This window comes from Phyllobates terribilis, unplaced genomic scaffold, assembly GCF_046119375.1.
Source record: "Phyllobates terribilis strain yellow unplaced genomic scaffold, ASM4611937v1 Scaffold_1__5_contigs__length_1240528914, whole genome shotgun sequence".
In the NCBI taxonomy this organism is placed as follows: Eukaryota; Metazoa; Chordata; class Amphibia; order Anura; family Dendrobatidae; genus Phyllobates; species Phyllobates terribilis.
The window spans coordinates 979,525,729-979,669,907 of record NW_027362761.1 but is presented as its reverse complement, the minus strand read 5'-3'; the positions used below and the strand labels follow the sequence as shown (position 1 = coordinate 979,669,907).

Sequence of the window (144,179 nt, the reverse complement as noted above, 5' to 3'; positions counted from 1 at the left end):
AAAATCCAAAGCTTGCTAAAAAAACAAAAAAAATGACGCCATTTTCCGAGACCCTTAGCTTCTCCATTTTTCGGGATCTGGGGCCAGGTGAGGGCTTATTTTTTGCGTGCCGGGCTGACGTTTTTATTGATACCATTTTGGGGTAGATCCGATGTTTTGATCGCCCGTTATTGCATTTTATTGCAAAGATGTAGCGACCAAAAAAACTTAATTCTGGCGTTTAAAATTTTTTTCTCGTTACGCCGTTTACTGATTGTATTAATTCTTCTTTTATATTGATAGATCGGGCGATTCTGAACGCGGCGATACCAAATATGTGTATGTGTTTTTTTTTTTTTTATATATATATATATATATATATATATATATATATATATATACATACATATATTTTTTTTTTTTATTTTGAATGGGGCGAAAGGGGGGTGACTTAAACTTTTATATATTTTTTATTTTTTTAAAAACTTTTTTTTTACACTTTCTGCTTGCTTCTATAGTCTGCAGAGGAGACTAGAAGCAGCAGTTGTCTGATTGCTTCTACTGCATACAAGCGATGAGCAGATCGCGTGTATGCAGGAGAAATGCTCACTTGCTATGAGCGCTGACCACTAGGTGGCGCTCATAGCAATTGAGACATGACAACCACAGGCGTCTGCTGCAGACCCTGAGTTGTCATGCCCACCCATTGGTGACCCGCGATCACGTGACGGGGTCACTGATGGGCGGGGCTTAGGATTCCCGGAAGCGCGAGTTAAAATCCACTGTCAGAGATTTAACATGTTAACAGCCGCGGGTGGATTGCGATTCCAATAATCAGCTGACGTGCTCGCTTCAGTGCGGGCTCACCGCCGGAGCCCCCGCTGAACCGGCCTTCCCGACCTGGTGCGTACTATTACTGACCAGGTCGGAAAGGGGTTAAGGAACATCCTTTCCAGGGTAAAGACTTGTGTATAAGGTAAAATAAATAACCAAAAACAAAAATACTCCTCCACACCTTGGGCTATGTTCACAAGTAGCATTTTTTATGCGTTTTTGCACGTTTGTATTGCTTTCAACCGTGATAAATGCATTCACCGGGAAATGTCATTTTAACATTTTACAACCTTATCTGGCCATGTGCTGTGTGACACATGCATACAGTGCTAAAAAGACATGGGAACAGCATGGGGAAGACCCCTGGAAGCATCTCTGACACCCAGGTCACTGCCTAAAAGTGTGCCCATCAGAAGTGATCCTTGCCGCATCAGAAGATGCAGACTTGCAACTATCCCCGTGCAAGTCCTTGTCCCAGGGCAGTGTTCAATTGTACCTCCCCCATAACTTGCAATACAAGCGCAAGTATGCAGCCTGCCACCCACCCACCCCCAGGCTGCAATACCATACTGCTAGCTTGCTTGCACTTGAAATTGGGCCTTTTAGGCATGTGGATGTGGAATCTGGCCACCACGTCATGGCTGCGTCGGTAGCCTGGTATTCATACTCAGTCCCCAGCCGCCCGGCGGCCGGGTGTCCATACTCAGTCCCCAGCCGCCCCGCGGCCGGGTGCCCACACAGTCCCCAGCCGCGTGGGGGTGGCCGGGTGTCCATAAACGGTCCCCAGCCGCCCCTATTTGTCCCAGTGCGCCTTATACACAAGCGCGCATACCAAAACATTACCTGTGCCCTCCCCGGTGCATTTAGTGGGAAGGACAGCCTAACCACAAACACGTGGACAAGTGAATGTGGCCAGGAATGGTCCATCTCACTGACGCCTTCACACTGGGTTAATATTGTGGAAGCCGGGACACAGTTGGACACTGGGATGCAACACGTCCTCCAGACATAGAGGATTGCGGGTCTTGGGTCAATCAGGCTTCAACACAAAGTTCAGAAGGTAGACAGCAGCAGTGGTCGGCCTCCTACACAACGAGTAAATTATTCATGATCATGAGGCCATCCACCTCCTTAGCTTTCTGTTCCTTGGAATGCAAGCGCATGTATGTAGTAGCAGCTAGGCCTGAGGTCAGCGTTTTGGCGCATATTCTACCTCCTTCGAGGATTGCTGGATGTTTTCCTGCTACTATCCCAGTTCTATGACTCCTGTTAAAACAAAGCTTCAGGTGATGAATGATAGATGAGGTGGTGGCAAAGGAGAAAGAGCAGGAGGAACAGGGACCATTCACATCAATATCAGGCCAGCCAACCACACATGTCTTGTAGGATATGTTTCTGTACCAAAAGGAGTGGTTCAGCTACACAGTTATAAGGCATACAGTGAATGCAATGCCTACCAAAAATTTCGAGGCACTCCAATGCCCCTTGGAAGTGACATGGAGGTCAGAGGGCCTTAACTAAACCGTTTTTTCCATTTATAGCAACTGGGTCTCCTGTACACTGTTGGCCTAAGCAGGGAATGGAAGGCTTTCCAAAAATTATTAGGCACTGCAATGCCCCTTGAAACAGACGTGGATTACAGCGTATTAAAAACCTTCTACCCATTATTGGGGAGTGGGTCTCCCTTAGTGTTCGCCTATGCATTGAAAAGCAAAAGCTGACAAAAATTAGGAGGAAATGCAATGCCCGTTGCAAGAGTCGTGGAGGTTAGAGGTAATTAAAAACAACATGTCAATTCCCCTTGGAAGAGCTGTGGAGTTCAGAGTGGTTTAACAAGACGGTTTTAATGCCCCTTAGAAGAGACGTGGAGTTCAGAGTGGTTTAACAAGACAGTTTTAATGCCCCTTGGAAGAGATGTGGAGGTCACAGTAGCTTAACAAGATGGTTTTAATGCCCCTTGGAAGAGACGTGGAGTTCAGAGTGGTTTAACAAGACAATTTTAATGCCCCTTGGAAGAGTGGTGGAGGTTACAGTGGAATAAAAGATAATATCAATGCCCCGTGGAAGAGACGTGGAGGTCACAGTAGCTTAACAAGACGGTTTTAATGCCCCTTGGAAGAGTGGTGGAGGTCGCAGTGGAATAAAAAGACAATATCAATGCCCCTTGGAAGAGTGGTGGAGGTTACAGTGGAATAAAAAGACTATATCAACGCCCTGTGGAAGAGACATGGAGGTCACAGTAGTTTAACAAAACGCTTTTAATGCCCCTTGGAAGAGTGGTGGAGGTCGCAGTGGAATAAAAAGACAATATTAATGACCCTTGGAAGAGACGTGGAGGTCACAGTAGCTTAACAAGACGATTTGAATGCCCCTTACAAGAGCCATGCAGTACAGCATATTAAAAACATTATTCCCATTATTGGGGAGTGGGTCTCCCATAGTCTTTGCCTATGCCTTCCAAGCAAAAGCTGCCAAAAATGAGGAAGGGGGAACTTGCAATGGCCCTTACAAGAGCCATGCAGTACAGCATATTAAAAACATTATTCCCATTATTGGGGAGTGGGTCTCCCATAGTCTTTGCCTATGCCTTCCAAGCAAAAGCTGCCAAAAATTAGGACAGAGGAACTTGCAATGCTGGCAACATGGACCACGGTCACCCTGGTGGTATAGTGGTCGTGGAGGCTGAGGATAAGGAGAAGAGCAAAAAACAGCCGAAATGAAGAAGCATATACCCATGTGTGGGTGTGAAGCGATGCATGGAAATACACCTCCCGAAATAACACAGTGGATTTGACTATATGTTACTCTGCTGTCATTTGGTGGTGATGAGAATTCTGGCCCAATCCAGCCCTTGTTCATTTTGATAAGGGTCAGCTTGTCAGCATTGTCAGTTGACAGGCGAGTGCGCTTATCAGTTATAATTCCCCCAGCGGCACTAAAAACACGCTCCGATAACACGCTAGCGGCAGGGCAGGCCAGGACCTCCAAGGCATACAGAGCGAGTTCATTCCAAGTGTCCAGCTTGGATACCCAATAATTAAAAGGCACAGAGGAATCTCGGAGGACGCTGGTACTCCCTCACCATCTTTTGAAACTTTCCACTCCTTGTGAGAGTATCCTGCGCCTCAGGGCCTGTAAGCTGGGCAGGTCTCAGAAAACTGTCCTAGAAGATTGACAGTGTTCCCCTGCCTCTGCTGGATTGGAGTTGCGTCTCTCTCGCCTGTATGCCTTAGTTGGGCAGCGAACTGTGACCTCTGCCGCTACCGTGTTCAGATGGAAATTTTTTTAATAGTTCTGCAGCAAGGGCCTTCTGGTACTGCCCCATTTTTGTAGACCTCTCCAACTCAGGAATAAGAGAGTGAAAGTTCTCCTTGTAGAGGGGGTCTAAAAGTGTCATCAACCAGTAATGACTGTCACCCAACATTTTGACAATGCGAGGGTCACGGTTAAGGCAGCGTAACATAAAGTCAGCCATGGGTGCCAGACTGGTAACGGGCAAGACTTCCGTGTCCTCACCAAGATGACGACTGATAGTGTTGAGCGATCACTAAAATGCTCGGGTGCTCGAAGCTCGGGCCGAGCTTACCGTGATACTCGGGTGCTCGACCCGAGCAACGAGCCCAATGTTAGTCTATGAGAGACCCGAGCATTTTTGCGGCAGCACCCCCGGCAGTCTGTAGAAAGCCTAAAAAGTGCCCAAAACGATAGTGACAGTGCTCAAAAGACATGGGGGCAGCATGGGGATCGCCCCTGGAAGCATTTCTGACCCCCAGGTCACTGCTGTCAACAATGTGGTCAGAGGTATTAAGCCACTTTTGCGGGCTCACAATAAAACGTTCAAAAACTAAACTGAAACGGTTTTCCTGTGAAATATGTTAAGGAATTTCCTTTCCAGGGTAAAAACTTGTGTATAAGGTAAAATAAATAACCAAAAACAAAAATACTCCTCCACACCTTGGGCTATGTTCAAAAGTAGCATTTTTCATGCGTTTTTGCACTTTTGTATTGCTTTCAACCGTGACAAATGCGTTCACCGGGAAATGTCATTTTAACATTTTACAACCTTATCTGGCCATGTGCTGTGTGACACATGCATACAGTGCTGAAAAGATAAGGGATCAGCATGGGGAAGACCCCTGGAAGCATCTCTGACCCCCAGGTCACTGTCTAAAAGTGTGCCCATCAGAAGTGATCTTTGCCGCATCAGAAGATGCAGACTTGCAACTATCACCGTGCAATTCCTTGTCCCAGGGCAGTGTTCAATTGTACCTCCCCCATTCCTTGCAATGCAAGCGAAAATATACAGCCAACCACCCACCCACCCGCAGGCTGCAATACCATACTGCTAGCTTTCACTTGAAATGGGGCCTTTTAGTTTGGAGGAAGCCGAAGCTGGCCACTACCTCATGGCCGCTTCGGCAGCTAGGTATACATACTCTGTCCCCAGCCGCCCGGCGGCCGGGTGTCCACGCTCAGTCCCCAGCCGCCAGGTGGCGGCCAGGTGTCCATACTCGGTCCCCAGCCGCCCTGATTTCTCCTGTCACCTTCCCCCACACTTTTCTTAGCCTGGCCTGCTTTAGGGCAGCATTGGACAAGCCCACCAGAGAACCAGACTCCTCCGGTGGGCCCTGGCTTCTCCATCAGGGGAGTTGAGAGTGCCTAGGGAGGAGCATGATGATGATGATAGAAGTTAGCATCTGCTTTGTTTTCTTGGAATGCAAGCGCATGTATGTAGTAGCGGCTAGGCCTGAGGTGGTCCGCGTTTTGGCGCATATCCTACCTCCTCCGAGGATTGCTGGATGTTTTCCTGCCACTATCCCAGTTCTATGACTCCCGATAAAACAAAGCTTCAGGTGATGAATGATGGATGAGGTGGTGGCAAAGGAGAAAGAGCAGGAGGAACAGGGACCATTCACATCAATATCAGGCCAGTCAACCAGATATGTCTTGTAGGATATGTTTCTGTAACAAAAGGAGCGGTTCGGCTACACAGTTATAGGGCATACAGTGAGTGCAATGCCTACCAAAAATTTCGAGCCACTCCAATGCCCCTTGGAAATGACATGGAGGTCAGAGGGCGTTAACTAAACCTTTTTTTCGATTTATAGCAACTGGGTCTCCCGTGCACTGTTGGCCTAAGCAGTGAATGGAAGGCTTTCCAAAAATTATGAGGAACTGAAATGCCCCTTACAAGAGCCATGTGTGGCACCCCAGGGGTCTGCTCACCACATTAATAGAGATATTACGTCGGAGAGCAAGTGGGAGGTTTCCTGGTCAGGATCCCTTAAACATGCAACATCCTCCTGCCCCAGTCCTGGGAGGGGAGAATTCGGCCCTTATAAACTGGATCTGGGGCGGGGTTGAGTGAGTCAGAGAACAGTCAGAGTCAGAGTGAGAGCAAGGGAAAGTAACAGCAAGGAGCTCTGTAGGAGCTAGGAGCTAAAGACCAGGGGCTGGAAGCTGAGCAGAGCTCGCCCTGGCAGAAGACAATAGGAACCGGACACAGGAGTCCGAAGCTGTGAGGACTTATATATCCAGCAGCAGAAACCAGCCGGCAGGGGATTTCAGGTCCTCTGGCCATAGAAGCCCGGAGGCTCAGTCACAAGCAAGGGACCAGCACCGCCGTCATGGAGCGGAGGCTAACAGAAGGCCCCAAGTCACCAGCCATACGGGTGAGCACTACACGGTACACTCAGGGGCGTGGGCTACTTCTACCCGCTTACAGCAAGGTAGCCAGGAAGAGTGCAGACAGATGGGGAGGCCTACAACTCCACCTGGCCAGGGGAACTCCTGCTTGCTCACAGACTGACCAGGCCTCTTATGCTAGCCAGTACTCCCGGGAGGGTCTACCTTATAATCATCAGTAAAGACCCTGAACTGCACTGCAAAGACTCTGAGTCGTTCCTGCTGCGCTCGTGCACCATCACCCCCATCATCCACACTCACTGCCCTGAGGCTATACTCCTCCCGTGGGGAGTTATCCCATTCTATGCTGCGCACACAACACCAGCCTCAGCAGTCTGCCTCGCAGCGGTGGTACTCCCTGACCGCAATCCACGGGTGGCGCAGTCGGACAATTAACCTCAAAACCTAAGAAAGACTGCCACTGGTTTGACCAGCCTGAGCCACGGGACCGGGTCACCGCCACGGAGACTACAGACCCCAGAGACCCGGCACCGGGTATCCCACACACGTGTACACAAGGCCCAGGGGGCGCGTCACAAGCAGTACAGCATATTACAAACATAAGTCCCATTATTGGGGAGTGGGTGTCCCATAGTATTTGCTTATGCCTTGCAAGCAAAAGCTGCCAAAAATTAGGATGGAGCAACTTGCAATGCCCCTTACAAGAGCCATGCAGTACAACATATTACAAACATAAGTCCCATTATTGGGGAGTGGGTGTCCCATAGTATTTGCTTATGCCTTGCAAGCAAAAGCTGCCAAAAATTAGGACGGAGCAACTTGCAATGCCCCTTACAAGAGCCATGCAGTACAGCATATTACAAACATAAGCCCCATTATTGGGGAGTGGGTCTCCCATAGTATTTGCTTATGCTTTCCCAGCAAAAGCTGCCAAAAATTAGGATGGAGCAACTTGCAATGCCCCTTACAAGAGCCATGCAGTACAGCATATTACAAACATAAGTCCCATTATTGGGGAGTGGGTGTCCCATAGTATTTGCTTATGCTTTCCCAGCAAAAGCTGCCAAAAATTAGGACGGAGCAACTTGCAATGCCCCTTACAAGAGCCATGCAGTACAGCATATTACAAACATAAGTCCCATTATTGGGGAGTGGGTGTCCCATAGTATTTGCTTATGCCTTGCAAGCAAAAGCTGCCAAAAATTAGGACGGAGCAACTTGCAATGCCCCTTACAAGAGCCATGCAGTACAGCATATTACAAACATAAGTCCCATTATTGGGGAGTGGGTCTCCCATAGTATTTGCTTATGCTTTCCCAGCAAAAGCTGCCAAAAATTAGGACGGAGCAACTTGCAATGCCCCTTACAAGAGCCATGCAGTACAGCATATTACAAACATAAGTCCCATTATTGGGGAGTGGGTGTCCCATGGTATTTGCTTATGCTTTCCCAGCAAAATCTGCCAAAAATTAGGACAGAGGAACTTGCAATGCTGGCACCCTGGTGGTATAGTGGTGGTGGAGGCTGAGGATAAGGAGAAGAAGATTAAACAGCCGAAACGAGGAAGCGTATACCCATGTGTGGGTGTGAAGCGGTACACGTGAATACACCTCCCGAAATAACACAGTGGATTTGACTTTATGTTACTCTGCTGTCATTTGGTGGTGATGAGAAGTCTGGCCCAATCCAGTCCTTGTTCATTTTGATAAGGGTCAGCTTGTCAGCATTGTCAGTTGACAGGCGAGTGCGCTTATCAGTTATAATTCCCCCAGCGGCACTAAAAACACACTCCGATAACACGCTAGCGGCAGGGCAGGCCAGGACCTCCAAGGCATACAGAGCGAGTTCATTCCAAGTGTCCAGCTTGGATACCCAATAATTAAAAGGCACAGAGGAATCACGGAGGACGCTGGTACGATCGGCAAGGTACTCCCTCACCGTCTTTTGAAACTTTCCACTCCTTGTGAGAGTACCCCGCGCCTCAGGGCCTGTAAGCTGGGCGGGTGTCAGAAAACTGTCCCAGAACGTTGACAGTGTTCCCCTGCCTCTGCTGGATTGGAGTTGCATCTCTCTCGCCTGTACGCCTTGGTTGGGCAACGAACTGTGACCTCTGCCGCTAGCGTGTTCAGATGGGAATTTTTTTAAGAGTTCTGCAGCAAGGGCCTTCTGGTATTGCCCCATTTTTGTAGACCTCTCCACCTCAGGAATAAGAGAGTGAAAGTTCTCCTTGTAGCGGGGGTCTACAAGTGTCACCAACCAGTAATGACTGTCACCCAACATTTTGACAACGCGAGGGTCACGGTTAAGGCAGCGTAACATAAAGTCAGCCATGCGTGCCAGACTGGTAACGGGCAAGATTTCCGCGTCCTCACCAAGATGACGACTGACCATGCTCTCCTCCTCCTCCTCTTCCTCCTCCCCCCTGTCCTCAGGCCAACCACGCTGAACCGACGGTATGACACTTGTACAGGTACTACCGTCTACAACGCATGATAGCAGCTCCTGTTCTTCCTCCTCCTCCTCTCCCTCATTGTCCCCCAATGCACGTTGGGATGAGATGAGGCTGGGCTGTGTGTAATCGCCCGCTACGGCTTCTTGATCCATCTCATCATACTCTGGCTGCAATGCCTCCTCTTTAATTCTCTGCAGAGAGCGTTGCAAAAGACAGACAAGTGGGATGCTGACACTAATGATGGCGTCATCGCCACTCACCATCTTGGTGGCCTCCTCAATGTTTGTCAGGATGGTACATATGTCAGACATCCAGGTCCACTCCTGAGGTCTTATGTGTGGAGTCTGACCTGAATATCGACGGCCTTGTTGCAGCTGGTACTCCACAACTGCTCTCTTCTGCTCACAAATCCTTTGCAACATGTGGAGGGTAGAGTTCCAACGTGTGGGGACATCACACACCAGTCGGTGTGCCGGAAGCTGCAAACGCTGCTGCAACACAGCAAGGGCGGCGGAAGCTGTAGCCGACTTGCGAAAATGAGCTGACAGGCGGCGTACTTTCACGAGCAGATCTGGCAACTCGGGGTACGATTTAAGAAACCGCTGAACCACGAGGTTAAGCACATGAGCCAGGCATGGTACGTGTGTGATCTCACCTCGCCTCAGAGCCGCCACCAGGTTACGGCCATTGTCACACACGACCATGCCGGGATGTAGGTTCAGCGGTCTCAGCCACAGATCTGCCTGCTCTTTCACAGCTGTCCACAACTCACAAGCAGTGTGAGGTTTATCACCTAAGCTTATGAGTTTCAGCACAGCCTGTTGCCGCTTGGCGGAGGCAGTACTGCAATGCTTCCAGCTTGTAACTGATGTGGTGATATCTGAGATGGAGGCTGAACATGAGGAGGAGGAGGAGGATGCGCAGGAGCTGTACACTGTGGGGGCAACTCAGACTGACATAGGGCCCGCAATCCTCGGTGTGGGGAGGATGTGTTCCGTCCCAAGGTCCGACTGGGTCCCGGCTTCCACTATGTTTACCCAGTGTGCCATCAGGAAGATGTACCTTCCCTGGCCACAAGCACTTGTCCACGTGTCCGTTGCCAGTTGGACTCTCCCAGTAACTGCGTTGTTGAGGGCACGGCAGATGCTTTGGGACACGTGCTTGTGTAGTGCGGGGATGGCACACCGGGCAAAATAGTGTCGGCTGGGGACCGAGTACCGAGGGACGGCCACCGCCATAAGATTGTGGAAGGATTCCGTCTCCACCAGCCTAAAAGGCAGCATTTCCAATGCAAGCAGTCGTGAAATGTGCGAATTTAGGACTGTGGCCTGTGGGGCGTTAGCTGCGAATTTCCGCTTTCGTTCAAAGGTCTGGGATAAGGACAATTGAACGCTGCGGTGGGACGTGGATGTGGACGTTGATGCTGTTTCTTGAGAAACTGCCATAACAAGTGAAGACTGAGAGGAGGGGGAATCTTTACTTGCAGTATGGACAGGGGATTGCCTTGCACACACAACAGGGGGTTCTATTGCACGCACAACAGTGGAAGAAGCAGTGGTGACACCCGCTGACACTGGTCGTGGACCCTGGGTTTCGCCCCACAAAGTCGGGTGCTTTGCTGCCATGTGCCTGATCATGCTGGTGGTGGTCAGGCTGGTAGTTTTGTCACCCCTGCTGATGCTGGCATGGCAGGTGGAACATATGGCCTTTTTGGGGTTATCAGCAGAGTCTTTAAAAAAATTCCAGACTCTGGAAGACCTACCGCTTGTACTGGCAACGTCCCTCGTGTTGGTGTTACGGGGAACGGTTGCCTGCCTTCTGTCTGCGGCCACCACACTGCTTCTTCCTGTCTGTTGGGGTACTCTGCCTCCCTCCCCCTGTGTGCTGCTGGCCTCACTCTGCATGTCCTCCTTCCACGTTGGGTCAGTTACTAGATCATCCACCACCTCCTCCTCTTCCACTTGCGCACCACGATCCTCCTCACTTCCTGGCAATTGTGTCTCGTCATTGTCCACCTCTTGTGACAGATTGCCAACGTCGACTTCCTGTGGCCGTGGCTGTTCAAATATTTGGGCATCGCAACATGGGATCTCCTCTTCCACCACTTCAAGCGTATCAGGCGAGGGGCCCAAATATGGAAATGGACCAGTGAACAGCTCTTCAGAGTGTCCAAGTGTAGGATCACTTGCTGTCTGACGACACTCGGCATGGTGGGAGGAAGGAGCATCAGGGTGAGGAGGAGTATGCGGTCGAGACTCACGGCTACTAAGAGTTGACCGTGTGGAAGACAGACCGGAGGTGGTGGTGCCCAGGTAACTGGAAGTATTGTCTGCTATCCAATTAATAACCTGTTCACACTGATCAGTTCTCAATACTGGTGTTGTTCTGTGCTTCCCTAGTAATTCGGTCAAGAAGTGGGAGCGAGAAGATGTGGCTGTTGGTTGTGGCACATTTTCACCTTGGCCACGGCCCCGTCCTCTGCACGAACCATCACCAGAACGTCCACTTCCACGTCCCTTGCCACGCGCCTTGCCCATGGTAAATGAAGTAAAATAGCTTACACTTGCACTATCAATGGAAAAAGGGTAATAAAGAGTAGATTAGAACCATGGAAGAGGAAAACCACAGTTATTGTTTACTGGGGTATACCACACTTTTTTAAATAGAGATATTTGCGGCTGAACAGTGAGCGACACACTCAAACGGCTTTTTTTTTAGATACCAAAGGCCCAAAACTGGATAGTACAGCGATTTGACCCGTGGAACTGCGAAACCACACTGGGATGTTGGGCCTACACAAGACTATTTTCAACACATATATTTTTGTGTCACAACAGTCAGGAGACACTACTATTTTTCTTTACGGAAAAAACTACCAAAACCTGAATAATAGAGATTTTTTACCGTGGAACAGCAAAACCACAGTTATAATTTACTGGTGTATACCAGGCTTTTTAAAATATATATATATATTTGCGGCTGAACAGTGAGCGACACACTCAAACTGTTTTTTTTAGATACAAATGGCCCAAAAGTGGATAATACAGAGGTTTGTACCGTGGAACTGCAAAACCACACTTGTATTTCTCGGGCCTACACCAGACTATTTTCAACAGATATACTTGTGTCTGAAAAATCAGGGAGACACTATTTTATTTTTTTTTTACAGCAAAAAATGCAAAAAGCAGGATAATAGAGATTTTTTACCGTGGAACAGCAAAAGCACACTTCTGTCTCTCTGGCCTATACCAGACTATTTTCAACAGATATATTTGTGTCTGAAAAATCAGGGAGACACTATTATTATTTTTATACAGCAAAAAATGCCAAAAACAGGATAATAGAGTTGTTTTACCGTGGAACATCAAAACCACAGTAATAATTTACTTGTGTATACCAGGCTTTTTAAAATATATATATATTTGCGGCTGAACAGTGAGCGACACACTCAAACTGTTTTTTTTAGATACAAATGGCCCAAAAGTGGATAATACAGAGGTTTGTACCGTGGAACTGCAAAACCACACTTGTATTTCTCGGGCCTACACCAGACTATTTTCAACAGATATATTTGTGTCTGAAAAATCAGGGAGACACTATTTTTTTTTTTTTACAGCAAAAAATGCAAAAAGCAGGATAATAGAGATTTTTTACCGTGGAACAGCAAAAGCACACTTCTGTCTCTCTGGCCTACACCAGACTATTTTCAACAGATATATTTGTGTCTGAAAAATCAGAGAGACACTTATTATTTTTATACAGCAAAAAATGGCAAAAGCAGGATAATAGAGATGTTTTACCGTGGAACATCAAAACCACAGTAATAATTTACTGGTGTATACCAGGCTTTTTAAAATATATATATATTTGCGGCTGAACAGTGAGCGACACACTCAAACTGTTTTTTTTAGATACAAATGGCCCATAGAACTGTAAAACCACACTTCTATTTCTCTGGCCTACACCAGACTATTTTCAACAGATATATTTGTGTCTGAAAAATCAGAGGCACACTTTTTTTTTTTGGGGGGGGGGGGCACCAAAAGGTTAATAAGATGGGTATTTGTACATTGTGAAGGAGGAAAAAAAAAAGAGGATTTAGATAAAAAAAAAAGGATTTTTCCTGGCCCCCGGGACCTGGAGCTAAGTCCAGCAATTTCAGCAACAGGAGCAGCACACAGGACTGTAATGCAGCGTTTGCTGGTATAACCACTGCGTCTCCTATACAGCCTGCCTGCCTGCCTGATATACCTGGGATGGATATTAGTCCTGAGAAGGACTGTTTGTTTGATCTGGCAGCCTTTACAGACCCTACACTAACTATGTTGCAGGATATATCTCTCCCTAAATCAGCAGCGCTGTCCCTACACTGTCTGATCCGGAGCGACTGTGTCCAAGATGGCGGCGCCCGGTTTTAAATACTCGAGGTGACGCTGTGCGGCCAGCCAATCACTGTAATGCCCACAAACAACATGGCTGCGGCATTACAGTGACTGGCTGGCAATGCCTGCATGTTCATTGGCTCTGTAAAGAGTGCCAAACATGCAGGGCGGAGACCCGAGCTCCCGCCCGAGTAACCCGGAAATGCTCGGTGCTCGCCGAACATCCCGAGTAGCGTGATGCTCGGGCGAGTACCGAGCAGTGTCGAGCATGTTCGCTCAACACTAATGATTTCTATATGTCCCCAGTCGTCCTGTGATTTCTATATGTCCCCAGTCGTCCTGTGATTTCTATATGTCCCCAGTCCATCCTGTGATGTCTATATGCCCCCAGCCCATCTTGTGATGTCTATATGCCTCTCCTGTGATGTTTATATGCCCCCAGCCTGTCCTGTGATGTCTATATGCTCCCAGCCTGTCCAGTGATTTCTATATGTCCCCAGTCCATCCTGTGATGTCTATATGCCCCTCCTGTGATGCCTATATGTCCCCAGCCTGTCCTGTGATGTCTATATGCCCCCAGCCTGTCCTGTGATGTCTATATTCTCCCAGCTCATCCTGTAATTTCTATATGCCCTAATCCCCTCCTGTGATGCCTATATGCCCCATCTCTTCCTGTGATGTGTACATGCCCCCATCCCCTCCTATGATGTGTATATATCCCCTTGGTCTCCTGTGATATATATGCCCCCAGCGTCTCCTGTGATGCCTATATTTCCACAGCCCGTCTTGTGATTTCTATATGTCCCCAGTCGTCCTGTGATTTCTATATGTCCCCAGTCCGTCCTGTGATGTCTATATGCCCCCAGCCCGTCCTGTGATGTCTATATGCCCCCATCCCGTCCTGTGATGACTATATGCCCCCAGCTCGTCCCGTAATTTTATATGCCCTAATCCTCTCCCATGATGCCTATATGCCCCATCTCTTCCTGTGATATGTACATGCCCCCATCCCCTCCTGTGGTGTGTATATATCTCCATGGTCTCCTGTGATGTATATGTCTCCAGCGTCTCCTGTGTTGTATATATACTCCCAGCGTCTCCTAATAATAATAATCTTTATTTATATAGCGCCAACATATTCCGCAGCGCTTTACAATTCAGAGGTTCATATTCAACAATCATAAGTAACATAGCTAAAGATAATACAATAATTACAGCAAAAATAATGACGACCCTGCTCGTAAGAGCTTACAATCTACAATGAGGTGGGGGTGACACAAAGTACAGTGGCTTATTTACAGTGATGGTCCAGCCATCTTGAGGGGATGAGGGATAGATAAAGGCTGTATGAGCTCATCACCAGCCAGTATCTGTAGTGCTTTTGGGTTCGGTGGAGACTTATGTTTGGAGAAATAAGGGATGGGCTATAAGAATATAAAAGGACTTTGATTAGGGAACGTGATAGGCCGCCCTAAACAGGTGTGTTTTTAGGGAGCGCCTAAAACTGTGTAAGTTGTGGTTCGTCCTAATTTCTTGGGGGTAGAGCATTCCAAAGAATAGGTGCAGCTCGGGAGAAGTCTTGAAGCTGGGAGTGGGAGGTACGGATTAGTGCGGATGTTAGTTGAAAGTCGCTTGTGGAGCGTAGAGAACAGGTAGGCCGATAAACAGAAATGAGAGAAGAGATGTAGGGGGGTGCCACACTGTGGAGAGCTTTATGGGTGAAAACAAACAATTTAAATTGGATCCTATAATTCATGGGCAGCCAGAGTAATGACTGGCACAGAGCGGAGGAGTCTGAGTTATGGTTAGCCAAATAGATGACCTGGCTGCAGCATTAAGGATGGACTGGAGAGGGGAAAGTCGAGTGAGGGGGAGGCCAATTAATAGAGAGTTACAGTAGTCAAGGCGAGAGTGGATCAGGGCAGCAGTGAGGGTTTTTGTTGTTTCCAAGGTGAGAAAGGGGCGGATTCTAGAGATGTTCTTCAGGTGCCAGCGACAAGAGCGGGCAAGAGATTGTATATGGAAGGTGAAGGAAAGATTGGTGTCAAACACAACACCCAGACAATGCGCCTACTGACTCAGCGTTATTGTGGTGCCACACACAGAGAGAGATGTCAGATTTAGGGAGGTGAGTAGACGGCGGGAGCAGAAGAAGTTCAGTTTTGGAAAGGTTGAGTTTCAGATAGAGAGCAGACATGATGTTAGAAATTGCAGCCAGACAGTCACTGGTGTTCTGCAGTACAGTGGGGGTAAGGTCAGGGGATGAGGTGTATAGTTGTGTGTCATCAGCATAAAGATGGTACTGAAAACCAAATTTGCTGATGGTCTGTCCAATTGGGGCTGTGTAGAGAGAGAAGAGGGCCAAGGACTGAACCCTGAGGAACCCCAATAGTGAGAGGAAGGGGGAGAAGAAGTGGAGCCAGCGAACGATACACTGAAAGAGCAGTCAGATAGGTAGGAGAACCAGGAGAGAGCAGTGTCCTTTATGTCGATTGAGTGGAGCATTGATAATATGCAGTGGTGGTCAACGGTGTCAAAAGCTGCAGAGAGGTCAAGAAGAATGAGCAGAGAGTAGTCACCATTACGTTTTGCTGTCAGAAGGTCATTGGTTACTTTGATGAGTGCAGTTTCTGTAGAATGTAGGGGGCGGAAGCCGGACTGTGATGGGCCTAGAAGAGAGTGAGTGGAGAGGTAACTGGTAAGGCGGGAGTAGACCAGGCGCTCCAAGAGTTTAGAGATGAAAGGAAGATTGGAGACTGGTCTGTAGTTGTTTGTGCAGGAAGGGTCAAGGAAGGTTTTTTTTAATAATGGAGTAATGATGGAGTGTTTGAAAGAGGAGGGGAAGATACCAGAAGAGAGGTTGAAGATTTTAGTTAGGTGAGTAGTGACGACTGAAGAAAGAGACTGGAGTAGATGTGAGGAGATGGGGTCAGTGGTGCATGTAGTGGGATGAGAAGAAGAGAGGAGCCTGCAGACTTCTTCTTCTGTGACTGGGTCACATCTGGAGAGTTATCCAGAGGGAATGTGGGGAGGGATGGGAGTCATGGCACTTGGTGGCTGGGAGCTGATTTCCTGACGGAAGTAGGAGGCCAAGTCCTCAGCACAAATGTCTGTGATGGGGGCCTGGGCTTTAGGACTGAGGAGGGAGTGAAAGGTGTCGAAGAGTTTTTTGGGGTTGTTGGATAGTGAGGAGATCAGGATGGTGAAGTAGGTCTGTTTGACGACGTGAAGGGCAGTTACCGTATTTTTCGGACTATAAGACGCACCGGACCATAAGACGCACCTAGGTTTTAGAGGAGGAAAATAAAAAAATAAAAATGTAAGCAAAAAATGTGGTCATGATGCACTTTTAAGGGGGAGGGGGTCTTCTGCTTACACTGGTATAGAGGTAATGTTCCCCAATTTTGACAATATCCCCCATCCTGGTATATATGCCGCCCCCCTTCCTTTTATATGTGGTCCCCATCCCCATCCTGGTATGCCCGGCATCCCTCCATCCTGGTATGCATGGCACCCCTCATCCTTATCCTGGTATGCATGGCACCCCTCATACCTATCCTGATATGCATGGCTCCCTCATCCTTATCCTGGTATGCATGGCACCCCTCATCCCCAATCCTGGTATGCATGGCACCCCTCATCCCTGTCCTGGTATGCATGGCACCCCTCATCCACAATCCTGGTATGCATGGCACCCCTCATCCCTGTCCTGATATGCATGGCACCCCTCATCCCTGTCCTCGTATGCATGGCACCCCTAATCCCTGTCCTGGTATGCATGGCACCCCTCATCCCTGTCCTGGTATGCAGGCACCCCTAATCCCTGTCCTGGTATGCATGGCACCCCTCATCCCTGTCCTGGTATGCAGGCACCCCTCATCCCTGTCCTGGTATGCAGGCACCCCTCATCCCTGTCCTGGTATGCATGGCACCCCTCATCCCTGTCCTGATATGCATGGTACCCCTAATCCCTGTCCTGGTATGCATGGCACCCCTAATCCCTGTCCTAATATGCATGGTCCCCCTAATCCCCATCAGGCTGCACAATAAAAAAAAAATAAACACTCATACTCACCTCGCTTCTCTCTCCTCCAGTTCTGCGTCCGGTCTGCCTGCACTGATCTCTCCATGTGAGCCGCGCATGACGTCACTGCCATGCGCGGCTCACAAGGACAGATCAGCTGCCGGAAGTCACTGCTCCCCACGCCAGGACTGTGTGCGCGGGGAGCAGTGACTTCACTCTCCTTCATAGCCGGCATACAGCGGAGCCGCGCTGCTGCCGGCTATCTCCTGTGCCTGCTCATTAAAGGGCATGAATATTCACCCTCTCCCCACGCCCATGGGCGTGGAGAGAGGTTGAATATTCATGCCCTAACAGCGGGAACAGGAGATAGCCGGCAGCAGCCGCAGCTACACTGTATACCGCTATTAAGGAGCATGAATATTCAGTGCTCCCCACGCCTCATGGGCGTGGGGAGCAGTGAATATTCATTTTCTTTAGCAGCGGGGACAGTGTAGGCTGCAGCGGGCGGCTGCTGCCTCCTGTACCCCGCTCCTTCACCGATACCGCTCCCCCCACACCCCACATAAATATACACCCCCCCCCAACATTCAGACTATAAGACGCACCCCCCATTTTCCTCCAAAATTTTGGAGGAAAAAAGTGCGTCTTACGGTCCGAAAAATATGGTATATGTTTTTAACATAAATTTATAGTGGATAAAGTTTTCTAGTGTGCGAGTTTTCCTCCATAGGCGTTCGGCACTTCTAGAGCATCGCTGGAGAAATCGGGTCTCCTGTGTTGTATATATACCCCCAGCGTCTCCTGTGATGTATATACCCCCAGCGTCTCCTGTGTTGTATTTATACCCCCAGCGTCTCCTATGGTGTATATATACCACCTGCGTCTCCTGCTGTATATAAGCCCCCAACGTCTCCTCTGATGTATATATATATCCTTTGCGTCTCCTCTGATGTATATAAGCCCCCAGCGTGTCCTGTGATATATATGCCCCCAGCCCATCCTGTGTTCAGAACTTACTGCTGTGAGTTCTTTTCAAAATTCATCACAAAGAGTTGACTCCAGTTCAACGCAAAACTGGAAAAGCGGTTGCGAGTAGTAACATCATCCGTACCACCAAACATCACACGTCTCACCAAAGAGAAGCTGCTCCTGCCATCACATTTGGGGTGAGTTAATTAATTGTTTGATCAAATAAAGCAGAATAAATTTTCTAATTGATAATTTTTTCTACAGCCCACAAATGATGGTATAAATATCCAAATGGCCCCTGGCAGAAAAAAGGTTCCCCACTCCTGCTCTAGAATATGGGGACATAGAAATATACTGTTATATACAATGTATCTCTATGCACAAGTATAATCTGCTTTTGAGTTTGGTGGCTAGGTAAGGTGTGTGGACTGGACTGTTACATTCCTACTCCTGAAGACACCAATTGCGTTGTGTGTAGTGTCATGCGTCTTTCTGTACATATTTTGTCATGTGATATGTTCCTGTGTGATGTAGTAATGCTGGTAGTGTACAGTATAGGATAGCATAGGAAAATACATCATATAAAATACACAATAGTTTAGATTCTGTTTGATATGAGAAACCTTCATCATTTCTCTTTTTTCATGCGAGAAAAACTGATGAAACTGTGACCAAACACAGATGGTAAAAACTGACACATGGACCAAACTCTGATGACGTGCTGCTAAAAAACACTGGTCAAACTCAGACCGTTGTTTGCGTACAAGAAATCTGACAAAAATATTGGATTGGACTCGGATCAATGTTAGTCTATGGGGTTGTGAACATATCCAATTTTTGCCTCAGACCAAGCCAGTCCAAGGAAAAAACTGAAGGATGTCCGAGTTTCATCTGATATTCATATAGCCCTGGGCCATACAAGTCAATGAGTCTGTGGAAACCATCGGTCTATACTCAGATGACATTTGAATGTGGTCCGATTTCCACCCACTGACACAATGGAGAAGAAGGAGAAAGTGTGATTTGCATAATTGGCCCATTCTCTTACCTCATGTGAGCCCCCGGAGCGCGAGTGCCGACACCGCTGGAATTGCGCTGACACGGAAGGTGAATATAAATGTTTTTATTTTAATGGGGGAAAACATTCAGAGTGAGAAGGGGCTGTCCTAGTAGTGGACAATCCCTTTCATTTGTATTTCATAAATAGTACACATGAAAATAAGCAACTTTGTAAGGCCATGTTCTCATGTTCAGTATTTGGTCAGTATTTTACATCAGTATTTGTAAGCCAAAACTAGGAGTGGAGCAATCAGAGGAAAAATATAATAGAAACATGTGCACAACTTCTGTATTTATCACCCACTGCTGGTTTTGACTTACAAATACTCAGTGTGCACATGGCCTAATGTATCTTAGAGAAATCTGCCTCATTCTAAACTAGGACTGATCTTTCATTTTCAAAATTCTAAAATCTGCATTCAGTGAGGACAGAATGTTCCATTACTGAGTCAGGAGATGACAGTTACTATTGATGAGAGTCTATGTACGGGGAGGAATTAAAGGCAGAGCCCAAGCCCTCACGCTTGAGACTGAACGATCAGAAAAGGCTGGATCAACGGCCTAAGGGCATGTGGGCGGAAGCCGGCATGACGGGGGTGCGGCATAGGTGGGGACAGGGATAGAGAAGGCTGGGGCTAAAGGGGAATTTATAGGACCACCGGGGGAGTGGCTCAGTCTTTCCTTCCCACCTTTCGGACACAACACAAGTCTCGCCCGCCCTCCCAAGAAACCGGAATACCCCGCAGACCCCAGCAGCAATCGACAACGACAGAAAAACTCAACCAGAAGCAGAGGATTGTGTACCTTGAATTGTTTTGAATGTACATTATTTTACATAATAAAAAAAAAAAGAAGGAAGAAAATTGCGGTTAACCATTCTCCAAAGACCAGGGAAAGGGCAGTCCATCGGCCATGGTTACCTGGAGGTTTCCCCCACACAAGGGTTTTTCCTCTCCTGAGTGCCATAGGACGACTCTAAGTTAGTCGGAGCTGTGCACGGGCGGCCCGTAGCGGTCAGGCGTTGGTAGGGTTCTTGAAGTGGGGACGAATTGGTTCGAGAGTGTCCAGCATCAAGGACTGTATCGCGTCTTTAGATATATATATAGTTATATATACACACATTATTTATGCATTAATAAAGGCCACTTCGGCCAGTTTCACCCAAGCCATAGTGTCTGTCGTCTTTGGGGGGAGGGAAGAGTGGAAGTTGGATGGGTTGGGGGGCCAACCCACCGGGAATTGACGATACCAACGTCAAGTACTGACAGACAAAAAAGCAGATTTCCCTGATAAGATATATTACAAAGTTGCTTATTTTCATATGCACTAATGATTTATGAAATAAAATGTTAGACGATGGTTACTTTTTAACCCCTTTCTGATGTAGGGTGTAATAATACGTACCTGCACCCTGGGCCTTAATGGCCAGGTACGTATTATTACGCCCCGGAGGCTGTACGGGCGCGATCGCCGCCGGGTGTCAGCTAATTCTAACATCTGACACCAGGTACTATGTGCAAGGAATGGTCCCGCACTGCTCCCGGCACATTAACCCCCGAAATGCTGCGATCAAAGTCAATCGCAGCATTGAGGGAGCAGGCAGAGGTAAGAGAGCCCCTCTTACCTTGAATCGGAGACCCTGTGCTGTGTGAGCGGGGTCCTGATCGTTGCTATGGTGACTCGATGTCATCATGACTAGTGTTGAGCGAGTTTGTTCTGCATTTCTGTGTGACAGCGTGTCAAATCAGGGATGTTCATGGGCGGAGCCAAATTTTTGGCGCAAACAAACCCCTTTAATGAACACGGTAAAAAAATAAATAAAAAACAAAGCAAAAAACTATGCTTTATCATCATACATGCACAATCTGCATGCGTTTTTTCTGCCAGGGAGATGCAGAAATGCTGCAGAAATTTTCTGCTTCATTTCTGCATCGTGGGCACATAGCCTTACCCTTGTGAAAATAAAAAATTTGGGGCTAAAAGATCATTTTTGTGGAAAAAGTTTGATTTTTTTATTTTCACGGCTCAACGTTATAAACTTCTGTGAAGCACCTGGGGGTTCAAGGTGCTCACCACACATCTAGATAAGTTCCCTGAGGGGTGTAGTTTCCAAAATGGTGTCACTTGTGAGGGGTTTCCACTGTTTGGGCACATCAGGGGCTCCCCAAACGCAACATGGCGTCGGTTAATTATTCAAGCAAATTTTACATTCAAAAAGTCAAATGGTGCTCCTTCCCTTCCGAACCTTGCTGTACGCCCAAACAGTGGTTTTCCCCCACATATGGGGTATCGGTGTGCTCAGGAGAAATTGCACAACAAATTTTGGGGTTCATTTTTTCCTGTTACAGTAAAGAGGTCACAGACTACGGCAGCGTGAAGTGAGTTTATGGTACTTTTTTGTATATAGTGTTTATCATGCTACTTTTGTAAGAAATATGAAGGCCGGGGTCACAAGGTGACTTTTGCCACGACTTAAGTACAATAGGTGTCGCTGCTACATCACGGCGCTGTTGGACTTCTCGAGTCTCGCTTACCGCGGTTGCAGTACCTTCGGGGTCACAACACAACCCCATTCACTTGTATATGCCCTGATGTAGCAGCGACACTGTGTGGCCCCAGCCTAAACCCAGGATTGTAATCAGAGGTGAGAGAAACAAACTGAATTAATTTGGATTCTGACAAATTCAGATATTGTGGAATTAAAGTGTGTGATTTTCCCAAGATCTCGGAGGGAGGATGGATTGTTTATCCCGTTATCAGCTCCACACTGTATGGGGATTGAGCACTGGACCGGCGCCGCTGTCTCATGACCGCTGACAGTGGCTGGAGTCTGCCCGTGGTAACAGTCCAAGCCGGCGCCGCACCCCACTGCTACAGGCGGCTATTCCCAGTCTGACCGGTAGGGGCAGTGAATGCGCATATAACGTCCTTCACATAGGGATAACCACGCCCACCTAGAGCTAGGCCTCGTAACTCCGCCCCATCTACGGCACAGGTAATTTTTATAGGTCATCTGCCATGGGGCGGTGCTCGTATGCTAATATCCTGTGTCAGTCTCGCACATACATACTCGTTAACAATATTACTTATCACTATCTCCCGGTAACAACTCTTCCGTCACGGCTCGTACTACCGGGAGACGTATAGTTACCGCATAACTCCACGCTCTGCAGTGTTTTGAGAAGTCGCCATAAATTCAGGTTACCGGCGGTTCCCGGGGTATATAAGGAAGCATGCGCGCCTACAGTGATAGGCATTCTGAAGACCTGACGTCTAGGCCACGCACTGAGGACGTCTGTTCCTCCCGCAGCCTAGGGGAAAGTCCCCGGACCCCGGGCAGAAAGTGCCGTGTGCTCCTGGAGCGCGCAATAATCCTGCCCTACTGCTCACAGCACGTCCGCCAAGAAGCTCCCAGAGCCGAGCGGCTTGGGTGAGGGCGGGACCCTTCGTCAGTTGCCATAGAAACGCAGGTAGCGAGGCGGTGACCACGCGAACAGAACGGGGCTCATTCTCAGAATGCCGATTTTATTGTTAGCTCAGCTGTTAATTAAGTTTTACTAGTTTGCCCCAGCCACTACTAGTTTACTCCAGTCCATTACTAGCTTGCCCCGAACCATTACTAGTTTGCTCCATCCAGTCCACTACTAGTTTGCCCCAGCCACTACTAGTTTGCCCGGCCCATTACTAGTTTGCCCCAGCCACTACTAGTTTGCCCCGGCCCATTACTTGCGCTCCTCAGTGACTCCATGTGACGGTATCAAGTTGAGCTAATTTCATGTCCTATGAACTTAGTTCACCTCATGTCATTATTATTTTGCCCCGGCCACTACTAGTTTGCCCCGGCCCATTACTAGGTTGCCCCAGCCCATTATTAGTTTTCCCTGTCCAATTACTAGTTTGCTTTGCCCCGGCCACTACTACTTTGCCCGGCCACTACTACTTTGCCTGGTCCATTACTAGTTTGCCCAGGCCCATTACTAGTTTGCCCCGGCCCATTACTAGTTTGCTCCAGCCATTACTAGTTTGCTCCGGTCCATTAATCATTTCCCCGGCCCATTACTAGTTTTCCCCTGCACATTACTAGTTTGCCCCGGCCCATTACTAATTTGTCCTGGCCCATTACTAGTTTTCCCCTGCCCATTACTAGTTTGCCCCAGCCACTACTAGTTTGCCCGACCCTTTACTAGTTTGCCCCAGGCACTACTAGTTTGCCCCGGCCCATTACTTGCTTGTGCTCCTCAGTGACTCGCTGTGACGGTATAAAGCTGAGCTAAGTTCATGTCATATGAACTTAGTTCACCTCATGTCATTATTATTTTGCCCCAGCCATTACTAGTTTACTCCGGTCCATTACTCGTTTTCCCCGGCCCATTACTAGTTTTCCCTGGCCCATTACTAGTTTGCGCTGGCCCATTACTAGTTTGCCCTGGCCCATTACTAGTTTGTCCTGGCCCATTACTAGTTTGTCCTGGCCCATTACTAGTTTCCCCCTGCCCATTACTAGTTTGCCCCAGCCACTACTAGTTTGCCCGGCCCATTACTTGCTTGCGCTCCTCACTGACTCCATGTGACGGTATCAAGTTGAGCTAAGTTCATGTCATATGAACTTAGTTCACCTCATGTCATTATTATTTTGCCCTGGCCACTACTAGTTTTCCCTGGCCCATTACCAGGTTGCCCCGGCCCATTATTAGTTAGCCCCGGTCCATTACTAGTTTTCCCCGTCCAATTAGTAGTTTGCTTTGCCCCGGCCACTACTACTTTGCCCGGCCACTACTACTTTGCCTGGCACATTACTAGTTTGCCCAGGCCCATTACTAGTTTGCCCCAGCCACAACTAGTTTGCCCCGGGCTATTACTAGTTTGCTCCGGCCCATTACTAGTTTGCCCCAGCCACAACTAGTTTGCCCTGGGCTATTACTAGTTTGCCCCAGCCCATTACTGGTTTGCCCCAGCCATTACTAGTTTGCTCCGGCCCATTACTAGTTTTCCCCTGCCCATTACTAGTTTTCCCCGGCCCATTACTAGTTTGCCCCGGCACATTACTAGTTTGTCCTGGCCCATTACTAGTTTTCCCCTGCCCATTACTAGTTTGCCCCAGCCACTACTAGTTTGCCCGGCCCATTACTAGTTTGCCCCTGCCCATTACTTGCTTGCGCTCCTCAGTGACTCGCTGTGATGGTATCAAGCTGAGTTAAGTTCATGTCATATGAACTTAGTTCACCTCATGTCATTATTATTTTGCCCCGGCCACTACTGGTTTGCCCTGGCCCATTACCAGGTTGCCCCGGCCCATTATTAGTTAACCCCGGTCCATTACTTGTTTTCCCCGTCCAATTACTAGTTTGCTTTGCCCGGCCACTACTACTTTGCCTGGCACATTACTAGTTTGCCCAGGCCCATTACTAGTTTGCCCCGGCCATTACTAGTTTGCCCCAGCCATTACTAGTTTGCTCCGGTCCATTACTAGTTTTTCCCAGCCCATTACTAGTTTTCCCCGGCCCATTACTAGTTTGCCCTGGCACATTACTAGTTTGTCCTGGTCCATTACTAGTTTTCCCCTGCTCATTACTAGGTTGCCCCAGCCACTACTAGTTTGCCCGGCCCATTACTAGTTTGCCCCGGCCCATTACTTGCTTGCGCTCCTCAGTGACTCGCTGTGACGGCATCAAGCTGAGCTAAGTTCATGTCATATGAACTTAGTTCACCTCATTGACGTCAGTGCGAGCGTGGGAAAATTCTCGTGGTGCCAGCAAATGACGTCAGCGCATGCGCTCCTCAGTGTCTGCAGGATGACAGGCTGGATGGTCTTGTCGAGCTACTATGCAGCCTGCCATCTAGATGTAGCAGAGCTGGACCTGTAGCAGGACACATGGATTATGTTCTTCACGTCGGACAGGTAAGGATGAGCTTGTTTTTATTATTTTCTTTTTATTACAGGTGAAAATGGATTCAGAGGAATGGGCGTAATGGTAAGTAGGGTTTAATTTAGAATATTAAATGAGGAGGATTATTGCAAATAAAATATTTCATTCTGGGTGTGGGTGTTTTTATTTCACTTTAACTATGGGGTTAGTAATGGGGGCGTCTTATAGACATTTCTCCATTACTAACCTGGGCTTAATGTCAGCTGGCATTATAAGCTGACATCGACCCCAGCCCTATAACCCCACTTGCCACCACCACAGGGCAATGGGCATAGCGAGGCAAAGTGCCAGAATTGGCGCATCTTTTGGATGCTCCATTTTTGGGGCGGCTGAGAGCTTGTGTTTCTAGCCTGGGAGGGGGCCCATTTTCATGGCCCCTTCCTAGGCTATTAATATCAGCCCCCAACTGTCTGCCTAGCCTTTGCTAGCAGTTAAAATAGGGGGACCCCACATAAATTTTTTTGGGGGTCACCCATTTTAATAGCCAGTAAAGACTAAGAATACAGCTGGGGGCTGATATTAGTAGCCTGGGAAGCTTCATGGGAATTACCCCCTTCCCACATCTGCCCCACCTGTCTGCTTAACCTCTGCTAGACAATAAAATTACCGGGGACCCCACGCCATTTTTTTACAATTCTTTATTTTACCAATAATGACATGTACAGTAACCAACTCACTCACTGTACTAACTATATATGTCACTGATATCTTTCTAACTATTCTATGTGTGTATATCCTCTCTATTCTATATTGTCAGGTACCGCTGTGTTTCTACTGAATGTGGCTGATGAATTGTCGGGTTTCAAGGAGATGGGTGCGTGAAAATCGGATGGCACACGCATGGTCCGAGTGCCGTACGATTTTTTTTCACGCACCCATTGACTTGCATTGGTGAGTCTCGTCCGATATACGCGGCAATACGCAGCATGCTGCAATTTTTTTCTCAGTCCGATTTCAGCTGAGAAAAAAATCACAGATGAGATGACAGATTAACATTGGTCCGAGTGCAATTCGATATTTTATCGGATTGCACTCGTCCGTTTTCCTCACATATGAGTGTGAGCCCCTGGATGAAGAATGTATAGAACTTAATCCACAGTCTAGTGAGAAGAAGGCTAAATGTTCTAAAAAACCTATATGGAAAGTTAGAGAGAACTTTGAATCCATTAAACATGAACTTTCTTGTGTTAGGCTGTGTGCCCACGAAGCATTTTCCAAGCGTTTATGCTGCGGAATTTACGCAGCGTAAATGCTTGGGAAACGCTTGGTAATCCGCCCCCCATGGTCCCCAATGACAAGCCGCAATGTCAATGCCCATGCTGCGGATTTTTCCGCAGCATTTATGCTGCGCTCAAAAATCCGCAGCATGTCCATTAATTTTGCGCACACACAGCGTAATCGCCGCCATTGACTTGCATTGGACCGCGTGACATCTGCATCACTACATGTGGATAAGCGGATATCACACGGTTCAATGTGCGGATGGTATCCAGGCCTGGAGGAGAGGAGACTCTCATCCAGACCTGGGTACCATAGAAACTGTAAAAAAAAAGAATTTAAAATAAAAAATAAAGATTATACTCACCTTCCGATGTCCTCCCGGTGTTTTGTCCGCTCCGTCCGGTCCCTTGCATTGCTCGCGCTGTTGTGAAGGACCTGCCATGACGTCATTGAGTCATGTGGCCTGACACATGACTCAATGACGTCACTGCAGGTCCTTCACACCACCGCGAGCAGTGCTAGACACCGGACGGAGCGGAGAAAACACCTGGAGGAAATCGGAAGGTGAGTATAATTTTTTATTTTTTACCATTCTTATTCTTTTTTTTTAACTAACTTGGTCACACTACTATAAATCCATGCCGGTTGCATGGATTTATATAGTGTGAACAAGTTGTCAAGCACTTTTCCAAGTGATGCTAAAATCGCTTGGAAAAGCGCTTGATAACCCGCATGCAGAAATGCATGAAAAAACACTTGACACGCTTCTACCTGGCGGAAAAAACGCATGTAAAAACCGCATGCGTTTTTCCTGCAAGGGAGAAGCGTAAAAAATATGCAGCATTTCTGCATCGTGGGCACATAGCCTTATAGCAGACTTATGGCAAAAACTGCTGAGTCACATTAACAGCCTCTCTCAGCCTGCTTTTCTTGAACTACCTCTAGAGGGAGCCCTTCGACAACTGTGTTCAGATTATCAAATCTATGTCAGAAGGACAAACAAATACATTACAATTCTGCAAAAGCTTAATACATCTGTTTCTCTTGAAGAGCTGCAGGTTTTCCAACAACCCAACTCTGAGAAAGAACGCATGGTGCTTAATATTAAAACCAAAACAGAGGCAAGAATTGCACAAATAGCTGAGACGACATCTCGCATTTCTAGGTCAGCCAGGCAGTCAAAACGATCGTCTATGTCACGCTCTTCAAAATCTTCAATGCTCAGCGAACAGCTTATAAGAGCACGTGCAGAAGCCAAGGCTACTAAGGTACAAGCCACTTTTGCACTAAATAAAACTGAGATGGAAGTTGAGGCAGCCGAAGCTGCATGCAGAAAGGCAAAAATAAAGGCAGAAATGAAAACCAGCGCGGCATGCAAAAAGGCAGAAATAGAGGCCCTTGAGAGGGAATCTGAACATGCCATCGCCATGGCAAGGTTAATGGTCCTGCAACAAGCTATCAGTGGAAGCCAAAGAGATAGCATCAGTTTAAGTGATTTTGGTATTGAAGACCCTTTAAAGCGTACAAGAGACTATGTACTAAGCCAAAACAGTGCACCCCCTACTCCAGCAATCTTTCCTGTCAGCACAGACATTCCTCTAAGACAACAGGATTCAGATCATTCACCTGCATTTAAGGTCAGTACAATACGCTGCCAACCCTTCATTCTGACCCTCCTTCGTGCACCAGAATGGACCAGGCCCCTGCACCACAACAAACCCTACACACAGAAGCACATGTGCAAGCCAATATGCAGGCAAGTCATCACATTCTGGTCAGCCACACAGTTCCAGCTCCATGTGTGGCAGAAACTATGCACATTAAGCCAGTTACTGGACTGAATGCCTATGCTGCACCATACTTTCCTGCGTTCATAGGTCAAAATGCCACAAACGATATGAACAGTGCTACTCAGCCAGCAACTGTTTTTCCAGAATCAGAGAATACAGAGAATACTGACATGTCTGCCTTTGCAAGATACATCGTTCGCCATGAACTAACTAAGACCAGTCTTACAAGGTTCGATGATCAACCTGAAAACTGCAGAGGTTGGAAACGTGCCTTTATAATTGCAATTAGTGACCTCGACATCACTGCTGCTGAAGAGCTAAATCTGCTGATCAGGTGGCTTGGGCCACAATCCACAGAATGGGTCAAGAGACTTAAATCTGTCCACCTCAGTAATCCAATGGCTGGTCTCACTGCTGCATGGGAAAGACTAGAACGAAGCTATCGTAGTCCTGAAGCCATAGAAAATGCACTGTTCAAGCGACTACAGAATTTTCCAAAAATATCCAGTAAGGACAGTTCTAAATTCCAAGAGCTCAGCGTCCTCCTGTTAGAGCTTCAGCTGGCCAAAGCAGATACGCACCTACCTGGCCTCAGGTACCTAGACACTGCTCGTGGGGTAAACCCAATAGTTTGTAAACTACCATTCAATATTCAAGATAAGTGGTCCACAATTGGATCAAGATACAAGAGAGTTAACCAAGTCTCCTTTCCTCCATTTTCCTACTTCTGTGAGTTTATCAAGGACATTGCAGAGTGTAAGACTGACCCAAGCTTTTCCTATGGAGAACCCAGCGACCCTGCTTCATTCTCTCCCAAGTATGAAAGTCCACGTTCAAGCAACAGAAACTGCAGTCCAGTCCAGCGTCAGTGTAGACGACTGATGTTCTTCCCACATCTTCACCAGCTCCAGACAAGAGCGAGATATGTGAAAAGGTTGAAAATCCTAATCGTATGTGTCCCATTCATAAGAAGCCTCATCCCCTAAAGAAGTGGATCGGCTTCAGAAAGAAACCGCTCCAGAAATGCAAGGAGCTTCTAAAGAACTTTGCGTGCATATTAAAGATGTTGTGCTTCTACTGAACACTTTACTAAAGACTGTAAAATCCCTATTAAGTGCTTGGAGTGCGATAGTGAGGGCCATGTACAAGCGCGCCATTCATCCCAACCTAACCCTGCACTGATTACGCCTTCTTCCACCACAAGGCATGGAGGACGCAGATCAAGCGGCAAGTCTTACTATAATATCTTCTTCATGCACAGAAGTCTTCGCGGAAGACCTGTGTGACAAGTCCTGTGCGAAGATATGTCTGGTGAATGTGCATCCTAAGGGTCAACCAGAGAAAACCGTAAAGATGAATGCCATTCTGGACGATCACAGCAATCGATCCCTTGCAAGGTCAGAACTCTTTGATTTGTTTAACTTAAAGGGAAACGCTCACCCCTACATCCTGGTCACATGTAGTGTTGTTACGGAGGTTTCTGGGAGAAGAGCCAATGGACTCATAGTATCTTCTCTTGAGAACAATGTGGAGATACCCCTGCCCACTCTCGTTGAGTGCAACCAGATATCTTCCAACAGAGAGGAGATCCCAACTCCAGAGGTTGCTCTTCATCACCCTCATCTAAAGACTATAGCCAACAAGATACCAGCTCTTGCCAACAGCGCGAATGTCCTGATTATGCCAGGGAGAGACATTCTCCCACTACACAAGGTACGTCAGCAAATCAAAGGACCACATGATGCTCCATTTTCCCAATGCCTTGATCTAGGCTGGGTTATTATAGGTGATGTCTGCATGGAAAGGATGAAAAAACCTACAAGGATTTCCTCATTTAAGACTCATGTCTTGCCAAATGGTCACAACACTTACTTTAAGCCATGCCCACATCATTACTGGGTGAAAGAGAAGCTGAGTAACAGTAAGTGGCAGCAATAAACCCCTGACAACATGAACATGTTTCCGTCCTGTGATAACCTCGGGTCAACAGCGTTCAATTCTACAAGAGAAGACAGTGGAAACTACCTCAGGTTCTTATGGCACAAGGACAATGACATCCACAACGAAGTCATAGACTACCAGATGAAGGTACGTGTCTTCGGGAACAGCCCCTAACCTGCTTTAGCAATCTATGGACAGAGACAGACAGCACAGGAAGGTGAGAGAAAGTAAGGATCTGACACTCGTCTATCTCTGGAGAAGAACTTCTATGTAGATGATGTGCTTAAATCTCTGCCCACAAGTGAAAATGCAGTTGATCAACTCTCTAGAATGCAGGAAATGTCGGCAGCAAACCTCAGACCTCACAAGATCATCTCCATCAGCCAGGATGTAATGAAGGCATTTCCATCTGAGGACCGTACAACGAGCTTAACTCCTTCCCGACGTGCACCGTACATGTACTGCTCTGCGGGAGTAGCATTCCCGCAAAGATCAGTACATGTACGGTGCGGTGATCGGGCGGGCTCACACTGAGCGCCGCTGCGATCACATGCAGGTGTCAGCTCTATGTGAGAGCTGACACCCCGCAGCACTGCCTATGATCGGTGCTAGCACTGATTGCGGGCGTTTAACCCCTGTGATGCCACTGTCAGTAGTGACAGCGACATCGCAGGGCGTCGCAGAGGGAATGGGCTCCCTCTGTGATCCCATCAACACAACGCAATGTGATCTCATTGTGTTGATGGTCTCCATGGTAACCCCCGGTCACAAGATGGTCGTGGGGTCCTTCAGGGTCCTGCAGGAAGGTGGCCACTCAATGCCTGCTCAGAGACCAGGAGCTGAGATGTCTCCTTCCTGCCTGTCAGATGCTGATCTGATGCTCTGCAGTGCAGATGCATTGCAGAGCATCAGATCAGCGATCTGAAAGTTTGCTAATGATGTCCCACCCTGGGACAATGTAAAAAAGGAATAAAACATTTAATAAAAATTATAAAAATATTTTAAAAAAATCACGAAATAAAGAAAAAAAAAAGAAAAAATATTAATCCAATGAATATATTTATCTGTGTGAAAAAAAACAAAACAATAAAAGTACACATATTTGGTATTGCCGCGTCCGTAACGACCCGACCTATAAAACTGTCCCACTAGTTAACCCCTTCAGTGAACACCATAAAAAAAAGTAAAAAACAAGGCAAAAAACGATGCTTTATCATCATACCGCCAAACAAAAAGTGGTATAAAACGCGATCAAAAAGACGCCTGTAAATAAATATGGTACCACTGAAAACGTCATCTTGTCCCGCAAAAACAAGCTGCCATACAGCTTAGTCAGCAGAAAAATAAAAATGTTACAGCTCTCAGAATAAAGCGATGCCAAAATAATATTTTTTTCTATAAAATAGTTTTTATTGTGTAAAAGCGCTAAAAAATATATAAATGTGGTATCGCTGTAATCGCACCGACCCGAAGAATAAATCTACCTTATCAATTTTACCACGCGCGGAACGGCATAAAAGAAATCCCCAAAAAACAATGAATTGCTGGATTTTGTTCATTCTGCCTCCCAAAAAATGGAATAGAAAGCGATCAAAAAATGTCATGTGCCCGAAAATGGTACCAATAAATACGTCAACTCGTCCCGCAAAAAACAAGCCCCTATATGACTCTGTCGGCCAAAATATAGAAAAATTATAACTCTCAAAATATGGCGATACAAAAACTTGTTTTTACAATAAAAAGCGTCTTTTAGTGTGTGACAGCAGCCAGTCATAAGAACCCAATATAAATTTGGTATCGCTGTAATCGCACCGACCTGAAAAATAAAGTCGTCTAATCACTTATACTGCACGAGGAAAGGCGTAAAAAAAATATAAAACCAATTCTTCAAATGCTGTTGATTGGTTCTTTGTGCCTCCCAAAGAGCGCAGTAAGGCCCGGCTCACATTTATCCTGCGCTCTGCGCTGTGCGCTTACATCGGGGTTTCCGTGTAAATCTCTGAAATATGTGATTGAGCCGGGACCCCTGGTGGAAGATTCCCTGTAATGAGGCAGATGGAGGCACTGTGGAAGCTGTCTGGCCTATGATCCCACGGTGTCAGTCTTTTTATTAGGCGTGCATAAAAGTGCCGTCAGCCACAGCTCTGTGCACCTCTGAAAAGAAGGACGACGCTGAACAGAAGCCAGACGGAGTCCAGACTAACTCTGCTTCCTCATTATAGTGAATGGATCCCTTGGGGATTTCATCTAAATCACATCATTCGTAGATTGTGAGCCCTCGCGGGCAGGGTCCTCGCTCCGCCTGTACCAGTCGCTGTCACATTGTGTTCAAGATTATTGAAATTGTTCTTGTATTATACCCCCTTTTTCACATGTAAAGCGCCATGGAATAAATGGCGCTATAATAATAAATAATAATAATCACTCTGAGATTTAGATGGAAACCCCAATATAAGTGCTCAGCATAGAGCGCAGGAAAAACGTGATCCAAAATGTTATGTAAAATGTTCCCAATAAAAGCTTCAACTCCATTCACAAAAAAGCCCCCACTCAGGTCCGTCATCTGTTAACAATAATATAGGGGCTTCCACATTACTGGTAGAACAAAGGCTCTGGAAAAACTAAATGGCTCCTCGCCCTCCAAAAGAAATCCAGCGAATTCTGCGCTCCCAAATCCAAATGTCCTCCTCCATTCTGCGCTCCAGTGTGTGTCTAAACTGCAGTTAATGTCCACATGTTTGGCATTCCTGTAGCAATGAGAGCCTGCCTAATTTATGGGTGCATGTTTCCAATCTTCACTTAGCAACATCCACTGCTACTAGTTTCTGGAAAATAGCCATGGAGTCAAAATCGTCACTACATCTGTAGATAAATTCACAAAGGGGTATAATTTCCAAAATGGGGTCACTTGAGTGGGATTCTGCTCTTCTAGCACGTAGGTTCTCTGTATATGGAGTCCGCAAACTATTCTAGGAAAATCTGCGCTCCAGGAGGCAAAAAGTGCTCAGTCCCTCCCGAGTCTCACCGTGTGGCTAAGCAGTACTGTACAGCCACATATGAGGTATTTCTACATTCAGCAGAAATTGTGGGACACATTTTGGTGCCATTTCTACCCATTTCCCAGTGTGAAAATGTAAAATCTGGGGCTAAAACAAAATTTTCGTTGTAAAAATGTCATTATTTTTTCTTCACTGCTCAATGGTATAAAATTATGTGACACACCTGTGTCAATATGATCACTGCACCACTGGATGAATTCATTGAGAGGTGTAGTTAGTAAAATGAGGACACTTATGGGGGAGTTCAGCTGATCTGGCACCTCAGGGGCTCTACCAATGTGACATGGTACCCTCAAACCAGTCCAACAAAATCTGAACTCCAATATGATGCTTCTTCCCTTCTGAGCTTTGCACTCAAAAGTAGTTTTTGACCTCATACGGGGTATCTGCATACTCAAGAGAAATTGCACAACAAATTTTGGGGTCCATTTTCTCCTGTTACCCTTGTGAAAATGCAAAATTTTGTGCTAAAAAACATTCTTGCAGGAAAAATTAGTTTTTTTTATTTTCACGGCTCAATGTTATAAACTTCTGTGTAGCACTTGGGGGTTCAAAGTGCTCACCACACATCTAGATAAGTTCTCTGAGGTGGCTAGCTTCCAAAATGGTGTCACTTGTGGGGGGTTTCCACTGTTTCTGTTTAGACACATTAGGGGCTCTTCCAGGGGTGGATTAAGAGTAGCAAGGGCCCCGGGCAGTTTAGAAGGCGCGGGCCCCCCACCCCACACACACACACCTGATGTATCACGTGACATGTCACATGATCCCCTGTGATAGATCATGTGATAGTTCATGTGAAATTAATTTGGCACAATATTAATTATAATAATTTTTTTTAGGCTGTGTGCCCACTACGCGTTTTTTAAGCGTTTCCGCAGCAGCAATTCCGCTGCGGAAACGCTTAAAAAACGCTTGGTAGAAGGTCTGCCATGTTCCCCAATGATAATCCGCATGTGCTGTGCACATGCTGCGGAAATTTCCGCTGCGGATTATCATTGCGGAAAAATCCGCAGCACTAACAATTATTTTGCGGAAGCGCGGCGCTTTCGCCGCCATTGACTTGCATTGGAACGCATGTAATCCGCATCACTGCATCTGTACATGCAGAATCCATGCGTTTCAATGTGCGGATGGTACCCGGGTTTGGAGAAGAGGAGACTCTCCTCCGGACCCGGGTACCATAGAACCTGTAAAAAAAAGAATAAAATAAAAAATAAATATTATACTTACCTTCTGATGGCCCCCGGTGTCTTTATCCGATGCGTCCTGGCTTGCTGGCAGCTCGCGATGGTCTGAAAAGGACCTGCCGTGACGTCATTTAGTCATGTGACAGGTCACGCGACCGCTGACGTCGGCAGGCCATCAGAAGGTAAGTATATATTTATTTTTTACCATTCTTTTACGGTCACACTATATAAATCCATGCCGGTTGCATGGATTTATATAGTGTGACCAAGTTGTCAAGCACTTTCCAAGTGATGCTAAAATCGCTTGGAAAGCGCTTGTCAACCCGCATGCGGAAATGCATGTGAAGAAAGCTTCACATCCGCATGTCCCTGGCAGGAAAAACGCATGTACAATCCGCATGTACAATCCGCATGCATTTTTTCTGCCAGGGAGATGCAGAAACGCTCAAAAAAAATCCGGAGCATTTCTGCATCGTGGGCACATAGCCTTACATTAATTGTATGACTCAATATTGAGCACAAGTAGCCATCTATACACAGCAGGAGGCCGCACGGAGCCATCTATACACGGCAAGAGGCCGTACGGAGCCATCTATACAAAGCGGGAGGCCGCACGGAGCCATCTATACACAGCGGGAGGCCGCACGGAGCCATCTATACACAGCAGGAGGCCGCACGGAGCCATCTATACACGGCAGGAGGCCGCACAGAGCCATCTATACACAGCGGGAAGCCGCACGGAGCCATCTATACACAGCGGGAGGCCGCACGGAGCCATCTATACACAGCGGGAGTAAGCACGTAGCCATCTATACACAGCGGGAGGCCGCACGGAGCCATCTATACACAGCGGGAGGCCGCACGCATCCATCTATACACAGCGGGAGGCCACACGGAGCCATCTATACACAACGGGAGGCAGCACGGCGCCATCTATACACAATACACAGCGGGAGGCCGCACGTAGCCATCTATACACAGCGGGAGGCCGCACGTAGCCATCTATACACAGCGGGAGGCCGCACGGAGCCATCTATACACAGTGGGAGGCCGCACGGAGCCATCTGTACACAGCGGGAGGCCGCACGGAGCCATCTATACACAGCGGGAGGCCGCACGGCGCCATCTATACACCGCTCTCTTTGGGTATATGGATGCTATAGGGGAAGCTCACAGGGTGTATGGCGGCCTTGCCTGGCTACAGTATGACCAGCAATTTAGGCAGCGAAAGGTAATGAGACCGGGGATGAGGTAGGACCACAAGGACATATCCTTGTGGATGTGAATAATGACGGCACCAGTTTCCCAGACCTTTCGGAGCGGGGCCGAGGGCTTCAGATCAGGAGGTGGGTCTTCGGCGACTAACAAAAAAGGGTTTTGCTGGCGACAATTCAATGAGGACCACTTGCTAGTTCAGACACGAATGCTCAGGATGTGGTGGGAATCACGGACTTTCAAAGTGTTTTAAGAGAATTCAAGGAAAGGCAGGAGAGACTTTTGGAAATAGGGAGAACACCGGTGAAGATCGCGGTGATGGAGCCTTTTTTAAATAGGTACCCTGATAGGGAGAGATCCAAGCTAATTAGTTTAGGCTTTCTGGAAAGCTTCAAGATCCCGTTCGATCCTGAAGCACAGCTATTTTGAGCAGGTAATTTAAAATCGTCAAAACAGTATAGTTTTAAATAAGTTGAAAAAAGAAGTGGAATTGGGAAGGATGGCGGAGCCATTTAAAGACCCCCCATTTCTCAACTTGAGGGTTTCTCCGTTGGAAGTGGTTTCAAAACGGGAACCAAACAAGTTCAGGCTAATCCATCACTTGTCATACCCAGGAGGGGGTTCGGTTAATGATGGGATTCCCCCAGAGCTATCGTCAGTGTCCTACGTGTCGTTTGACAGAGGTGTCCAGTTGGTGAAAAAGGCCAGAAGGGGGGCCTTGATGGCAAAATTGGACATTGAGGCAGCAGTTCGTTTACTTTCGGTGCACCCGGACAGCTTCCATTTGTTGGGTTGCAGGTGGGATGGCGAGTTCTATGTTGATCGGTGCTTGCCCATGGGGTGCTCAATATCGTGCATGTATTTTGAGGCCTTTAGCTCATTTGTGGAGTGGGTAGTAAGAGACTTCTCAGGTATCCCATCATAGATACATTACTTGGATTACTTCTTTTGCGTGGGCCCAGCGGGGTTAGCAGTTTGTTCAAAGTTATTGCTTGCATTGAAGGAGGTCGCATCAGCTTTTGGGGTACCATTGGTGGCGGAAAAGACGGAGGTCCCAGCGACAGTCATGCATTTTATTGGCATAGAATTTGATTCAGTGGCAATGGAATGCAGCCTTCTGGGTGACACGTTGGCTGACCTGGTCAGTGGGGACATTGAAACAGGCTAAAAAAGTGCTCTTGACAGTGGTGCAGTCACTGTTGGGCAAGTTGAATTTTGCATGCCGGATTATACCAATGGGCCGAGTCTTCTCTAGGCGCTTGACGGCTGCGATGGCGGGAAGGATGTCCCCGCACCATTTCATTCGTGTAACACGGGAAATCAAAGCCGATCTGGGAGCATGGGATTCCTTTTTAGAGAAGTACAACGGGCGCACGGTCTGGTTGGAAAAAGGGGCATCAAATAGTGGTCTGAAACTCTACACGGATGCGGCGGGCGCAGTTGGTTTTGGAGCAATCTTTCAGGGACATAGTTGTGCTGGGTGGTGGCCGGCAGAATGGCATGAAGCGGGTTTGGTAAGGAATTTAGCGCTGCTGGAGCTATTCCCAATCGTGGTGGCGATGGAACTGTGGGGGTCAGAGCTGGCAGGAAAAAAGGTGTGTTTTTGTTGCAACAATCTGGCAGTGGTTTATGCGATAAATATGCGCTCGGCAAAATTACCCCCAGTAGCGTCATACTTGCAACATTTGGTGTTGCGGTATTTGGAGTGGAACGTGTTCGTAGTTGCAATACATGTGCCAGGGGTCTCAAATGAGATGGCTGACGCCTTGTCTCGTTTCCAGTTTGACAGGTTTCGGACGCTGGTTTCGGGGGCGGACGAGAAGGTTACAGAATGTCCCGAATGGTTGTGGAGCCTGGTAACAGTGGTGTGATCCACAAGTTAATTAAACAGTCATTAACAGTAACCACGTGGAACAGATTCAATAAATTTTGGACGGAATGGGAGGAAGGGGAGATTGAGACAGAAGTTGGGTCAAGTGACGAGGACAGGTTGTTTCACATGCTGACTTTGGTAAGTAAGGACTTTGTGGCCAGAAGGTCAGTATCGGCAGTGGGACAGAGATTGGTGGCGTTAGCCTTCTGATTTAAGTTGCAAGGGGTAAAGGATGTGACAAAAGACTTACTAGTGAGACAGGGGCTTCGTGGCTATTGTAGAGGTGTGTGCAGCCGGCAATTTGTACTTCGGAATATGAAGTACGGTTATTCACCGTTGCCTTTGTCCTAGCTTTTTTTGGAGCATTTACAATCAGCGAGCTGGTTAGCTCGTCCAAGTTAGCAGAAGGAGGGCTGTTGATTAGTGTTGAGCCACCCCCGTAGTGTTCGAGTTCGGTTCGGTTCGTCGAACACCCGTGTGTTCGTCGAACTGTTCGTCGAACACCTTCGAACACCGTTAAAACCAATGGCAGGCAAACAAAAACACATAGAAACACATAGAAAACACCTTCAAAGGTGTCCAAAAGCTGACAAACTGCTCAGAAGACACAACTAACACATGGAAAAGTGACAAGTACATATAGTCATGCGAAAAGAAAAGAGGTGGAGGAGTAAAAGGAGGGGGAGACACAGATATAGGCATGTCATGCTCTTCTAAAATCCAAAAAGTGAGAAGCCGACACGGCCAGTCCGTTCCTGCCCGTGCCACCTCTGTGCCGCCGGGTTTGTGCCAGAGCCGCGGTGGACCCTGACGGCCAGTCCCCCTATCCCAATACTGGTGCCTGTCCGCCGGTGGGTCGAGGCCCCCCACGGTGGGGAGGGGGAGTAACATCTGCAGAAGAAAGACCATCTTCCAGCCAAACTAAGATGTCGACTTCTTTTCGTGGACAATGTGATACGATCCCATTCTTACGGACACGCCCATCGCTACAAATTCTAAATGAGGCACAAAAACAGCAGGTGCTTCAACGGATATCAAGTGCTCCTTCAAGTGGGCTCTCCATCACCTCAATTTCAACATCACAAATACTCCAGTCCTCAGAGGTGTCACCCCAATCGCACTTGCTTCCTCACAGCTCCCAAGTCTCCAGCTGCCCGTCTGAGTATGGGGTAGCACAAATGGTTGAGTCTGCACAGCTGTTTACTCATACTATAGCCTGGGAAACGGAGGTCTGCTCCAGAGCTTCTGTTAATCCAGATGAGGAAATGATCTGATCTGATGCCCAGAATCTTTATAAGTCGGATCCAGGACCAGATGAAGAAGGTTCTGAGCATAATGTAGACCCTTGTTCCCAAACTGTAACTCCTGTTGGTGGAGACAATGATGAAGACGATGATGAGACTCAAATACCTGATTGGAGCGACAACTTGACTTTTCGGTCAGGGCAGGAAGAGGTTGGCTCTGAGGACGACGGGTGTGATAACACACAGGGTGATGATGACGAGGTTGGAGATCCCACTTACTGTCAACCCACAGTCAGCCAGTCGATGAGGTCAGCAGAGGAGGTGGAGGAGGATGTGACTAGCCCTGGGGATGGGGATGACTCGGTACCCGGGCATTTGCCTGGCCTTGGGGATGTCGCGGTGGTCGGCTCCCTGGCCCGTACCCTGGGGTCTCTCTTTAAAAGGGTGGATAATTGTTAATTTTATAAGAGTTCATGACGCCACCTGTGGTATCTGGTGACAAGCACCAGCGCTGCAGCAGTCCACTGAGGCCGGTGATAAGGCAGCTCGATGGTATAGCTCCCCACAGGTGGACCTAGGTCTCAGGGCAGCGTATGCAGGGGGAATGCAGGACAGGCGAGACCCAGCTGGGTCAGAGCAAGAACGGGAACGGACACGGTAGTCACTTCAGTACCTTTTACTGGTGGAAATTCAGGCACATCCCGGAGCACTGTAGGGTGAAGGGTGCATATCAGGATCCTCCCCAATGAGCGGGTGTAGGGCCTCCTGTTTCTTGCCTCTGCGTAGTAAGTTTCTGACCTGCCTGGAGCTAGGCCTAACTTTGTCTCTGTCCTGCGCTGGCTGACCTTGTGGTAGGGCCTTCTCTTGGAGTTCACGCTCCCAGTATGCGGGGCCTAAGTGTCTCCTGGCTCTGTTACATATCAGCACCTTAGCGATCCTGGAACTTGTAGTTCTCCAGGGATTCCGGTTATGCCTTACTGGGTCATAGAGATACCGGTAAGCTCGGATCCTGTGTCCGGTAAATGCTTCGGGGTGAGCTGGTTAAGCTCCTCTGCCCCTTATGTACTAACTCGCCACTCGCCTTCGGCCTACTCGGGCCCTCACTAGGCTATACACACTAACGGCAGCTTGCCGCGCTTCACTGATCTTACGGCACCCGCACACCTTAAGCTCTATCTGGGCTCCCTGAATCTAGCAAGCAGGAGCCTCGTGCTCCACTGCTGAACTATTAACTGCGTTCTCTAGACTAGACTGAGCTCCACTGCAGACTGACCTCTCTTAGGCTTCTCTACTGCAGGAACTCTTCAGAGGAACTGAACTGCCTAGCTCCACCTTCCCTATTTATATCCCTAACGGGCTCCCTCTGCTGCTCTGAGGTGGAAGGTGGAGATGTGTGAATGTTTATGGGGGCCTCTTGTGGAGGATTCCATCAATGCACTCTTCTAGGATCTGTGATACCAAGCCCAGCGGGGCATCACAGATGCTATTGACGACGAGGTTAGGTTGCGCCTTCCTGAACAGAGACGGAGTACTGGAAGCATGTCAACAACTGCATCCTCAACCACAACTCTGCCTCTGACCACAAGTCGTAGTGGCTCTTCAGGTCACATGGGCTCTAAGCCTTGCATAGCCTGGGCATTTATTCAGATCGATAAGGATGACCCAACTCGTGTTATCTGTAATATTTGTCAGCAAAAGCTAAGTAGAGGCCAAAAAATCCATAGTTTGAGTACTTCATGCATGTACCGTCACATGGATATGAAGCATAAGTTGCAGTGGGAAGCTCACTGTGCTACAATGCGGCCTAGCCGGCTGGGCCAACCACCGTCTGCCCCATCTTGTGCATCCGCAGCCTCTTCATCCTCTGTGACTGGGGGGACAGCAGTCACACATGTTTTTGGACGCAGACCTGCCACCTCTTTACCCGCAACAGCCAGTGTGATTGGCAGGTCGTCAGTTCATTGGGAAGTGGAAACACCTGCTAGTGTTGAGCGCTCTCCGACATCGAGAGCACCACCTTTGGATCAAGGCAACCTAACATGTCCGCCTGCATCTTCCTCACAGACCGGCTGTTTGCCGGGGACACCCTACTCAACACCGTCTAAGCACAACAGCCAGCCCTCGGTCCCTCAGATGTGGAAAAGTAAAAGACCATTTCCTCCTAGCCATGAGAAAGCTAAGAGGTTGAATTTCACCATCTGCAAGCTGTTGGCTACAGAAATGCTGCCTTTCCACCTGGAGGACACAGAGGATTTTCAAGACCTTATGTCCGTCACAGTGCCCCAGTACCAGATGCCCAGTCGGCACTACTTCTCAAAGAAAGGTGTGCCTGCGCTCCACTAGCATGTCGCACACAACATCACCGCTTCTTTGAGAAACTCTGTGTGTGACAGGGTGCACTTCACCACAGACACTTGGACGAGAAGGCATGGACAGGGGCGTTACATGTCGCTGACTGGGCACTGGGTAACTATGGTGACAGCAGGACAAGGGGCTGCTGTCCAAGTCTTACCGTCCCCACGAGTTGTGCGTAAATCCTCTTTATCTCGAAGTTCCTCCACTGCTTCTGCCTCCTCAACCTCCTCTCGGTCCTCCACCTGCACCCAAAGCCTGTCTGGTAATGCCACCTGCTTTCTAACTGCGCAGAAGGAATCCTGCACACCTCCTTACTATGCTGGCAGCAGGGCTCAACGGCATCAGTGTTTACTTTGAAATGTCTGGGAAATGTGAGTCACACAGCTGAGGAGTTGTGGTCAGCTCTGGAGACCCAGTTTCATGAAAGGTTGTCTCCACTGGACCTGCAACCAGGGAAGGCCATGTGCGACAATGCTGCAAACCTGGGTGCGGCACTTCGCCGGGGCAATGTCACACACGTGCCTTGTATGGCTCACGCGTTGAACCTGGTTGTCCAGCAATTTTTAGCCCACTATCCCGGACTAGATGGCCTTCTGCAGAGGGCACGGTCGCTGTGTGCTCACTTCCGCCGTTCGCATCCCGCAGTTCAACGACTTACATCTCTACAGAAGTCGTTGGGCCTGCCAGTTCACCGGCTGAAATGCGATGTGCCGACACGGTGGAATTCAACTCTGCACATGTTGCAGCGGCTGTGGCAGCACCGACAAGCCCTGGTGCAATACGTTCTGACGTATAGCCTGGGCCAACGAGATCCAGAGGTGGGGCAAATCACGCTGCAGGAGTGGTCTCAGATCAGGGACCTATGAAGTTGACGCGCCCCCTGGGCCATGGGGTACCCTGAGCCGGGCCGGTAGACGCTGGTGGTTGTAGTCACTGTGGCGGTGACCCAGTCCGTGACCCAGGGCGGTCAATCCAAGGGTAATTTGTATATATGGATTTTATAATGTCTGACTACGCCACCTGTGGAGTGCGGCCAAAGGGGCCGTCGCTGCGGAACAGTCCTCTGAAGCTGGTGGTTTTGCAGCAACGGTATTATTACTCACCACAGGAAGAGTGTAGCTTCAGGGCAGTGTGGGTGGATGATGGTGGTTGTAGTGCAGGGAGTCAGTAATGAACACAGAGTCCGTGTGATGCCGTCTCAAGATATTACTCACAGTTGTTGTAGTCCAGATTACAGGTACCAGAGCAATCTCCCCCGTCGTGCTGTGCATACTCAGTGAGGGGCTCAGTCCACCCCCAGATAGCTCCGGAGTACTTAGCAGGACCCCCTTCTGTGTGTCCTTTCTCTGGCCTTCTCCCTGCACCTCACACCCAGTGACACTTCTATCCGGTATCCTCGGGCCTTGGCGGGTGACGTGTGTTCCGTCCCCTGGGTCCTATGTGGCTACCTTCTTAGTGAGACTGGTGTGGACTTTGGCCTGCAGTACATGAAATGCAGCAGCCTCCGGTTTCTAGTTGAGCCTTGCTGTTTCTCCGCTAGTTGAGGGACCGGTTCCCCTTATCTGGCCTGACCCCTCTACCTCCTGGTAGCAGCGGGAGTACGGGTGGCCTTCTGCACGGCCCGTAGCCGTAGGGTCCCTTCGGTTCCTGGAGCCTTCCAGCTCCCACTCCTCTCTTCTCTCCTTCAGTCCTGGGCCTCCCAGGCTAGGCCCGCCTCCGGAGCAGAGCTCATGCCTAGTCTCTGCTCCTGTCACTTTTCCTCCTCTGTCTGGCTTGCTCTTTCTAAGATGGCTTCCTATTTATACTCTCCTTGTCATGTGCTCCCCTAAGCTGCTCCCCTAAGCACCCACTACATAGGACCCTCAAACCAGCTAGGGACCTGGGACTGTGCTCTCCCTTAGGAGCAATCTCGCCCTACCCCCACTGCGGGTATGTGTTGGATGCAGGAGTCAGGGTCCCGAGCCATACGCCTTCCTTACCTGAGGGTGAGATACCACACCTCTGGGTGAGATGCAGTAACTCTGTGGCGACTGAACCCTCAGGGGCGCCACACACCCTTCTGCACAGTTTTGAAATGGCGATGAAGATGTTTAGTGCTGACGACGATGCCATTATCAGCATGACTATTCCGGTGATTTACATACTGGAGCACACATTAAACAGAATTCAGAGTCAGGTGGTGGGACAAGAGGAGGTGGAGGAAGTAGAGGAGGAGTCGTATGCAGAAGGGATAACATCTCCAAGGTCCAGACGGTTGGCAGCACCAAGGCGGCAGGCATGGGAGGGTGGGGGAGAGGGATTAACCAGGGCGCATGGTAGCAGCCAAACTGTTGAGGAAGGTGCAGGAGCCGAGGAAGAAGTGGAGGACGAACTGGCGATGGGCATGGAAGACTCATCAGATGAGGGAGACCTTGATCACATTTCTGTTGTGTGAGGTTGGAGGGAGAGGGCAGAGGAAGGAAGCATGATTCTTACCTCGCTACCAACACAACAAGGACTTGGTACTTCTGGATGCGCAAGACACATGAGTGCCTTCTTGCTGCACTACCTGCAACATGACCCCCGGATTGTCAGAATTCGAAGTAATCCCGACTACTGGGTTGCCACACTCTTAGATCCCCGGTACAAAAGTATATTTGCCGAAATAATTCCTGCCATAAAAAGGTATTGACGAATGCAGGAGTATCTGCAGACGCTGTTGCAGAATCTTACATGTGCTTTTCCACAAAACACCAGTGGTGCACGTAGTGAATCTCACAGTTCTAACTTGCCAACGGTGGGACTGTCGAGTCTTCATCACTCAAACAGTAACAGTAACACAGTATCTGCTGGTAACAGCAATTTTGTGGAATCGTTTCACCACTTTTTTAGACCATCCTTTGCAAGGCCACAGGAGACAAGAAGTCTGACACATAGTCAATGCCTAGAGAGGATGGTACAGGAGAATCTCCAAGTGAACATCGAAGCCATGACTGTGTCACTGGACCCTTGCTCATTTTGGTATTCCAATCTGGAATAATCGCCGGAGCTCGCCACTCACGCCTTGGAGATCTTGTCATGCCATGCAGCCAGCGTTCTCTCTGAACGTGTGTTCAGCGCTGCTGGTGGTGTGCTGACAGATAAGCGCATGCGGCTGTCCACTGAGAATGTAGACAGACTCACGTTCATAAAGATGAACAAATCATGGATTCGCAAGGACATTTCTACCCCTGTGTCATCCTTGGGAGACTAAAAGCTTGGGGATTTGGTAAAATCACCTCACCAACCGTTTTAAGCAACAGTGGGGCAATTGATGCCACTTAACCCTAGAACGCATGACCATAAAAATCTACACTTTCACATACCTGGGGCCCTTTAGGCCTGTGTGCAAATAACATGGAATAACTCAAACTCAAATGACAAACAACTATGTACATGAAGAATACCTAGAGTTTCAAAATTCTAACTAAAGTAATCTTGCAGAAAATAGAAAACAATTAACTGGGCGGGCGTGCAAGGCCACAGGTATGCGTTCTAGGGTTAAGTGGTGTCTGTGCCACAATTTTGGGAGTCCCCTTGCTGTGTCTTACGTGACGTTGGCATCGTCAATTCCAGGTGGGTTGGGTCGCACCCCCCCCTTTTAACTGTAAGAAACTACATACACTATGGCTTGGGGTAACACAGATGGTTGAGTCTGAAGAGCTGTTTACTCAGAGGTCTGCTCCAAATCTTCAGTGTCTGCTAGTCAGCGTAGAATTTTTAACTGCATCTAGCCTAGGCAATACTTTGGGCGTAGTAGCCCAGCTGCGAAGCAAGCTGCACCGCCTGTGTATCTAATAAGAATTTTTAAATGAATCTAGCCTAGGCAGACTGTGGGGACCCCCAACCAAACCCAGACGCTCAGCTCCCCTACCGCCCCCCTTTCATGGACAATACAATAATGTAACTCTTACAACTGGATGGGTGAGGATCGGTCACAGCTTTATTAACTCTTTATACTCATTCCATTAGAAAGGCATTTTATTTCTAAAATAATTCAGCTTGTTGCAGCATGCCCTGGGTCCCCACTCCGGCAAGTTGGCCAACAAGTGTAACTCTCCAACATGTCCTTTCTATTTCCAGGCCACGGAGGATCCAGCGTACTCGTATGCAGGACTCTGACCCCCACCCATCACTCTTAACGCTTGTTCCACTCCGTCCTGGAGTCCTGACAGGAAAATGTCCAGTCCAATATCTATTAAGTGAACACCGTCGGGCCGTATGAGGCCTGCTTTATCTCCTTCCAGTTGTCGGTGTCGTATCACTACACAGCCTCTGTCTCTTCTAAATTTTGCCATCCGAATATTTATTACCCGCCTTGTCCATTCGATGGCCGTGATGTCTCGCGCACCTTGCCATACCGCTATCGGCACAATCTCTGACCATACTATAGCTAATTTTGTGAAAAATTCTCTGAAGCGCTCAGTGTCTAGTTTCATTATTGCCATTAGTTATGCCCTCTTGTGATGACCTAGGTTGTTTCCCCCGGCCTGTATAACTAAGATGACCGGACCTCTTGCCTCTCTCCCTACCTTGATTACCTCCATTAGTACCTGTGGCCATAGCAGGCCTCTAATACCTCTCCAGTTGAAATATGTGTTATGAAACTCTAATTTTCTCCCGCCTGGGCGGACTTTCGCCCTTTTTTGTGCCCAATATATATACGAGTGGCCTATCACTCACACTGTTGGCTTAGCGTCACCTGTAAAAGAAACAAACCACGTTAGGATAACAAGTCCGGTCTTATGTATCTCGCCAAACACGTGGATCGCCATCTCCCTATCCTCTGAACTTCCGTTTCTGACAGTCCTGCTCTTGCTGCTTCCGTGGCCGCACCTATGCGGAATGAGTGTGTCCCGTAATCTTTGGGGTGGTTCCCTGCCGATGTTATGCATTTATTAAATATAGCTTGGAACAGGTATCTTGATAATGGCGTTCCATCAATGTGTGATAGGAAGAAATTACTTTGTGATCTGATGGTTAGATATGTTTTTACTATTGTTACCCGACTCAGTGTACCGTTTGTGGGTTGTAGAAGTACCCAAGTACCCCTGCCCGCTGGAACTGTTTTCGATTGGTGTATGCGTAGACGTATTGCATTATTGGCTATGACTATGTCCTGGTGTAATAAGCCTCCACTGGTGGTAATTTTGGATTGAGGGACTAATTCGCTTATACATAGCGCCCCGAAGAAGGCGATCACAAATGCAGTAGACATTAGTGTTGCTTCAAATTGTGAGTGTCATGTTAATGGTGTTAGGGATATGATGTGAGAAATCAGTTTTAGTGACACGGGACGGGACGTCTACACTGACTTGGCTGACCCCTTTTCCACCCTTTTATGGATTGTCTGATGATGAATCTTTGTCACATCTCCCCAATTCAGTAGTTGGAAGTGAAATGCTACTCCGGTCAGACACCGCTGCGCTGACGCTCCTGATATGCCCCTCATCATTAGCTGGTGGAGAAATTCTATGGTGACTTGTGATCTGGCTTGTTCACATTGGTCAACCCGTCTGCCTGCTACTAGTCGTGTCCACTCTTCCCATGCCTTACCGTATGCTTGCCACGTTGACGGGGCAACTGATGCTCTGATTAATGGCATCAACTATTCACCACTAGATCCCATAGGGAGGGTGGGCAACTGTTGCCCGATGGGTGGGCGTTGTGGAAGAGCTCTGTGAAAATCTGCCAATTGAATTGTTATAAAGCGTTAGCAGCAGCTTTATACCCCTCAGCATAGTGGCTAGCGCGGACCCATACATTGTGTTTTAGGCACAGGAATGCTAGCCTGCGTAGTAGGCCTAGCACTGGGAGAGACGATGATGCCATCTTATTAATGCAGTGCGCTAGGCTGGTGTTTTGTGTTATGAAGCGTATATTTTTGATAGCCAGGCGCGCGCCCCATATTTCTATTGCTACCACTATTGGGAAAAATTATTTTCAGGGCTAGATGCAGCTAAAAATTATTATTAATTTCAAAGCTGGTGGAGCTTGGTATAGATGGCCTAATACAATGAGTCCCACACACTGCTAGAAGCCCAAATATTTTTTCAGAGCTAGATGCAGATAAAAATTATTTTTAATTTGCAACCTGATGGAGGTCAGTATAGATGAACTAATAGACCCAGTCCCACACACTGCTAGAAGCCCAAATATTTTTTCAGAGCTAGATGCAGAAAAAAATTATATTCAATTTGCAGCCTGATGGAGGTCAGTATAGATGGACTAATAGAACAAGTCCCACTCACTGCTAGAAGCCCAAATATTTTTTCAGAGCTAGATGCAGAAAAAAATGATATTCAATTTGCAACCTGATGGAGGTCAGTATAGATGGACTAATAGACCAAGTCCCACACACTGCTAGAAGCCCAAATACTTTTTCAGAGCTAGATGCAGATAAAAATTATTTTTAATTTGCAACCTGATGGAGATCAGTATAGATGGACTAATAGACCAAGTCCCACACACTGCTAGAAGCCTAAATATTTTTTCAGAGCTAGATGCAGATAAAAATTATTTTTAATTTGCAACCTGATGGAGGTCAGTGTAGATGGACTAATAGACCAAGTCCCACACACTGCTAGAAGCCCAAATATTTTTTCAGAAGTAGATGCAGAAAAAAATTATATTCAATTTGCAACCTGATGGAGGTCAGTATAGATGGACTAATAGAACAAGTCCCACACACTGCTAGAAGCCCAAATTTTTTTTCTGAGGTAGATGCAGAAAAAAATTATATTCAGTTTGCAACCTGATGGAGGTCAGTATAGATGGACTAATAGAACAAGTCCCACACACAGCTAGAAGCCCAAATATTTTTTCAGAGCTAGATGCAGATAAAAATTATTTTTAATTTGCAACCTGATGGAGATCAGTATAGATGGACTAATAGACCAAGTCCCACACACTGCTAGAAGCCCAAACATTTTTTCAGAAGTAGATGCAGAAAAAAATGATATTCAATTTGCAACCTGATGGAGGTCAGTATAGATGGACTAATAGAACAAGTCCCACACACTGCTAGAAGGCCAAATATTTTTTCAGAGCTAGATGCAGATAAAAATTATTTTTAATTTGCAACCTGATGGAGATCAGTATAGATGGACTAATAGACCAAGTCCCACACACTGCTAGAAGCCCAAACATTTTTTCAGAAGTAGATGCAGAAAAAAATGATATTCAATTTGCAACCTGATGGAGGTCAGTATAGATGGACTAATAGAACAAGTCCCACACACTGCTAGAAGGCCAAATATTTTTTCAGAGGTAGATGCAGATAAAAATTATTTTTAATTTGCAGCCTGATGGAGGTCAATATAGATGGACTAATAGAGAAAGTCCCACACACTGCTAGAAGGCCAAATATTTTTTCAGAGCTAGATGCAGACAAAAAAATATTTTTAATTTGCAACCTGATGGAGGTCAGTATAGATGGACTAATAGAGAAAGTCCCACACACTGCTAGAAGGCCAAATATTTTTTCAGAGCTAGATGCAGATATAAATTATTTTTAATTTGCAACCTGATGGAGGTCAGTATAGATGGACTAATAGAGAAAGTCCCACACACTGCTAGAAGGCCAAATATTTTTTCAGAGCTAGATGCAGAAAAAAATTATATTCAGTTTGCAACCTGATGGAGGTCTGTATAGATGGACTAATAGAACAAGTCCCACACACAGCTAGAAGCCCAAATATTTTTTCAGAGCTAGATGCAGATAAAAATTATTTTTAATTTGCAACCTGATGGAGATCAGTATAGATGGACTAATAGACCAAGTCCCACACACTGCTAGAAGCCCAAATATTTTTTCAGAGCTAGATGCAGATAAAAATTATTTTTAATTTGCAACCTGATGGAGATCAGTATAGATGGACTAATAAACCAAGTCCCACACACTGCTAGAAGCCCAAATATTTTTTCAGAGCTAGATGCAGATAAAAATTATTTTTAATTTGCAACCTGATGGAGGTCAGTGTAGATGGACTAATAGACCAAGTCCCACACACTGCTAGATGCCCAAACATTTTTTCAGAAGTAGATGCAGAAAAAAATGATATTCAATTTGCAACCTGATGGAGGTCAGTATAGATGGACTAATAGAACAAGTCCCACACACTGCTAGAAGGCCAAATATTTTTTCAGAGGTAGATGCAGATGAAAATTTTTTTTTTTAATTTGCAGCCTGATGGAGGTCAGTATAGATGGACTAATAGAGAAAGTCCCACACACTGCTAGAAGGCCAAATATTTTTTCAGAGCTAGATGCAGACAAAAAATTATTTTTAATTTGCAACCTGATGGAGGTCAGTATAGATGGACTAATAGAGAAAGTCCCACACACTGCTAGAAGGCCAAATATTTTTTCAGAGCTAGATGCAGATATAAATTATTTTTAATTTGCAACCTGATGGAGGTCAGTATAGATGGACTAATAGAGAAAGTCCCACACACTGCTAGAAGGCCAAATATTTTTTCAGAGCTAGATGCAGAAAAAAATTATATTCAGTTTGCAACCTGATGGAGGTCAGTATAGATGGACTAATAGAACAAGTCCCACACACAGCTAGAAGGCCAAATATTTTTTCAGAGGTAGATGCAGATAAAAATTATTTTTAATTTGCAGCCTGATGGAGGTCAGTATAGATGGACTAATAGAGAAAGTCCCACACACTGCTAGAAGGCCAAATATTTTTTCAGAGCTAGATGCAGACAAAAAATTATTTTGAATTTGCAACGTGATGGAGGTCAGTATATATGGACTAATAGAACAAGTCCCACACACTGCTAGAAGGCCAAATATTTTTTCAGAGCTAGATGCAGAAAAAAATTATATTCAGTTTGCAACCTGATGGAGGTCAGTATAGATGGACTAATAGAACAAGTCCCACACACTGCTAGAAGCCCAAATATTTTTTCAGAGCTAGATGCAGAAAAAAATTATATTCAATTTGCAACCTGATGAAGGTCAGTATAGATGGACTAATAGAATGATGCTATGCCCAAAAGATTTTACTTCACTAGGTGCAGTAAAAAAATTGGTATTCTATACACAGGTGGTATGTCTTGCAACACAGATAGGCTACTCCACTGACTAACACACTCTGCAATAGGCCAAAAAGGATTAGCTTTGCTAGATTAAGCCAAATGCTGTGAAAAAAACTTGCACAGCACTGGCACAGACCTGCCTGGCAAAAACTGATAGGAACTGATGTAACCTAGTCCTGAAAAGGACTGCAATTACAATTAGTCTTTACTCCCACAATCTATCTATTTAAGAGCACAGACCTGCCTGATAAAAGTCGTAGGAAATGCTGTAACCTAGTCCTTAAAAGGACTGCAATCACAACTATTCCCTACTCCCAAGCTATCTGTAGATTTGTGCGAAAATTGGCTTGAAATTATCAAGGTATAGCGCACACAGCAACAGCGGTGCCGTCTAACACGCAGCTGCAGCAGTGAGAAAATGGTGGCGACAGGGAAAATGGCTGGGTCTTATAGGGCAAGGACATGTGACATACACTGCCAATGACACATGCCCTTGCTTGTGTGAAAAAAAGCACTTCGCTCCGTGTGTGCGCTGCTGATAGGCTGACAGATTGCACCTCCCCACTGTAAATGCGGGAAAGAGAAAAAAAAATGGAGTTCTTCATTATTCCTGCAGAGATCCATCCCCTGCCACTCCCCCCACCCCGCTGTACACTCAAACTGCGTATTAACATTAATTTTCATCATTACTGAGAAAAAATCCAGTTATGATTTTGGTGCACGAACAGTTATCGAACATAACCTCGAACAGCCGAATTTTTCTCAAATCGTTCGTGTTCGCCGAACGGCTCGAACACCGCCCAAAACAGCTCGAATTTGAGATTGGCGAACAGTTCGAGTAGAACAACGCTCATCTCTACTGTTGATAAGTGAGGTTGGTCTGCTAGAGGACAGGGTCAAATGTTTTTTACAACGGTTAAAAACAGATCAAGTGGGGCATGGTTATTTAGTTGTGGTATATGCAATCTCGGGACACGAGGTCTGCCCAGTTGTGGGAGTAAGGCTATGTGCCCACGATGCAGAAATGCTCCAGATTTTTCCTGAGCGCTTCTGCATCTCCCTGGCAGAAAAATCGCATGCGGATTTTACATGCGTTTTTCCTGGCAGGGACAAGCATAAGTGAAGCGTTTTTCACATGCGATTTCGCATGTGGGTTGTCAAGCGCTTTCCAAGCGATTTTAGCATCATTTGGAAAGTGCTTGACAACTTGGTCACACTATATAAATCCATGCAACCGGCATGGATTTATATAGTGTGACCAAGTTATAGTAAAAGAATGGTAAAAAATAAACATTATACTCACCTTCTGATGGCCCCCAGTCTCCTCTGGTGCGTCCGGGGTGTTGGGCGGCTTGCGGTGGTCTAAAAGGACCTTCCATGACGTCATTTAGTCATGTGATAGGTCACGCAACTGCCGACGTCAGCGGTCGCGTGTCCTGTCACATGACTAAATGACGTCATGGAAGGTCCTTTTAGATCATCGCGAGCTGCCGGGGAGCCAGGACGCATCGCTATGGAGATCAGGGGCCATCAGAAGGTGAGTATAATGTATTGTTTTATTTTAAATTCTTTTTTTTTTTTTACAGGTACTGTGGTACGCGGGTCTGGAGGAGAGTCTCTTCTTCTCCAGACCCGGGTACCGTCCGCACATTGAATCGCTTTATATCCGCATGTGTACATGTACTCATGCGGATATTAAGCGATTCAATGTAAGTCAATGGTGGCGAAAACGCCACGATTACGCAAAATAATTGGTAGTGCTGCGGATTTTTCTGCAATGATAATCCGCAGCGGAAATTTCCGCAGCATGTGCACAGCAAATGCGGATTATCATTGGGGAACATAGCAGACCTTCTAACAAGCGTTTTTTAAGTTTTTCTGCGGCGGAATTGCCGCTGCGGAAACGCTTAAAAAACTCATAGTGGGCACACAGCCTAAGACAGTTTCTAGATTAGAGGGGCGGTGATCCAGGGGCATTCCTGAAACACAAAGATGGTACCTCCTTATCAAAATATCAATTTACAGCAGTATTTAGAGAATGCTTGCGGCAGTTGGGAGAGAAGCCAGGTGAATATGGGTCACACTCATTTAGGATTGGGGCGGCAACGGAGGCTTCTCATTGGGGTTTGTGTGACGAATTGATTCGCCGAATTAGGCGATTGGAGTCATCGCGGTTTAGGCTGTACGTGCGTCCTCATTTGATGATGTAAGGAAGGGTCATGGTCGTAATTGGTGTTTCATATGGTAATGATCGGTGTGTGCATGTTTAGTGTGGATCCTGGGGCACTCCTACGTGTTCTAGGGCGCATTACGGGCGGACGCTCGTCGAGATGGTCGACAGCTCGAGCAGAATAGATCCAAGGCGTTGGTCAAGTGGATCGGTATTCATGGCATGACATGGGGGAGGGTCCTCCCGGAGGTGTCATGCTATAGCAGAATCGACCGTCCACCGGATATCCTCATGTTGCATGTCGGAGGAAACGACGTTGGCGTACGTTCATCTCTGTAGTTAATCCGGGAGATTAAATTTGACATTTTAAGGTTGTGGTCAGAATATCCCGGAATCATCATAGTATGGTCGGACATAGTGGCTCGGTCCACATGGATGTACACAAGGTCCGTAGATCGAGTCAACAAGACGCGGATGAAAGTGAATAAGGTTGTGGCCCGTTTTGTGTCCAGGAACGGTGGCATCATTGTAAGGCATAGGGAGTTGGAAACGCCGTCGGAGGAACATATGAGGCCGGATAGGGTCCACCTCAACACCATTGGTGCAGATTTGTGGATGTTAGGTTTAAGGGATGGCATCAAGCAAGCGATGCGGTGGTGGCGGGATCGGGCCGCGTAAGGTGTCATGGTCCCGGTCTATGTCGGGGTGATAGGTCTGGGATAGAGGCGGGGTCAAGTGGTAATGGCCTTTGGTGGAACTATCAAGGCATGGTAGCTTTGGTGATAGGCCAGGGTAATTGCGGGCGTAGGTCCTGCAAAGTTAGGGGCTATTAATTAAGTGTGATTAATGCCTCATTCCCTTTGCTGGTGCTGTGCGGCCAGGGAATTAATCAGGAAGGTGGTGATATGCCTCTGGACCAGACTTATCAGTGGGTTAATGTGATTCTTCTGTTATTCATGCTATTTAATGTTTATAATGTTTACATTGTTTTGATGTTTTGGGGCAGGAGGTTGTTGGGCGCCCCAAGGGGTACAATTTAATAAGAGGCTGCTGTGGCCATTTTTTACATCAAGTCACAAGCAGTCATGTCGTTATTTAAGGTACTAAAGGAAGTGCAAGAATTTAAGGTCAAATTAGGAATGATCTTATGCCTCCTTAACTTGTCAAGGTAAGATACTGCTGAGACAGTTGACCACTGAGAACACGGATTGGAACACTCCACTACTGTCCCAGAAACCACAAAGGGGGGTGACATAGAAGACGTCTCTGAAGATCTTAGAACATCCCATCTCATTCCTATCTTGTTCTGCGTTAAAGTCCCTTTCAGCCGCCACTAGAAGAGAAGTCCACATTTTCCCTGACGCACCTACAAAGGCTATTGCTGCAGTAGGCTACTTGAAGACCTCAGAAGCCAACAACAGAGTACATTGCGGATTTGTCCTGGACAAGGCCAAACTAGCCTCAAGGCCTGCTCACACTGCACCAAGACTTGGTCTTTTTTTTTCTGCTGTACTAGTGGTGGAGGTTTCCCCTGAACAGTGGCACCACATCTCCACTGACCTGTATCCAATTTAGCAAGGAACAGGACTCATGGCTGCACCTAGCCTTTGTGACAACACCTTGCTATTGTCTCCAAGCTTTGCACATGAGAATCCTTGTTCTGTTGATACTGGCAGCACATTTGAACTTGCGGAACCAGTCGCTGATGGAGAAATCAGACAAACCATCTCTACACACTGCATATCTATGACACCAAAGTTAAAGCTGAGGCCTTATCACTCTAGACGTTTCTCGAGCTGGTCATCGGTTGTGCAGGTTGGTATTCGCCTGCCAAGTGCTTCATGAGAGACAGCATCACATGAAGGACATTACTACTAGACACAGCTTACGGCGGGGAGTATTCCGCCATATGCCTCCAGCTGTATTAGGAACTTTTACCAGTGTATTCTTGGGTTGATGGAAGTGTTTGTATGTTGCAGCTTCCCCAAACAGAAGATGGGTTTCTAATTGACTTGGATTATTCAACTGTTGTGGACTTCAGGCCACCAACCAGAAAACTGAGCTTACAACTGTCATAGTTATTGTTGCATGCCTTGTGTTTCTTGTTATCTTTCAGGTCGACGGTGACATCATCAGAAGACATCACATCAATATAATCATCGTGAAATCTATAGATTTCAGAAGGGGAGTGTCATGTCCCATGATCTGGGAATTTTACAGACTGTATTGCACTTCTTTCAGTTGTTATGTATTGCTGTTTGTTACTATGCAATAAGGTTTGCCTTCCTTATAAGTTTGTCCTCTCTCTCTCCCGGCCCCCCTCTGATGGAGCTGTGATGTAAGTAACCCCTCCCTTCTTCCTCATGTTCCTTCCTCATTCCACATCTTCAGCCATGTTAGAAGCTCATGTGCTTCCAGTCTGTATGTAAAAATTTTTTTTTATCTGCTGTATGTTTGCACTTCAAGAAGATTTCTGCTTGAAAATAAATCTTCTTCTGAATCTTCAACTACGTGCTTCCTGCAGTCAAGTTAAACTATCTGAGGACATCACTGCGTGTGAGTAAGGTTAAGAGACAGCCTAGAAACGGTGTCTCACAGCGCTCTATGCTTGCAGCTTAGTCATGGAGTCAGAATAGTGAATATCTTTGGAACATACATAATAATGGTGTATAACAACAAAGTAACACAGAACATTAACCAGTAAACAATAAAACCAACAGCTGACTGCCAAACATATCCCAAGTAATGCATATGTCACCTCATGGTGTTTCCTCTACTACCACATCCATCTATACAATATAGCAGAACCAAATCAGGCCCAGAGATCCAGTCTTTATCTGCTGAATCATCTAGAGATAAAACGACCTATTTAAAGGGAACCTGTCACCAGAAAAAATGTTATTAACCTGCAGATATGGGGTTAATCTGCAGGTTAATAGCATTCTGCACCTGCCCAGCACTCATATTTAGCCGAACACTGTGGGGAGAAAATTAACATTATTCTTCCCGGCAGCATTCGGTTGTAGTCACGGTGGCAGCACCATTTCAGTCTCCGCGGTGGCTGTAACCATGCCCCTGGCACTGACTGACACACGCTCTGCATTGGGGCTGGCTGTCAGTCAGGTCTGGGACTCCAGCATTTCCTCCCAGTCCTCATCTTGAATGGAAGGTATTAGTATTTTCCATCTGTCCCTTACCGTTATAGGATTAGACTCAATACCTGTTGAAAGCGTATATAAATATAAGGTGGAAATGAGGCCTTACGATTTAAGGATTCCTATCAAAGGGAACGCTGATATTGATATTTCTGTGCCCTGGTGTATTGAGACCACTTTAGCATTTAAGAAGGAGTTATCCACTAGGGTTCACCCCCCTTAACATCTCCGTTTAGTTATGGAAGCACAATCCATCACTTTCAGCCATATGTCAAAAAGAAACAAATGTTTTACACATGCGGAAAATTATTTTGTCTTTATTAGTCTTGATATTGCAGAAGAGAATGTTCCAGTTTCTTTTGATGTGGGGGCACTGCTGTCATGCAATTCTTCCGCCTATAACAATATTACCTTTCATCTTACTACATAAAGAGCTTAATGTTGAGGTGAGAAAAACATCAGCTGATGTTGGAGTGGTGACTCTGTAGTTGCAGATGACGACGATGAAAGGAAACATTTTCCTATTGAATTTTTACATAGCTTAACCCTATCAGGCATGCCAAGTCATTGCCTTAGACTTAAGGTGGGCAGCATTATTATGTTGTTGAGAAATTTGAATACAAAACAAGGACTCTGCAATGGTATATGATTAGTTGTAACATCATTGAATAGAAATGTTCTTGAGGTAGAGATTTTAACAGGATCAGTTGAAGGTGATAAGGCATGCAGAAAGATTTCCACGCAATCTGTCCTGGGCAATTCACTTATTGATTTGGCGAACGTCTCTGTAATCTTCTACATTTTATTTTTGTTTTCCGTAATGCAATTTACTAATTTATTAATTATGACAACTTTGTTGTTTATCGTGTAAAATGGCTGAAAGTAAATAGACATGGGTACATCAGTTTTCTTTTGCATTTACAAGATTTACATGCTCCTCGGCACATTTTCTGATTATAGTGTATTCCAGTCAACTCATTAGTTCTCCATTTAGTACAGATATCTGTGTCCCATCCACAGCGGTCTTCGGCATCTAACTTTCTGTCTTCAGGGCTTCTCTAGACACAAGGTTGAGTATAATAGGTTTTGCAGTCTTTAGGAATCCTCGAGTGTCAATTTCCAGAGGGATCTGTAAAATTAGATTTATCAGGTTAAGGGTAGGTTCACATGAGAGTATAAAAATCGTTTAGAATTTGATCCAGAAAAGTGGGATGTTTTGTTTCTCACTTGTCATTCGTGTGCAGTCCGTTTTTTATAGCAGCAGATATTAACCCCTTTACAACCCAAGGTGGTTTGCACGTTAATGACCAGGCCAATTTTTACAATTCTGACCACTGTCACTTTATGAGGTAATTACTCTGGAACGCTTCAATGGATCCCCCTGATTCTGAGATTGTTTTTTCGTAACATGACTGTGGTAAAATTTCTACGATATCACTTGCGTTTATTTGTGAAAAAAATGGAAATTTGGTGAAAAGTTTGAAAATTTTGCAATTTTCCAAATTTGAATTTTTATGCCCTTAAATCAGAGAGATATGTCACACAAAATAGTTAATAAATAACATTTCCCACATGTCTACTTTACATCAGCACAATTTTGGAACCAAAGTTTTTTTTTTATTGGGGAGCTATAAGGGTTAAAAGTTGACCAGTGATTTCTCATTTTTCCAACAAAATTTACAAAACCATTTTTTTAGGGACCACATCATATTTAAAGTCACTTTGAGATGTCTTTATGACAGAAAATACCCCAAAGTGACACCATTCTAAAAACTGCACCCCTCAAGAACTTTATTAACCCTTCAGGTGCTTCACAGGAATTTTTGGAATGTGGAAGAAAAAAATTAGCATTTAACTTTTTTCACAAAAATGTTACTTTAGACCCAATTTTTTTTATTTTCGCAGGGTTAACAGGAAAAAATGGACCCCAAAATTTGTTGTGCAATTTCTCCTGAGTAAGCAGATACCCCATATGTGAGGAAAAAACACTGTTTGGGCGCACGGCAGGGTTCGGAAGGGAAGGAGCGCCATTTGACTTTTTGAATGTAAAATTTGCTTGAATAATTAGCGGACGCCATGTTGCATTTGGGGAGCCCCTGATGTGCCTAAACAGTGGAAACCCCCCACAAGTGACACCATTTTGGAAACTAGACCCCTCAGGGAACTTATCTAGATGTGTGGTGAGCACATTGAACCCCCAGGTGCTTCACAGAAGTTTATAACATTAAGCCGTAAAAATACAATTTTCACATTTTTACAACAAAAATGTTTTTCAGCCCCCACATTTGCATTTTCATAAGGGTAACAGGAAAAATTGCACCATGAAGTTTGTTGTGCAATTTCTCCTGAGTAAGCAGATACCCCATATGTGGGGGAAAACCACTGTTTGGGCGCGCGGCAGGGTTCGGAAGCAAAGGAGCGCCATTTGACTTTTTGAATGTAAAATTTGCTTGAATAATTAGCAGACGCCATGTTGCATTTGGGGAGCCCCTGATGTGCCTAAACAGTGGAAACCCCCCACAAGTGACACCATTTTGGAAACTAGACCCCTCAGGGAACTTATCTAGATGTGTGGTGAGCACCTTGAACCCCCAAGTCCTTTACAGAAGTTTATAACATTGAGCCGTGAAAATAAAAAAATCTAACTTTTTCCCCAAAAATGATGTTTTAGCCCCAATTTTTTTATTTTCACAAGGGTAAGAGGAGAAAATGGACCCCAAAAACTTTTGTGCAATTTCTCCTGAGTACACCAATACCCCATATGTGGGGAAAATACAGTGTTTGGGCGCACGGCAGAGTTCAGAAGGGAAGGAGCACTGTGTGACTTTTTGAACGCAAAATCGGCTGGAATCGAGAGCGGATGCCATGTCGCGTTTGGAGAGCCCCTAATGTGCCTAAATAGTTGAACCCCGCCACAAGTGACCCGATTTTGGAAACTACACCCCTCAAGGATTTTATCAAGGGGTATAGTGAACATTTTGAACCCAGAGGTACGACACAGAATTTGATGACATTAGGTCATCATATTGAATAAGTTGTCATTAGTCTTGAGCGCAAGTGCTCGCTACTTGAGTTTGCATCGGGCACTCAGGTATGCACCATGTATCACGGGTGCTCAAGTGAAATGCTCGAGTCCCCGCCCGCATGTTTCACGGTTATTAGACACCCCAAAAAAAACATGCGGGGATCGCTCGTGCATGGCAGCCAATCCCCGCGAGTTTTTTTGGGCCGCGAAGCATATGGGGCGGAGACTCGAGCACCCGCGATACTCAATGCATACCCGAGCACCCGATGCAAACTCAAGTAGTGAGTAGAGATGAGCGGTGTTCGACTAGAACTGTTCGCCAATCTCAAATTCGAGCTGTTTTGGGCGGTGTTCGAGTTGTTCGATGAACCCGAACGATTTGCAAAAAATTCGGCTGTTCGAGGTTATGTTCGATAACTGTTCGTGCACCAAAAGCGTGTCCTGCATGTCTGGTGCTATTTAGAGCACCAATCATGCAGGGATTGTCTGCCACTCACTGTAATGCCACAGCCATGGTGGTTGTGGCATTACAGTGATTGCCCAAATCGATGGGAACAGTGCCAACAGTGAAACATGAAAAGCCGGCAATTCAGCAGCGGCATACACCGGTACCCGACAATTTAGAACCGAAAGAATAGAGCTTCACACATAGATTAGATAGATATAAACATGTCAGCCACATATATACGAAGTACAGTGAAATTGCTGCTTACTCTACTTGTCATTTAGCGTAAAGGATTTATCAAAAAAAATAATAGTGTTTTCATGCACCGTCTCTTTAAAAAAGCCGGCCGGCAATTCAGCAGCGGTACCCGACAATTTAGAATAGAAGGAATAGAGAATCACACATAGATTAGATAGAGAGAAACATGTCAGTCACATATATATGAAGTACAGTGACAGTGTTGCTTACTGTACTTGTCATTTAGTGTAAAGGATTTATTAAAAAAAATAATAGTGTTTTCATGCACCGTCTCTTTAAGAAAGCCGGCCGGCAATTCAGCATCTGTACCCGACAATTTATAACAGACAGAATAGAGCTTCACACATAGATTAGATAGATAGAAACATGTCAGTCACATATATATGAAGTACAGTGATAGTGTTGGTTACTGTACTTGTCATTTAGTATTAAAATAAAGGATTTATTATTAAAAAAATTGGCATGGGGTTCCCCTTAATTTTAGGCTCTAGCGGAGGTTAAGCAGACAGCTGGGGCAGATGTTTGAAGCCTGGGAAGGGGCTAATACCCACGGAGCTTCCCAGGCTACTAATATGAGCCCCCAGCTGAATACATAGCCTTTACTAGCTATTAAAATGGGGGACCCCCCCAAAAAAATGACGTGGGGTCCCCCCTAATTTAATAGCTAGCAAAGGCTAGGCAGACAGCTGGGGGCTGATATTAATAGCCCAGGAAGGGAGCCATGAATATTGGCCCCCTCCCAGGCTAGAAACACCAGCCGTCAGCCGCCCCAGAAATGGCGCATTCATAGGATGCGCCAATTCTGGCACTTAGCCTCGCTCTTCCACGCTGCCCTGGTGCGGTGGCAGGGGGTAATAGGGTTGGGGTTGATGTCAGCTTATAATGCCAGCTGACATCAAGCCCAGGTTAGTAATGGAGAGGCGTCTATAAGACACCCCCATTACTAACCCCATAGTCAAAGTTAAAAAAAACACAAACACCCAGAATAAAGTCCTTTAATTGAAATAAAGACACAATCCTTTATTGTTCTAAATTAAACCATACTTACCGTCACGCCCATTCCAGCTGAAGCCAACGATCTCCTGCAATAAAAGAAAAATAATAAAGCAACCTCATCCTTACCTTTCCATGGTTCCCACGACAGCTTCAGCTCTGCTACATCGAGATGACAGGCTGGACCGCAGCAGAACGCTGCCATCCAGCCTGTCATCCCGCAGACACTGAGAAGCGCAGGCATGCTTGCGCTCTGCAGTGTCTGGCTGTGACGGCATCCAGATGAGCCGAGTTCATGTCCAATGAACTCGGCGCACCTCATGCACGTCACTGACAGCGTGGGAGAATTCTCCTGCACTCAGCACTTCAGCGTGAGAATTCTCCCACGCTGTCAGTGACGTACATGAGGTCAGCTGAGTTCATTGGACATGAATGAGCTCACCTCATGCACTTCACTGACAGCGTGGGAGAATTCTCACGCTGAAGTGCTGAGTGCAGGAGAATTCTCCCACGCTGTCAGTGACGTGCATGAGGTGCGCCGAGTTCATTGGACATGAACTCGTCTCATCTTTATGCCGTCACAGCCAGACACTGCAGAGCGCAAGCATGCCTGCGCTTCTCAGTGTCTGCGGGATGACAGGCTGGATGGCAGCGTTCTGCTGCGGTCCAGCCTGTCATCTCGATGTAGCAGAGCTGAAGCTGTCGTGGGAACCATGGAAAGGTAAGGATGATGTTGCTTTATTATTTTTCTTTTATTGCAGGAGATCGTTGGCTTCAGCTGGAATGGGCGTGACGGTAAGTATGGTTTAATTTAGAACAATAAAGGATTGTGTCTTTATTTCAATTAAAGGACTTTATTCTGGGTGTTTGTGTTTTCTTTTAACTTTGACTATGGGGTTAGTAATGGGGGTGTCTTATAGACGCCTCTCCATTACTAACCTGGGCTTGATGTCTGCTGGCATTATAAGCTGACATCAACCCCAGCCCTATTACCCCCTGCCACCGCTACAGGGCAGCGTGGAAGAGCGAGGCTAAGTGCCAGAATTGGCGCATCCTATGAATGCGCCATTTCTGGGGCGGCTGACGGCTGGTGTTTCTAGCCTGGGAGGGGGCCAATATTCATGGCTCCCTTCCTGGGCTATTAATATCAGCCCCCAGCTGTCTGCCTAGCCTTTGCTAGCTATTAAATTAGGGGGGACCCCACGTCATTTTTTGGGGGGGGTCCCCCATTTTAATAGCTAGTAAAGGCTATGTATTCAGCTGGGGGCTCATATTAGTAGCCTGGGAAGCTCCGTGGGTATTACCCCCTTCCCAGGCTTCAAACATCTGCCCCAGCTGTCTGCTTAACCTCCGCTAGAGACTAAAATTAAGGGGAACCCCACGCCAATTTTTTTTAATAATAAATCCTTTATTTTAATACTAAATGACAAGTACAGTAACCAACACTGTCACTGTACTTCATATATATGTGACTGACATGTTTCTATCTATCTAATCTATGTGTGAAGCTCTATTCTGTCTGTTATAAATTGTCGGGTACAGATGCTGAATTGCCGGCCGGCTTTTTTAAAGAGACGGTGCATGAAAACACTATTATTTTTTTTAATAAATCCTTTACACTAAATGACAAGTACAGTAAGCAACACTGTCACTGTACTTCATATATATGTGACTGACATGTTTCTATCTATCTAATCTATGTGTGAAGCTCTATTCTGTCTGTTATAAATTGTCGGGTACAGATGCTGAATTGCCGGCCGGCTTTTTTAAAGAGACAGTGCATGAAAACACTATTATATTTTTTAATAAATCCTTTACACTAAATGACAAGTACAGTAAGCAACACTGTCACTGTACTTCATATATATGTGACTGACATGTTTCTATCTATCTAATCTATGTGTGAGGCTCTATTCCTTCTTGTCTAAATTGTCGGGTACCGGTGTATGCCGCTGCTGAATTGCCGGCCGGCTTTTTTAAAGAAAGCGTCTTCTGAGCAGTTTGTCAGCTTCTGGACACCTTTGAAGGTGTTTTCTATGTGTTTCTATGTGTTTTTGTTTGCCTGCCATTGGTTTTAACGGTGTTCGACGGTGTTCTAAGGTGTTCGACGAACAGTTCGACGAACCGAACCGAACCCGAACACTACGGGGGTGGCTCAACACTAGTAGTGAGCACTTGTGTTCAACACTAGTTGCCATATCGTCATCTTTTTTTTTTTTTTTCCTTTTGAAAAAAAAAACAACCCCAACCCTAACCCTACCCTAGCCCAACCCTGACCCCAACCCTAACATTAGCACAACCCTAACCCCATCCCCAGCCCTAGCGTTTATTTTTTACGCCGTTCCTAGTGCGGTATAAGTGATTAGACTACCTTATTCTTCGGATCGGTGCGACTACAGAGATACCAGAATGATATCGGGTTTTTATGATTGGCAGCTGTCACACACTAAAAGACATATTTTGTAAAATCTAGTTTTTGCATCGCCATATTTTGAGAGCTATAATTTTTCCATATTTTGGCCGACAGAGTCATGTGACGGCTTGTTTTTTGCGGGATGAGTTGAAGTTTTTATTGGTGCCATTTTCAGGCACGTGACATTTTTTGATCGCTTTCTATTCCAGCTTTTGGGAGGCAGAATAAACAAAAACCAACAATTCAGGAATTGTTTTTTTTTACATTTTTTTATTCTACTCCGCGTGTGGTAAAATTGATAAGGTAGCTTTATTCTTCGGGTCAGTACATTTACAGCGGTAACACATTTATATTGTTTTTCTATGTTTTGGCGCTTTTACACAATAAAAGCAATTTTATAGAAAAAAAATTTTTTTTGCATTGCTTTATTCTGAGAACTATAACTTTTCGATTTTTCGGATGATGGAGCTGTATTTTGACTTGTTTTTTGCGGGACAAGATGACGTTTTCAGCGGTACCATTTTTTTTTATATGCGTCTTTTTGATCGCGTGTTATTCCATTTTTTGTGTGGCGGTATGATGATAAAGCATTGTTTTTTGCTTCGTTTTTTTTTTTTTTTTTTTTTTTACCGTGTTCACTGAAGGGTTTATCTTGGGGAACAGTTTTATAGGTCAGGTCGTTCCGGACGCGGAGATACCAAATATGGGTACTTTTATTGTTTTTTTTATTTTTTTTCCATAATAATATTTATTGATGGGTACATTATATTTTTATTTTTGGTGGATTATTTTTTATTTTTTTTTTTCTATATTTTTACAATTTTTTTTAAAACATTTTTTTCACTTTCTGAGAGTTTTTTTACTTTTTTACTTTGTCCCACTCTGGGATCGCCTGCATAGCATAGGGATGGAGCACCATCCCTGTGCCATGCAGGCAGTCAGCGCTGCACAGTGAGAAGATTGTTTGGTCATGCACTGCGCATGACCAAAAAATCTTCCTGCTGTCTGGTGACCCGGATGTTGTCATGATGACATCGGGTCGTCATGGCAACACCCGGGAAGCCGCGGCAGACAGCGCTGGAGGCCGGAAGAGGAGGTGAGTATTGCGATCACCTCCCCTTAGCCTCCGCAATGCTGCGATCGACTTCGATCGCAGCATTTCGGGGGTTAATGTGCCGGGAGCAGTGCGGGACCGCTCCCTGCACATAGTACCGGGTGTCAGCTGTGACAATCAGCTGACACCCGGCGGCGATCGCGCCCGCACAGCCTGTGTGCGCGCGCGATCGCGATGACGTACTAATACGGGTCAGGCTCTTAAGTCCCAGGGCACAGACGCGTATTAGTACATCATGGGCTTTAAAGGGGTTAATCGTTTACAAAACCATTTACAGTTTCCTATGTTAAAGAATGGTAATGTATCCACATTGGCTCCCAGGTATACATGCATCCTTTGTAGGGTTTAATGTGGCGCCCCTGCGGGTTCAGTCGCCACAGAGGTACTGCATCCGTGGTGCCTCACTCTCTGGTAAGGAAAGAGTACAGCCTGGGACCCCAACACCTGCATCCAACACTACACTGCTCCAGGCCGGCTGGAAGGGCAAGATGCACTGTGTTCTGCTGAGCCCTGTCCCAGGCTGGAGTGGGGGGAACCAAGTAGTGGGTGTGGGTGGAGGAAGGAGTTTAGGGGAGCATTTGTTAGGAGTATAAATAGGGGATCCATCTTAGTTAGAGGCAGTGTGTAAAGTAGTGAGTCTGAGAGAGAGGTGTCTGTGTCCAGTAAGAGGAGCAGGTGCTCTGCAGGAGCTCTGCTCCAGAGTGGGCCTGGTAAATGAGGCCCAGCGGAGGAGAGAAGAGGAGGGGAGCAGAGGAGGAAGGCTCCGGTAACTAAAGGGGTCCCAGGGGTACGGAAGGAGCAGGAAGCCACTCGTACGCTCTAATCTGTCAAGTGTCAGAGGGACCAGGCCGCAAGAAGGGAACCAGTCCCTAGGCTTGTCGTGTCGCTTCAAGCCTCGGCTAGGAAACCGGAGGCTTCTGACTTTTATGGTGCAGTTGCCATACTCGCATCCGGGTAGCCAAGAAAGGTAGCCGTGTAGGATCAGGGAACTCCAAGTGACCCTGAGGGATCCGAGGACTTGGGACTCAGTTTGTGAGGCGCAGGGCAGGAGGGAGAGACGCAGCGCGGAAAGTCGGCTGAGGAAAGGAACATATAGAAAGGGGGTCTCGATAAGTACTCTCGAATTGCCGGAGGGACTTCTGAACCCCTGCTTGGTGAACGCAGCGCGACGCGGGAAGCGGTAACCTGTACAGTGTACCTGAGGAATCTAAAAAGAACTGTGAGTAAAATTGGACGACTGCACTCCACTGTCTCTGTCGGTTATTGCTGCTGCGTAGTGTTGAGCGAGCACTAAAATGCTCGGGTGCTCGAAGCTCGGGCCGAGCTCGCCGTGATACTCGGGTGCTCGACCCGAGCAACGAGCCCAATGTTAGTCTATGGGAGACCTGAGCATTTTTGCGGCGGCACCCCCGGCAGTCTGTTGAAAGCCTAAAAAGTGCCCAAAACGATAGTGACAGTGCTCAAATGACATGGGGACAGCATGGGCATCGCTCCAGGAAGCATTTCTGACCCCCAGGTCACTGCTGTCAACAACGTGGTCAGAGGTTTGAGGCTGCCTGCCCACGTTGCGGATTCCAAGCGTTTTTGATGCGGAATTTCCGCAGCGGAAACGCTTGTAAAACGCTTGGTAATCCGCACCCCATGGTCCCCAATGTGATTCCGCAAGTTCTATGCACATGCTGCGGATTTTTCCGCAGCGTTTATGCTGCGTTCAAAAATCCGCAGCATGTCAATTAATTTTGCGTTTCCGCAAGCGGAATTGCCTTTATCCAATGCATAAAAATCGCAAGGCAATTCCGCATGTGGAAAACGCGCGATAAACGCGAGAAAAACGCGTGATAAACGCGTGTGGAATTCCGCATGCGTTTTTCCGGGAGAGGACTTGCAGAAATGAAGCAGAAATTTTCTGCTTCATTTCTGCAACGTGGGCACATAGCCTGAAGCCACTTTTACGGGCTCACAATAAAACGTTCAAAAACGAAACTGAAACTGTTTTCCTGTGACTTTCCAGGGTAAAGACTTGTGTATAAGGTAAAATAAATAACCAAAAACAAAAATACCTCATACACCCGCGGCTCTGCTCCATAAACGCGCGGCTTCGCTCCGTACACCTCGTACACGCGGCTCTGCTCTGCACACTCGTACACGCGCGGCTCGGCTCCGTACACCTCATACACGCGCGGATCCTCTCCGTACACCTCGTACACGCGCGGATCCGCTCTTCTCCGTACATCTCGTACATGCGCGGCTCCGCTCCGTAAACCTCGTACACACGCTGCTCCGCTCCGTACACCTCGTACACGCGAAGCTCCGCTCCGTACACCTCGTACACACGCTGCTCCGCTCCGTACACCACGAACACGCGCGGCTCCTCTCCGCACACCTCGTACACGCGTGGTTCCGCTCCTCGTACCTCGTACACGCGCGTCTCCGCTCCGTACACATCGTACACGCTCGTCTCCTCTCCATACACCTCGTATATGTGCGTCTCCATTCCGTACACCTCGTACACGTGCAGCTCCGCTCCTTACACCTCGTATATGCGCGGCTCCGCTCTGCTCCGTACACACGCTGCTCCGCTCCGTACACCTCGTACACGCGTGGATCCACTCCGTACACCACAAACACGCGTGGCTCCGCTCACCTCGTAATCGCGTGGCTCCGCTCCGCACACCTCGTACACGCGTGTCTCCACTCCGTACACCTCGTACACGCTCGGCTCCGCTCCATACACCTCGTACACGCGCGTCTCCGCTCCATACACCTCGTACACTCAGCTCCGCTCCGCACACTCGTACACATGCGGCTCCGCTCCGTACACGCGCGGCTCCGCTCCATACACCTCGTACACGCGCGGATCCGCTCCGTACATCTCGTACACGCGCGGCTCAACTTATTTAGCTCTGTATGGCGGTATTATCTGGGCGGTGTGTTATTTAGCTCTGTATGGCGGTATTATCTGGGCAGTGTGTTATTTAGCACTGTATGGCGGTATTATCTGGGCGGTGTGTTATTTCGCACTGTATGGCGGTATTATCCGGGCGGTGTGTTATTTAGCTCTGTATGGCGGTATTATCCGGGCAGTGTGTTATTTAGCACTGTATGGCGGTATTATCCGGGCGGTGTGTTATTTAGCATTGTATGGCGGTATTATCTGGGCGGTGTGTTATTTAGCTCTGTATGGCGGTATTATCCGAACGGTGTGTTATTTAGCTCTGTATGGCGGTATTATCCGGGCGGTGTGTTATTTAGCTCTGTATGGCGGTATTATCCGGGCAGTGTGTTATTTAGCTCTGTATGGCGGTATTATCCGGGGCGTGTGTTATTTAGCTCTGTATGCCGGTATTATCCGGGCGGTGTGTTATTTAGCTCTGTATGGCGGTAATATCTGGGCGGTGTGTTATTTAGCACTGTATGGTGGTATTATCTGGGCGGTGTGTTATTTAGCTCTGTATGGCGGTATTATCTGGACGGTGTGTTATTTAGCTTTGTATGGCAGTATTATCTGGGCGGTATGTTATTTAGCTCTGTATGGCGGTATTATCTAGGTGGTGTGTTATTTAGCACTGTATGGCGGTATTATCTGGGCAGTGTGTTATTTAGCTCTGTATGGTGGTATTATCTAGGCGGTGTGTTATTTAGCACTGTATAGCGGTATTATCTGGGCCGTGTGTTGGGGTACTCTGCCTCCCTCCCCCTATGTGCTGCTGGCCTCACTCTGCGTGTCCTCCTGCCCCGTTGGGTCAGTTACTAGATCATCCACCACCTCCTCCTCTTCCACTTGCGCACCACGATCATCCTCCTCACTTCGTGGCAATTGTGTCTCGTCATCGTCCACCTCTTGTGACAAATTGCCAGCGTCGCCTTCCTGTGGCCGTGGCTGTTCAAATATTTGGCCATGGGATCTCCTCTTCCACCACTTCAAGCGGAGCAGGCGAGGGGCCCAAATATGGAAATGGACCAGTGAACAGCTCTTCAGATTGTCCAACTGTGGGATCAGTTGCTGTCTGACGACACTCGGCATGGTGGGAGAAAGGAGCATCAGGGTGAGGAGGAGTATGCGGTCGAGACTCACAGCTACTAAGATTTGACCGTGTGGAAGACAGACCGGAGGTGGTGGTGCCCAGGTAACTGGAAGTATTATCTGCTATCCAATTAATAACCTGTTCACACTGATCAGTTCGCAATACTGGTGTTGTTCTGTGCTTCCCTAGTAATTCGGTCAAGAAGTGGGAGCGAGAAGATGTGGCTGTTGGTGGTGGCACATTTTCACCTTGGCCACGGCCCCGTCTTCGGCACGCACCATCACCAGAACGTCCAGTTCCACGTCCCTTGCCACGCGCCTTGCCCATTGTAAAGGAAGTAAAATAGCTTACACTCGCACTATCAATGGAAAAAGGGTAATATAAAGTAGATTAGAACCGTGGAAGAGGAAAACCACAGTTCTATTTCTCTGGCCTACACCCGACTCTTTTAAACAATCTGAACAATCAGGGAGAAACTATTACTGTTTTTCTTTACGGAAAAAATACCAAAAGCTGAATAATAGAGATTTTTTTACCGTAGAATGGCAAAACCACAGTTATTGTTTACTGGGGTATACCAGACAATTTTAAATAGATATATTTGCAGCTGAACAGTGAGCGACACACTCAAACTGTTTTTTTTTAGGCAAAAATGGCCCAAAAGTGGATAATACAGAGGTTTGAACCGTGGAACTGCAAAACCACACTTCTATTTCTCTGGCCTACACCAGACTATTTTCAACAATCAGGGAGACACTATTAATTTTTTTTTTTACGGCAAAAAATGCCAAAAGCAGGATAATAGAGATTTGTTACCGTGGAACGGCAAAACCACAGTTCTATTTCTCGGGCCTACACCAGACTATTTTCAACAGATATATTTGTGTCTGAACAATCAGGAGACACTATTACTGTTTTTCTTTAAGCAAAAAATGCCAAAAGCAGGATAATAGAGATTTTTCACCGTGGAACGGCAAAACCACAGTTATAATTTACTGGTGTATACCAGACTCTTTTAAACAGATATATTGGTGACTGGATAATCAGCAGACACTATTACTGTTTTCTTTACGGAAAAAATACCAAAAGCAGGATAATAGAGATTTTTTACCGTGGAACTGCAAAACCACAGTTCTATTGCTCGGGCCTACACCAGACTATTTTAAACAGATATATTGGTGTCTGAACAATCAGGAGACACTATTACTGTTTTTCTTTACGTAAAAAATACCAAAAGCTGGATAATAGAGATTTTTTTACCGTGGGACGGCAAAACCACAGTTATAATTTATTGGTGTATACCAGACTCTTTTGAACAGATATATTTGTGTCTGAACAATCAGGAGACACTATTACTGTTTTTATTTACGGCTAAAAATGCCAAAAGCAGGATAATACAGAGATTTGACCCGTGGAACTGCAAAACCACAGTTCTATTTCTCGGGCCTACATCAGACTATTTTCAACAGATATATTTGTGTCTGAACAATCAGGGGACACTATTACTGTTTTTCTTTACGGAAAAAATACCAAAAGCTGGATAATAGATATTTTTTACTGTGGAACGGTAAAACCACAGTTATAATTTACTGGTGTATACCAGACTTTTTTAAACAGATATATTTGCGGCTGAACAGTGAGCGACACACTCAAAACTGTTTTTTTTCAGGTAAAATGGCCCAAAAGTGGATAATACAGAGGTTTGAACCATGCAACTGCAAAACCACACTTCTATTTCTCTGGCCTACACCAGACTATTTTCAACAAATATATTTGTGTCTGAACAATCAGGGAGACACTATTACAGTTTTTTTTTACGGCAAAAAATGCCAAAAGCAGGATAATAGAGATTTTTTACCGTGGAACGGCAAAACCACAGTTATAATTTACTTGTGTATACCAGACTTTTTTAAATAGATATATTTGCCGCTGAACAGCGAGCGACACACTCAAACTGTTTTTTTTAAGGTAAAAATGGCCCAAAAGTGGATAATACAGAGGTTTGAACCGTGGAACTGCAAAATCACACTTCTGTTTCTCTGGCCTACACCAGACTCTTTTAAAAATATATATTTGTGTCGAACTGTCACAGACACACTTTTTTTTTTTTGGTGGGGGGGGGGGCACCAAAAGGTTAATAAGATGGGTATTTGTACAGTGTGAAGGAGGAAAAAAAAAAAGAGGATTTAGATGAAAAAAAAAGGATTTTTCCTGGCCCCCGAGACCTGGAGCTAAGTCCAGCAATTTCAGCAACAGGAGCAGCTCACAGGACTGTAATGCAGCGTTTGCTGGTATAACCACTGTGTCTCCTATACAGCCTGCCTGCCTGATATCTGGGATGGAGATTAGTCCTGAGAAGGACTGTTTGTTTGATCTGGCAGCCTTTACAGACCCTACACTAACTATTTTGCAGTATATATCTCTCCCTAAATCAGCAGCGCTGTCCCTACACTGTCTGATCCCAGCCGTCTGTGTCCAAGATGGCGGCGCCCGGTTTTAAATACTCGAGGTGACGCTGTGCGGCCAGTCAATCAATGTAATGCCCACAACCAACATGGCTGCGGCATTACAGTGACTGGCTGGCAATCCGTGCATGTTCATTGGCTCTGTAAAGAGCGCCAAACATGCAGGGCGGAGACCCGAGCTCCCGCCCGAGTAACCCGGAAATGCTCGGTGCTCGCCGAACATCCCAAGTAGCATGATGCTCGGGCGAGTACCGAGCAGTGTCGAGCATGCTCGCTCAACACTACTGCTGCGCCATCATCCCTCCTACGTTACAACGCCCTGCATCCCATCTATCAACTCTGCCCCAGGGGCCCGCTCCACCTGTGGGGAGCAGAAACATCCCAGCTGCCATCCCATCACCCCCGGAGGTCTGAAGCAGCGCTGGTAACTATTACCAGAAACCACAGGTGGCGTCACGAGACAAACTGTTAACAACAACACTAAAACCCCTTTTAAAGAGTGACCCCAGGGTACGGGCCCGGGAGCCGACTGCCGTGACATCCCACCGAAGGTAAAGGCCCGGGTACCGAGTTCCCCCATATCCCCCCTGGGCGAGTCATTTAACACAGCCCTAGCTTACAGTACCTATGCTTGCCTAGCAAATCTTACTGACATTCCCATTATTCTCAAGCTGTTTCTCAGGAGCGCACTGCTCCCTTGCCTCTCATTTGCTAGGGGGAGGTGTGCTGCTGAAGATTAAAGGGAATCAGTCAGCAGGTTTTTGCTACCTCATCTGAGAGCAGCCTGATGTAGGCAAAGAGAAGCTGAATCCAATTATGGATCACCTTATTTATTGGGTGCAGCCATTCTGACACAATCAGAGTTTTTCCATTTAGCAATACAGATCTGAGGAAGCTAACCCCGCCCACACCAGGCTCTGTATGTACAATGTCCATAGACAGTAAGGTGCCTTTCGCAGCAGGAGGCATTTCCGGATCAGGAGGCACACACTGCTGTGTCCCAGCAATGATAAGCTCTTGGTGCTAAAACAATCATTGGAAGTAAACAAAAACCACAGAGCTTGACAAGAGAGGCATTGCTGAAATCTGTGTTTTAAGCATTACCACATGCTGTCTCCAGTTTACATAGCAAAAACCTGCTGACAAATCCCTTTAACCGATCAGACTGGCAGCATAAATGTGCCACTGGCCAAAACTACGCACTCTCCTATTCTCCAAGCACAGGCAGCATTACTGCTATAGCATCGGCGGGGTACGGCAGGTACACCAGATTTAGCAATCTCTAAAATAGGTGAAGACGGCTGTAGATTCTCTCATCTGAGATAATCAGGTCGATTATGCAAATGATACTCTGATCAAACTTTTTTCAGACTTTGATCAGAGTGTCAACATAGTGTGATCAGATTCTCTCAGATGAGAGTATCGGAGCACACTGCCAGGAGAACATGGACAACAAAATTTCTCCATGTTCTCCATTGTGTGCATGTGTGGAAATTGGACTGTACTCAGATGTCATCCGAGTGCAGTCCGATGATTTCCATGCACTCATTGGAAAATATGGTGGTGTGAGCAAGCCCTAAAGCAATTTGCTTGTACTGTAGAGGTGGTCATTAACATAGGGAACAATCTATACATTACAGAATTAATAATCCCTAGAGGATTTTTAGGAGTGCATTTACACATTTACATTTTGGCAAACTGCAGTCTAGCTTTTTCCTTCCACACTTCCTACCACACTTTTTCCTTCCACTCAACTTTCCATTAATATGCTTGGATACAGCACTCTGTGAACAGCCCGCTTCTTTAGCAATGACCTATTGTGGCTTACCCTCCTTGTGGAGTGTGTCAATGACTGCCTTCTGGACATCTGTCAAGTCAGCAGTCTTCCCCATGATTGTGGAGCCTACTGAAACCGACTAAGGGACCTTTTTAAACGTGTTGGAAGCCTTTGCAGGTGTTTTTGTTAATTATTCTAATTTACTGAGATAATGACTTTTGTGTTTTCATTGGCTGTAAGCCATAATCATCAATATTAACAGAAATAAACACTTGAAATAGATCACTCTGTTTGTAATGACGCTATATAATATATGAGTTTCACATTTTGCATTGAAGAACTGAAATAAATTAACTTTTTGATGATATTCTAATTTTGTGAGAAGCACCTGTATATATACTTACTGGAGTGTCTTTACACGTTCGGAAAGAGAAGTTCTGCAGTATCAGGGAGATGACTGATTTCATATTGATCATGGCAAATCTCATCCCTATGCAGTTCCTTGGTCCAGCTCCAAAGGGTAGAAAGGTGTAAGGGTCTTGTGTTTCCCTGTTCTCTTTACTAAATCTGTGCATGAAAAAGATATAACAAAAAACGAAAATGAATACTGCTTGACCAGCTTAACATTTCAACCAAAGTGTAAAGACCCCCAAACACATCAAAGTAAAGCAATCCGACCCCATTGATTGCTGCAGAATTGGCCGGCTACAGTGGCTGTGAAAGTATTTTTCGAGGGTTTGCATCAGATCATGTAAAGTATATGCTTACAACTGTGAACATTTGGTTTACTTTTTTATTGTGAAGCAAGCAACAAATAGGACAAAATAACTGAAAACTTCAGTGAGCATAACTATTCACCACCTTTGAGTCCTTTGGAAGTGCATTGAGCTGTAGGGTGCATTGCTGCAAAAGGGAAAAAAAACAAAAAACCTCTTTAAATCTTCTTCCTTAGCGAGTGTGAACGAGCTGAGTGTGACCGGAGCGTAAGTGCAAATGGAAGTGTGTGACTTGTTTTTCAGTGAAGAGGTATTTGGGAATCCTGCAGAAAATACCTGTGTGAATTGCGGTGAGTTGCTGAATTGTGACCTGCTGAGTGCTTTTCTACCTGTTTAGTTTTATTGGGCTTTTTAAAACCTATTTTCTCACTAAAGTTTTACAGTTTCTTAGTTTACTACCTGTGTATTTAAGGGTTAACTACATTGCACTAAAATCCTGAGGTGTAGCTATACTCACAAGGGGTTAATTAAGGGTGAGGGGTCATAATTAAGGGTTTATAAGGGGCAGCTGGTTGGGGCATCCAGTCCTTTGGAAGTGCATTGAGCTGTAGGGTGCATTGCTGCAAAAGGGAAAAAAAAAAAAACCTCTTTAAATTTTCTTCCTTAGCGAGTGTGAACGAGTGCAAACGGAAGTAAGCGCGTGACTTGTTTTTCAGTGACTTTGGATTCAGGGAGTTTGGAAGGGAGGAATTTGGACTGAATTGCGGTCTGTATTTTATTAATTCTTTACATTTCTTTTTACTTAACATTTCTGTCTAGTGCAATCCCGATTAGGAAATGAGTTCCATTATTGGTAATGCTATCCAGTGTACATCTTGCCACATGTATGCAATCCTTGAACAGCCGGGCGGGGTTGCATACTGCTGCGCGAGATGTGTGCATGTTGTGCGTTTGGAAGCCCAGGTACTGGATCTAAATGAGCAGCTGGCAACACTGAGATCCATTGACAATATGGAAAGGAGTCTGCTGCTCACTGAGCAGCAGCTCACTGGGGTAGATGTGGGGGAGGGTGGTAGTAGGGAGCTGCAGGACAGTGAGGCCGCTAGCTGGGTGACCGAAGGGGGGGTAGAGGGAAGAGTGCCAGGGAGGCTAGTCCTGATCTGGCACACCCCAATAAGTTTGCAAAGTTGGCAGATGAGGGGGGTGACGGTACAGGAGTAGCACTGCTGCAGCAAGGCATGTCCCCTGAAAGCCGGAGGAGTGTCAGCTCCAGTAAGGAGGGAAATAGGAGAGCAGGGCAGGCCAGGCAGGTGCTGGTAGTGGGGGACTCAATTATTAGGGGAACAGATAGGGCAATCTGTCACAAAGACAGGGATCGTCGAACAGTGTGCTGCCTACCTGGCGCTCGAGTCCGGCACATCGCTGATCGGGTTCACAGATTACTGGGAGGAGCTGGTGACGACCCAGCGGTCATGGTGCACATTGGCACCAATGACAAAGTTAGAGGTAGGTGGAAGGTCCTTAAAGATGATTTCAGGGAATTAGGCAGCAAGCTTAAAGCAAGGACCTCCAAGGTGGTATTCTCTGAAATACTACCTGTACCACGTGCCATGCCTGAGAGGCAACGGGAGATTAGGGAGATAAATAAGTGGCTCAAGAACAGGAGTAGGAAGGAGGGATTTGGGTTCCTGGAGAACTGGGCCAACTTCTCAGTTGGCTACAGACTCTACGCTAGGGACCGGCTGCATCTCAATGGGGAGGGTGCCGCTGTGCTGGGGGAGAAAATGGCTAGAAGGTTGGAGGAGTGTTTAAACTAGGGATTGGGGGGGAGGGTATTCATTTTATAGGGGGGGAAGATAGTGCCGATAGTGACCTGGGCACAAATAAAGAAATTGGGGGTGGGGTTAGAACAGTCAATAAAGTAAGAAGGAATAGAGGTACAGAGAGATAAAATGCATGTACACTAATGCCAGAAGCCTCACCAACAAAATGGAGGAATTAGAATTTATTTTGTTGGAAAATAATTATGATATGGTGGGGATATCTGAGACGTGGCTGGACGAGAGCCATGACTGGGCAGTTAATTTACAGGGCTATAGTCTGTTCAGAAATGACCGTACAAACAAGTGAGGGGGGGTGTGTGTGTTTTTATGTAAAATCATCCTTAAAACCCATCTTGCGGGAGGATATATGTGAATCTAATGGAAATGTAGAGTCCCTGTGGGTGGAGATAAGGGGAGGGGGAAAAAATAATAAATTACTGATAGGGGTTTGTTACAAGTCTCCAAAAATAATGGAAGCAGCGGAGAATATCCTCGTAAAGCAAATAGATGAAGCAGCGACTCAAGGAGAAGTCATTATTATGGGGGACTTCAACTACCCTGAAATACATTGGGGGACAGAAACCTGTAGTTCAAGCAAAGGTAATAGGTTTTTGACAACTATGAGAGACAATTACCTTTCACAACTGGTTAAGGACCCAACAAGAAGGGGGGCACTGCTAGACCTAATATTAACCAATAGGCCAGACCGCATATCAAATATATGAGTTGGGGGTCACTTGGGTAATAGTGATCACAAATTAATAAGTTTTCATGTAACCTTTAATAAGATGTGTAGTAGAGGGGTTACAAGGACACTAAACTTCAGGAAGGCAAATTTCCAATGGTTGAGAGATGATCTTAGTGCATTAAACTGGGACAATATCCTGAGACATAAAGCTACACAAAGCAAATGGTAGACATTTATTAGCATCCTGAATAGGACCTGTGCACAATATATACCCTATGGGAATAAACATGCTAGAAATAAGAGGAAACCGCTATACATAAATAGAGCTGTAAGGGGCGCAATAAGTGACAAAAAGAAAGCATTTAGAGAACTAAAGCAAGTAGGTAGTGATGAGGCATTAAATAAATATAGAAAATTAAATAAATTCTGTAAAAACCAAATCAAGGCAGCAAAGATTGAGGCAGAGAGAATCATTGCCAGAGAAAGTAAAAATAATCCCAAAATATTCTTTAACTACATAAATAGAAAAAAACTAAAAAATGATAGTGTTGGCCCCCTTAAAAATAGTCTGGGTGAAATGGTGGATGAGGATGAGGAAGAGGAAAAAGCCAATATGCTAAATGATTTTTTTTCAACCGTATTTACACAAGAAAACCGCATGACAGAAAACATGATTAGTGATAACAAAAATGCTCCATTAAATGTCACTTGCTTAACCCAGCAAGAAGTACGGTGGCGTCTAAAAATCACTAAAGTTGACAAATCCCCGGCCCCGGATGGGATACACCCGCGAGTACTGCAGGAATTAAGTAACGTCATAGATAGACCATTATTTTTAATCTTTAAAAATTCCATAATAACACGGTCTGTACCACACGACTGGCGTAAAGCAAATGTGGTGCCAATATTCAAAAAGGGGACAAAAACTGAACTTGGAAATTATAGGCCAGTAAGCTTAATCTCTACTGTGGATAAAATCCTGGAGGGTTTCCTAAGAGATGCTATACTAGAGTATCTGAAGAAGAATAACCTCCTGACCCAATATCAACATGGGTTTACGAGGGACCGTTCCTGTCAAACTAATCTGATCAGTTTTTATGAGGAGGCAAGTTCCGGACTGAACCAAGGAAATGCAGTGGATGTTGTGTATATGGACTTTTCAAAAGCTTTTGATACGGTTCCACACAAAAGGTTGATACATAAAATGAGAACAATGGGGATAGGGGAAAATATATGTACAGTACAGACCAAAAGTTTGGACACACCTTCTCATTTAATGATTTTTCTGTATTTTCATGACTATGAAAATTGTACATATTTATTAATGACCTTGTAGGGGGCATACAGAGTAATATTTCAATATTTGCAGATGACACTAAACTCTGCAGGGTAATCAATACAGAGGAGGAGGACAATTTTATATTACAGGAGGATCTATGTAAACTAGAAACTTGGGCTGATAAATGGCAAATGAGCTTTAATGGGGATAAATGTAAGGTAATGCACTTGGGCAGAGGAAATAAAATGTATAATTATATGCTTAATTGTAAAACACTGGGCAAAACTGAAACTGAAAAAGACCTGGGTGTATTGGTGGACAACAAGCTCACGTTTAGTGGCCAGTGTCAGGCAGTTGCTGCAAAGGCAAATAAAATTTATGGGATGCATTAAAAGAGGCATAGATGCTCATGAGGAGTGCGACCACACTTAGAATACTGTGTACAGTTCTGGTCTCCGGTGTATAAGAAAGACATAGCTGAACTAGAGAGGGTGCAGAGAAGAGCGACCAAGGTTATTAGAGGACTGGGGGGTCTGCAAATCCAAGACAGGTTATTACACTTGGGGTTATTTACTGTGGAAAAACGAAGGCTTAGGGGTGATCTTATTACTATGTACAAGTATATGAGGGGACAGTACAAAGACCTTTCTACTGATCTTTTTACTCTGAGGCCTGAGACGGGGATAAGGGGGCATCTTCTACGTCTGGAGGAAAGAAGGTTTAATCATAATCACAGACGGGGATTCTTTACTGTAAGAGCAGTGAGACTATAGAACTCTCTGCCTCATGATGTTGTAATGAGTGATTCACTATTAAAATTTAAGAAGGGCATGGATGCCTTTCTTGAAAAGTATAATATTACAGGTTATATATACTAGATTCGATAGGGCGTTGATCCAGGGAACTAGTCTGATTGTCGTATGGAGTCGGGAAGGAATTTTTTTCCCCAATGTGGAGCTTAGTGTTTGCCACATGGGTTTTTTTTGCCTTCCTCTGGATCAACATGTTAGGCTATGGGTTGAACTAAATGGACTTAGTCTACCTTCAACCTTAAAAACTATGTTACTATGTTAAAGTCAGTACTTTGTAGAGCCTCCTTTTGCAGAAATTAAAGCTGCAATACATTTTGACAGACCGAAATAGGTTTTGCTCAAGAATATCCCTCTATTTCGAACCATCCACCTTTCTCTCTACTTGGACCATTTTCCTTGTCCCTGCTGCTAAAAAACATCCCCACAGCATGATGCTGCCACCACCATGTTTCACTTTGAGGATGGTGTTATTGCGGTGATGAGCTGTGCTGGTTGGTGCCAGACATAGCATTTACCGTAGTGGCCAAAAAGTTAAATTTTGGTCTCATCTGATCACAGCACCATCCTCCATACATTTGAGGAGTCTCCCAAATGTATTTTAACAAACTCAAAATGAGCCTTACAATTTGTGTGTAAATAAAGGCTTTTTTCTGCCCACTCTTCCATAAAGGCCACATCCATAGAGTGTGAGGCTTATTGTGGTCGTATGGACAATACTCCAGTCTCTGCAGGCGAACTCTTCAGCTCCTTCAGGGTTATTTTTATTATTATAGCGCCATTTATTCCATGGCGCTTTACATGTGAAAAAGGGGTATAATACAAGAACAATTACAATAATCTTGAACACAATGTGACAGCGACTGGTACAGGAGGAGCGAGGACCCTGCCCTCGAGGGCTCACAATCTACGAGGGATGGGTGAGGATACAGTAGGTGAGGGTAGAGCTGGTCGTGGGTTAAATTTTGGTCTCTGTGCTGCCTCTCTGATTAATGCCTTCTTTGCCCGGGCTGAGAATTTTGGTGGACGGCCCTCTCTTGGCAGATTTGTCATGGAACCATGTTCTTTCCATTTGATGATAATAGATTTGATGGTGCTCCGGGGATCATCAGAGATTGGGATTTTTTTTATAACTCAACCTTGACTTGTACTTCTCATCAACTTAATCCCTGACTTGTTTGGAGATCTCCTTGGTCTTCATGGTGTTGTTTGGTTAGTGGTGCCTCTTGCTTAATGGTTTTGAATTCTCTGTGGCCTTTCAGAAAAGGTGTATATATACTGACAGACCATGTGACACTTAGATTCATAGGTGGACTACCTTTCACTGATCATGTGACTTATGAAGGTAATTGCTTGCACCAGAGATTTTTAGGGGCTTCAAAATGGGTGGATACATTTGCACATGCCAATTTTTAGTTATTTGATCCAATAAATTTAATTTGTACCTATATTTTTCTCACTTCACTTCACCAACTTAGACTATTTAGTGCTGATGCATCACACACAAATCAAAAGTACAAAAATATTTAAACACAGGTCGTAATTTAACAAAATAGGTAAAAAGCCAAAGTGGTTGAATACTTTCGCCAACCACTGTATTTAATATGATTGAGTTTTTCTCTTTATACTCATTGGCCCCGATTCATCATTGCCTTTGTTATTTTTTTGTGTAGTTCTGTGTGATTTGTGCCCTTGTTTTATTTGCACTCAATTCTTTATTCTATTTGTGCCCTTTTTTTAAAGTATATTTTATATGTGCTTGCCTGTTTTTTTCTGCTTTGTGGGCAGAGTTTATCAATTCCAGATGTTTTCTCCTGATTTTTAAAATGTCGCAAAACTTGGCGCAACTTCACTTCAGTCCCCCTGATGTACTTTCATATACGCCCAAATTTTAACACAATTTTTGCGCCAAAAGTACCAAAAGCAGTTCAAGACAAGAAAAAAGCCAATTTGTGGCATCATGCCAAATTCATGATTTGCTTGTGTCCTTTTGATGAATTTGGCACAAAAATGACAAGTAATACAAAAAAAGTATTTTTTTCACAATAAATGCCCCCACATATACAGTGTATGATACCTTTCAGGTCGGAAATCCTCTGAATCAGGCCACAACTCAGGGTCACGGTGCAGCACAAAGACTGGGATAACAGTCACCATGTCCTTTGGGATAGTCACTCCATTGATCTCAGTTGTGGTTTTGCAAACACGTTCCAGTCTCCCAGCTGCGGGATAGAGTCTTAAGGTTTCATAAAGCACCATATCAAGGTACTCCATCTGCTTCAGAGCTTCATATGTTGGAGGAGCCTGAAGACAATGAATACATTGAATACTTTGATTTTTGTACTTGAGATCATCTTCTAATGTAATCAGACATTCATAAATTTTCCCCACATTCGCCATTGATAGCAAGTTGTTACAAATTATGTTATTAGTACTGTATTTTTCAGACTATAAAATGCATTTTTTCCCAAAAATTTGGGAGGAAAATGGATGTGTGTTTTATAGTTCTGGAGCTTTACCTGGCTCGCTGTGGGGGGGAGATGGACGGCGGTGGAGAGGGGTCATAAGAGGCAGGAGCAGGGTCGCCACTGCAGGAAGCTGGCGGCAGGAGTGGGGCGATGCTGTGGGCCCTGGGCTGGGAGAAAGGGGTGTCCAGGCTTTGCAAAGCAAGGGAGGGAGGAGCAGAGCCCCCGCTGTGCACAGTGACCTCTCCGTGTTCTCCAGGAAAATGGTGCCGGAGTCAATGCATGTGCAGATTGAGATATTGGCTCAATGACGAGCTGAGACCTCACTCTAGGCTATGGATTTTTACACTGAAGGTACCTATTAAACCAGCATGACAGCGCTTTTATGCCCATACGTTTAGTTTAACATGCCTGGTCCTGATGACAGCTTCAAAATGTTATTTACTATTTTCCGGTGCATCTTAAAGTGCGAAAAATATGATAATTAATTTTCCATGTGAGGCATGTTTGTTATTTTGGCCATTATTATGTCTATTTTGGCTTTAATGTGGAAGTTTGTTTAGAATCTTGGAAAACCTGCTTACTAATGGTTTGTACATACTCACATACTGGAGTGCTGGCCGGGAAAACACTGCTTAAAATATGCACTTTTTTGAGTGGGGGAAAAGGTACTGCACAAACACTGAAAGAATTAGCATGCTGCAGAATTTAAACCGCCAAAAATCTGCAAGGAAACTCAAGCAACATGGGCATGAGATTTCAGGAATCTCATTCACTTTGCTGGGACTATAAGGACTCATGCAGACGTCTGTGTATCTCGGTCCGATCATGGACCGCAATGCACAAACTGGCCTGCTCCAGGTTTCGTGGGCCCCGGGCGAAAGAGTCTCAGTGGGCCCCTTTAACACATACCACAATTCATGATGCAAAGATACAGCAGATAAATATATATATAATACAATGCCAAAGATTTCAATGACTTCTTAAATTACATGAGTGATATCTATAGTAACTTCTACAATAGCTCAGAAATCGGCAAATCCTTGCCGCGCACAGTGCAGACTGGACAGTATAGTCCTCCATACAGTATTATGGGCACCACATAGTCCTCCATACAGTATTATAGGCACCACATAGTCCTCCATACAGAATAATGGACCCAATATAATGCTCCATACAGAATACTGGGCCCCATATCTTGCTCTGTACAGTATTATGGGCTCCATATATTGTTCCTTACAGAATAATGGACCCATATAATGCTCCATACAGAATACTGGCCCCCATATAATGTTCCATACAAAATATTGACCCCCCATATAATGCTCCATACAGAATATTGGCCCCCATATAATGCTCCATACAGAATAATGGACCCCATGTAATACTGAATGCAGAATACTGGCCCCCATATAATGCTCCATACAGAATACTGGCCCCCATATAATGCTCCATGCAGAATACTGCCCCCCATATAAAGCTATATGCTGTATGGGCCCCATATAAATGCTCCATGCTGTATGGGCCCCATATAAATGTTCCATGCAGGATGGCCCCATATAAATGTTCCATGCAGGATGGGCCCCATATAAATGTTCCATGCAGGATGGCCCCATATAAATGTTTCATGCAGGATGGCCCCATATAAATGTTCCATGCTGTATAGGCCCCATATAAATGTTCCATGCAGGATGGGCCCCATATAAATGTTCCATGCAGGATGGCCCCATATAAATGTTCCATGCAGAATGGGCCCCATATAAATGTTCCATGCAGGATGGCACCCTATAGATGTTCCATGCAGGCTGGGCCCCATATAAATGTTCCATTGTTCCATGCAGGATGGCCCCATATAAATGTTCCATGCAGAATGGGCCCCATATAAATGCTCCTTACATAATGGGCCTATATAGTGCCCCATGCCTCCATACATAAAAAAATCAAATACTCACCTCTCCTGCTGCCGCTGATCTGCTCTGGACTCCTCAGCGTCGCCATCTTCCAGCTCTCTTCGCTGTGACTGCTCAGCAGAGGGCGTGCTGGAAAGACGTCATCGCACCCTCTGACCTGAGACGTCACAGTCAGGAGATGCGGAAGAGACAGGAGCTGCGGAGGCACGAGGAGAGGTAAGTATTGTGCTGGGGCCCTGAGCAAGCAAGGGGGGGGGGGGTCCTCTGCTCACGGGCCCCATAGCGGGGTGTCCGATGGTGAGTGGGCTCCCCGCCAACTGAGGGCCCCGGAACTTGCCCAGGTGCGTTGGGTGCTGACGCCGTCCCTGAAATACAGTATATGAAGCTGTCATGCTCCAGTCAGGAGACCTGTGACCAAGATCCACGGATGTCTGCATGAGCCCTTAAAAGCTTCGTATGATGGCAAAAACACAACATGTGAACAAGCCCTTAAAGCTGAAGACAGGAGCAGGCCATGTCTAACTGGAAGAATATTTTGCTTTTTTGACAAAAGAGGACAATTATTTTAACTGAAAAAGTGCTGTGTTTAAAGTGCTGAACATAATATTAAATGCTATTTTCTGCATCAAATAATAGTTCTACTATTAGAATGAAATAGTAATTGTCAGTCATCACACTGTTGATGAGAATGTGCTGGAAAAGCATTTATTTCGATATATATTTATATTAAGTAAATGGCATTACTTCTCATTACTTCTCTATGTTGTACCATTATACTAGTTATTTCCTGAAAATAAAAACAAAAATTGGAACCCAAGCAAAGTAGAGAGTCCAAATGCACGACTATATATCAAGAACCAAAGTTGTTGTAAAAGGGTAAAAATATGTCCAAAACAGAACCCCTGACAAAGTATTTGTGAAATGCTTGTTGTGTGTATGGTGTATGGGGGGGGGGGGCCCTTACCATTTTTCTGCTACTATTGGCACTCCAATTTAAATTACGGCAGTCTATATATTATACTCTTTTGGGCATTTTGTATACACTGTCTTATTATTGTGACTAGTTCCATGTTACTATGGGTATTTCCCCATCAATATGTCTTTGTGCCGGTTGTGTTGGATGTATTTATAGTAGTTGTAGTTATTTTCTCGGGTAAATATTTTTGGCCCTGTTTGTATCTATGATTTTTGGTTCTGTACATGTACTCCCAATGTATCTATTTAACTTTTCTATTTCAAACTTTCCAGACCTCAAACACCCAAGACTTTCCAGACCTCAAACACCCAAGACATTGTACTGAATATTAGAGATGAGAGAATGTTTTGATGTTCGAGTTCGGCGAATAAACCTGAACATCAAAAAAATATTCGTGTTTGGCCACCTGATCACGAACCAGAACCCGAACAGGGCCCCAAACATCCCTGGTTTCCTGCACTGTCATATTTTTTGATAGCGCAGGAATCAGGGGCTGTGACCGGTGGTAAGATCGCTATCGCTGGTCACAGCGCTGCGGGATCATGCTGACAGGTGTCAGAGTGACCCCGAAGCTGTAACAATGACGCGGGGTAAAAAGTTTACCGCGGGTCACAGGTAGTGTTGAGCCACCCCCGTAGTGTTCGAGTTCGGTTCGGTTCGTCGAACACCCGTGTGTTCGCCGAACTGTTCGTCGAACTGTTCGTCGAACACCTTCGAACACCGTTAAAACCAATGGCAGGCAAACAAAAACACATAGAAACACATAGAAAACACCTTCAAAGGTGTCCAAAAGCTGACAAACTGCTCAGAAGACACAACTAACACATGGAAAAGTGACAAGTACATATAGTCATGCGAAAAGAAAAGAGGTGGAGGAGTAAAAGGAGGGGGAGACACAGATATAGGCATGTCATGCCCTTCTAAAATCCAAAAAGTGAGAAGCCGACACGTTCAGTCCGCTCCTGCCCGTGCCACCTCCGTGTCGCCGGGTATGTGCCAGAGCTGCGGTGAACCCTGACGGCCAGCCCCCCTCTCCCAATACTGGTGCCTGTCCGCTGGTGGGTCGAGCGAGCCCCCCTGTGGTGGAGGCAGCTCTAAGCTTTTTAATTTAAATTGTCTCTCTAATTTGAATAAATACACTTTAAATCCATTTACAAGGATCTATTGGAGGGCAAGTCTCATGCCAGCAGCCGCGTAATTCCAGCTCCAGTAGCGTCCACTAAAGCTGCTGCAGTTAAAAAGCTTTTATAAGGATCGAGCTCGGCTGTCCACCGCAAGGCATCCTACTGCCAGTCCGAGCCCCTATGCCTTGGGGTGCCTCCTGATGCTCTTCACTGAGTATCCCGTGGTCCCGAAGCATTTCCTTTGAAAAAATGAAGTGTCCAAACTACAGGTGGTGTAGCTTGCTTAACAGCCGGGATAATCCGCTGACTAGCAGACACTGCTACTAGGCACAAAGTATTTCCTGGGCTAGATGCAGTTAAAAATTTGTAATTAGATACTCTCGTTGGATGCTGAGAAAGCATTCCATAGAGTCTCCTGGCACGCCATATATGATTCTCTTAAAAAGCTTGGGGTAGGGGTCTAGGGGACCCTTTTATAGCCAAAATCACGGCCCTGTATCGCAATACGTCACCTAGGCTGAAGATAAATGGAACTGTAGAACCCTGAGGGCTCGGTTGCTACAGAGGTATTGCACCTCACCCAGAGGTGTGATATCTCACTCTCAGGTAAGGATGTAGTGTGGATCAGGACCCGACACCTGCATGCATTACACCACATTGCCGTGGGGCAGGGCGACCAATATGCCCCTGAGATGGGCACGACAGTCCCTGTCCCTGGCTGGAGTGGGGGGAGGGAACACTGAGGAAGGGGAACCCTGTAGTGCAGGAGCAGGGAGGAAGCAGTTCCTGGGTGCATTGAGAAGGGAGTATAAAAGGTGGGCACCATCTTAGTTCAGTGCAGAGAAGTCTGAGCAGAAGTGGCAGGGAGCAGGGGCTCTGCATGAGCTCTGCTCCGGAGGCGGGCCTAGTAACAGAGGCCCAGGGCTGGAAGAGGGAGAAGGAAGGAAGAGGAGCGGAGAAGGCTCCAGGAACGAGGAACGAAGGGATCTCAGGGGTGCGAACGGGCGAGTCGCCACCGCACGCCCGAATCCACCTGCGTGGAGGGGTCAGGCCAAAGGGGGAGACCGGTCCCCGAAACTAGTGGAGGCAGGAAACGACCCTCAGCTAGAAACAGGAGGCTGTGACATTTTATGTGGCGCAGCCCCTCGCTACACCCGCTAGGAAGGCACCACATAGGGTCAGGGAAACTGGCGCCAAGTTTACCAAGAGGAGGCCCGAGGCAGCCGGACAGAAGGGTTGGTAAGAAAGGCCAGACAAAGGACACACAAAGGGGGTCCTGTGAAGCACTCCAAAGTTATCTGGGAGTTGTCTGAGCCCCTCACCTGGTGAGCACAGTACGACGTGGGCAGCCGTTACCTGCAGACGTGGTCCGGATAATAAGAACTGTGAGTAAAGGCCCTGGACTGCATCACTGACTCCGTGTCATTACTGCTGCTGCCCTGCACCATCACCCCCATCCTCCGCATACACTGCCCTGAGGCTATACTCCTACTGGGGAGTTATGCTACGCTCTGCTGCACCCACAACACCAGCCTCAGCGGTCTGCCCTGGAGCGGCGGTTCACTCTGACCGCAATCCACGGGTGGCGTAGTCAGACATTTAAACATCAAAACCACATAAATAGTTCCGCCACTGGTTTGACCGCCCTGAGCCACGGAACCGGGTTGCCGCCACGGAGACTACAGCCACCAGCATCCACCAAAAAGGGTCCGGCTCCGGGTGTCCCAAGGCCCAGGGGGCGCGTCAGAACATTTTCATCACCTTTCACAATCACCAATGGGACAAGGCAGGGATGTTCTCTGTCCCCTCTCTTATACATCCTAGTGACGGAGCACCTGCTCTCATCAATTCGCCATAACCCCAATATTAGGTGGATTGAGGTGGGAGGCACCGAGTACAAGTGCTCTCTATTTGCTGATGATGTCCTAGTATATATCACTCAATCACATATATCCATCCATGCTGTTATGGCTGAAATAGATCACTTTGTTACATGGTCAAATTTTAAAATCAATGCAGCGAAGTCTAAGGCCCTCGATGTCTCCCTCCCCAAATCCATATAGGATTCCATCCAGTCCAACTTTCCCTTTGCCTGGCCCTCACAGGGTATCAAATACTTAGGAATTCCTATTCATAGAGACCTCTCCCATCTATGTTATCTTAATTTTGGGCCCTTTATTGAACAACTCCATACAGACCACGGTTGGCAAGTTAGAACTGTAAGATTCACTACGTGAACCACTGGTGTTTTGTGGAAAAGCACATGTACACTGTGTTCCAAATTATTATGCAAAAAGTGTTTAGGAGTGATAAGGGAAGAATTTGTTTGTTTGTCAGTTAAACTCATTGATGGTGATGTGTGTCAGGGCTCTTTATATCACTGTAAGCAATTGCAGACACCTGTGCTAATTAGTTTGGCAGGTGTGTCCAATGAAAGGCAAGACTACTTAAGAAGGCTGTCTCACATTATTAAGCAGCCTACATTTTCTGCCAAAATGGGAAAGAAAAAGGATGTGTCGGCTGCTGAAAAGCAACAAATTGTGGAGTGTTTAGGTCAAGGCATGACTACAATCAACATTGTGCGATGATCAGGATGAAGTGTCTTGGCAATCAAGAAGTATGTAGCTGATTCACAGTACACACGTGTGCGTGCTGATAAGGGCAAATTGAGGACTCTTTCCTACAGGCAATTACGTCAGGTTGAAAGAGCAGCGGCAAAAAAGCCTTGTCATAGCAGCAGACAAGTTTTTGAAGCTGCTTGTGCCTCCAACGTCCCCCGAACAACAAGATGCAGGGTCCTTCAGAGGTTTGCAGCTGTGCATACGCCATCCTGTCGACCTCCTCTATCCACTTCACACAAGCAGAAACGGCTCCAGTGGGCCAAACATTACATGAAGACTGATTTCAAAACTGTTTTGTTCACGGATGAGTGCCGTGCAGCGCTCGATGGTCCAGATGGATGGAGTGGAGGATGGCTGGTTGATGGACACCCCACGCAAACACGGCTATAGCGCCAACAAGGAGGAGGTGGAGTAATGTTTTGGGCTGGAATCATGGGGAGAGAGATTGTCAGCCCCTTTAGGATCCCTGAAGGCGCTAAAGATGAACTCCATAATGTATGTGGATTTTCTCAAACAGCACTTCCTGCCATGGTTCAAGAAGAAGAACCGTGTATTTCACAGCAAGATCATTTTTCTGCATGATAATGCACCATCTCATGCTGCACATAAAACATCTGCATCTCTGGCTGATATGGGCATAAAAGGGGACAAACTTATGGTGTGACTCCCATGCTCCCCTGACCTCTACCCCATTCAGAACCTTTGGAGCATCATTAAAAGGAGTGTCTATGATGGCGGGAGGCAGTTCACATCTAAGCAACAGCTCTGGGAGGGTATTCTGTCCTCATGCAAAACAATTGAAGCAGAAACCATCCAAAACCTGACAAATTCAATGGACGAGAGAGTTCAGAAGCTCCTTTCGAACAAGGGGTCCTATGTGAAAATGTAACATCACCTAGAATAAAGTTTTGAGTTGAAAACTGTTTGATTTCAGTTTCTAACAACCTGCTAATGCTTATAATTTCAAAAATGACCATTTTTTTGGTCTTTATTAAAATGAAAAGGTTGATCGAAAAGTTTGGGGGATCTAAGAGTGTGGCAACCCAGTAGTCATGATTACTTCGAATTCTGACAATATGAGGGTCATGCTGCAGGTAGTGCAGCAAGAAGGCACTTATGTGTCTTGCGCATCTCGGAGCCCCAAAATTATTTTCCGGGCTAGATGCAGCTAAAAATTATTATTAATTTTAAATCTGGTGAAGCTTTAGTATAGATGGCCTAATAGGATCAGTGCTGCACACTGCTACAAAGCCCAAATTATTTTCCAGTCAAGATACAGATAAACATGATTAGTAATTTTAAATCTGGTGGAGCTTATTATAGATGGCCTAATAGAATCAGTGCTGCACACTGCTACAAAGCCCAAATTATTTTCCAGCCAAGATACAGATAAACATGATTAGTAATTTGAAAGCTTAAAACGGTTGGTAGGGTGATTTTAACCAATCATCAAGCTTTTACTCTCCCCAGGATGACACAGGGGTAGAAAAGTCGTTTCGGATCCATGATTTGTTCATCTTTATGAACGTGAGTCTGTCTACATTATCAGTGGAGAGCCGCGTGCGCTTATCTGTCAGCACACCACCAGCAGTGCTGAACACACGTTCAGACAGAACGCTGGCTGCGGGGCATGACAAGATCTCCAAGGCGTAAGTGGCTAGCTCCGGCCATTTATCCAGATTGGAAGCCCAAAAAGAGCAAGGGTCCAGTGACACAGTCGTGGCTTCAATGTTTACTTGGAGATACTCCTGTACCATCGTCTCTAGGCGTTGACTATGTGTCAGACTTCTTGTCTCCTGTGGCCTTGCAAAGGATGGGCTAAAAAAGTGGCGAAATGATTCCGCAAAATTGATGTTACCAGCAGATACTGTGGTTCTGTTACGGTTTGAGTGCTGAACACTTGATGGTCCCACGGTTGGCAAGTTGGAACTGTGAGATTCACTACGTGCACCACTGGTATTTTGTGGAAAAGCACATGTAAGATTCTGCAACAGTCTCTGCTGATACTCCTGCATGCGTGCATCCCTTTCTATGGCAGGAATAATTTCTGCAAATTTACTTTTGTACCGGGGATCTAACAGTGTGGCAACCCAGTAGTCAGGATTATTTCTAATTCTCACAATTCGAGGGTCATGTTGCAGGTAGTGCAGCAAGAAGGCACTCATGTGTGTTGCGCATCCAGGAGCACCAAGTCCCTGTTGTGTTGGTGGCGAGGTAACAATCATGCTTCCTTCCTCTGTCCTCTCCCCCCAACCTCGCACAACAGAAATGTGATCAAGGTCTCCCTCATCTGATGAGTCTTCCATCAGTTCGTCCTCCACTTCTTCCTGGGCTCCTGCACCTTCCTCACTAGTTTGGCTGCTACCATGCGCCCTGGTAAAACCATCTCCCCCACCCTCACATGCCTGCCGCCTTGGTGCTGCCGACCGTCTGGACCTTGCAGATGTTAGCCCTTCCGCATACAACTCCTCCTCCTCTACTTCCTCCACCTCCTCTTGTGCCACCACCTGACTCCGAATTCTGTTTAACATGTGCTCCAGCATGTAAATCACCGGAATAGTCATGCTGATAATGGCATCGTCAGCACTAAACATCTTCGTCGCCATTTCAAAACTGTGCAGAAGGGTGCATAGGTCCCTGATCTGAGACCACTCCTCCAGCGTGATTTGCCCCACCTCTGGATCTCGTTGGCCCAGGCTATACGTCAGAACGTATTGCACCAGGGCTTGTCGGTGCTGCCACAGTCGCTGCAACATGTGCAGAGTTGAATTCCACCGGGTAGGCACATCGCATTTTAGCCGGTGAAGTGGCAGGCCCAACGACTTCTGTAGAGATGTAAGTCGCTGAGCTGCGGGATGCGAACGGCGAAAGTGAGCACACAGCGACCGTGCCCTCTGCAGAAGGCCATCTAGTCTGGGATAGGGCTAAAAATTGCTGGACAACCAGGTTCAACACGTGAGCCATACAAGGCACGTGTGTGACATTGCCCCGGCGAAGGGCCGCACCCAGGTTTGCAGCATTGTCGCACACGGCCTTCCCTGTTTTCAGGTCCAGTGGAGACAACCATTCATGAAATTGGTTCTCCAGAGCTGACCACAACTCCTCAGCTGTGTGACTCACATTTCCCAGACATTTCAATGTAAAAACCGCCTGATGACGTTGAGCCCTACTGCCAGCATAGTAAGAAGGTGTGCAGGATCCCTTCTGCGCAGTTAGAAAGCTTGTGGCATAACCAAACAGGCTTTGGGTGCAGGTGGAAGACCGAGAGGAGGTTGAGGAGGCAGAAGCAGTGGAGGAACTTTGACATAAAGAGGATTGACGCACAACTCGTGGGGACGGCAAGACTTGGACAGCAGCCCCTTGTCCTGCTGTCACCATAGTTACCCAGTGCCCAGTCAGCGACATGTAACGCCCCTGTCCATGCCTACTCGTCCAAGTGTCTGTGGTGAAATGCACCCTGTCACACACAGAGTTTCTCAAAGAAGCGGTGATGTTGTGTGCGACATGCTGGTGGAGCGCAGGCACACCTTTCTTTGAGAAGTAGTGCCGACTGGGCATCTGGTACTGGGGCACTGCGACGGACATAAGGTCTCGAAAATCCTCTGTGTCCACCAGGCGGAAAGGCAGCATTTCTGTAGCCAAGAACTTGCAGATGGTGAAATTCAACCTCTTAGCTTTCTCATGGCTAGGAGGAAATGGTCTTTTACTTGTCCACATCTGAGGGACCGAGGGCTGGCTATTGTGCTTAGACGGGGTTGATAAGGGTGTCCCCGGCAAACTGCCGGTCTGTGAGGAAGATGCAGGCGGACATGTTAGGTTGCCTTGATCCAAAGGTGGTGCTATCGATGTCGGACAGCGCTCAACACCAGCTGGTGTTACCACCTCCAAAGAAAATGATGACCTGCCAATCACTCTGGCTGTTGCGGGTAAAGAGGTGGCAGGTCTGCGCCCCAAAACAGGTGTGACTGCTGTCCCCCCAGTCACAGAGGATGAAGAGGCCGCGGATGCACAAGATATGGCAGACGGTGGTTGGCCCGGCCGGCTAGGCCGCATTGTAGCACACTGAGCTTCCCACTGCAACTTATGCTTCATGTCCATGTGCCGGTTCATGCATGAAGTACTCAAACTATGTATTTTTTGGCCTCTACTTAGCTTTTGCTGACAAATGTTACAGATAACACGAGTTGGGTCATCTTTATCGATCTGAAAAAATGCCCAGGCTATGCAAGGCTTAGCACCCATGCGACCTGAAGAGCCACCACGACTTGTGGTGAGAGGCAGAGTTGTGTTTGAGGATGCAGTTGTTGACGTGCTTCCAGGACTACGTCTCTGTCCAGGAAGGCGCAACCTGACCTCGTCGTCACTAGCATCTTCCTCCACCTCCTCTGCTGACCTCATCTCTTGGCTGACTGTGGGTTGACAGTAAGTGGGATCTCCAACCTCATCATCATCACCCTGTGCGTTATCACACCCGTCGTCCTCAGAGCCAACCTGTTCCTGCCCTGACAAAAAACTAAAGTTGTCGCTCCAATCAGGTATTTGAGTCTTATCATCGTCTTCCTCATTGTCTCCACCAACAGGAGTTACAGTTTGGGAATGAGGGTCTATATTATGGTCAGAACCTTCTGCGTCTGGTCCTGGATCCGACTCATAAAGATTCTGGGCATCAGTGCAGATCATTTCCTCGTCTGGATTCACAGAAGCGCTGGAGTCGACCTCTGATTCCCAGGCTATAGTATGAGTAAACAGCTCTGCAGACTCAACCATCTGTTCTACCTCATACTCAGACGGGCAGCTGGAGATTTGGGAGCTGTGAGGAAGCAAGTGCGATTGGGGTGACACCTTTGAGGACTGGAGTATTTGTGATGTTGAAGTTGATGTGGAGGAGAGCCCACTTAAAGGAGCACTTGATATCCGTTGAAGCACCTGCTGTTTTTGTGCCTCATCTGGAATTTGTAGCGATTGGCGTGGCCGTAAGAAAGGGATCTTATCACATTGTCCGCTAAAAGAAGTAGACATTTTAGTTTGGCTGGAAGATGGTCTTTCTTCTGCAGATGTTACTGTTGCTTTAACACCTACCCCACGGACACAACCTTTTTTCCCCTTCCCAACACGCCTATTCCCCTTTCCACCAGCAGCAGGCCTTTTTCCACTCATTTTGGTGGTTAACTAATTAACAACTCTGGAGTTGTTTGCACAAAAAAACAATGGATGGGAACCGAGCAGAGCTGAGTGGCCAAACTGTGGTATTAGGCCAAAACTATTGGCTGGGTTAGATGCAGAAAAAAATTATATTCAATTTGCAACCTGATGGAGGTCAGTATAGATGGACTAATAGAGAAAGTCCCACACACTGCTAGAAGGCCAAATATTTTTTCAGAGCTAGATGCAGAAAAAAATATATTCAGTTTGCAACCTGATGGAGGTCTGTATAGATGGATTAATAGAACAAGTCCCACAGACAGCTAGAAGCCCAATATTTTTTCAGAGGTAGATGCAGAAAAAAATATATTCAGTTTGCAACCTGATGGAGGTCAGTATAGATGGACTGATACAACAAGTCCCACACACAGCTAGAAGCCCAATATTTTTTCAGAGGTAGATGCAGAAAAAATATATTCAGTTTGCAACCTGATGGAGGTCTGTATAGATGGACTAATACAACAAGTCCCACACACAGCTAGAAGCCCAATATTTTTTCAGAGGTAGATGCAGAAAAAAATATATTCAGTTTGCAACCTGATGGAGGTCAGTATAGATGGACTAATACAACAAGTCCCACACACAGCTAGAAGCCCAATATTTTTTCAGAGGTAGATGCAGAAAAAAATATATTCAGTTTGCAACCTGATGGAGGTCTGTATAGATGGATTAATAGAACAAGTCCCACACACAGCTAGAAGCCCAATATTTTTTCAGAGGTAGATGCAGAAAAAAATATATTCAGTTTGCAACCTGATGGAGGTCTGTATAGATGGATTAATAGAACAAGTCCCACACACAGCTAGAAGCCCAATATTTTTTCAGAGGTAGATGAAGAAAAAAATATATGCAGTTTGCAACCTGATGGAGGTCAGTATAGATGGACTAATACAACAAGTCCCACACACAGCTAGAAGCCCAATATTTTTTCAGAGCTAGATGCAGAAAAAAATTATTTTCAATTTGCAACCTGATGGAGGTCAGTATAGATGGACTAATAGAATGATGCTATGCCCAAAAGATTTTACTTCACTAGGTGCAGTAAAAAAATTGGTATTCTATACACAGGTGGTATATCTTGCAGCACAGATAGGCTACTCCACTGACTAACACACTCTGCAATAGGCCAAAAAGGATTAGCTTTGCTAGATTCAGCCAAATGCTGTGAAAAAAACTTGCACAGCACTGGCACAGACCTGCCTGGCAAAAACTGATAGGAACTGATGTAACCTAGTCCTGAAAAGGACTCCAATTACAATTAGTCTTTACTCCCACAATCTATCTATTTAAGAGCACAGACCTGCCTGATAAAAGTCGTAGGAAATGCTGTAACCTAGTCCTTAAAAGGACTGCAATCACAACTATTCCCTACTCCCTAGCTATCTGTAGATTTGTGCGAAAATTGGCTTGAAATTAACAAGGTATAGCACACACAGCAACAGCGGTGCCGTCTAACACGCAGCTGCAGCAGTGAGAAAATGGTGGCGACGGGGAAAATGGCTTGGTCTTATAGGGCAAGGACATGTGACATACACTGCCAATGACACATGCCCTTGCTTGTGTGAAAAAAAGCACTTCGCTCCGTGTGTGCGCTGCTGATAGGCTGACAGATTGCACCTCCCCACTGTAAATGCGGTAAAGAGAAAAAAAAAATGGAGATCTTCATTGTTCCTGCAGAGATCCATCCCCTGCCCCTCCCCCCACCCCGCTGTACACTCAAACTGCGTATTAACATTAATTTTCATCATTACTGAGAAAAAATCCAGTTATGATTTTGGTGCACGAACAGTTATCGAACATAACCTCGAACAGCCGAATTTTTCTCAAATTGTTCGTGTTCGCCGAACGGCTCGAACACCGCCCAAAACAGCTCGAATTTGAGATTGGCGAACAGTTCGAGTAGAACAACGCTCATCTCTAGTCACAGGCACCGGCTGATGGGACTACTACCCCCATCATCCGGCGCCTGCTGTCACTGTACGCAAGCTGCGCAACTGCCACTGATGGGAGTAGTGAAAGTGAAAGTAAAAAAAAAAGTTAAAATAAATAAATAATTATTTAAATAAAAATAATAAACACATTATACTTACCTACACTTATTTACACCTTGACCCCGATGTTCTCACCCCCTGTAAAAAACAACAAAAAAAACAACAACATATACTCACCTAACAGCTAATCTTCAAAGCTATCGTCCCCTGCAATAAAGGTAAAATAATAAACCAACCTCACCCTCTTTCAAGGCCGCACCATGTCAATTTCTCTTGCAGAGTCGCTAATTTCCCAACAGAAATCTGATCAGTACAATATATTGAACACATGCGGATTCACCTGCGTTCAATAGAACGCAGCGCTTTGGACACAGCATAAAGTGTGCTGCGTCCAAAACGCGGCCTGTCTGGATCGTGCGTACATACCCTAACCCTTGGATTACCGTCGGACCGGGGTGAGTATTTTTGCTGCAACCAAAATGCTCCGTTCTAATGCCGCACTTGTTTTGTCAGTACATGTGGTCTACCGTAATCGGTCAAAATCAGCAGCGGAGACTTGCGTCTCCGCTACAGAAATTGACATGCTGCGGTTGAGTTTATGCAGCATCAAAAACAAGCACAGTGGGCATGGGATTTCTTATAAATGAAATAAAATGAAGAATTAAATAAAAAAAATGGCGTGGGCTCCTGCGTCATTTTCATAACCAGCAGAGGAAAAACTAACCACTGGGGGCTGAAATTACTAACCGGGGAAGGGACCATTAGCCAAAGATGTTCCCCGGCGCTATTAATAACAGCTCACAGCTGTTTGCTTAGCCTTTACTGCCTAAATTACACTGGGACCCCAGAAAAAAATTGATGTAGGGTCCCCACATAAAATCTATCCAGCAAAGGCTAAACAGACAGCTGTGAGCTGATATTAATAGCCAGGGAAGGGGCCATGGATCCTGGCCCCCTCTGAGGCTAATGATTTCAGCCCTCAGCGGCTCCAGAAATGGCGCATCCATAAGATGCGCCAATTCTGGTGGTTAGCCTCCGCTCTTCCCACAGCTGTGGAGCGAGTGGGGTAATAGTGTGTTGTTCATGTCAGCCTTTTATTGGCGGCTGATATGAAACCCAGGTTAGTAATGGAGGCGTCTTTAAGACGCCTCCATTACTAACCCCGTAGTAAGGTTTTTGACGTTTTTTCAATAAAGACACTGCCAGAATAAAGTTTTTTATTTAAATAAAATTCTACTTGGTTTTAATAATTTATTTAAAAATATAAAATACTGTATACTCACCTAACACCCAGTCTCCGAATCCCTCGTCTCCTGTAAGAAACGGAAAATAAAAAACAACCATATCCCTCACCTGTCTACCATCATGACGTAATCCCAGTGTCCCATGGCGATTCGGGTCACTTCTACAGGGGACGAGAACATCAGGGGTCAAGGTGTAGGTAAGTGGTAGGTGAGCATAATGTGTTTATTATTTTTATTTAAATAATTCTTTATTTATTTGAACTTTTTTTTTAAAACTTTTTTTTTACTTTCACTTTCACTGCACAATTGCAGCTGATGAGAGATTACTTCTCCCATCAGCGGCGGTTGCGCAGCTTGTGTACAGTGACAGCAGGCGCTGGATGATGGGCTCCTGTCAGCATGATCCCGCAGCGCTGTGACCAGTGGTAACGATCTTACCGCCGATCCCAGCCCCTGATTCCCACGCTGTCACGGAAACCAGGGATCTTCGTGTTCGGGGCCGACTTTTGCTGATTTTTGCACAAAAGCTCGATAACCGGAATTCGAATGTGCCATATTCGTGCCGAATTTGAAACTTGCGATCATTTCCTGAACATATTCGCTCATCTCTACTGAATATAAGACACCATATTGATACATATATTATATAATTAGTGAGCACCGTTTAATGCTATTATTCCATATCGGTGTACCTTATTTGGAAGAAAGGTGTCAATTTCCTCCTGAAGTTTGGTTTGGACATCCGGATAAGTTGCCAGATGGTAAGCCAGAAACATGAGTGTACTACTGGTGGTCTCATAACCAGCTATAATGAAGGTAAGTCCCTGAGCCATAATTTCCGTGTCTGTCAATTCTGTGAAGTACATACAACATAGAGTTGGTTATCTTACGGGCATAAACCTTTCTCCACCAAAAACCTGAAAGTTATATTGGCTAACTTGTGCATTAAATCACAAATATGTTGATAGAGCCCAAAGCAAAATATAGTAGGCCATATTCACACTGGTCAATAAAAAAGACAAAAACATATGTTTGTTGTTTAAGGGGTCCTATATTATTTTAACATGCTGGGCTTCTTCTTCTGCCATCCTAAGTAGTATGCCAGACAGTGGTCTTCTTGAAGAAACCCACCCTCCATCAGTATGCTTCAGATGTAATGAATCTCAGTGTCAAGTAAATTCTCCTCTACTAATGTTTTACATTCAGTTACCTAATAATACTGTACATTGTATCACAAGATTATTGGACAATAGGTTCTAGGAAAATTCTAATCTCTACAAGCTCAACAGCATCTGAAAGCCGCATGGAACACCTTTTAAGAAAGATGTGGAAAGTCAGCCTTCATACCTTTATAGCCATGATCTGACTCTCCTGTACTGTTGCCTCTAGACTGAGCATCTACCATGAGTTGTAGGAAATCTACTCGATCCTGAAAGACATGAGAAAAGATCAGAACAAGCAAAGATCCAGTATTTCTATTCTTTTGCATTCAGCCTTTTTATTAATGGGGTTCTCCAGTATTTGAAAATCAACTTGGGCTCAGAATTACAAAACATCAACATTTTGTCCCTTCCATAACAATAAAGATGGGTGGTAGAGGATGAAGAGGGAATCCGACCACTACTTATTTCCTAGTTGGAGTTACACATTCCCTTACCTTATGAATTCCTTTCTGTCTGTTTTTCTTTATGCTTTTTATAGCATCTCGAAAAAAGTTGAGGACGCTCATTGGAAGGAAGCAGAAATTCAGTTTTTCCAAAAGAGGCGTCAGGAACGGAAACATAACTGTAAGAATTATGCAAAAAAACATGATTTCATGAGCATTGTGATTATTATTTTCTAGAAGAAGTGATGGCTATACTTGCTTTGATGTCTAAATCTTGGTGGTTAAGAAATAGCTTCGCTTATCAGATGCCAAATGTAACTAAATCTGATTTCAAAGTATGACATTAAGACATCATCATGAAGTGTTTGCACAACATATGACCAAGTCATACATAAGATTTTAAAGAAGACCTGTCACTTGCTATAAATGTGATTTTTTGGGGGGTGTAAATTCTGCTGTTCTGCTGAATCTGGTGTTGGTTTTCTTTTGTTCATGTGCCCCTGTATTCCTGAGACATGGCCATCTCTTCCCTGTATGTTCATCTAGTCATTTTAGCAAAGTGAGCATGGTTCCCAACTCTTCTCTACGGGAGTCTTCTTTTTAGCCAACTGACCGTGGTCCTTAAGACTAGCATTATGTACAGAGATAAGGGGACCATATCTCAGGAACAAAATAATAACCCACTCCAGATTTAGAAGAACAGCAACATTTACACAAGGTAAAAAGTTGTCTACCTATCTTTAATAGATGTGAAAAAACAGTGAATTAACTTACATGTTAAGAACAGAGGGTTAAAAAAGGAGAAGGTGAAAAGTTTTCTTCCATTGGTCACGAATGGATCATTGGGATTGTTCAATGAATCCACATTCACACTAAAGAATGTACTCAGGACAATGTCCATGCTGTAGCTTCCAAAAATGCTGAAAAGACAAAATGGTGAAATACCAGGCTGAACTAAATTAGCCCAACACCCTCATGTATCACCTTCATACTCCCCATCTACTGTAGTAGCAAACTCCAGAGAAGGATCAAAAAGTTTACACTGCAATCACTTCCTATGTGGTAGCTAAAAGATAATGCTTGTCCTGTGCATGTATAATAAATAGATTTGTGCTCTGGACAATTCTACTGTAGTATCACAAGTTGTACAGAAGTGTGGTCAGCATGATACAAAGTACTGCAGTTTAATATTACATTGCGTAGGGTGTAAGACTCATCAATTTCTCCATTTTCAGCACCCATTTAATGACTATTCCTTATCTGGGTTCATCTTAAGGAGGCAGAATAAAGAGTGCCACTATGCTGATGAATATATGTGAATACAACTGGGTAACTGCACTCAGCGAAAAAAATACAGGTGGTGCAAGATATAGAAATAAATGATATTTCTTACAATGTCAGTTGCAACAGTGTATTTCTTGCCTGAATAAATATATGTGGCAGGTCCCTCTAGTTAGTCAGTGTCAGGCTGATAGTCTGTCCTTATGTATAGGAATCTGGTAACAACTGTGCGGTAGTGCATGGAAACTGTAATAAATCTGTGTACTTACTCCTTCATGTCTATAAAGTCTTTGTTATCAACTGTCTTCTGAATATTCTTAACTAAAAGGTCTCCATACTGTTTTATTATAGGGAACATCTGTAAGGATGACAACAAAGGGTTTGTTTCATGATGTATCATTTTAACAAAAAAAAAAATTTCCTGAAATCTGCAACTGAGACGCCTAATAAAGTCTACAACACAGATGTGACTTTTTTTACACAAAGTTTGTCACATGCAGTATGCAATATTTCACACTCTTATTGGATATATAATAAATACATCTAGGGATGGAGCAGACAATATGGCTCATATATCAATATTGGTTATTTGTATTGAAATTTGCATAAATCTACAACACATGAATAAATTTATTTTGTCAGACGTCAATTTAAAAATCTGCGATTCATATACTGGACAGGTAGAAACTGTTATGAAGCAACAATTTGGGAAATACCGAGTATGAGCTTTCCATCATATCATATGACACTAGATGAATCCTGTGAACTGTATGTGACATATTTCCTAAAACTATAATAAAAAAATAAACTCTTTTAAAGGAGCATTTAGAAAATATACCACATTTTCTCACATACATTGTTTCTATTTTCCTGAAAATGATTTTTTTTCCTGATATGTTAAAGGGAAACTGTCAGTTAAAAATATATATATGGTATTTGCCTGCAGCCGTAGTACTAGTCTGCAGGTAAACACTATTTTAAATACACCACAACCAAAAAGAAGTAATGGAGGAGAAGAGGTAGATCTATCAATGAGAGGGAAACCCCTATATGTCCCAATGTAGAATAATTAATGAACGCAAGTAATACCTTCAAAACAGCACAGCAAGGATTTAATCATGTAAATATACTTTATTGAAAAAATTAACAAAAACAATCAAATACAAAAAATGTAGCAATGGGAATTTGGGAGAGGAACAGCTAAAACAGGCAGGTTATAGATAGCAAATCCTGCAAAGAGACCTACATCCCCTTAATGACACCCAATAAGTAATGAGTGTCAGCATAATCTGCCAGCCAAATAGTCTGGTAATGGATATGTTAAATGTTATGACTATAATTATGATATCTATAACCTGCCTTTTTTAGCTGTTCCTCTCCCAAATTCTCATTCCTACATTTTCTGAATTTGATTGTTTTTGTTAATTTTTTCAATAAAGTATATTTATATGATTAAATCCCTTGCTGTGTTGTTTTGGAGGTATTACTTGTGTTCAATAATTATTCTACATTGGGACACATAGGGGTTTCCCTCTCATTCATAGATCTACCGCTTCTCCACCATTACTTCTTTTTGGTTGTGGTGTCTTTATAGGGATTACGGACCATATATCGAATGGTCGGTTTATAGGTTTTCACTATTTTAAATACACTCAGCAGTCTAATTGGAAGTGCGGCTGCAGGGCGAAAATGTAATTATATTCTCCCTGCAGCCACTCAACTTCCTGTTATGGGTCTGGTGCTGGGGCTGTGATCAATCAGTGCTCACTACACAGTGTGCGCTTTGTAATCACTTGCACCGCTCCCTGATTGGCATTCTACTCGGTAGTGTGTGTGCTGAGTAGGGTGTCATTCAAGAGAAGATTACCACTATGGCTGCATATAAATGCCATTTTTTTGCCCACTGGTTCACTTTTAGCAATGCAAAAAAAGATAAATACAACTGAGTAAGTGTTTATTCCTCAAAATATTTAAGGTTGTGTATCAAAGACTAGTATTCATTACAAGAGGATAAGAGGATTTTTCCCACCATAGTCATTTATGGCATGGTAATAGACTATAAAAAGTCACCTGCTGCCTCCTGATGAGTGTGGCCAACTGAAGCAATGGTGGCTTAATTTTACTGATCATGGAGTCTCAGCGATCAGTCATCACAATCATAAATGAATGGCAGATCGTAGATTTATGTCCAAAGCTATAGTGCTGGGAAAATTCTTTAAATCACCACAGGCAAATCATTTGCTAGCTTATTACTTCATCTAAGATCAAAATAACTGGTCAAATATATATACAGTACAGACCAAAAGTTTGGACACACCTCATTTAAAGATTTTTCTGTATTTTCTTGACTATGAAAATTGTACATTCACACTGAAGGCATCAAAACTATGAATTAACACATGTGGAATTATATACTTAACAAAAAAGTGTGAAACAACTGAAAATATGTCTTATATTCTAGGTTCTTCAAAGTAGCCACCTTTTGCTTTGATGACTGCTTTGCACACTCTTGGCATTCTCTTGATGAGCTTCAAGAGGTAGTCACCGGAAATGGTTTTCACTTCACAGGTGTTCCCTGTCAGGTTTAATAAGTGGGATTTCTTGTCTTATAAATGGGGTTAGGACCATCAGTTGTGCTGTGCAGAAGTCTGGTGGATACACAGCTGATAGTCCTACTGAATAGACTGTTAGAATTTGTATTATGGCAAGAAAAAAGCAGCTAAGTAAAGAAAAACGAGTGGCCATCATTACTTTAAGAAATGAAGGTCAGTCAGTCCGAAAAATTGGGAAAACTTTGAAAGTGTCCCCAAGTGCAGTTGCAAAAACCATCAAGCGCTACAAAGAAACTGGCTGACACGAGGACCGCCCCAGGAAAGGAAGACCAACAGTCACCTCTGCTTCTGAGGATAAGTTTATCCGAGTCACCAGCCTCAGAAATCGCAGGTTAACAGCAGCTCAGATTAGAGACCAGGTCAATGCCACACAGAGTTCTAGCAGCAGACACATCTCTTCAACAACTGTTAAGAGGAGACTTTGTGCAGCAGGCCTTCATTGTAAAATAGCTGCTAGGAAACCACTGCTAAGGACAGGCAAAAAGCAAAAGAGACTTGTTTGGACTAAATAACACAAGGAATGGACCAGTGGAAATCTGTGCTTTGGTCTGATGAGTCCAAACTTGAGATCTTTGGTTCCAACCACCGTGTCTTTGTGCGACGTAGAAAAGGTGAACGGATGGACTCTACATGCCTGGTTCCCACCGTGAAGCATGGAGGAGGAGGTGTGATAGTGTGGGGGTGCTTTGCTGGTGACACTGTTGGGGATTTAATCAAAATTGAAGGCATACTGAACCAGCATGGCTACCACAGCATCTTGCAGCGGCATGCTATTCCATCCGGTTTGCGTTTAGTTGGACCATCATTTATTTTCAACAGGACAATGACCCCAAACACACCTCCAGGCTGTGTAAGGTCTATTTGACCAAGAAGGAGAGTGATGGGGTGCTACGCCAGATGACCTGGCCTCCACAGTCACCAGACCTGAACCCAATCGAGATGGTTTGGGGTGAGCTGGACTGCAGAGTGAAGGCAAAAGGGCCAACAAGTGCTAAGCATCTCTGGGAACTCCTTCAAGATTGTTGGAAGACCATTTCCAGTGACTACCTCTTGAAGCTCATCAAGAGAATGCCAAGAGTGTGCAAAGCAGTCATCAAAGCAAAAGGTGGCTACTTTGAAGAACCTAGAATATAAGACATATTTTCAGTTGTTTCACACTTTTTTGTTAAGTATATAATTCCACATGTGTTAATTCATAGTTTTGATGCCTTCAGTGTGAATGTACAATTTTCATAGTCAAGAAAATACAGAAAAATCTTTAAATGAGAAGGTGTGTCCAAACTTTTGGTCTGTACTGTGTATATATATATTTATATATATACACACATATATATATATATATATATATATATAATATATATACAGGTGCATCTCTCTAAATTAGAATATCATCAAAAAGTAAATTTATTTCAGTTTTTCAATACAAAAAGTGAAACTCATATATCATATAGAGTCATTACAAACAGAGTGATCTATTTCAAGTGTTTATTTCTGTTAATGTTGATGATTATGGCTTACAGCCAATGAAAACACAAAAGTCATTATCTCAGTAAATTAGAATACTTTATAACAACAGCTTGAAAAATGTTTTCAAAATCCGAAATGTTGGCCTACTGAAATATATGTTTAGTAAATGCACTCAATACTTGGTTGAGGCTCCTTTTGCATCAATTACTGCATCAATGCGGCGTAGCATGGAGGTGATCAGCCTGTGGCACTGCTGCGGTGTTATGGAAGCCCAGATTACTTTAATAGCAGCCTTTAGCTCGTCTGCATTGTTGGGTCTGGTGTCTCTCATCTTCCTCTTGACAATACCCCATAGATTCTCTATGGGGTTAAGGTCAGGTGAGTTTGCTGGCCAATCAAGCACAGTGATACTGTTGTTTTTAAAGCAAGTATTGGTACTTTTGGCAGTGTGGACAGGTGCCAAGACCTGCTGGAGAATGAAATTTCCATCTCCAAAAAGCTTGTCGGCAGAGGGAAGCATGAAGTGCTCTAAAATTTCCTGGTAGATGGCTGCACTGACTTTGGTCTTGATAAAACACAGTGGACCTACACCAGCAGATGACATGGCTCCCCAAACCATCACTGATTGTGGAAACTTCACACTAGACCTCAAGCAGCTTGGATTGTGTGACTCTCCATTCTTCCTCCAGACTCTGGGACCTTGATTTCCAAATGAAAATTGGAATTCTGGGACCTTGGGGAGTATGTCAATGACTGCCTTCTGGACATCTGTCAAGTCAGCAGTCTTCCCCATGATTGTGGAGCCTACTGAAACAGACTAAGGGACCTTTTTAAATGCTTAGGAAGCCTTTGCAGGTGTTTTTTTGTTAAATATTTTAATTTGCTGAGATAATGACTTTTGTGTTTTCATTGACTGCAAGCCATAATCATCAACATTAACAGAAATAAACACTTGAAATAGATCACTCTGTTTGTAATGACTCTATATAATATATGAGTTTCACTTTCTGTATTGGAGAACTGAAATAAATTAACTTTTTGATGATATTCTAACTTAGTGAGTTGCACATGTATATAGATTAATAATATACATACCATACATATTTATATTTATAATCTGTCTACATATTTTACCTGCTTAAGTTTACCGCTGGTGAATGTTGGTGACAACACTGTCCGTATCCTTTTCCATTGATCATCAGCAGCAACTGCCACTCCGGATTCTAAAGGGCCATTAAGGCCAAAATTCTAAAAAGAAACACTTTTTTAAATTAATATAGATAACAAGAATTATTAGAAATGTACAAAATCATTCCAGGATTTGGCTTTAGCACTTACCCTTCTGTTGGTAAATATAGTATAGCATTCCTTAACTAGGATGGACTTAATGATTGCGGGGTCCATTACTGCCAGCACCGGCTGTCTCCCATCAAAGAACCTGGTTCAGAAAACAGATATGTTCAGGTATATTGTGAGATCAGCACTATAGACACAAGATGATTGCTTACATTTACCAAGTAAAACTTGAACAGTCTCAGCTGTGTACGTCAGTGATGAGATTACAGTACAGATCCTTTGTAATGTGTAATAAGCTCAGACTTACCTAACCGTTATTTCTGTAGTCAAAGGCATTTTACCCGGGTTGAAAGTTATCGACTATTCATAAGATATGGGATAAAGTACAAGTACTGATAGCTGGAGTCCAACCACTGATTCTGAGACTGGGGCCTTGTAGAACTTTAAATGAGGTCAGATGTCATGATCCTGCCATTCATGAGGCCCTAGGGTCGCAGTGAGTGATAGTTCAGCCACTCTGTAAAATGCAGGGGCGTGCTGGGCTGTCAGTTTTGTGAATGACAGCCCAGCTGCTCAATCAGTAGTAGTGGCGTGCTGGGCTCTCGGTATTGTGAATGACAGTCCAGCTGCCCAATTAGTGGTAGGGGCGAGCTGGGCTCTCGGTATTGTGTATGACAGCCCAGTTGCCCAAACAGTGGTAGGGGCATGCTGAGTTGTTAGTATTGTGAGTGACAACCCAGGCATCCATTTAGCTCTGGCCAGTTGGGTTAATTTCAGATGTCTCCCATTCTGAATGATTGTCAGCTAACTAAAGAGCCAGGCAATCGTTAGATCATTGCCAGTCATAGCGTTAGATCGGGAGTTTGTGTGCCTTGTTCTCTAGTGCTCTGTTATTCTGATCTTTTGCTGCCTGACCTTGAACCTTGCCTTTGACCATCCTTTTGCTTAGCCCCTCTGCGCGACCTCTCCGGAATTCTGACCTCTGACTGTGACCTGTTTATTATTTTGTCTTGCCTCTCTGTTTATGATGAACTCCCTTAGTATTTGACCTCGGACCTTTTTGACTCCCCTGCCTCATGGCTTGTCTGTGAGAAGTGACATTTATAAGCGTCACATTCAGACTGTCTGTATAACTTTTTTCTTTGCCAGTATGGATCCCATTTGTACATTATTTGATCAGCTGGCAAATTTGATTCAGATGTTTCAGGATCTGGACGAGGAGCCCCAGAACCTAGAATCGATGCAGTTACAACTGCACTGTCAGTTGTCTAGCATGATGAATGCTTCCTATAGCTCTCCACTGCTGGCAGTGGCTGTGACATCTGCATGTTCTATCGTACAGTTGGTCTCTCCTGAACCTGTAGTAACCCTCCCTGATAAATTTTCGGGGGCGAAAAATCAGTTTAGGGTGTTCAGGGGCAGCTGTAGGCTATTTTTTACTCTGATGTGATGAGTTCCAGTGGGTGTTGATAATCAAGTCCCTACTGTACTGCAAGAAGCGCCTCAGACCTGGGCAGTTTCTTTGTCCCCGCAAGCCCATAATGGTCTTCTGTTGATGCCTTTTTTTACACCGTAGGTTTGATCTATGATGAACCCAACATGATGCAGATCGCTAAGGCAAAGATCATGAACCTGACACAGGGGGACCTCACCGCTGAGGACTATTGTACCCAGTTCCAGCAATGGTCCATTGAAGTTCTGTGGAATAATGCAGCTCTCAGGTGCCAGTTCCACAAAGATCTTTACGAAAAACTTAAGGAAGCTCTGGCGCTTCATACTCCACCTTGTTCTCTGGGGGAGACCTTTGTATGACTCAGGTCATAAAAATGGATCACAGAATTCGGAAGAAGCGTGTTGAGCGGCAGGATGCTTTGGACATTCCCCATGAGCCTGTCCATGTACCTGAGGTGGAACCTATGGAAGTTGTGGTTGCCAGTCTTGTGCCATTGAGAGGAAACGTCGGCGCAATCTCGGATTCTGCCTCTACTGTGGACTTGCTGGGCATGTTCTTAAGGACTAGTCGACCTGCCCTCAAGGAGTAGGGTGATTGTCGAGGAGGTCAGCAAGACTTGCAGGTAACTTTTTACTCAGACAAAGTTCTGCTTAATGTGGAACTACTTTTCAAGAACCAGTTGTTATTAGCCTTAGATTTCATTGACTTCCGGTCTGCAGCCAACTTTATTAATTCGGGACAGGTTATGAAATTAGGATTAGGGACAGTTAGTTTGGAAAGACCCATTCAAATTTTTGCCATTGACAGAATACCATTACTTCAGAATTTTTTCAGTCTGGTAACAGTGGAGTTCACTCTTTGAGTGAGAAAATTTCACTCTGAATCAATTTCCTGCTTTGTTTTGAATAATTTACCTGCAGGGTTGGTATTGGGGTTTCCATAGCTACTTCTTCACAATCTTATTATCAATTGGTGTCAGAAGGATATTGTTAAGTGGAGCCTCAATTGTCATAAAAAATGTATCTTTACAATTTTTTTCCACCAGACGTCCTTATGATTGTGCTATTAACCTTATACCTAATGCCAAATTACCTAAAGCTCGCCTGTACAGTTTGTCTGGACCTGAATGTGTCGCCAGGAAGGATTATGAGAACAAAAGTTTACTTATAATCTGATACACATTCGGAGGAGTGATGAGCGGAAAATGGTGTTTTACGTCTGAGAGTGTATTTGAAAATCTTGACATGCCTTCTGGGTTAACCAATGTGCTAGCAATTTTTCAAAATTCTATGAAATATATCTTTTCAGATTGTATTGGAAGATTTATTGTGGTGTACCTTGAGGTTATTCTTACTTTTTTTTGCCCGATTTGGATTCTCACCATGAATACGTCCATTTTGTATTACAAAAGGTGAAAGAGAATTCTTTGTATGCTAAATTAGATAAATGTACATTTTCTATTAAATAAATTTTGTTGTTGAGGTTTGTTAGCTGCATGCTACTGGGGCTTTTAAAAAATTGAAAGAATGTTTCATGTCTGCTCCAGTCCTAATCAAACCCGATCTCCAAGAGCCAATCATTGTGGAAGTGGACGCTTCGGAGGTCAGGGTAGGGGCCATATTATCTTAGTGTCCCAAAACTCTGACCAACTTGTGGCCATGTGCATTTTTTCCTAGGAAATATTTGTCTGCTGAAAGAAATTGTGATGTTGGGAATCACGAGCTATTTGCTGTAAAATTAGCTTTTGAAGAATGGAGGCATTTTTTTGGGAGGGGGCAGGTTACCAAGTCACTGTGGTCATGGAGCATAAGAATTTAGCTTATATTGAATCAGCTAAATGATTAACCATAAGACAGGCCAGATGGTCCTTATTTTTTCTGGATTCAATTTCTCTACCATGTTCAGGATGGTGGCCCAGAATGTGAGGGCTGATGCTTTATCACACAGTCTTGATTCAGTTTCTCCTCCAAAACCTTTGTCGTCCATTCGTCCTCATTCTTCCTTAGGGCATAGTGTTTTCCATGGTAACCTCAGAGTTGGAAACAAAGATACGTAGAATCCAGTCATTGGCCCCTTCTGCTACTCAAGGGTCCAATTTTTTTGTACCTGGGTACCTTAAATTTCATCTGTTATAAGAGTTTCATGATTCCATCTTGAGTGGTCACCCTAGTGTCCCTGCTACGTGGAAGGCCATTGCTAAACTTATTTGGTGGCCGTCCATACATATTGATATTAGAGATTTTGTGTCCGCCTAAATTATTACAATATCTGTTGTGCTGTGCTAGGTCACGCTGCTCCTCTAAGCACTGGTCCCTTTTCAGAAATTTTTTTATACCAGTTTCTCTGCATAATGTGACAAATTCTCTGTTATATCTTTTACTTACCCCCATATTTTTCCATATTTATTGAAACATTCCATGTCAAATTCAAAGAGTCCCTAAAAAAAAGTATTTTCTTTACTAATAAGTAGTAAAAAAGTGATAATCTGCAAACTAAAGAAAGAACATTGTTCAATGTAGGCAGAGTAACTGGTTTATAAAGTAGGTTATTACAGACATATGTAGCAAGCCCTCACAAAACATAAATATCAGAACAATATAGTTAATTGAAATCAGGACATTGCTCTGTGTCTCTGGTGGGTGATGACATGCTGCTTCTGTTATACAATCTCATATGCTACTTCTCTAACATTTAAAATTGCTGCTACCTGTTCCATCTTACATTCCTTGCACCGAGCTCTAAAGCAGGAGTGCACAACCTTTTTTGGTCCATGTCCACAAAAACAAAAAGTTGACAAAAGAGAGAAACTGGGTTTACAAGAATTGCAAGCACAAAGGGGCTTTCACAGGAGGTGTCAAACATGGCACCTCAGCTCCTGGACCCTGAGCTTCAAAGAGAAACAAGTGGTCTGTAACTAGGCAAAATATTTCTTATTTACTGTATAGAGAGGAGTGGGGGAGACATAGAATATTTGAAATGCAAAGCCCACCGTCCAGTCACAAACAGCAATTTTTAAATAGTCAAATCCAGGTCATCCTGGAAATATGAGTCCAGGACCAAGCATATAAAACTGTGTTGCACAAAAGAAAGTTGTTCACACGTGAAGGCATGCCTATAATGGTGTGATCTATATTTCATTTCTCCTTCCCTCAAGGAAGCAGAAGATAACTGTAGGCATAAACTTTTAGATATTTCTATTATTTTTCCTTCTCATATTTTAGAACTGTTTTGCATATTTGTGTCATTTTATTTTTACCTTTTTCTATCTTTTATTGTAAGCACTGTATATTTTTATGTTAAAGCTTAAAATCTCTAATAAGTTTGATTCCTGTATTCTCTATGGAATCAATAGCCTTTCAGAGAGTGTGTGGCCTTTTTTGATTGGCTGACAGCAACATATTTTGGGGACTCATCACCTCGTGTGTTTGATGAGTGGTGGCAGCATGTTAAGTAACCGGATTGTGTGGACTGTGTTGGGATGTGATTTATGCTCACTTTGCAGCCTAGAAGAGAGGTTGAGTGCTGGATTGGGTCAGATGAGATAAATTAACCCTTGCAGGCGCACCCCACATTACGTGCTGAACAGCCTGTACGTTACAGTCATACTGAACTAATCCAGGGGCTGCACTAAAAATTAAAGAGGTATTACCTTATGTGGCATTTGTGGTATATCAAAAGTATGTAACATAAATGTCTGATAAGTACAACTTCAACTTACTAGACTCTTACCTCCAAAAATCAGCACTCTAATGGTACATTCACATTGAGTTTTACAAGGATTTAGAAATAAATTCTACTCCTAAATCCACATAAAAAAACATGTGAAATAAGTTTCCAACTGATTCACAGTGTTTTTTCACATTATTTTGAACATTTTGCAGTAAAACCAATAGGAAGCTTATTCTCAGAGTATTTAAAGCATTTTTATGTGGATTTTCAGCAAATTATTTTCTAAATCCTCGTAAAACTGTGTGAATAAGTCCTAAAGACGATAAGAAAATGATAGAGAGAGCTCCTTGTGCAGGTCAACGGGGTTAATGAAATAGCGGTGAATGTCGGTGCTCACCTAAACTAGTTGTGCAGCTTCAGGCACAGCTTCAGGCTCCATCCGCTCTATCCCACAGACCGGGAATCCAGATGGAACATAGAAAACGAAAAGTGGATACTCAGGGCTCCAAAATAGCGCTGCCATTTTCGGATATGCTAGTTGGCCTATCAGAAAAAGGCAGCGCTATATTGCAGCCCTGAGTATTCATTTTTCATTTTCTAAAGAGGACGGTCATGCACACAGCTCTGTATAATATAGATCATGAGTTTTTGCTTACTGCCTAATGATTCAGAACTCCCATAATCTACAGTAGAGCGAGCCATAAACAGGGAAGCCCACATGTCTAATTCACATACGAATTTCTGGAGTGCCAAATAAGTTAAGAGACTCAATTCTCCTGATGTATGAGGCACCCTGAGATGTCTACACAGGGTGCCATTAGTACTTGTCAGTCCCTGCTCCTCAGCTGCTGCCACTACTCTTCTATGTGCCGGTCAGTCAAGCATTTTTCTGTCCATAAGGTTTAGGGCCGCAAAGAATGGCATTGCAGACCGCACATGTCTCCCAGGCAGCAGACTGTGCACCCCTGCTCTAGAGGATCCCCATTTATAGAGTTATGTGTTTGTTTGCTAATATAGATTTGTCTATGGAGGTGATGTGAGCATAGATCTAACTTTAAGCTTCAAACTAGTGATGAGCGAGCACTAACATGCTCGGGTACTCGTTGCTTGGGTCAAGCAAATTGGAAAGTTTGAGTGCTCGGTCCGAGTAACGAACCCAATGTAAGTCTATGGGAAACTCAAGCATTTTTCCGGCGGCTCCACCTGGCGGTCTGCAGAGGTCCTAAAAATTGCCCAAATCGAAGGGAACAATGCTCAAATGACATGGGAACAGCATGGGGAAGACCCCTGGAAGCATTTCTGACTCCCAGGTCACTGCTGTCAACAACGTTGTCAGAGGTATTACGCCACTTTTACGGACTCACAATAAAACATACAAAAACGAAACCAAAATAGATTTTCCTGGGAAATATGTTAAGGAACATCCTTTCCAGGATAATGAGTTGTATATAAGGCAAAATAAATAACCAAAAACAAAAATGCTCCTCCACACCTTGGGCTATGTTCACACATAGCGTTTTTGATGCGTTTTTGCACTTTTGCATTGCTTCCAACCAAGACAAATGCATTCACCGGGAAATGTCATTTTAACATTTTACAACCTTATCTGGCCATGTGGTGTGTGAAACATCATCAGACACATCCTGTTTCATTTATGAAGGAGGGATTGTGAAAGTCACAAACACTATTTTTATAGCCTTACTATTCTTAAAGGCCCAGCAGTCGTCTATGCTTTGTTGTTCGTATTATTAAAGAGTGCGTCTCCTATACTTTTATTGCGTATGCAGTGACTGCAAGGGCTGCCAAAAATTTTGACGCACCCCAATATACCCCTCTGAAGAGACATAGAGGAGGGTCTCAGTAAAAAAAATGTTCCCATTATAAAGGAGTGGGTCTCCTATAGTGGTAATGCTCATGCAGTGACTGCCAGGGCTGCCAAAATTTAGGAAAAACCCCAATAACGATTTAAAGACACATAGAGGTGGGCTTCAGAAATGACATGTTCCCATTAGAAAGGAGAGGGTCTGCTATCCAGTTATAGGGCATGCAGTGAGTCCAACGGCTGCCAAAATTTAGGAAAAACCCCACTAACAATTTAAATACACATAGAGCTGAGCGACAGTAATGACATGTTCCCATTAGAAAGGAGAGGGTCTGCTATCCAGTTATAGGGTATGCAGTGAGTCCACCGGCTGCCAAAATTTAGGAAAAACCCTACTAACAATTTAAAGACACATGGAGCTGGGCTACAGTAACAAGTACGACATGTTCCCATTAAAAAGGAGTGGGTCTCCCATACTGTTTACCTATGCAGTGAATGCAACGGCTGCCAAAAATTTGGAGGCACTCCAATGCCCCTTGCAAGAGACGTAGAGGTCAGAGGGCCTCCTGAAAGCAATGTTCCCTTTATTAGGAAGTGCGTCTCCCATACTGTTTCCCTATGCAGTGAATGCAACGGCTGCCAAAAATTTGGAGGAGCTCCAATGCCCCTTGCAAGAGACGTAGATATGGTGATATGGTAGATATGCTGGTGATACGGGGGAGGATGTGGAGGATGAGGAGAAGGAGGAGGACAAGAGCAAATAGACAAAAAGAGGAAGCATATACCCATGTCTGGGTGTGAAGACAGAGGTTCATGGGAATAGAGTTAGACCTTCCAAAAACAGCACTGTATTTGAGTTTATGTTACGCTGCTATCATTCGGCGGTGTTGAGAAGTCTGGCCCAATCCAGCCCTTGTACATTTTTATAAGAGTCAGCCTGTCAGCATTTTCAGTTGATAGGCGGATGCGCCTATCGGTTATAATTCCACAAGCGGCACTAAAAACCCGCTCTGACAAAACGCTAGCGGCAGGGCAGGCCAGGACCTCCAAGGCGGAGAGAGCCAGTTCATATCACGTGTCCAGCTTGGGTACCCAATAATTATAAGGCACAGAGGAATCATGGAGGACGTTGGTATGGTTGGCAAGGTACTCCCTCACCATCTTCCGAAACTTTTCCCTCCTTGGGAGAGTACCCCACGCCTCAGGGCCTGTGCAATGGGAGGGTATGAGAAAACTGTCCCAGAACTTTGACAACTTTCCCCTGCCTCTGCTGGACTGCATTTGTGTCTCTCTCACCAGTACTCCTTGGTTGTCCAACGAACTGTGACTTCTACTGCCAGCGTTTTCAAGTAGGAATTTTTTTAATAATTCCGCAACAAGGGCCTTCTCGTACTGCACCATTTTATTAATCCTCTCCTGTATGGGAATAAGAGACAGAAAGTTCTCCTTGTAGCGTGGGTCTAGAAGTGTCACCAACCAATAATGACTGTCACCCAAAATTTGGACAAGGCGAGGGTCATGGGAAAGGCAGCGTAACATAAATTCAGCCATGTGTGCCAGACTGCTAACAGGCAAGACTTCCGTTTCCTCACCAAGAGGACGACTGACCATGCTCTCCTCCTCATCCTCCTCCTCATCCTCATCCTCCTCCCTGTCCTCAGGCCATCCATGTTGTACAGATGGTATGACAGTTGTGCAGGTAGTACCTGTAATGCACACGCCCGGACTGACTGGCGTGTGCGTGTTTATGTAGTGATTCCACTGTGCCATGAACCGGAGAGTGCCTGGAGGGTTATCAGGTACAGGATGAGGAAAAGTCACTGTCTCTTTGTTATCTGGTGGTACCCCGGAGGATTCAGGAAACAACTGGAGGTCCTCCGCCGGGTCAGAAGAGTGCAGAGGCTCAGAGAAAACATCTGCTTCAGAGTACACTAGGTCGGACTCACTGGACGAAGCAGGCGAGGTATCGGGTACCGAGTATAGGAAAGTATCTGTCCGTTTACCACCAGGTGGCACCCCGAAGGGTTCTGGAGACAACTGGCGGTCCTCCGCCTGATCAGAGGGGTGTAGAGACTCATGGGTAACCTCTGCTTCGGAGTACACTAGGTCGGACTCACTGGATGAAGCAAGCGAGGTATCAGATCCAGGATATAGGAAAATCTCTGTCCATTCACCACCAGGTGGCACCCCGAAGGGTTCTGGAGACAACTGGAGGTCCTCCGCCTGATCGGAGGGGTGTAGGGACTCGGGAGTAACCTCTGCTTCAGAGTACACTAGGTTGGACTCACTGGACGAAGCGAGCGAGGTATCAGGTACAGAGTATAGGAGAGTCTCTGTCCTTTCGCTACCAGGTAGCACCCCGAAGGGTTGTGGAGACAACTGGAGGTCCTCCGCCTGGTCGGAGGGGTGTAGAGACTCGGAGGTAACTACCACTTTGGGGTACCCATTGTCAGGCTCACAGGACGAAGCGGACAAAGTATCGAGTACCGGGTGTAGAGAAGTCTCTCTCCATTTGTCATTGAGTGGTATCCCGGAGGATTCAGGAGGCAACAGGGGATCCTCCGCCAGGTAGTAGAGGTGCACAGACTCTGAGGTAACCACAGCTTTGGAGCATCCTTGGACATGCACACCGGTTAAAGTGGGTGAAGCATCTGATGCCGGGTGCAGGAAGTTCTCCTGTGTGGAGTCTGGATGGGCAGAAGTCTCTTCGGGCAGGAGAACTGGTGCACTACCCACGCACATTACCCGTTGGGGCTTCTCCGGGATACAGGGAGATGAAGCTTCAGTAGGGACTTCAAGGTTGGGGTCAGGAGGTCTCAGGGAGGACAGACCCTGGCGTGACGGCTTGCCTCTACGTCTAGCACGTCTGGACTGCCTCTTGAGGTTGGGAGAAGTATTCCGGAAAGCGTAGTCACCCTGTGAGGATTCTGGGTGGGCAGTAGTCTCATTGGGCTGGAGGACTATTGCGCTACCCACACACATTACCCGTCGGGGCTGCTTCGGGATATCGGGAAGTGAAGCTTCAGCAGGAGCCTCCGGGTTAGGATCATCGAAGACCATTAGAAAGGCCACCAGGAAGGCCATTAGGTCCAGGAGGATCGGATCCTGTGTTTCATATAGGGGGTTGATCCATTCCAAGGCATCACCCGCCAGGTAAGACATAATGAATGCCACCTTAACCCGATCGGTGGGAAAACATAGAGGGTAGAACTTGAAGTGTAGCATGCATTGCTCCACAAATGCACGACTTTGTCTTGGATCCCCATAATAACGTAGCGGATCCGCAGGAACGAGAGCAGATAGATCCATCTGGACGGGTGCGTAATTCGCCTGGAACTCAGCTAAAGGGAAAAAAAAGAAAAAAAATTTTTATTTATTTTAATGCATGTATTCGCTGGAAAACTTCTCAGAGAGCAAAGGCCGTGGGGCTCAACGGGAACCATGGCCTGAGCATGCTGTACTGTAACATACCTGGCGGCGTCCTTGCATAGTGGTCCATCTCCCACTGTGCAAGAGCGCGCACTTGATCTCCTGTCCAGAATGTCTCTCTGGCTTCCCTCCATGCTGTCTGTTTGTGTCTGTTTCTGCTGCTTAAGGGCGGCGCCCGATCACTTCCTGCTTTTTGTACCTGCTGTGGGTCACACCCCTTGTGCGTCCTCAGCCTCTTGATGTCTGTCAACTGGTATATAACCCAGCTGCGGCAATCAACCTTGGCCTGAGCATGCTGTAATGCACACGCCCGGACTGACTGGCGTGTGCGTGTTTATGTAGTGATTCCACTGTGCCATGAACCGGAGAGTGCCTGGAGGGGCGTAACTAAGTATCTGCCCGATCCGACCAAGGTCGCACGACGGCATACGACGCCAGTGCACCAGGGAGGAACCGAGCAGAGGAACCAGGGTCTACTCCAGGTCAGACTCCGGACACGGCTGTTGACCCACACCGGGGAATACAGGAACAGGCAGACTAGAGCACAGGCTGGGTAGGGTCCAGTACAGACTGGGAGACAAATTCGAAACCGCAGACGCGGCGGACAGAGCTGAGCAAAGCGAAAACCGCAGACGCGGCGGACAGAGCTGAGCAAAGCGAAAACCGCAGACGCGGTGGACAGAGCTGAGCAAAGCGAAAACCGCAGACGCGGCGGACAGAGCTGAGCAAAGCGAAAACCGCAGACGCGGCGGACAGAGCTGAGCAAAGCGAAAACCGCAGACGCGGCGGACAGAGCTGAGCAAAGCGAAAACCGCAGACGCGGCGGACAGAGCTGAGCAAAGCGAAAACCGCAGACGCGGCGGACAGAGCTAAGCAAAGCGAAAACCGCAGACGCGGCGGACAGAGCTGAGCAAAGCGAAAACCGCAGACGCGGCGGACAGAGCTGAGCAAAGCGAAAACCGCAGACGCGGCGGACAGAGCTGAGCAAAGCGAAAACCGCAGACGCGGCGGACAGAGCTGAGCAAAGCGAAAACCGCAGACGCGGCGGACAGAGCTGAGCAAAGCGAAAACCGCAGACGCGGCGGACAGAGCTGAGCAAAGCGAAAACCGCAGACGCGGCGGACAGAGCTGAGCAAAGCGAAAACCGCAGACGCGGCGGACAGAGCTGAGCAAAGCGAAAACCGCAGACGCGGCAGACAGAGCTGAGCAAAGCGAAAACCGCAGATGCGGCGGACAGCTGAGCAAAGCGAAAACCGCAGACGCGGCGGACAGAGCTGAGCAAAGCGAAAACCGCAGACGCGGCGGACAGAGCTGAGCAAAGCGAAAACCGCAGACGCGGTGGGAACAAGGCTCTGTTCACACGGAACAGACTAGAAGGGAAAGGCAGAACCAGATACCCACAGGGTACTTGCAGAGAAGTAGCGAGTGGACCACAAACTCACAAACGGAAGTACAGTGACAACGAGCAGGAGTTAGGTACGAGTTCAGACTCTGCAGAAAAAGGAATGGAACGGACATAGAGAAAAAACAGGTAAAAGATAGGAGAGAGTTCAGACTGGAACTGAGTGTACGGAGGAGACCGACACTGCAGCGGGATACAGGAGCGGGTCTGGGAATACGGCCCCCAGAGAGGCAGGACGAACAGGCAAGGAGCGTGTTCAGACTGGCCTGGAAATACAGCCTCCAGGAAGGCGGAACGAACAGGCAAGGAACGAGTACAGACTGCAGGTTAAGGTACACAGATAGGACACAGTACAGACACGGGAACTGATACCGCAAGGCAGGAGACATAGACAGGACTCAGTTCAGACACGGGAACTGATACCGCAAGGCAGGAGACAAAGACAGGACTCAGTTCAGACACGGGAACTGATACCACAAGGCAGGAGACATAGACAGGACTCAGTTCAGACACGGGAACTGATACCGCAAGGCAGGAGACAAAGAACGGGACCTGGCACCTTCAGAGTGCAAGCACACACTGAATGAAACACTATGCTCAGGCCGGGGTTGATTGCCGCAGCTGAGTTATATACCAGTTGACAGACATCAATAGGCAGAGGACGCACAAGGGGTGTGACCCACAGCAGGTACAAAAAGCAGGAAGTGATCGGGCACCGCCCTTAAGCAGCAGAAACAGACACAAACAGACAGCATGGAGGGAAGCCAGAGAGACATTCTGGACAGGAGATCAAGTGCGCGCTCTTGCACAGTGGGAGATGGACCACTATGCAAGGATGCCGCCAGGTATGTTACAGTACCGTCTATATCGCAGGAAACTAGCTCCTGTTCTTCCTCCTCCTCATCCTCATTGTCACCCAATCCATGTTGGGATGAGATGAGGCTGGGCTGTGTGGAATCACCCTGTATGGTTCCTTGCTCCATCTCATCATGCTCTGCCTGCAATGCATCCTCTTTAATTGTGAGCAGAGAGCATTTCAGAAGACAGAGAAGCGGGATGGTGACACTAATTATGGCGTCATCGCCGCTCACCATCTTGGTGGAGTCCTCAAAGTTTTTGAGGATAGTACATATGTCTGACATCCACGTCCACTCCTGAGGTTTTATGTGTGGAGTTTGAACTGAATACCGATGGCCTTGTTTATGCTGGTTGTCAACAACTGCCCTCTTCTGCTCACAAATCCTTCCCAACATCTGCAATGTAGAGTTCCAACGCGTGAGAACATCGCACACCAGTCGGTGAGCTGGAAGCTGCAAATGCTGCTGAAGCACGGCAAGGGAAGCAGAAGCTGTAGCTGACTTTCTAAATGGGCACACAGGCGGTGTACTTTGACAAGTAGATCCGACAGATCCGGGTAGGTTTTGAGAAACCGCTGAACCACAGGGTTAAGCACATGGACAGGCATGGTTTGTGTGTGAGCTCTAGTGTTGAGCATTCCGATACTGAAATATCGGGTATCGGCTGATATTCGCAGTATCGGAATTCCGATACTTAATTCCGATACTTTTGCAATATCGTATACCGGAATTGGAAGTTCCCATAATGCAATGAGCCAGTTTCATTTTATTCAGCCAATGAGGATCCTAAGAAGTGTGGGCACATCCTGTTAGGCATGTAGGCATGTTAACTAATGGCATGGCTGTGATTGGCTGCTGAAATGATGTCATGATGCACTATAAAAGCCGCCGCGGCCATTTTGAGCTCACTCTGCTGTGAATTCAGTTAGGGATAGGACGCTGTTGTTCTGAGGGACAGTTTTAGCTACCTATTTGGTCTATTCTGCTTTACCCAAGCTACTTTATAAATCGCTGTGCCTTGCAGCGCTAGTGCACAGTTCTCTGTGCTGTTCACCGCTGTCTGCAAGGTCTCTGTGTGTGAGTGCAGCTCACCCTGTAGTGTGTGCTTCAGCCACGTCTGGTTGTAGTGCACTCAGTGTGTGTCACTGCCTCATACATTGTCCTTTTTTGCTAATTCATAATTTTTCCTGATATCTCCTATTAGTGTGGTGGTTCCATCCGTATTCAGCTAAATTGGTTCCAAACACACTATATAGGAGTAGATAGAGAATTTTTTTTTTGTCTTGCAGCGCTAGTGCACAGTGCTCTGCATCTGGTTGTAGTGTGCTCAGCGTGCGTCACTGCCTCATACATTGTCCTTTTTTGCTAATTGAACATTTTTCCTGATTTCTCCTATTAGTGTGGTGGTTCCATCCGTATTCAGCTACATTGGTTCCAAACACACTATATAGGAGTAGATAGAGGAGCCTTTCTGCAGCATTGTGCCCTGCAGCCCCAGCCAAATTAGTATTAGCCTATTTTTTGTAGCCTCATCTATTGCATTGTAGGTTACCTTCCTACATTGTAATAGCTACATAAAGTTTGTGATACTATCGGTATTACTTCTTTGGGCACATCCAGTGTCTTTTTGTGACAAAAAAAACCTAAATAATGTTCACCAAGCACTCCTCTTTACAGTTGTGTAGGCCACATTAGCTCATATTAAAGTCTAGTCCACACTTTATAAAATTAGTGTTTCTTATACCTGTTAGCAGCTGTTCAGGAATAAGCACACTAAGCCCTTAGTACTTTTCTGCCTATCTTTATCAGTCTACCAAGATGAAGAAGGCAGGGAGTAAAGCATGTGGTCGTGGTCGTGGAGTTTCTGCAGGGAGAGGACGTGAGGATTCTGTGCCTGCAGGGAGAGGACGTGGGGATTCTGTGCCTGCTGCGGGCACCAGTGACTCAGCATCCCCCAGTTTTACCAGGGAACAGTCCTTTATGCGCAGCTTTGTAGGAGCTAGCCGTACCCCACTGCTGCGGGAGGACCAAATTGAAGCCGTTGTCGGATGGATGGCAGCTAATGCATCGACTTCAATTAGTTCCAGATCCTCTCAGGTCCTGAGCACTGAAGAGCACCCATCTGTCTCTTCACCACCTGCCAAATTGCCCAGGCAGTCAGAGAGCCCTGGACAGGAGCCATCTCTACTTCTGTTCTCTGAATCTCTTGGCTTGGAAAGAGGGGGCCAGCCAAGCAGAATTCGAGAATTTGAAGAAGAGGTAGTATGCAGTGATGCGCAACCGTTTTGTCTCTCTGAATCTGAAGAGGCGGATGGGCCAGTGCCTATGGTCAGCAGCACACCTCAGTACGCATCTGATGATGAGACTCAGGTGCCACTTTCTGGTGCGTACTGTGCTCTCGAGACTACCCAGGAGAAGCAGTTGTTTGAAGAGGGCAGTGTAGATGATGAGGTCCTTGACCCATCATAGCGTGAGGTACAGGAAGGTGGTGGGAACAGCTCTGAGGAAGAGATTCCCCGAACGGCCCAAAAAGGAGGGAGAGGGAGGGGGCAGACTTGGTTGCCTGTAGCCTCCACTTCGGCACCCATTAGGAGCATGGCTCTTCCAAAATCCAAAGCGGGCGCTCCCAAAACTTGCAGTGCCTGGTCCTTTTTTGACACAGTTGCAGATGACATTTGCTTTGTCAAATGCAAGCTGTGTAATCAGAAGGTGAAAAGAGGGAAAAGTGTCAGCAACCTCAATACCACAAATATGTGGAAACATGTGCGGACCAAGCACGTGGTGGAGTTACAAAAACACACTGAAGACCTAGGCCAACCTACAGTGCCACCTACCACCTCTTCAGCTCGTGTTGTAGCCTCTTCCTCCAGCTCACACATAGCTGGTTCGGCTTCCTCACAGGATTGCCATGGAAGAATCTCTGGCACTGTTGTACAGAGACACAGTGTAGTTCCACCCACAGCACCACTTTCCCTGTCATCCTCACACTCCCAGGCCAGTCTACAGCCATCGTTAGCACAGACATGGGAGAAAAGGAGCCCATACTCGGCAAACCACCCCCGAGCACAGGCTCTCAATGCTGGCACTGCTAAACTACTGGCCCTTGAAATGCTATCATTCAGGCTGGTGGAGACTGACACCTTCCGTAACTTTATGGCATTGGCAGTCCCACAATACAACGTGCCCAGCCGTTTTTATTTCAGCAGGCAAGCCGTCCCTGCCCTGCAACAGCATGTGGAGGGAAAAATTAAACATGCGCTACAAAACGCCGTCAGTAGCAAGGTCCACCTGACCACCGATGCGTGGACCAGTAAGCATGGACAGGGACGATACCTTTCCCTCACTGCCCATTGGGTAAATGTTGTGGAGCCGGGTACAGATTTTGAGAGTGGCGCTGTACGTGTTCTGCTAACTCCAAGGATTGCAGGAATCAAGTCTGTACACTTTGACTCCTCCTCATACTCCAGTTCCTCTGAATCAGCGCTGCAGGAGCCGTCACGGTCTACCTCCACATCGACCCGTGAACGGTTACCTGTTATGATGACCGATATGAGCACAGCCATGGCCAAACGTCAACAGGCTGTATTAAAATTAATTTCTTTGGGGAATCGAAGCCACACAGCGCAGGAGCTCTGGAATACCATCAAGCAGCAGAGCGACGTGTGGTTTGTGCCAGCGAATCTCCAGCCAGGCATGGTAGTGTGTGACAATGGCCGAAATCTGGTGGCAGCTCTGGGCCTAGGCAACCTCACTCACATCCCATGTCTGGCACATGTGCTCAACTTGGTCGTGCAGAGTTTTTTGAGGGACTATCCGGATCTTGATGCACTGCTTCACAATGTCCGCATAGAGTGCACTCACTTGCGGCGTTCCAGCAACGCAAGATCGCGCATTGCTGCTCTGCAGCATCGATTACGTCTTCCGGAACATCGCATCATATGTGACCTACCCACCAGGTGGAATTCAACGTTACATATGTTGGAGAGGTTGTGTGAGCAGCAGGCAGCAGTAATGGAGTACCAGCTGCAGCAGGCGCAAACAAGTCGCAGTGCGCGCCGTTCACACTTCACCACCACTGAGTGGGCCTCTATGAAGGACATTTGCCACGTTTTGCGTGCCTTCGATTATTCCATGCGGATGGCGAGTGCAGATGATGCATTAGTCAGCATGACTATCCCCCTTATCTGCCTGCTTGAAAAAACACTGCAAGCACTAAGGGAGGAGGTTTTGGAAGAGGTGGAGGATGAGGAGTCACAAATGCCATTTGCTTCTGTACAGTCTGCGCAACGTGGTTCCTCACAAAGGCCTAGGCAGGGGACACTTTGTGAGGAGGATGAGGAGGAGTCAATGCAGGAGGAAAACATCTGTCCAGAGAAGGGAGGTACACAATGCTCTAGTAGTCAGTATCTAGAGCGAGGGTGGGGTGATGCAGAGCAGGCAGAGATCACGCCTCAAGCAGGGGACAGCGTTTCTTGGCCAGTTGGCAGTCTGCAGCGCATGGTTGATTTCATGCTGCAGTGCCTGAGAAACGACCGCCGCATCGCCCACATTCTCAACACGGCTGATTATTGGGTGTCCACCCTCCTAGATCCTTGCTACCAGGACAACTTACAAAGCCTCATAACACCATTGAACCGGGAGCGTAAAATGCGAAAGTACCAAGACACACTGGTGCATTCCATCATGTTCTCCATTACAACCGAGAGCAGTGCTGCTAGTGCTTTACAAAGCAGCTCAGTGCGTCGAGGCAGTGGAGGAAGCTCTGCACAAAGAGGGAGCAGAAGCAGCGCCTCAGCACAAGGCAAGACCAGTATGGCCCAAATGTGGCAAAGTTTTGTGTCCCCGCCGCCACAAATGTCTACACCATCACAGACGGCTCCAGTCAGCAGGAGGCAACGTTTCCGTCAGATGGTGACAGACTACATGTCTTGCCCTCTCAGTGTACTCCCAGACGGCTCTTCTCCCTTCAAGTTTTGGGTCTGTAAGCTGGATACATGGCCAGAGCTTAGCCAGTATGCATTGGAGGTGCTAGCTTGCCCTGCTGCTAGTGTATTAACGGAACGCGTCTTTAGTGCCGCCGGTGGTGTACTAACAGACCGTCGCATGTGACTATCCTCCGATAACATTGACCGGCTTACTTTTCTCAAAATGAACAAGGCCTGGATCTCGCATGAATTTGCCAGTCCTCTTCCAGAATAAATAATTTGTTGGCAACAGTATCCAGGTCTCCTGTTGTGTTCATGTTTCTACCACCTGAACTGTAATCCGTGAGCTCCAACACCGCCAGTTGCAGCTCAGAAGTGCCGTCTGCACAGTCAATGCTTGCTCCAGTGTTATTGGGGTTCAGTAACGTCAGCTGATCCCCAGCTGTGTGTCCGGCAAATTCTCCTGCTCTGTCCACATCCACTGTACTACTGATTTAAAACTTGCTCCAATTACACCTCTGGCTCCTCTGTTTTCAGTATTATCCCTGAGCTCCAACACCGCCAGCTGGCGCTCTTAAGTGCTGTCTGCACAGTCAACACTTGCTGCCATGTTATTGGGGTTCAGTAACGTTAGCTGTTCCCCTGCTGTGCGGACGGCAATTTCTCCTGCTCTGTCCACATTCACACTACTACAGATTTTAAAGTTGCTCCAATTACACCTCTGGCTCCTCTGTTTCAGTATTATCCCTGAGCTCCAACACCGCCAGTTGGTGCTCAGAAGTGCTGTCTGCACAGTCAACACTTGCTGCCATGTTATTGGGGTTCAGTAACGTCAGCTGTTCCCCTGCTGTGCGGACGGCAATTTCTCCTGCTCAGTCCACATTCACACTACTACAGATTTTAAAGTTGCTCCAATTACGCCTCTGCCTCCTCTGTTTTTAGTATTTACCCTGGGCTCCAATACCGCTAGTTGCTGCTCAGAAATGCCGTCTGCACAGTCAATGCTTGCTCCAGTGTAATTGGGGTTCAGTAACGTCAGCTGATCCCCAGCTGTGTGTTCGGCAAATTCTCCTGCTTTGTCCACATCCACTGTACTACTGATTTAAAACTTGCTCCAATTACAGCTCTGGCTCCTCTGTTTTTAGTATTTACCCTGGGCTCCAATACCACTAGTTGCTGCTCAGAAGTGCCGTCTGCACAGTCAACGCTTGCTCCAGTGTTATTGGGGTTCAGTACCGTCAGCTGATCCCCAGCTGTGTGTCCGGCAAATTCTCCTGCTTTGTCCACATCCACTGTACTACTGATTTAAAACTTGCTCCAATTACACCTCTGGCTCCTCTGTTTTTAGTATTTACCCTGGGCTCCAATACCGCTAGTTGCTGCTCAGAAGTGCCGTCTACAGCTGTTCCCCTGCTGTGTGTCCGGAAAATTCTCCTGCTCTGTCCACATTCACACTACTACAGATTTTAAAGTTGCTCCAATTACGCCTCTGGCTCCACTCTGTTTTTAGTATTTACCCTGGGTTCCAGCACCGCCAGCTGTTTCCCAGCAGTGTCTTTGGCACGGGTACTCCCTCCTGCCTCCTGCCCAACGTCTGCTGGTCCTTGGTAGTGCTTTCTGGCACAGGTACCTCCTGCTTAGTAACCGAGTTCCAGTACCATCAGCTGGTCCTCGGTAGTTCCATTGGCTCTTGTACCTTCTGCTACCCATCCGGGTTCCAGTACCGTCAGCTGGTCCTCGGTAGTTCCATTTGCTCTTGTACCTTCTACTACCCATCCGGGTTCCAGTACCATCAGCTGGTTGTCGGCAGTGTCTTTGGCACGGGTACTCCCTCCTGCCCAGCCTGGTTCTAGCACGCCAGCTGTTTCCGGGTAGTGTCAATGTCACTTTGCCTCCAATGCGTTGTCCTGTCGTGTTGCGGTCAGGTTAGCCGACTCTATGGTGCCTGCAGTTTAGGTGACTCCTATGTGAGCTGCGGGATCTGGCAATGAAGGCTGGTTCCATAGTGCCAATAAGACAAGCACCCCCTGTAGGACTGTGGGTTTCGGTAACTGCGGCTGACTCGCGGCCTTGCAACTTTTTTTTTTCATGGGTACCTTCTGTTACCCATCCGAGTTCCAGTACTGTCAGCTGGTTCTCGGCAGTGCCTTTGGCTTACGTGCCTCCTTCGCGGTATCCAAGTTCCACCAACGTCCTGCTTAGTAACCGAGTTCCAGTACCGTCAGTTGGTCCTCGGTAGTTCCATTGGCTCTTGTACCTTCTGCTACCCATCCGGGTTCCAGTACCATCAGCTGGTTCTCGGCAGTTCCTCAGCCTTCTTGTACCTTCTGCTACATTTCCAAGTTCAAGCTTTTTGAAATGGTTCTTGGTAATCACTCTTGATCTCCCTGACGAGGACCCTGAAGACGAGGACCCTGAAGACCAACCTGAAGAAGACGAGGACCCCGAAGACGACGACCCTGAAGACGAGGACGCTGAAGACCACCCCGAAGAAGACGACGACCCTGAAGACGACAACCCTGAAGACGACGACCCTGAAGACCACCCCGAAGATGACGACCCTGAACACGAGGACCCTGAAGACCACCCCGAAGAAGAGGAGGACCCCGAAGACGACGACCCTGAACACGAGGACCCTGAAGACCACCCCGAAGAAGATGAGGACCTCGAAGACAATGACCCTGAAGACGACGACCCTGAAGACCACCCCGAAGAAGACCAAGAAGATGACCCTGAAGAAGTTGACCAAGAGGACAAAGAACAAGAAGACAACCACCAAGATACAGAAGAACAAGAGACAGAAAACCAAGAAGCAGAAGTACAAGAAGCTGCAGAACAAAAAGCGGAAGAACATTAAGCATAAGACTAAAAATCAGAGCAAAAGATATTATCTAAATTATAAGCAGAAGATGACTAAGCAGTGTATGAGGGTGAGTCCATTCCTCCTTGTGGTGCCCCTGGAAAAGACCTGCTGCTGCAGGCAAAACTGAACACGGACAAATCCTGTTGTAAATCTTTTGTGACCGGCAGAACGAAAGGTGTAATGTTCAAACTTTTATAGATAACAACTACAGGAATGCCTGTCACAAATAAGAATATGATGAAGAAGAAGAAGATGAAGAAGTAGAATATGAAGAAGAATAATAGTTGAATAAGAAGAATATGAAGAATGTAAAAAAAAGAATAATATGAAGAAGGTGAAGAAGAAGAAGATGAAGAAGGTGAAGAAGAAGTTGATGAAAAAGATGCTGATGCTGAGGATGATGAAGGAGAAAGTGTTGGAGAAGTAAAAAAGAAGGTGAAGAGCATGGAAGTAGTGAACATAAATATCTGACAAAATATAAAAAAGCTTAACATAGTCAATATTTCTGTAACTCCGAACGTCTTAAAAAAAATATTAATTCCTGCTATTCCATTTGATTGGGCTAAACCTCTATGCCTTTATTGTCTCCCCCACCTCCCCCAATACATTCTACATTATTCTTAGTTGTTTTCCTTCATGTAGAATTAACCTACAAGGAAAAAAAGGGTTTATTTTTATTCCGATATTTCTGTCCCATTGACTTGCATTGGTTTCCGGTATCGGAATCGGCGATATCCGATACTTCTTGGGTATCGGTCCAATCCAATCCGATCTGATATTTCCCGATATCGGAAGGTATCGCTCAACACTAGTGACCAATCTCATGCTGCAAGCGTTTGCGCCGGCCAGCCGGCAAAACAGCAACTCTGACAGTTTGCACTTCTCTAATGCCATCACTAAGGATAGATCTGGCAGCATCACTAATGATCCTGCTGGCCGACCAAACACTATAGTGAGTCAGCAGATTAATTGGCATGAGCTTTGCGGCCTTGATACTCTATTTAAATCGCTACTAGGTTTCAGTTATTACCAGTTATCATGTCTCTGTACTAGACACGCTGCTGTTTATTGAATTGACAATTATTAGACCCTTCTTTGTCACAGTTTATTCAGCTGATTAACTCCTGGATGCCCTCTCGGATTTGACCATAAGACCTCATTCAAACCTTTGTTTTTTACGTATATATTCTATCTGTGCTTTTTATGGATACGACACATACTCATTATACAGTTAGGTCCATATATATTTGGACAGAGACAACATTTTTCTAATTTTGGTTCTAGACATTACCACAATGAATTTTAAACAAAACAATTCAGATGAAGTTGAAGTTCAGACTTTCAGCTTTCATTTGAGGGTATCCCCATTAAAATTGGATGAAGGGTTTAGAAGTTTCAGCTCCTTAACATGTGCCACCCTGTTTTTAAAGGGACTCAAGTCTTTGAGTCTGTAAGAAATCATGGACAGCACACAATGCTATTAACATTGCAATGTCTAGGAGAAGCTTTGTCATTTATTTTTTTCATACAAGAAAATCACTGATGAAACACTGATGGGAAATACTGACAAAACACTGATGAAACTCAGATACAAAACACAAATGGAAATTGATCCATTTTATTCATACATGCATGTGCTGCATCCCCATACTGGGGTACTCAGAGGGAGCCCGAGTCACAAAAGAGGGGTAGTAGAGCCACAACTGGGGGGAGTCCAAGGTCCCAAGGGGTTGCTGAGGGCTTGCCAAAGGCCACTGGGAAAGAGATGATCTGCTGGAGATGTCATGGTCCTGGTCACATAGTCGCCCGTTGTCCTATGTCCTCCATGCAGATAGACTGCAGTGCTAGGAGGCGCTGCTCGTACTATGCATGCCCCGCCTGCAGCGTGGACTATCAGCTCGGCAAGGACCCGTAGTCATTCCCGTGACAATAAATGAGGTACTGGTGTCAGGACTTTTGGACTCAGCTAGTCTCCCTCACCAGTTGATCCCTGGGAAACACGTGGGTATTTGCTGTATCAACGGGGACGCCAAGCACTACCCTGTCGCCCAAGTGACTATAAAAATGAACCATGGTACTGAGTCCCATGAGGTCGGGGCTGTCAAGGACTTGCTACACCCAGTGATAACCGGGCGGTACTTCAGGCTGTTCTTGGACTTGTGCGGAAAGGCAGGGGTACACTCTAACTCTGATAGGAGCTGGTTCGTCCATGAAGAATCCCCTTTGCAGTCAGAGGCGGAAGAGTTTCCCTTGTGTGTCCTTGCTGGCGATGAGGACGAGACAGTGACCCATGAGGAAGAGATTCCAGAATTGGGAGTTTCTGGGGGGAATTTTGAGATTGCTCAAATGGAGGACCTTACGTTAAAAGGGGCATGGGACAATGTGACTGTGATAAATTTGGGTTGTTCAAGAGTTGGGGGCTGACACCAGGTTTCCTTGTTTTTCAGTTCATCAGGATTTGCTATATCCGGTCACTAAACAGAGAGGGGAAGTGTTAGAGAAGCTGTTGGTACAAAGACCTTATAGAGGTAGGGTACTAGACCTAGCCCATTCTCATGTCTTGAGTGGGCATCTGGGCATAGAAAAGACCCATGAGTGGGTCCTTCAAAGATTTTACTGGCCTGGATATCCCTGGGAGGTTGTTAACTTTTGTCGGTCCTGTCTTATTTGTCAGTTAACTGCTCCCATGTCCCACTTCTGTACTGGTCCCATTACCCATTATAGAGGTCCTATTTGACCGAATTGCTATGGACCCTTTAGGGCCATTAGTTATGTCCACCAGGGGTCACCAATACATCCTGGTGGTGCTGGACTACGCACCACAGTACCCAGAGGCGGTACCACTGAGAAACTCCTCTGCCCTTAGTATAGCGCAAGAACTAGTCAATATCTTCTCCCGAACGGGCCTGCCAAAGGAGATCTTGATGGACCAAGAAAGTCCTTTCATGTCGAAAGTGATGAGGGTGTTGAGTAAGGCTCTGCAGATTACCCAACTCGGGACAACTGTCTACCATCTGCAGACGGACGGCCTAGTAGAGAGGTTCAATAAGACCCTGAAGTCTATGCTTAAGAAGGTTGTGAAAAAGGATGGCTAAGACTGCGACTACCTACTGTTCTCCATTAGGGAAGTTCTCCATGCCTCTACGGGGTTCTTACCCTTCGAGTTGCTTTATGGATGGCACTCTCGGGGACTATTGTACATTGCGAAAGAGAACTGGGAAGCTGAGGTAATACCCCACCGGAGCGACATCAAGCATGTGGCCCAGATGCATGACTGGATCGCAAGGGTGATGCCGATTGTAAGGGAATGCCTCCTCTTCAAGCACAAGATGCCCAGGCAAGAGTCTACAATTGGTCGGCAAGACTGAGGCAATTTAGCCCTGCAGACCGGGTGTTGGTCCCCACGGTTGAGAGTAAATTCCTGGCCAAGTGGCAAGGGCCATATGAGGTGGTCAAAAAGTTGGGTGACGTCAACTACAAGGTCCACTAACCAGGAAGAAAAAAGCCGAAACAGGTGTACCACATTAACCTGCTCAAACCTTGGCAAGACAGAGACAGGTGGAAGCTACGTGCCTGGGGGCCCATCCTGAAGCCTGAGTCGAGGATGTCACAGTGGCACAGAGACACTGTCACCGGCCCAGAAGCAATAGAGCCAAGAGCTGCTTCAGTGGAACCGGGACCTGTTTTCGGGGCTGCCAGGTTGTACGCAGGTGGTCAGGCAGGAAATCTTGATGGAGCCGCATGTGAGGGTGAATCAAAGGCTGTAATGGATTCTTGAAGCCCGCCGCAAGGTGATCTCCAAGGAGGTGAGGAGAATGTTGAGCCTGGGCGTCATCGACGAGTCAAAACACGGCTGGTGTAGTCCCATTGTCCTTGTGCCAAAGCCAGATGGAGAATGCGGTTCTGTAATGACTACAGGAAGCTGAATGAGATGTCAAAGTTCGACGCATATCCAATGTCCCGGGTCGATGAGTTCATTGAAAGGCTAGGGTCAGCCAGATATATCACCACCCTGAACTTAACGAAAGAGTACTGGCAAATTCTCCAGTCCCCAAGTGCCAAGGAGAAGACGGTCTTCTCTACCCCTGATGGGTGCTTTCAGTACACCAGGATGCCATTCGGTCTGCAGGGAGCCACAACTACCTTCCAGAGGGACATGGACCAGATCCTAGCCTCTCACAAAAAGTATGCTGCAGCTTACCTGGATGACATTGTGATACTCAGCCCGGAGTGGGAAAGTAATTTACAGAAGGTCCAGGTGGTACTGGATGCACTAAGGAAGACAGGGTTTACTATAAATCCAAAGAAGTGCGCAATTGGGAAAGAAGAGGCAAAATACTTGGCTGCATCATTGGAAGGGGCGAAATAAAGCCGCAAGTAAATAATGTGGAGGCTATCCAAAACTGTCCGCAACCGAACTCCAAGAAGCAAGTTCGTGCATTCCTGGGAATTGTGGGATATTATCGGCGATTTTTCCAAATTTTGCCTTGACAGCCACCCCACTAACTGATCTTCTTAAAGGCATGAAGACATCGATGGCCAAATGGTCCTCGGAAGCGGAGATGGCATTCCAGGAGTTGAAGCTCACCCTATGTAAACAGCCGGTCTTATTCGTGTCTGATTTCACTAAGGAGTTTGTGGTGAAGACAGACGCATCCGAGGTCGGTTTGGGAGCGGTGTTGTCCTAGGAAATAGATGGGGATGAACATCCAGTCCTATTCCTGAGTAGGAAACTCTCTTCCTGTGAAAAGAACTATGCCGTCGTAGAGAAGGAGTGCTTGGCCATCAAATGGGCAACTGAGACACTAAGGTACTATCTGTTAGGCCGAAAGTTCAGGCTAGTGTCAGATCATGTGCCCCTGAGATGGATGAGGGAAAGGAAGGGGAAGAATGCCCGGGTGACCAGGTGGTTTCTAGCGCTCCAGGACTTTAATTTTCATGTGGAACACAGGCCCAAGAAACTACAAAGTAATGCAGATGCCCTGTCCAGACTTCCCTGTTTAGCGAGTGAAGGTGCCAAAACACCTGGCTTTGGGCAGAGAGGGAGGATATGTGACAAAGTCACTTACAGCGTGTCGGACGTGAGATATGTTTCACTGAGGCTATAAGCTTCAGTGATGTGAAACTGGAAGTCTTCTCCGGCATGGTATGTGCTGAGAGAGTTAATCAGCCATATTTAAATGGGTCAGTTTGTGTGAACGACTATAGAGTGGGTGGGAGGTCGTTCACCATATCTCCACCCCAGGGTGTGGTCTGGGGTTTAAATACTCGGCCTACTGAGGCATTCAGTGTTCAGTAGGTCTGGAGAGAGGAACTCCAGACATGTTTGTGTTGAGCTGACCTGGACCTCTGTCTGCAGCTGAGTGAGCAATCTACCACACTGTATATACATTACTGATCTGGCATGTTATATACACTACTCAAAAAAATAAAGGGAACACTCAAATAACACATCCTAGATCTGAATGAATGAAATATTCTCATTGAATACTTTGTTCTGTACAAAGTTGAATGTGCTAACAACAAAATCACACAAAAATCATCAATGGAAATCAAATTTATTAACCAATGGAAGCCTGGATTTGGAGTCACCTGCAAAATTAAAGTGCAAAAACACACTACAGGCTGATCCAACTTTGATGTAATGTCCTTAAAACAAGTCAAAATGAGGCTAGGTATTGTGTGTGGCCTCCATGTGCCTGTGTGACCTCCCCACAATGCCTGGGCATGCTCCTGATGAGGTTGTGGATGGTCTCCAGTGGGATCTCCTCTCAGACCTGGACTAAAGTATCCGCCAACTCCTGGACAGTCTGTGGTGCAACGTGACGTTGGTGGATGAAGCGAGACATAATGTCCCAGATGTGCTCAATCGGATTCAGGTCTGGGGAACGGGCGGGCTAGTCCATAGCTTCAATGCCTTCATCTTGCAGGAACTGCTGACACACTCCAGCCACATGAGGTCTGGCATTGTCCTGCATTAGGAGGAACCCAGGGCCAACCGCACCAGCATATTGTCTCACAAGGGGTCTGAGGATCTCATCTCGGTACCTAATGGCAGTCAGGCTACCTCTGGCGAGCACATGGAGGGCTGTGCGGCCCTCCAAAGAAATGCCACCCCACACCATTACTGACCCACTGCCAAACCTGTCATGCTGAAGGATGTTGCAGGCAGCAGATCGCTCTCCACGGCGTCTCCAGACTCTGTCACGTCTGTCACATGTGCTCAGTGTGAACCTGCTTTCATCTGTGAAGAGCACAGGGCGCCAGTGGCGACTTTGCCAATCTTGGTATTCTGTGGCAAATGCCAAGCGTCCTGCACGGTGTTGGGCTGTGAGCACAACCCCCATCTGTGGACGTTGGGCCCTCATACCATCCTCATGGAGTCGGTTTCTAACCGTTTGTGCAGACACATGCACATTTGTGGCCTGCTGGAGGTCATTTTGCAGGACTCTGGCAGTGCTCCTCCTGTTCCTCCTTGCACAAAGGGACGGAGGTAGCGGTCATGCTGCTGGGCAGTTGCCCTCCTACAGCCCCCTCCACGTCTCCTGGTGTACTGGCCTGTCTCCTGGTAGCGCCTCCAGCCTCTGGACACTACCCTGACAGACACAGCAAACCTTCTTGCCACTGCTCGCATTGATGTGCCATCCTCGATGAGCTGCACTACCTGAGCAACTTCTGTGGGTTGTAGAGTCCGTCTCATGCTACCACGAGTGTGAAAGCACGACCAACATTCAAAAGTGACCAAAACATCAGCCAGAAAGCATTGGTACTGAGATGTGGTCTGTGGTCCCCACCTGCAGAACCACTCCTTTAATGAATGTGTCTTGATAATTGCCAATAATTTCCATCTATTGTCTATTCCATTTGCACAACAGCATGTGAAATTGATTGTCAATCAGTGTTGCTTCTTAAGTGGACAGTTTGATTTCACAGAAGTTTGATTTACTTGGAGTTATATTCTGTTGTTTTAGGCTGAGTTCACACGATGCGTATTTCATGCGTTTCCGCGGCGTTTTTGCAGTTGCGTAAATGCCGCGGAAACGCATGAAAAACGCATGGTAGAAGGGAAGCAATGTTCCCCAATTGAAATCCGCATGTGCTGTGCCCATGATGCGGATTTTTCCGCAGCGTAAACGCTGCGCTCAAAAATCCGCAGCATGTCATTTAATTTTGCGGAAACGCGGCGTTTTCACCGCCATTGACTTGCATTAGAACGCGCCAATTCCGCAAGACTGCATCTGTACTTGCGTAATTGGTGCGTTCTAATGTGCGGATGGTACCCGAGTGTGGAGGAGAGGAGAGTCTCATCCACACCCAGGTACCATTAAAAAAGCTGTAAAAACAAGAATAAAATAAAAAATATATATATACTTACCATCTGTCGGCCCGCGCACCGCTCCTGCTTGCTTCCCGGCACTTGCAGTGAGTTGTAGGACCTGCGGTGACGTCAGAGTCATGTGACGGGTCACGTGACGCTGACGTCGGCAGGTCTTTCAATTCAAAGTTGCCGGGAGAACGGATAGAGCAGGACAGCGCGGGCCATCAGAGGTAAGTATATACACTCTCTCGGGTCACACTATATAAATCCATGCTGTTTGCATGGATTTATATAGTGTGACCTAGTTGTCAAGCACTTTCCAGGTGATGCTAAAATCGCCTGGAAAGCGCTTGTCAATCTGCATGCGGAAACGCATGTGAATCTGCATGTGGATCCGCATGTATTCTGCAGGAAAAACGCATGCACAATCTGCATGCGTTTTTTCTGCCAGGGAGATGCAGAAATGATGCAGAAATTTTCTGCTTCATTTCTGCATCGTGTGCACATAGCCTAAGTGTTCCCTTTATTTTTTTGAGCAATGTATTTTCTCCTAAACTTGATCTACCAGCCAGAAGCTACTACCCAGAGGTCCACCCAGGTAAAGTGAAATCCTTGCATTGTGGTGAAAGGTTAAATACCATTCTAAGTGGACAGGCTAGTGCAAAGTCTGTCATTAGATGAATATTTTGAGTTGACAAATTTGCTGACTAGTGCAATGTGCTGTCTTAATTTACGTTAATCATTTATAACTTTGTATCTTACAATCTTTCATATTCAAGAACTTCTGACTTCACTGATTAATGTGAAAAGTAGCCTGGGTAAAGGTCCCATCACAATTATTTTTATTATGTTCAATCACATACTGTGCACAGATGGAAATAATTTATTGGAGTGCCACACTGGCCTCACCACCAAGCAATCACATTTGTGCATAGCTCATTATTTTTACTCTATTTATTTTACCTACAATTATACACTGTAATGAAAGTCAGGACAAAAGAGAGATTTGGACCAACCCTGAAACATAAAATACAGTATTGGTGCCTATGGTGCAAGTAGAATCAAATTGTCTAAGGATTTGGAAATTGAGATTAGCAGAGATGCTTAGTCATCCAGCATATTTGTTAGTGAAGCTTTACCTTGGTCAGTAATAAAAAGCTTTTAGACTTTCATATTGATACAGTTCAGACATGCGCCTCGTTTGCCTGTAGTTGCACAACCAGAGAAATGCAGTAAATTGTAATAAGGAATAATGTGGAACTATAATAGTAAGAATGGTTTTACGAAGTTTTGCTGCTCACTGAAATAAATTCTAACCGCAAAACTAATGATAGAGTCTATTATTTTATTTACTTTATTTAGTAGATACATTTATAATAAAATACATTAATATAGTAGGTGGAATCAGATGATTTGTCTTTATACTCACATATTTGTTATCAAGAAAATTTCCAATAAATGGTAGGGGTCTAGGACCGGGTATTCCATATTTTTTGAATATTCTGTATGGCCAGATCCCATAACTGGAAAGAAGATAGCAAATTAAAAAATAGGTTTTATTTATTTATTTCATATTTTATCCAATAATTGAAGAATATTTATCAACATTTCTAATATTAGAACTTGTTCATATGTGATTATATTTATAGAGAACCCAACACCCGATACATACTGTCCTATTCGTGGGCAACGGTAATCATGTTATTTAAATGCTATTGTCTGAGATTGTGCCAAAACTACCAAAAAACTATTTACTTATAACATTAGAGGGCCAAAACAAAATAACTAAAGAAGAATATCCCCCACTAAAAACTATAATTTTATTAAATTATATTAAAACCACACAGATAATTCATCACAATAGTACTGGCTATATAAATGACCAATGCTAAATCAACAATCACACAATAAATATTAGGGAAACAGCAGATAGATTGCATGAATTTCACAATAACGGAAGGCTGGGTAAATATGAGAAAGTATTCAATGCTCAGTCATCAGAGCAGAGTGGAATCTCCGTCTACTCTATGCCGGCAGAGACCGGCGCTGGGCACAACAGGCAGGTAGTTAACAACTGCTTTTTTCCTGTTAGTTCTTAGGCCCTTAGTAAAAAAATGAAGTAATCCTGGATAACTTGACAAAGCAGCTCGTACTGAGCATACGTCAGAATTGACAACTGACACATGCTCAGTAGAGCAAGGACTAGCCCGGCCACTGAAATGGATGTCACCAATGACGCTCTTTTCAGGGAATGGGCAGAGGCTGTATCAGTGACTGCAGCCTCTGCCCCATGATGACATCATGTTTTAGTATCCCAGCATGCTTTGGGGATTCTCAAATGAAGTGTCATCAAAATGGAAGTAGATAAATTAAATAAATAAATGACGCAGTTATAGAGGGAACAGTAGGGACTTTTTAACTAAAGTATATTAGAAAATATATAACATTATTACATTAAATAGAAAGACATTTAGGATTAAAATAAATGCTAGTTTTTGACCACCCCTAGTTTTGGATCCATGGACACGTGCATTAGCAATCCATGCTCTGACCGATTTGCATGAACGTCTGCATGAGTCCTAACACTGTTTTAAGGACATTTACTCATTGAGTTTTATATATCAATTTATTTATTATAGATTTCAAAAAAAGGAAAGAGAAAACTTCCAAAAGATATGTTTTCCTTTATCCGAAAGATTTTTTTCTGGCTACTTTTCTGGGAGGATTTTTTTTTGTACCTCCATCTGTGAATAGAGCTGCAGCTTTCAGTGTTTTTTCCCCTTGTTTTTTATTTATTTATTTAATTTTACATATAGTCACGTAGTAAGTAGTGTACGGTTTTCAGGAAAATCCAATTTGGGTTTTTGGGGCTGAAACATCAAAGTAGTAATTTTATGATGAGGACGTAGATGGTGCTCACGCTCTTTATATACTGCCCCATTTTAGTCTTGTACATGATAATTTATTTTTAAAGAAATGGCTTATTTCTTAAAAGAATGTTTTAGCTCACAAATTGTTTCCAGCCAGCCGATTAATGCCTGTGTCAGGATAAATTGGACACAACTGATCAGATAGCAAAACCAGGAGTGGATGATAAATGCAGAATTGGTGACTTGTTTCTATTATACCTTTTCTCTGATTGTTCCTCACCTGGTTTTGGCTCCCACTCCTGAGAAAAATTACTGACCAAATGCTGATAGTGGGGCCGTGGCCTTAGGCTAAATGTCAAATTACTGGGAAGTTTACATGATTGCAGAAACTACTTGTGAACTATATACAATTTATATATTTATACAAAGCCCAGTGGTGTATGGATCAATGAGCCTCAAACTGAAGATAAGAGAAGTAAAAATGTCTACAAATGAAGGAAAGCTGCTTATACATACTAACGTAGCATAAGGGCTCATTCACACATCAGTTTTTCGCATACAAGTGATATCTGTGGTTTTCACGGATAGCGGTTGTACCTATGATAGTCTATGGGGCTGTTCACGTCTGTGATTTTTTTGCAAAGACATGTCCAATCTTAATCCGAATGTCGAATCAAACTCGGCAATGCAAGTCTATGGGTCTGTGAAAAAAAATTGGACAGCACTCGGATGCCATCCATGTGCTATCAATTTTTTACATTCTATTTGATAAAAGGTGGAGAAATTTTTTTTTTACACATACAAGAAAAATTGGTGAAAATCGGACCAAACTCTGATGAAACTGATGAAAATCTGATAAAACTCTGATGATAATCACTGATAAAACTCAGTCCGATTTTGTTGTACTTGAAAAAAACTGATGTCTCATTGAGGTCCAAGGCTACATTCTCAAGATGAGTTTTGACGCTGCATATTTTTTACAAAAAATGCAAGTAACCTATTTTACTTAATGGGTACAGAAATGCTGCAAAAAGTCTGCACCATCAAAAACTCACCAAATAGCTCATCTTGGTAACGTAGCCTTAGAGGGCACTTAAAGGGAATCTGTCACCCTTTTGAGCTTTTTGAGTTACAGTATGAGTATGGACATACAAGTTGTATGCAGGTGAAATTAGTCATACCTGTACTGGCGTGGCCGGAAATCCCACGCCTGCGCATTCAGCCTGCTGTCACTCCTCTGCTCTGTTACACCCTTCTGTGGGTGCTGTCTTCAATTTTGATGTGAGTAGACACCAGCGTAGATGTGAGTAGAAGGCCAGCAGGATGTGTGGGATTTCTAGCTGAGCACATGACGTAAAAGTGACATGGGTGTGATAGCATAATTTGCATGAGCCAACATCATCCCTAGCTCATGCAAATTGTGTGCATGCGCACTGCTCTTTTTCAGAAGCATCACTGTGCCTCTGTAGCCGGGTGTACGCTTACTGGCTTCAGAGGCGCATTGCGAATGACCAGAAGTTCAGAAGATAGCTTCCCGTCATGCGCAGTGAGCCTCTGAAGCTTGGAAGCGAACACCCGGCTATAGAGGAACAGTGATGCTGCGGAAATGAGCGGCAAGCATGCGCCACAGGGGCGCTATAACATGGAAAGAGGGCTGACTAGTCTGGAGAAACTAACACCTATCGACTAATCAAAGCCCTACTTAGCACAGGAAATGGACATTATAAATGCTTTTTTAAAACATTTATTTAACTGAATAACATTATACACGACTGATTAGGCAGGGAATTTACTCATACATAGGTGAATGCTGCTGGGTTGGAGGGCATGGGGGACCTGACAAGTTCCCTTTTAACAAGGCCACATCCAGGAGGCATACATGTATGATTAATTTTAGCCATAATTTCATACAACCTATATGCCCATATTCATAAGTCAAAAAGTTCAATAGGGTGACAGATTCCCTTTAAGCTTTTGGTTAGTACACAGTGGTGGTGGTAAAGACTATGAGCCTGATTCATCATTTGTGATTGATTGAAGTAATCAATTTGTGATTGATTGAAGTAACTTCTTTGTTTTGTATTTGCTTAAGTTTTTTGAGCCAATTTTTTTAAAAAGCCACACACGGTTCATAAATTTGTTGCAAAATCAATTTTTTGTTCTTAAACCAGTTTTTGCAACATTTTAGCACCAAAAGTTGCAAATCTATTGAATAGAAAATTGCAAACATGCATTAAATTTAAATCTCCTCCAGAAAACCTTACTCCAAGAAAGAAAAAAAAATGCGACTTGATTTCTGTCTAAAACAGCTAAATAAGCAAAGTTCTTGAGGAAGAATAACTAAAACACTTTAAAAAAGAAAAAGAACTAAAAAAGTGGCGCAAAATGTATAGAGAATAAGGCGCAAATATTAAACTCACTAAAAAGGAGCAAATTACTGCAGAATCGCAGAGAAATTAAATGATGAATAGAGGTTTATATATTTCCCATCTTACCTTTATACTTTATACTTTATTGAAGGGAGAAGATAAAAGTGTTCATTTAACAGAACATGATGTGCAGTAATGTGGTAACATAGTACATGTTTAGGCTTGGTACCTACTGCTGATCTTAGAAATAGGAGGCGACAGGAATGTTTTTTTGTAACTATGTCCCATCCTTTAATGAGGAATACGTACATTCAGGTTCATGCATGTAAAGCCATTATCTTTCTCCTATTCTATTGAAAGAACAGACAAACTACTTCATACAAAGTGAGAGTGAAGGATAGGAATCTTACCAAGTGAGAAGTGCCAGCAGTGTGATGAGCAGAATCCATGTTTCTTTCGAGAAATCTGGGATGAGGTACATGCTCAATCTTTCTTTGATGTTACTCTCTCTTCTGTATGCCCGGTCTTTCCCTTCTTCTTGTTGCTGGTCTTCCTGCACTTCTGGCTATCCTACTCCGGCAGCTTTTAATATCCTGCTCCCTCCCCTGTTATGCTGCTCTGGAGGAGGGTTCACATACATGAGAACAATTTTGGCCACAGACCAGAGACTTGTGTGCACAGAGATAACATAGAATTATTTTTCTTCTACTCCACAGACTTCTATAATTTTTCTAGCATGTACAGAAAACACCAGAATTTTTTGTTATACTGAATTTACACGAGTTGACTGCATTGATCAGCTACATGCAAGTTAGATGGCCAACGACAGCTAATACGATTGTTCTATGCACATAGGGCATCATTGTTCTCAGCATGTCCCATTTAAACAAGGCGATGTGCAACCAAGAACTATAATTTAAACAGGCTAAAACATAATCACACCTGACAAACAAGTGTTTTGCTGGCCTGTTTAGATGGCTTGACAGTTGCAAACCCAATTATCTACCCATCTAAAAGCAGCATTAGGCCTTTGTGGCAAAGTCACTGGAAATGTACTGGAGGTGAGATATGTAGCACTGAGATTGTTAGCTCCAGTAATATAAACATAGGAAAAATGTTCCAGCACACGAAGTGAAGAGGGGTTAATCAGCCATGTTTAGCGCTAGGGTGATTCAACACCTGTAGAGAGGGAGGAGGTCAGAGGATAAACTCCCAGCCTTTTAGAGCATTTGGTGTGGGGTGGGCCTGGAGACACAAGCTCTGGAGCTGTATTTTCATGTGAAGGAAAGTTAAACTTTGGGTTGTTTGTTCCTGAAGCGGGCGGTTACCCGTAGCAACAAGGACTGTGCCATACATCATGTTTTGTTTTGCCTGTTAGGCTGGGAAGGCTGTATTTGTTATGCTAACATTATGCAGTACTCTTAATAAACCATCGGAGGATTTAACCCCATAACGCTCAATGACGGACAATGCATTGCATGAGCGGGTGCTAGTTCCTGCTCACTGCCGTGCAGTGTCCGTCATAGCTTTAAACCGTCACTTCGTATAAACACGCTGTGACAGTTAAGTGGCAACAGCTGTCTGTGCAGCTGTGTGGCAGGAGAAGAGGTGCAGGGACCCATGCCGGTGGTCCCCGCACCCAGATCGCTGCGATCGGTCAGTCAATCTGACTAACCAATCTCAGCATGATTGTGCAGGAGATGCTGTAATATCAGCACCTGCTGCCCGACCAGAGCCGGAGGTCAGCGCTGCTAGTGGCTGAACTCCGGCCCTAAACATCCAGTAGCGGTGTCATCACTGCCCCTGGCTGTTAACCCCCTGAATGCTGCGATCAAGTGCGATCGCAGCTTTCAGAAGGCAGGCGGAGGGACAGGAGCTCCCTCTGCCTCAGATCGGCGCCCCCGCAATGTAATCATGGGGCCCGATCGTTGCCATGGTGATCAGGGGTCATCATGACGACCCCCGAGTCACCAAGCTACGGAAAGCTGCTGAAACCATGCTCACAGAATGGTCCCAGGAGCTTTCACTATAGGTATAATGCACTGCAATCTAGTGCATTGCAATGCATTATACCTGTGATCAAAGGGAAAAAAGTGAAAGTCCCATAAAGGGACTAACTTAAAAGATATTGTAATTTTTTTTTTTAACAATATGTAAAAACAAATATTACAAAATAATAATAATAATATTAAAATATTACACTAATAAATACACATTTTTATGTAAAAAAAATGAAATAAAAAAAGTACACATATTTGGTATCGCCGTGTCCGGAACGACCCGACCTATAAAAGTGTCACACTAGTTAACCTCTTCAGTAAATGCCATAGAAAAAAAAAAAAAAAACAAGGCAAACGATGCTTTATCATCATACCACTGGAAAAAAGTGGAATAAAACTCGATAAAAAAAACGAATATAAATAAAATTGGTACCGCTGAAAATGTCATCTTGTCCCGCAAAAAACAAGCTGCCATGCTGCTCCATCAGCGGAAAAATAAAAAAATGATAGCTTTCAGAATACAGCGATGCAAAAATAATTATTTTTTCTATAAAAGTTTTTATTGTGTAAAAGCGCCAAAACATAAAAAAACGCTATAAATGTGGTATCACTGTAATCGCACCGACCTGAAGAATAAAGCTGCCTTATCAATTTTACAAAACGCGGAACTGCATAAAAAAAAAAAAAAAATTCCTGAATTGCCGGATTTTGTTCATTCTGTCTCCCCAAAAATTGGAATAGAAAGCGATCAAAAAATGTCATGTGCCCGAAAATGGTACAAATAAAAACATCAACTCGTCCCGCAAAAAACAAGCCCTTACATGACTGTCCCGGTGGAAGATTCCCTATAATGAGGCAGATGGAGGCACCGTGGACGCCGTGTGACCTTTGATCCGGCGGTGTCCATCTTTTTATGTGTGCATAAAAGCGCGGTAGGCCGCAGTTTTGTGCACCTCTGAAAAGAAGGACAACGCTGAACAGAGGCCAGACGGACCCCAGAGTGACTCTGCTGCCTCATTATAGTGAATGGATCCCCTGGGGGTGTCACCTGAATCACGTCATTCAGAGATTTAGATAGAAACCCTGATGTAAGCGCTCAGCATAGAGCACAGGATAAATGTGATCCAAATGTTATGTAAAATGTTCTCAATAAAAGCTTCTACTCAATCCACAAAAAAAAAAAATCCACTCAGGTCAGTCATCTGTCAATGCAAATATAGGGGCTTCCACGATACTGGTAGCACAAAGGCTCTGGAAAAGTGAAATGGCTCCTCGCACCCAAAGGAAATTCAGCAAATTCTGCGCCCCGAAATTCTAATCCCCCCCCCCCGTCCTTCTGAGCTCCAGTCTCTGCCTAAACCACATTTTGCTTCCACATGTTTGGCAGTGGTATAATTTCCAAAATGGGTCACTTCTCTTCTAGCATTTAGGCTCTCTGTATATTGAGTCCGCTGGGAAAATCTGTGCTCCAGGAGGCAAATAGCGCTCCATTGCCGTGTGGCTAAGCAATACTGTACAGCCACATATGAGGTATTACCACATTCAGCAGAAATTGTGGGACAAATTTTGGTGCCAGTTTTATCCATTATCCCCATTTGAAAATATAAAATCTGGGGCTAAAACAAAATTATTTTTTCTTCACTGCCTAATTGTATAAGGTTCTGTGACACACCTGTGGTGTCAATATGATCACTGCACCCATAGATGAATAGATGAGTTCATTGAGAGGTGTAGTTTGTAAAATGGGGTCACTTATGGGGAATTTTGCTGTTATGGCACCTCAGGGGATCTCTTAGTGTGTCATGGCACCCTCAAACCATAACAGTAAAATCTGCACTATAATATAGTGCTCCTTCCCTTCTGACCTTTGCACTATGCCTCAAAAGTAGTTCCCAGTTACATGTAGTATATTGTGTACCCAGAAGAAATTGCACAACAAAATGAGAGGTCAATTTTCTCCTGTTACCCTTGTGAAAATAAAAAATTTGTGGCTAAAAGAAAATTTTTGTGGAAAAAATGTGATTTTTTTATTTTCACAGCTCTATGTGAAGCACCTGGAGGTTCAAAGTGCAACATGGCGTTAACTCTCAATTCCAGGCAATTCTGCATTCAAAAAGTCAAATGGAGCTCCATCCTTTTCGAATCCTGCCGCGCACTCAAACAGTGGTATTCACCCACATACGGGGTATCAGTGAACTCAGGAGAAATTGCACAACAACTATTGATGTACCTTTTCTCCTGTTACCCTTGTGAAAATAAAAAATTGGGTCTAAAAGTTCATTTTTGTGGAAAACATTTGATTTTTTAATTTTCACGGCTCTACATTATAAACTTCTGTGAAGCACCTGGGGGTTCAAAGTGCTCACCACACATCTAGATAAGTTTATTAAGGGGTCTAGTTTCCAAAATGGGGTCACTTGTGGGGGTTTTTCACTGTTTAGGCACATCAGGGGCTCTCCAAACGCGACATGGCGTCCGCTAATTATTCCAGCAAATTTTGAATTCAAAAAGTGAAATGGCGCTCTTTTGTGAAAAAAAGCTAAATGTTATTTTTTTTCTTCCTCATTGCTTCAGTTCCTGTGAAGCACCTGAAGGGTTAATAAATTTGAATGTAGTTTAGTGCACCTTAAGGGGTGCAGTTTTTAGAATGGTGTCACTTTTAGGAATTTTCTGTAATGTAGACCTCTCAAAGTCACTTCAAATGTGATGTGGTCCCTAAAAAAATGGTTTTATAAATTTTGTTGGAAAAATGAGAAATCGCTGGTCAACTTTTAACCCTTATAACTTTCTAGCAAAAAAAAAAAATTTGGTTCCAAAATTTTGCTGATGTAAAGTAGACATGTGAGAAATATTATTACTATTTTGTGTGACGTATCTCTCTGATTTATGGGCATAAAAATTCTAAGTTTGAACATTGAAAAATTTTCAAAATTTTCACCAAACTTCTGTTTTTTTCAGAAATAAACACAAGTCATATCGAATAAATTTTACCACTATCATGAAGTACAATATGTCATGAAAAAACAATCTCAGAATCAGTGGGATCCGTTGAAGCATTCTAGAGTTATTACCTCATAAAGTGACAGTAGTCAGATTTAAAAAATAAGGACTGGTCATTAGTGTTGAGCGAGCATGCTCAACGCTGCTCGTTACTCGCCCGAGCATCACGGTACTCGGGATGTTCGGTGAGCACCGAGCATTTCCGGGTTACTTGGGCGGGAGCTCGGGTCTCCGCCCCCTGCACGTTTGGCGCTCTATACAGAGCCAATGAACATGCAGGGATTGCCTGCCAGTCACTGTAATGCCGCAGCCATGTTGTTTGTGGGCATTACAGTGATTGGCTGGCCGCACAGTGTCACCTGGAGTATTTAAAACCAGGCGCCGCCATCTTGGACACAGTCGCTCCGGATCAGCCAGTGTAGGGTCAATGCTGCTGAGTTAGGGAGAGATATATAGTGCGAAATAGGTAGTGTAGGGTCTCTAAAGCCTGCCAAATCAAACAAACAGTCCTTCTCAGGACTAATATCCATCCAAGATATCAGGCAGGCAGGCTGTATAGGAGATGCAGTGGTTATACCAGCAAACGCTGCATTACAGTCCTGTGTGCTCCTGTTGGTCAAATTGCTAGACTTATCACCCAGGTCTCAGGAGCCAGGAACATTTTTATTTTTTTCCATCTAAATCCTGTATTTTTTTTTCTTCCTCAGTCAGACTGTACAAATACGTGTCTTATTAACCTTTTGGTATTCCCCCCCCCCAAAAAAAATTGAGTGTGTCTGTGACTGTTCAGACAACAATATATCTGTTTAAAAGAGTCTGATGTAGGCCAGAAAAATAGAACTGTGGTTTTGCAGTTCCACGGGTCAAATATCTGTATTATCCTGTTTTTGGCATTTTTTGCTTAAAAAAAAAACTGTAATAGTGTCTCCCTGACTGGTCAGACACCAATATATCTGTTTAAAAGAGTCTGGTGTAGGCCCGAAAAATAGAACTGTGGTTTTTCAGTTCCATGGGTCAAATCTTTGTATTATCCTGCTTTTGGCATTTTTTGCCGTAAAAAAACAGTAATGGTGTCTCCCTGACTTTACAGACACCAATATATCTGTTTAAAAGAGTCTGGAGTAGGCCAGAGAAATAGAACTGTGGTTTTGGAGTTTCACGAGTCAAATCTCTGTATTATCCTGTTTTTGGCATTTTTTGCCGTGAAAAAAGCTGTAATAGTGTCTCCCTGACTGGTCAGACACCAATATATCTGTTTAAAAGAGTCTGGTGTACGCCACATAACTATAACTGTGGTTTTGCAGTTCCACAGGTCAAATCTCTGTATTATCCTGTTTTTGGCATTTTTTGCCGTAAAAACATACAGTAATAGCGTCTACCTGACTTTGCAGACACCAATATATCTGTTTAAAAGAGTCTGGCGTACGCCACATAACTATAACTGTGGTTTTGCAGTTCCACGGGTCAAATCTCTGTATTATCCTGCTTTTGGCATTTTTTGCCGTAAAAAAAAACCGTATTAATGTCTCCCTGACTGTTCAGACACCAATATATCTGTTTAAAAGAATCTGGTGTAGGCCAGAAAAATGCAACTGTGGTTTTCAAGTTCCACGGGTCAAATCTCTGAATTATCCTGTTTTTGGCATTTTATGCAGTAAAAAAACACTGTAATAGTGTCTCCCTGACTGGTCAGACACCAATATCTCTGTTTAAAAGTCTGGTGTAGGCTAGAAAAATAAAACTGTGGTTTTGCAGTTCCACGGGTCAAATCTCTGAATTATCCTGTTTTTGGCATTTTTTGCCATAAAACAAAACTGTAATAGTGTCTCCCTGACTGGTCAGACACCAATATATCTGTTTAAAAGAGTCTGGTGTACGCCACATAACTATAACTGTGGTTTTGCAGTCCACGGGTCAAATCTCTGTATTATCCTGTTTTGGCATTTTTTGCCAGAAAACAAAACTGTAATAGTGTCTCCCTGACTGGTCAGACACCATTATATCTGTTTAAGAGAGTCTGGTGTAAGCCAGAAAAATAGAACTGTGGTTTTGCAGTTCCACGGGTCAAACCTCTGTATTATCCTCCTTTTTTCATTTTTTGCCATAAAAAAAACAGTAATAGTGTCTCCCTGACTGTTCAGACACCAATATATCTGTTTAAAAGAGTCTGGTGAGGCCAGAAAAATTGAACAGTGATTTTGCAGTTCTATGGGTCAAATCTCTGTATTATCCTGTTTTTGTCATTTTTTGAAGTAAAAAAAACTGCAATAGTGTTTCCCTGACAGGTCAGACACCAATATATCTGTTTAAAAGAGTATGGTGTACGCCACATAACTATAACTGTGGTTTTGCAGTTCCACGTGTCAAATCTGTATATTATCCTGTTTTTGGCATTTTTTGCCATAAAAAAACAGAAATAGTGTCTCCCTGACTGGTCAGACACCAATATATCTGTTTAAAAGAATCTGGTGTAGGCCAGAAAAATAGAACTGTGGATTGCACTTCCACGGGTCAAATCTCTGAATTATCCTGTTTTGGGCATTTTTTGCTGTAAAAAAACACTGTAATTGTGTCACCCTGACTGGTCAGACACCAATATGTCTGTTTAAAAGAGTCTGGTGTAGGCCAGAAAAATAGAACTGCGGTTTTGCAGTTCCACGGGTCAAATCTCTGTATTATCCTGCTTGTGACATTTTTTGCCGTAAAAAAAACAGTAATAGTGTCTCCCTGACTGGCCAGACACCAATATATCTGTTTAAAAGAGTCTGGTGTAGGCAAGGAAAATAGAACTGTGGTTTTGCAGTACCACTGGTTAAATCTCTGAATTATCCTGTTTTTGGCATTTTTTGCCGTAAAAAAAAAGAGTAATAGTGTCTCCCTGACTGGTCAGACACCAATATATCTGTTTAAGAGAGTCTGGTGTAGGCCAGAAAAATAGAACTCTGGTTTTGCAGTTCCACGGGTCAAATCTCTGAATTATGCTGTTTTTGGCATTTTTTTGCCGTAAAAAAAACTGTAATAGTGTCT

The 144,179-nt window shown here is 45.4% G+C and overlaps 1 protein-coding gene across 2 annotated transcripts; it reads right to left on the bottom strand.

The window, feature by feature from the left end:
- Positions 1–56,350: 56,350 nt before the first annotated feature.
- LOC141156838 (cytochrome P450 3A29-like) lies at positions 56,351–136,758 on the bottom strand. Of its 2 annotated transcripts, XM_073643264.1 has the most exons (13): positions 136,563–136,758; positions 132,343–132,436; positions 107,013–107,065; positions 103,218–103,317; positions 103,014–103,127; positions 98,070–98,158; positions 97,294–97,439; positions 96,571–96,698; positions 96,261–96,342; positions 95,606–95,766; positions 79,458–79,684; positions 72,470–72,632; positions 56,351–56,679 (listed from the first exon to the last, which is right to left on the bottom strand). In XM_073643264.1, the coding sequence occupies exons 1-13, from the start codon at positions 136,631–136,633 to the stop codon at positions 56,584–56,586; spliced, it is 1,524 nt and encodes a 507-aa protein (XP_073499365.1). In that variant the 5' UTR covers positions 136,634–136,758; the 3' UTR covers positions 56,351–56,583. The 2 variants fall into 2 exon arrangements, with proteins under 2 accessions (XP_073499365.1, XP_073499375.1); XM_073643274.1 differs by lacking the exon at positions 107,013–107,065 and having other exon boundaries at positions 136,563–136,601.
- Positions 136,759–144,179: the final 7,421 nt, after the last annotated feature.

Excerpts from the sequence above, each read along its gene's own strand:
- LOC141156838 (XM_073643264.1), bottom strand. The coding sequence starts at position 136,633 with ATGTACCTCATCCCAGATTTCTCGAAAGAAACATGGATTCTGCTCATC. Across the intron at positions 96,699-97,293 it reads TAACCCTCTGTTCTTAACAT|TTATGTTTCCGTTCCTGACG; the intron begins GTAAGTTAATTC and ends TAATTCTTACAG. Across the intron at positions 56,680-72,469 it reads GAACGTGTAAAGACACTCCA|ATCCCTCTGGAAATTGACAC; the intron begins GTAAGTATATAT and ends CTAATTTTACAG.